The 113,621-nt window shown below is 43.6% G+C and overlaps 1 protein-coding gene, 1 long non-coding RNA gene and 1 pseudogene across 3 annotated transcripts; 1 reads left to right on the plus strand and 2 right to left on the minus strand.

Moving 5' to 3' along the window:
• Window positions 1-3,885: 3,885 nt before the first annotated feature.
• On the minus strand, window positions 3,886-34,221 carry LOC146894299 (uncharacterized). Of its 2 annotated transcripts, XR_015738133.1 has the most exons (8): window positions 33,456-34,221; window positions 32,193-32,311; window positions 14,477-14,570; window positions 13,926-13,998; window positions 11,751-11,920; window positions 11,419-11,505; window positions 7,351-7,490; window positions 3,886-4,070 (listed from the first exon to the last, which is right to left on the minus strand). It is a non-coding gene; the product is annotated as an uncharacterized LOC146894299 (long non-coding RNA). The 2 variants fall into 2 exon arrangements; XR_015738134.1 differs by lacking the exon at window positions 11,419-11,505.
• A 12,885-nt stretch (window positions 34,222-47,106) lies between these two features.
• Window positions 47,107-100,447, plus strand: Lhcgr (luteinizing hormone/choriogonadotropin receptor). The gene is given in 12 exon segments (XM_048416319.3): window positions 47,107-47,316; window positions 65,880-65,951; window positions 68,598-68,672; window positions 72,318-72,392; window positions 74,897-74,971; window positions 75,060-75,137; window positions 82,479-82,547; window positions 85,434-85,508; window positions 87,432-87,617; window positions 90,653-90,733; window positions 99,000-99,231; window positions 99,233-100,447. Coding segments are annotated over 12 exon segments (2,112 nt in total). The 5' UTR covers window positions 47,107-47,143; the 3' UTR covers window positions 100,154-100,447.
• A 1,482-nt stretch (window positions 100,448-101,929) lies between these two features.
• On the minus strand, window positions 101,930-102,466 carry LOC148121868 (large ribosomal subunit protein uL5 pseudogene; annotated as a pseudogene).
• Between the last annotated feature and the right edge of the window lie 11,155 nt (window positions 102,467-113,621).

A 113,621-nucleotide genomic window follows, 5' to 3' on the forward strand; every position in this document is an offset into this window, starting at 1 on the left:
CTATCTAGCACACAGGAAATGTAGCCATAGCCATTTTCCCTATTAGAATCAGAGCTAGAAGGTTTATGAGGTAGGTTATAAACTGTGAAGGGGCCATTTATCCCCCAAGTTGCCCATGACATTGACTTCACCTTCCACTTGGGGCCAGTGTTCTGAGCAGTCACCCCCTTCCTCCCCCCAATGTGTCTTGCATCATTTTGTATAGGGTGCGGTGTGGTTTGGACAGTAAGTCTCTACTGCTCACGGATCACATGAACATGGTTTCTTCCAACATTGCTCCTTATTTGCCTGCTGGTGTGAAATACATCACCATTTCAAAGTACTCCATAAATCCCACGGTATAAGCAAAGAGTACCAGTTCGTCCAGATGCCCTGCCACCCAGATTAGCTTGAGGAACTCTGCTGGCTGCCTGTCATGTAGGGAGTGCCTCTGCTGCTGTGGTGAACCTCATAACCTGAGCATTCTCTTGCAGCTCTTGCATCTGTTTGACCTCTTAATCTTGAACCCACAGTGCACTGCTCACAAAGCTGCTTAAGCCCTTATTATTCCTCCTTATAGTTCTTCTCTACAAGAGAACATGATGGGAATAGAGAGGAGACTTTGTGGCTTAGGATATTAGGGAGGAACTTAAGATATTCAGGTCTCTTTAACTAATATTTAAGACTGTAGATCCATTATGCAGAAACCAGTTCCATACATGTGTGTGTGTGTGTTTCTGTGTCTCTGTATATGTCTGTGTGTCTGTGTCTGTGTATATGTCTGCATGTGTGCATACATGTTTGTGTGTGTTTGTGCATCTGTATATGTCTGTATTTGCCTGTGTATGTATCTGTGTATGTGTTTGTGTGTCTGTTTCTGTGTCTCTATATATGTCTCTCCACGTATATGCTTATGTGTGTGTCTGTCTGTGTGTGTATGTCTATATGTGTTTGTGCTTCTGTCTGTGTTTGTGTATGTGTTTCTGTGCCTGTGTATATGTCTCCCTATATGTCTGTGTATGTGTGTGTGTCTGTGTGAATATGTCTGTGTTTATGTCCATATGGGTTTGTGTCTGTGTATATGTCTGTATGTGTGTGTGTCTGTATATGTGTTTGTGTATGTGTTTTGTCTGTGTGAGTCTCTGTATGTGTGTGTATGTCTGTATATGTGTATATGTGTCTGTGTATGTGTGTGTCTATGTAAATTTCTTTGTGTCTGTGCCTATGTGTATGCCTCTGTGTGTCTATGTATGTGTATATGTGTTTGTGCATATGTCTGTGTATGTGTGTGTGTGTGTGTGTGTGTGTGTGTGTATGCAACTGTGTGAGGGTACCAAGGGTGGTACAGATGTTAGTTGTACATTGTGAACTTAAGAATGAGTCATCCTTACACACTATCAGATACCTTGGTTATCTTTACTAGAAAATTTGGTCTTTCTTGTTATAAGGAGGAACAAGAATTAATTATAAATAATCACAAAAGAAAGAACAGAGGGGCTACCATTTAATCGGAAGTGAAACAAATTGTACAGATTCAGGTTGGTACAGAAATGGCAACATACAAATATAAGGAGACTTGGAAAGAACACAGGAAAGGGGGTATGCCCACAGTCTTCACAGTTTGCCGAGATCCTGTGCTGTTCATTGTTTTCAGGCCCCTCCAGAATGGGTTCTCCAGGCAGAAAGAAACATCCTTTGGATACCTACGTAAGCCAGATTCTACTCTTAAATTAATCAAAGCAGCATACACTAAGTCATAGACAACCCCTAGAGGTAAAGCGCAGGCCTGGCCTTCAAGGAATGGTTAGTTATTTGAAGGAATACAGAATACACACAGAAAGCATACGTAAGCGCTGGTCTTTGGTAAGGGTCAAGGGATGTGAACAACAACAGCCCATGGGACAAAGGGGGTGGTTAGACCTGCCAGGACCAGGTGGACTAGCTTAGAGAAATGCCATGAGACTTAAGGATTTGAAGCTTGACCTTGAGTGACAATTCTTTGCTGAAGGTTAGTGCTCCCTTAAGAAGTTTATGAGTGGAAATTTGCAGGTCGGTGAACTCTATGGTATCACCTTTATTGGGATGAGGCTTCAGGGATTTCAACAGATCCTCAAATGGATGACTGGGATGGTGAAGAGCCTCTCCCTTACAAGCAATTGAATAAGCAATAAGAGAAATAAAATAAGTGGCCAGTAAATAAGAAAATGTTGAGGAAATGAACAAAACCTATTTAAACAGAAGTAGTAGCCCCACATCCACATAAGTAATGTCAAGAGATTGAACTGGGATAACAGAAGGAAATGGGAAAAAAGATTTAACTGTCAGGATTATCCTGTGGGCTCTGTTCAAGGGACCACAGTAACCTGGGCTTTAAATGGTTAAGCTGATGATGACTCTATGCATGCAATAAAGGTTAGTGAGTCTGACATCATAGAGAACCTAAATCCAGGAATGAGGTCAAAAAATGAGCTGAGCCGGTGACTGTAGCCAGGAAATAAATATGTGGGATCCTGGACATTCTTTTAGGAAAACATCTAAAATATAGTCACTTTAATTGTTAAGCAGTTGGGGATACAGGCGGAGGAAGAAAGAACCAAGAATAACTGAGAGGCCTTAGTCTGCCTGACTGGCAGAATGAAGACTTATTTGTGGAAATGAAAAACCCTGGAGAGCCTTTTTTTTTCTCAACATCATCCAGCATTTATTGTATCCAAGAAGAGAATCAAAGAGGTCTCCAATCTTGCTCTACCTGCCCAGCATCTGTCTTCTAACCTAGACAACTGATCCCACCTAACTTCTTGGGGTGCTCGGCACTGTCAGCTAGCTCGAGGCTGTATCATTTCTGTTTGTTATTAGAAATCTTTCTCTGAATGACGTTACCACAATGCGATAAGGAGACAAGCAAGGACGTGAACATTCCACATAGATAAGGACAGCCTGGCTTTTCCAGTGCGCACAGCACTTCAGCTTCATTAGGCTCCGTGCTGTTTCATTAGAGCCAACGTCATTTACGTTTTTATGTTCACTTCAAGGCTATTTGTTTTGACAAAGGTTTTTAAGAAGCGGCAGCCAGAAATTTCTGGGTTTTATTTAACTTTATAACCATCTAATTTACTCCTCAATAAAATGATAAGTAAGCATTTCTGTTACATCACTAAAACGTTCTTTACATAATTTTGAAATACAATATAAGATTCTACAAGGAGGAAATTAGTGTCAAGGAAATGCTGAGCCAGTCATCTAGCTTTGATGCCAAGGTCTAGCGGCTGCACACCTCCTTCTTTATGGACACACTTCTGCTCTGAAACTCTGAAAGGTGCTCCTTCCATTGCTATGTTGGTACTTCCCTGAGAAAGTGTGACCCTGACCCTGCCACAGGAGCTGCTCAGAGCTGGTAGTCAGGAGTAACAGTGATTAACAAAGTGTGGGGTGACTCAGGGGTAAGGAAGAATGAGGAAGTGGACTTGGAAGACTTGTCCTAGGTTGAGCTTAGTGGCTCATGCCTTTAATCCCAGCACTTGGTAGACAAGAGGTAGGTAGATCTCTGTTAGTTTAAGGCCTGCCTGGTCTACCTAGTGAGTTCCAGGACAACCAGAGCTACATAGTAAGACTCTTTCTTGAGAGAGAGTAGAGGTGGAGGGAGAGAGGGAGAAGGAATTTGCTCTTTTCTCCAAAAGATGACTCTTGTAGATTCAGATAGACCTCTGTCTCATTTGCCATCTCATAATTCAAGCCAGTGTTCATCCTATTTGTTCAATGTTGTTCTCAGCTAGGTAGGGTTTTTCTCCCTCTCTCTCTTGGTACAGCTGATCTCAGAGCCACCTTATCTCCTGCTTGTTCCTGCGACTTCCTTCCATTTTTCTGAGGCTCTTGTACTGGCGTCTTCTCTCTCCCACCCAGCCAACACCGCTTCCACCCAGTCCCCTCAGCAGACAGAGAGTCCTTAGGCTTGCTCCCCAGGCCCCACCCACCACAGCCTGATCATCTGATGCAGGTGATGGCAACATGTCTTTTTCTCTTCCTCAGTGCAGCCCCAGTTCCTAGGCAGGGCATCCCTGAGTGCTCACACGTAAAAATGTGCCTGGTGGATTCTGAAGGAAAGAAACAAAAACATTTTTAGACAAATACAGAACCATCTCCCATCGCAAAGGAAAGAGAATATGCAGCTATATGATCGTTGGTTTTGGTTTAGTTCCTTTAGCAGAAGGAACAAAATGGACGTGGTATGATGATGTGTGTCCATAGCCCCGGCTCTCCAGAAGTTTGAAGCCCCACTAGGGAGCATGGCAAGACCTTGTCATAAGTTAAATAAATAAACAAGAAAAAAAGAGACCAGACAATGATCCCACTGGGAAAACACCTCGAATACAATAAGCTGAAAAATGTGTTTGGAGGGTTTTGTAGAGAAGAAAGTAGATGGAAGAAATTGCCACTTGTCTGTCCTGGCAAGGCTGTGTGCTGTGTGCAGACTGCACTTGGGCATGAAGGCTGGCTCTTTCGTATGGCCTGTGACAACAGCTGGTCTGTGCTTCCAGAAACAACCCTGCAGGTCATATACTCTGAAATTCAGATCCAGTAATTAAGCTTCTTGGATCATTCTCTGGGTGCACAGGCTTGAAGTCCTTTGCAGGACAGGGTGGGGGTTACCATCATAAGAAAAATATATGCATATGTATGTACACATATGTACACACATCATTACAAAGACAATTACCATCATAAGTATATATGTGTGTGTATAAATCATTATATTTGGAGAGTGGGGGTTACCATCATAAGTGTATACATGTGTATATTCATATATCTATATATATACATATATATCATTATGTTTATAGGGTGGAGTGGGGATTGTCATCTCAGGTAAATACATGCATACAAATATAATGTAATATTATATGTATATAATATATGTATCATTATATTTGTAGGGTGGGGTGGGGTTACTGTCATAAGTAAATATATATACATATGTGTGTGATTATATTTAGAAGAACATAGCTTGAGGCAGGAGAGTGACATGATGAAGCGTCTTCTTGTTTAGTGGAAGCTTTTGTGTCTGCTTCTTTTCCTGACTGTGAAGTCAGGACCCCTATACTTTCTTTCCCAATACAGACTAAACAGAGTTTCTTTTATTTATTTATTTTTTTACCATGGCCCCCAAGTAGCTCATAATGTCCTCTAGAAGGCAATAAATACTTACCCACCTGAACTGCTAGTTTTTCTCACAAACATCTGGCAAGTTTTGGGGGCCTCATAACTATTGGATTTCCATATAAAATGCATTTTCTGTTTAAATCTTTCATTTATGATACTTTTGAGAAAATTCAAACCAATGGAATAAATTCTGAAGCTGAGATTTTGGCAGAAGAATAAGTGGGTTATTTTATTTGCAGTTTTCACAGCATGGCTTTTTTAATGCAGAAGACACAGGCAAAACAATTAAAAAGATTGTCTATGGACTCAGAGGGAAGAAAAAGAAAAGCCTTTAGTTAAGTAGGTACAAAAGAAACATTTCCTCAAACATACGATTTATCCTTCTCCCAGAACAGGAGGATACATGACCACGCTCTGTAACGAGAAGACTGTGTGAGGTGGTTGCTGGGAAACTTATCTTTAGTTTCAGTTCTTAGAAGCCGCTGATATTTCAGTGATAAGGTACAAGCACTGAGGAAAATGTCCTCCACTCACATTCCTGTGGGATCTAAAACAATACACTTGGAGCTGAATATCCAATTTGCTATGCATCACATGAAAGGGACACTGCTCTAGCTCCATTTCTGCTGCGGTGATAAACTGACACACAGCAGTACAAGGAGGAAGAGTCTGCCTGGGTTACACTTTCAGATTAGAGCCCTTCCTTGTCAGGGAAACAAGGCAGAGGGACTTGAACAGCTGTTCACATCGTACCCACAATCTAAAGCAGAAAGAAGGAATCCGCACGTGCTATTCCTGCTCCGTCCCTTCTCTGCTCGTACACATTCCCTGCCTAGAGAATAGTGCTTCCTGTAGGAGACTGGATTGTCCCACATGAGTGAGCAATCAAGACCATCCTCCACAGACAGGCCATAGGCCAACCCGATCTAGACATCGAAATGTCTTCAGAGATTATTCTACGTTGTGACAAGGTAATAATTAAAACTAGACATCACAGATCCATTTATTGATAGCCTGATTATCTGTGTGACAATATGAAAGTTCTGTGGCTTCTCGGAGCTTTGGGTACGGTGGATGCATAAGTCAACAACCACTCAGCTCTGCACTCAGGGCGAGAGAATAGAGAGGAACTCATGACGTCCTGGAGTGCTGTCTGGCTGTCTGACAGACAGGAAAAGTTCAACAAATGGTGATTTTTTTTCTCTTTCTATCTTGAGAACCTTTTTTCCTGTCTTATAGAGCAAAACTACTAAGAAACTGAGGTAGACATTCACATCTATCTTAAAATAGATAGATATCTAAAAATATTTTAAAATTTATCAGGGGAAGCTTTGAAACTAGCTCTTTGTCTTGGTTACTTTTTTATTGTTGTCATAAAACACCATGACCAAGGCAACTTATAAAAGAAAGCAGAAGCTGGGCTCCAGTTTCCAGGGTTAGAGTCTACGATGGCCGCATGAATAAACAGCAGAGGGCTCACATTTTGACTGGCAAGCAAGAGACAGAATGCAAGACATGGCGTTTCATAAGTCTTTAGAAACCTCCCATGGCACACCTTTTCCAATGAGACCATACCTCCTCATCCTTCCCAACAGTTCCACCAACTGGGGACCATGAGGTCACTCCCTCTCACACCACCACACTCGTCATATCAGTTGCATATGTGCAAAATGGAAATCATACAACTTGCCTTACCTACTTTGTAACGTGCTTGTGACATATTTGGAAAATGTAGAGTACTGAGAAAAAGCGCGGCAAGATGGGAAATTCTGACTGACATTTAAGGGGCCGGGGTTCTAGTCATATGACCTACTTCAAGCTCCTAAGTGTCGCTGCTCGTCATTCCTCTTACATTCAATGCAGTCAGTGATAATTACATTACTTTCCAGCTGTACTTACATAGTATTGGTTAGAATAGGGATGTGGTACACCCTTCTTTACCATTATCTCTCCTAATCCTCATACTTGGGAACTATTAGTTTTGGTTCCTCCATCACCACATAGGGAAAATCCTCTGCCTCCATTGAAAGCTAGCAGGGAAGTCAAGTGGTTCACTGACTTGCTATAAGTAGAAGGCGATCTGTGTTTCCAGAATCCACGCAAGGAATAGGCAGCAACAGAGTGCTGTGAGGAAGGAAAGAGCGCAGTGAACCTTTGCAGTCGCAAATGGAGCTTCAAAAGCACCGTAGAGGAGGACAAGGTTGAGCCTCCCACCTTTCCCCATTTTCAGGTCTCTTCCCCATGTCTCTGCTGTCTCTGCTGTGACGAGATGAGCAAGGTGCTCAGGGTGAGTAAAAGAAGGCTCCAGCAAGGTAGAACATCACCCCATCCATTTCAATGTCTGTGGCTGGACCCTTTGAACAAAAGAAACATTTTTTAAAGTGTACCAGCATATGTAAATGTTTCACATGACATGAAGGATTCAGAACTGAAATTCCCCCTGCAACAGAGGAGCCTGTGACTTTCTGTACCGTTTGACAAGACTGTGGGAAGTTGTAGAGTCATGACTGGACAGGGGTGGTGGGGGCGTGGCATAATTCAGCAGGTGTACACAGAGAGCCCTGAGTAAGACCTGTTTGTTCAGAGTCTTCAGAGGAAAGGATTTCTTTAAGGAGTCTTTAAAGTATTCTCCTTTAAGACTCCCTTTTGGGGTTCAATTAAAGACACCACAGGCAGCTAAAGGGGAGGCTAGAAATCTGAGGGTAAAGATCTGAGAGGTAAGAAATCTACTCACAACAGAAATCTTCTGTCTATGTTTCTTTATTCTTCTTTCTTCAATCCATCATTTTTCATTCTTCCCCTGTTACTTGTTCTCCTTGTTCTACATTGTTCTTAGCTCTACATTGTTCCTCTTATCCCCAGTTCTACCCATTACCAATGTTCCCAGTCACGTATATCCTTAAAACTAGCAATTCCCCATGCCTAGCAGGTTCCAGGGTCAAAATTCTTTTGTCCCATAGAAAATCAGATAAGGGTTTTCATACACACACAGAGATACATGGGAGTGACTAGTACACGTCCGGTGAACTCTTTAATGGAGAAAGCTAAGAAAGGAATTGAATCATCAAGGTTTATTTTCAGTAAAATTATGAATAGGACATGGATTGTATTTTAAATCAGTGTGCCACTTCTTTTCTCCCATCAAGCATAGAATCAGGTAACCAAACAACAATTTACATTAGAACCTCACCTAAGCACAGAGACACTGGCGAGGCTGAGGCAGGAGAATAACTGAAAATTTGAAGCCAACCTGGAACACACAGGGCGTTCTAGATCAGCTTGACCTACAGTGTAAGACCTTGTCTCACACAATTAAAATACAATAAAATAGGCAGAAAAACAGAAGACCAAAGTATGCACACGAGCACATCCATCCCTCACTTCTGAGCATCCCTGGGCTCCCCAGCTCCTTACAGTTCAAGAGACACATGGGTAGCAGAAACTGATAGGATTATTGTAATTAAAATACAACTGATGAGACTTCTTCTTAACCATGACAGACTAAATAAGTACATTTCTCTTCACTTGTCCTCAAATTCTATTAAAATGATGGTCATGCATAAATTGTGAGAATTGGAAGTAGAAGGCCTGTGACAAATGATCAGAAAAAGCTAAAACCTAAACTAAGAGGAAAGGTGGCTGTGTCACCCACTCCAGAAAAATTTAAGAAATGTAGTCATAAGCCAGGCTTAATGGTGCATGCCTAAAGCCCCAGCACTCAGAACCGCTTGTGGGAGGCAAAGACCTTTCTGTGACCCTACGAAGAGGAAGAGCCTCCCTGAAGCCTGGACTCCACCTGTCTGTCCTCAGCTTGAGACTGAGGGAAATCACAAGTCCCTCCACAGTCCTGCTACTGAGTGCCATGGTGACCCAAGAACCACTGATAATTTCCTAACAGGCTTTCCATAGCTAGATTAAGAAGACAGCCCCAGAACACAGCATGAGGGAGGCAGACAGGAAGTCAGGCCCAGAACCTAGACAGGAAGTCAGCCCCAGAATCTTTCTCAGATAATCGACTAACTGGGACCAAGTATTCAAATATATGAGCCTATTGGACCATTTGCATTCAAACGACCACAGAATTGAAGCTAACCTACACTTCCCAAGTTCTAAGATTAGAGGTAGGTGCCACCACACTCAAGTATTTTGTGTTTCTTGCAACTAAAGGTCTATACATTTCAGACACCAGTTCAAGCATGGAAATCCTTAAGGAAGCCCTCATATCAAACACATACCTATAAAACAGCACTATCCACCATCATGTTTGGGTCCCATGGAATCTCTAACACGCCACAGAAGTCAACAAAGCTGAATTATGACTACTACTGTGCTAGCAACAGGACCCTGGGTAGAGCCTGCTGAAGAGAGCAAAGAGCATGTCTGCAAGGGTCTATGTGCAAATCTCTTATCATCTCCAGGGACCTCCACCCCAGCCTCCCAGCACTGACACATGACAGCTCAAGTGGATGTCTGTGAGAAGAATGATGACCCAGGTTTCAGTGTGCAGAGTTTTGGGGGATTCATCGCACTGGAACGACTGTATCGGGAGACTCTCACAGTCCCAGTCATCTTACTGTATGCAGAGCTTTTCTGTATTAGGTCCCCATCTTGAGTCATCTCGTTAGCATAAACTATCAGGTCACGTATAGAGTGAGTGGGCCACCCTCAATAGCAAACACACTCCTTTTAAGGCCAGAACAGAGACAATGACCAGATCTCTTTAAAAGTGAATTTCACTCCAATGAGTCTAGAGCATAATTAAAAGATAAGTGTCATTAGAAGCAGGTATGACACGCAATTACACAGGACAAGCTAGGATTTTGATGAATATAAATATGTATTCAGATGAAGTGGAGGGTCTCACTGCTTGAATAGAGACTGGGCAAGGAAAGGCAGCCTGCCTAAGCACATTATAAACTGAACTTTTTAAAACATATTAAAGCTAGCCCATCAGTATTGATCCAGCAGTTAGTGAGAAGGAAGAGTGTAGCAAAAGAAGTAAGTACTGTCACCTTGAAATCAATGATTGAAAGTGTTATAGCACTGGAAAAAAAACTCTTCTAAAATATCCAAGGGCCTCCTTTATTCCTCTTTTATTTTGAATATTTCATATTCAAAGAATAGGAAGTTTGAAACAATCTAATTGTGCACCCTGTGTTGGGGCTGGAAAAAAGTACCAAAATGTGCTCTGTGGATTTTGAAAAGTGTAGTTTCATAGGTGGCCCTCTGTCCAGGCAGGAGAGGACACCCTGGGGGTGGGGGCAGCCAACATAGCCTGTGTCACACAGCCCTTCCCTGTCTGATGACTCCTCAGAGGGGCAGTGGAAGTTCTTAGCAAGACAGATACTCAACTTACACATAGAACGTTTTCGCAAGGAAGTGAAGCAGCTCTGAGAAATGCTCCTCTAGAGATTTCAAAGAGCATATTTGTGTGTGTGTGTGTGTGTGTGTGTGTGTGTGTGTGTGTGTGTGTGTGTGTGGAGAGAGAGAGAGAGAGAGAGAGAGAGAGCATGTGTGCACATGTGTCTACATGCATGCATATGTGTATGGGTGTGTGTGTGTTTGTGTGTATTTGGGAAGAAAAAATATGGTGTCTCACCCTGCTTCCTTTCTTTGAGCTTTCTGAAATATCAACTCAACTAGATTAATGTGATCTGCCTAGAACTCTAAGAGAATGAGGAAGGAATTTCATAGAAAAAAAAAAAAACATGGACCCAAGCACTCAGGGAGCTTACAATCCATCTCACTGTTATTTCTTTGGATCACTTTAAGAACTAACCACGCCCACCCCAACCACTTCGGACCTCCCTCGCCGCCATCTTCTCTCTCTCTCTCTCTCTCTCTCTGTCTCTCGTGTGTGTGTGTGTGTGTGTGTGTGTGTGTGTGTGTGTGTGTGTGCGCGTGCGCGCGCGCACGCGCGTGTGTGTGCATATGTGTGTGTGTTTGTTTCGTGTCGTGTATACATGTGTCTTTGTTCTCTCTATGTTTGTCTATGTCTCCCTTTCTTTAAGTAATAAATGTCTAGCTTTATGTATAGCCTTATAGCCATTTACTCTGCCGTCCACCGCATCCAGCCGCCTGACTCTGCCGCTCGCCTGGGGACCCTGACTCCCCCGGCCGCATGGCGCTGCCACCCTGGAGATCTTGCAGGGACCCACAGTCACTAGCAGCTGCTCCGCGAGCTGCCCGGGACATCCCATCATGGTATTATTTTTAAAAAGAACAATATTGGTGCTGGGACTCGAGAGTTTCACCCGCCAAGGGCCAGGGTTCCAGCTTTACCTTTCATCCGGGACTCTGACCACCAACTTCCAGGATTGAATCGGACCGAGGGCCTTCCTCAACACCACCAACTGCCTGGACTCCTTCCTACAAACAACACCGGCTTCTAATTGTAAGTTTCCTCACTCCAGCCAGCTTATCTGAGCCTTTTTAACCCGGGATTGACCAGTCCTCCCAGTGTTTCTGGGTTTGGGGAGGGGTATTTCTCTGCCCCGTTGCTGGCGCCGCCATTACGGCTTGTATCCTGTTAAGCCCGTGCATTCCCTCATCTGGAGGCCTGGGGTTTCTAGTCTCCTTCTTCCTCTTTATTTCAGTCTTTTCTTCCTTCCTACCTTTCTCGCGTACGTAATTGGCTGATCCGGTTCGGCCTTTAGCATCCCACATGGGCACTCGGACGCCTGGGCACATGGTTTGGATGTTCGCTTGCATCTCACCTAAACGGGGAGCCGTTCCCCATAGGCTCGAGATGCCAGGGTTTTTGCGGGATTTTCACGGTCTTGACCTGGGAAAGCAAGTCGTACCAGCCTAAATATGCCTTAAATTGTCTGTTTATGCAGGTTTTTCACAATTCAACAACCAGGCGGTCCCCGGCTTTTAAAATTCCGGTGGTTTTTCCATTCAAGCCACAACCTGTGGCCGCCGCCATGTTCACTGGGATCAGGTGACTTTATCACTAGATTCACTGAGAGCCAGATCACTCAACCAAGCTTTCTCATTCTTATGTATGTCCTGCCTTTTCTCTCCCCCTCCTCGGTGTTTGTTCTCGTTAACTCTGATTACAAGTGTTTTGCATAGTGACGTGCTTTTTGATAGGGCCCATCAAGTGCATGCAGTTTGCCTAATTCCTGTTCAATCTTTCTATGTAAAATAATTGTTCATTTCATCTCGTTTCAGACTACAAAATCATAATTCTCATATTTTAAACTGGTATGTACTTTTAAGCTGTTTTCTACCATTGTCAGTTCTGCCACTAATCTTAATGTTACAAACAGTTTTTTTCTTTCTGTCTGTCTTTTTACAAATATGGATCTTACCTGTTAAGAGTCAATACAGTCAAACTCAAACCCAATCTTCCAGACAGATTCAATACTGCAGCTATACCTAATAATCAGCCCTCAACTGCTCAGAGATCTGGGGAATGCGATATTTAAATGTTTAATTATTTAAAAACCTTTTCATAACAAAAAGAGACAGGTTGGCTCCTAGCAAGCACTCTGTTTCCTCCAAGAAGACAGAAGACAGAAGGTCATGTCACTGACCAACGTCCATCTGCAGTTTGCTTCGACTGCCAAGCGCTGACCATTGGGCAAAAAACTGCCTTTCACCTAAACTGGAGACCTCCAAACGTGGACAAAATCACTGGAATCGACAGTCTAGCTGCCCAGGGTCAAGGTAGGTCTGTCTTCCTAAAGATTTCTTAGTCCACAGGGTCTTCAAAAGCCTGGTAGGCTCTACATTAAACAACAAAGGTCAAATGCAACCTTCAGCGACCAGGGAGGACCAAAAAGTAGCTCTAGATGCCAACCAAGTAAGTTCTCTGTCATTTTTTAATCAGAAACTCAAATAAAATCTTATCCTTCTCAAAGATCTCTGACAGTTTGATAGCTGAGAGATTTTGCCAGGTTGTCTCACCAAATAAAAATACTTTTCATTGTAATTTCTGTTTTTTACAAACCCAAGGAGTTTTTAATACAATGTATATGTCTAAAACTTCTGTTTTTCTTATGAGTTCCAGGGAGCCGAATTAAAGAACCCATCATAAACATTTTAGGACCCTCAATTCCCTGGTCCTAAAAAAATTTTTTTCTCAATTTAACTTTGTCCTCTGTTCTGCCAACACCCTAACCAGGTCCAAGGGACACCAGACATTTCCATGCCACAAACACCTGTCCTGTCGGGAGCAGAGACCAACTATGCCAGGATGTGACCAGCACCCAGCTTCTCTCGGATCTCCCTCACCCCCAACCCCCAAAGACAACACCCACAAATCAGCCCAAAGCAGCCTTGAGAATTTGCCGCCCCAATTCCTTCAACCTGTAATGTCTAACCTTCTACTTTTTATTATAAAAAGGATCCGGGAATCTTATTCCTTTGGATCACTTTAAGAACTAACCACGCCCACCCCAGCCACTTCAGACCTCCCTCGTCGCCCTCTCTCTCTCTCTCTCTCTCTCTCTCTCTCTCTCTCTCTCTCTCTCGTGCGTATGTGTGTGTGTTTGTTTCGTGTTGTGTGTACGTGTGTCTTTGTTCTCTCTATGTTTGTCTATGTCTCCCTTTCTTTAAGTAATAAATGTCTAGCTTTATGTATAGCCTTATATCCATTTACTCTGCCGTCCACCGCATCCAGCCGCCTGACTCTGCCGCTCGCCTGGGGACCCTGACTCCCCCGGCCGCATGGCGCTGCCACCCTGGAGATCTTGCGGGGACCCACAGCCACTAGCAGCTGCTCCACAAGCTGCCCGGGACATCCCATCATCTTATTATTTTTAAAAAAGAACAATACTCACAATATTCTTTTTAAAGTTGATAACGTAGTATTTGCAAAATTCAAGGTGAATAAAAAGTGAGATTCCCCTTAATCTGGAGAAAAGATGTAAGATTTATGCTGGGTTAATATGTACATGTTACATATATTAAGTGCCTACCTCTGCACACCGCAGCCAGATTAAGTGTCCACCTCCTTATATCTCACAAAGAGAATTGAAGCTCAGTGTTTGATGCCTTGGAGACAGTGCAAACTGAGTCCAAACCACAGCAATGGTGAAGCATGGCCCATGCATCTGAGAACATTGACAAAGCAAGTATGAAGCATGGCAGGTGTCCCTGCATAGATGGCCACAGCTTTTAAAACAGTTCAGATAAACAAAGAGAGTCTGTTACTAGCTGTCTGATTTCTAATGTAAACTGCAAGTGTTTTCATGATAGGGAAACACAGAGCAAATATTGGAGCAGGTGTCTGAATAGAATTGTGACCTCTATTCTAAGATGAAAAAAATATTATTTCTTAGAGAAATGATAATACTTAATTATGTGATGGCTTGAAAGGTGCTTTTCTTACCTTCTGTTTTCTTCTGTGATTCATAACACTGACAGGGTGAAATCAAACTCATAAGCAGGCATTCACAGAGAAGCAACATCAGAGGAAAAATAGCCTGCAGAGAGAATTCAGTTCTGACAAATAATCTTCAAATTCCAGCCACATCAGGTATAGGCTGATAATTCAAACTAATATTATTTTAATGTCGCAAATCTGAGAAGATGGGAGAATCCACTGGATGGGCAGGGTTGGCATTCACAGCAAAATATGCCATGATGATTACAAGCTAACCAGATGTATTTAAACAGAAATACTCCCCGTGTTCCAGTGCAGGGTGGAGAACATGTGCATTGGTAACTTAAGTAGAAAGAACTAGGAATCACAAATGTAATGCACTTTATCCACACAGAACACAATCAATTTCGACTGTGTTTAAAGAGGTCAGTGTCTACAGGCAGGGCAGGAAGAGTCTGGTTTATTCTGCCCAGGCAGCATCGTGTGGTGTCACCGCACACTCTAGATAAGGATGTGGAAATCCAAAGAGGATACAAGGACAGTTTATAGGGCTTAGCCTGAAAACCATCAACCCAGGGACATAGTGGTTCACTTGAGCTTCTGAAAGTCTCTCCCAGCAAAGGAATTAGATTGTACTTTATAACTCCCAAACTTTTCAAATTCTAAGACATGGGATGTGACAAAGAACCTTTGTGCCATTTTCAAGTACAACAGGCAACCTATGGCATGTGGTTTGAATACCGAGAAACTTCCAGGACTCTGAGCAGCTTGTAAGAGGATATTTGAAATCCAATATAATGTTCTAGAAAATTTGAGTCCTATATTAACAGAATGTGTATACAAATGAGTAGGAATCTGGAGGTATAAATTCCAGCTCAATATAAGAAAAATATTCCAAAAGGAGGTGTTAATCATAAAACAAATTCTCTACTTATCTATATTTAATAGCCATTTTTGCAATATTTGTTCTGGATCTGATGTGTAACAACTACTTTTCTACCATCAAGTCCCTCGGAGCATGAAGTAGAAGACAAGCAAGACAGCAGCATGGCACCCAGGGCTGGAGGGAAAATGTTCAACAAAAGTAATAGAAGTTTAAACTCAGAGTACAGAGAGGAGATGATGCCAAGAGTGATGCTTGCAGGAGGAACAGTGAGATTCCCCTGAATCAAACAAAGAGTAGTGAAGGCATTGATGTATGCAGGGAGGGTGTTGTAGGGACATAAGACAGATAAAAAGTAGTAATAATGGTAATGGATGGATTTAACAACCATCAGGAGGTTGGAATAAACAAGATTTGTGTTGGAGTAGTGTATGGGCATGGGGATCAGAGATGTTAGTAAAGAATGCAAAGATATGAATAAAATGATAAAAACAGAAATGTAGGATAGTACCAGAAGGGAGTTCCAGTGAATACTGAAATCGCCCAAGTTTAAATTTCCATACACTTTTAAAGTCCAATGCAAAAAGGGGAAGAAGGCAACAAAAGACTTCTTTAACATGATACAAAGGACAACTTGAACAGTTAATTGTTTCAACATTTTGAAACATCATTAGCATTCTGTTGTTTAGGCAGTGAACCCACCCTAGATCAAGTATCCTGAAGGCAGCCAATCCCCAGGTTAAACTTCCTAATATAAAAGAAGGAACAGAAGTATACTTGCATATCCTGACCATTTGTCAGGGTGGAGTGGATTTACCTGTCTGGGCCATCTTAATGTCAAAAGGACCAAGTAACCACATCCTGAGTCAGAATGTGTAGCCCTGGTTGTTGTCAACAGTTTTGAGCAACCTCAAACTCTCTGACCTTCAGACAAGGTGGCAATAGGCTCACATTTTTGAGCCTTCACAGATTTACATTTATAAACAGTTAAGAATGATGTTGGTGATAATTGGATTTACTTGACTGATGGTAAATCTATTCATTCAGAGAAAACACAGTTTTGTTAAAGTTGAATTTGGTTCTAGATAGGAATTTGAAGAACATAAAGAATAAATGTTAGGAATATTTCCTAACAAGAGCTCTCTGCCGATGCAAAATTTCCAGTCAAGCCAAATCAAAACAAGCCGAATTAAGAAATATCCAGGTTTAATTGGAGTTCTGTGCTCTCAGGTGGCCCTGAGGGGGAATCGGGAAGGAGCGGGAATGCGACTACTGGGAGGAAGAAAGGGAGACCACATAAATACCCTGGGGAGTGGTCCTGACCCCATCCCCAGGGAGGGGTCAGTATCTGGTCTGCTGGGATTTGTAGTCCAGACCAGGCCTGGGGGCTGGGATAGATGCGAGGGGCTAGGGCCTAGGCTCCCAACTTGACAATAACCACATGGAGAGGTCAAGAAGGCAGCTGGGTATGTGGGGTCACAGTTCAAATCAGGAAAGTAACAAGAAGATAAAGATGTGTTTTTTCATAGAAAGTAAATCAAGAGGGCACATTATGGAACACTACAAGGTCTAGGAAGTCAAAGATCCAAAACCAGGGCTTCTGAAAAGAAAGGAGAGAGGCAGGGGAGGGAGGGAGGGAGGGAAGGAAGAAGAAACTGTAAAAGGGGGGGGGGCTCAGAACAGTGAAGGAAATATGTTTACAAATTTAGAAATCCAAAGTTCCAATTTAATGACAAAAAAAATCAAAACTTCATTCACATCATGGCATGACTTTGAGTCTTAACAATGCTTAAAATAGGAAAAGATTCTTTAAAAAGACAAATATCAAAGAATTGGAAAACATAGCAAGAAACTTTTCAACAGCATCATTGAGCACTATAAGACAGGCAGATAAGACTAGTCTCCTCTGAGAAAACTGGGCCCAATTTGCAATTTCATACCCAGCCAAACTATGACTCCAGAGTAAAGATAGGCTTCCTGGTAAGATGGGGGACTAGATGCTGCCTCTGTGCAACAAAGTGATGTGTCAAAATAAGAAAAAAAATAGATTCTATTACAAAGCAAGAAGGCAAGAAAGCAATTCAGAGGTTCAAGAATTGGATGGTGGAAAAGCTGGAAATTGCAAAAAACAGAAGCACAAATCATCAAGAAGAGGAAAGGCAAGCCCAGTAAAACTCTACTAGGGGGCCTGAAGGCAAAAGCTTCACCTGAAAGGAAGCCCTGGTGAACAGAAGTTGGTGCCACCCACAGGACAAGCCCATAGCCTCACACATATCAGAACTGGCTGCAGGCTCACTGAGGTACAATGTGCCACTCCCTATAATGGGACTATTACATTCAAACTACCACAGAGGACATGGGATATACATGCTAGAAAAGCAGAGGGAACAGGGTAGTTAATACTTAGGAAGAGGACCAACAGGGGGAGGGGAGGGAGATGGGAGGGGCAAAGGAGAGAATAAGAACAACACAGAATGATATATGTATGAAACTGTCACAATGAGACCATTTCCTTTTATGATAACAGAAAAAGACGTAAAACATAAAGAAAAAGCCAGTTTTCCATATGCAAAAAAACTTTTTAAAAATACACTTCCTGTATTTGCTTTCTTGGAAAACTTGTGGCAGATAAAACTCCTGTAAAAACAAAGGAGTTACGGAAAAAGAAAATGGAAAACGTGGGAGGCATTTAACAAGAGACTGGAGCGAACAGGGTAAAAAGGAAATCTCCAGGCAATAACCGGCAGCCATTTTATAGAGCCTCCATTCCAGATTAAAACAGGAGCGCATAAGGGTATGAGATGGAGGGTTCCTGATGAAAATAAAAATGATCGATCTTATGACAGGCTCGTAGTAAGGAAGAATGGCTTGGGAGGCGTTTTATAGAGTTATAAGGGAAGTATGAAAACTTAGCAAGAGATTGGAAAACAGCTAAGTAAAATGGGTAACAAGGCGAAAGGAAGTTCTAAAAAGCCAAAAGGAACACAAGGGAGAAAAAACATCCATAATGTAGCTCAGCGCTCAGCACCGAGCAGGATCAGCGCAGTTCCAACTATGAAGAGAATGAAAATGCGTGTTACCAAATGCATGGCAGACACGAGGGAAGACATACGAGTGAGTGATGGAATGTCATATCAGAAATCTCTTTCGGTGGAGCACACTGCTCCCAGTGATTTAAAACAGCTGCGGTCTCACCTGCACAGGGCTTTGCAATTGGGCTGCACCCGGATGGGCACTCCTTCAGTCATGTCACCTGAGGGACTCGGGGAGGACAAACTACACAGGATGGCTTCACATTCATTGTGAGGACTGGTGCGGGCTGGTGGCTGGCAAGCCTAAAGGTCCCAGTGAGAACACAGTGCCTCTGTGTTTCACGTGAGCTGCCACACTTCTGTGAATAAGACTGACCTTGTCTCTGTGAGCACCTCAGGACAGAGCCCCACAACGGCAAGGGCAAAGGTGAAGGTTGTCTCCAGATAGTTTTAGAAGCAACGTAGCCAGATATCCTATCATTCAAAGCAAGTCATAGGACTCTCCCAAGGTCAAAGGGAAGAGAAATAATTCCTGTTTCTTGATCGGGGTCATACAAGCATGAACAGGAGTTCATACTTCATAGTGAGAAAACAGTATATAAGATAATGCAAAAACTCAGTAAATAATCATTTAGAATTGTAGAAAGTAGTACAAATAGCTAAGGCGTCTGAAGTGTGGACTCTGAAGACAGGGTGGAGTAGAGAGAGGTAGGGGAAAGGCTGCTGCTGGCATCAGTCACGCAGAGCCGACCAACATTTAAAACTTCATATGTGACTATTGTAAAAAAGCAAAAGCGAACAAAAGGTTAGCTGAATTGGCCATTCCAAGTCTGGCCTATATTCCAAACAACTGAAAGCAGGGTCTCGAACAGACAGATACACTAATGTTCATTTATTACAGTATTATTAGTCAAAGAGGCAAAGGCAGAAATCTAAATGCCTATCAATGAGCAAACAGAGTGAGACATGGACGGGCAGTGGGGTAGCACATGATCTTTGGAAGGAAGTGAATTCTGGCAGATGCTATGGTGCAGATAAGCCTTGAAGACATGCTGAGATAAGCCAGGCAAGAAAGACCACTAATGCATGAGTAAGTACATTTCCTCCCAGAGCATCTAGGGTAATCAAGTTCATGTGGATGAGGAGTAGAGTGGGGGTGGCCAGGTGCTGGGCTGGGGGCAAAGGTGAGTTATTATTTAATAAATCCAATAAATGTGAATTTGGGGTTTGAATTTTCTTAAATCTGATAATAGATGCTGGTCATAGTTACCAACAACACAAAGACATACACAATGCCCTTGAACTGTGTGCTCAAAATGGTGAAGTGGTGTTTGTGTATATTTATTACAACAGAAAAGAAATATAGATGCTGCCCGGCCTCCTTTTCTCCAAATAAGCTTGTCCATGAAAGGATGCTCTGGTATGACTCTGTCTTTGTTAGGGCATCTAATGCTGCCGTGAAGCACCATGACCAAAAAGCAAGTTGAGGAGGAAAGGGTTTATTTGACTTACATTTCCACATCGCTGTTTATTATTGAAAGAGGTCAAACAGGGCAGGACTGATGTGGAGGCCATGGGGGAGTGCTGCTTCCTGACTTTCTCTCCATGAATTGCTCAGCCTAGAACCCAGGACCACCAGTCCAGAGCTGACACTACCACCATGGGCTGTACCCTCCCACATCAACCACTAATTAACAGAATGCCCTTCAAGCTTGCCTACAGCCTGATTTATGGAGTTATTTTCTTAATTAAGGTTCCCTCCTCTCAGATGACTTTAGCTTATGTCAAGTTGACATGAAACTAACCAGCGCAGTCTTACAGTAAGGGATAATTCTAAGGACTGTTGGCTTGCTCTCCTTTTGTTTCTTCTCTCTTTTAATGAGGAGAAAACTTGAACACACTCATATGCTGAGTGCAAATAACTTGGAGTTTCTCAAGGCTGAGAGGAAGAGTATGGGGGTGAGTGTCTGGCGAAGATCTCTGAGGAAGTGAATAAGGCTTTTTCTCACTAGATGTGATAAAGACATCCGGGTGAGCCCCTTACATTATGGAATTGCCACAGATGACAGCCATGTCTCCCTCCATTCTTGAAAGATCCTTGTAAAGTCATACATGCCTTAAAAAGCTACCAGTGAAATCCATCAACTGACAGGAGCATTTCCCAAGCTCTTTCCATTTATCAATCTCTCTGACTGGTGAACTAGTCGGAGAGGAAGAGAATATTTTTATACAGAATATCAGACTCCAAATCCCTGCAGATTGTCTGGAGTCCTTCTCTAAGGAGCGAGCTATAAATATTCTTCTGGTTGAAAGGGCAAAGTCTCTTGGCATACAAAAGAACAAGTATTGGATGATGTGGCTCCTGGTATTCAGGGTCATCTGAGTCTACTGGGAATGAGGGACAGGAGACTCCATCTGGGCACTGAGAATGTAGAACAAGCAATGAAGAAAGAATACCCCAGAGCAACCACAAGAGAGAAGATACTCCCCAAACAAAACATAGCTCAGAGATCTTGTTCTGTCGTTTTTAGTCTTTAACTAAACTGTTCGCGCCTCCTGTCCAAGGAGGATAGTACATAGTCTCAGGTAGGGTAGCCTCCTTAATAGTACAGGAGGGCACAGTGACACTTCCATCCCATGAAGGATGTCATGCAGTCTCTAAGAACGGTGGAATCTCCAAGAGGGAGAAAAAGCCCCCATAACAAAGAGATGTAATCTGAGACAGACTTGACACCCTGCTGCCAAGATTGAAATACTGGGATAATCTGAAGTGAGCTCATTAAAATTTGATGTACTATACAAAACTGTTTTGTTACTAATCTGGAGGAGAGAACAAAAAAAAGAAGATATTGTTATCCACATAACCACCTGAGACAGGAAAACAGCTCGGAGGTAGCTCCCTTCCTTAACCTAAACTTTTGGTTCTTTTGAAATAGCATCTCACCACACTTGATATGGGAAGGTTGGCAAAATTCCTTCAAACCATGACCATTCTCCAAAGACATGAACTTCATCAATTTGTAAGTAAAGAACAGGAATAAAACACTTCAGCTATTCCAATTTTCCAGCACTTTACACTGACAGCTATGTTCATCCACTCCTACCAGCACACGCAATGATAGATGGTCTAAATTAGAAGCAACAGCCACTAAGTTCCTTGAGCTTTCTCTGTGGACACCAACCCAAACCTCAAAAGACATTCTGTCCCCAAGGTTTCCTAGCCTTGAAATTCTAGGGGCAGTCTTAGCCTCTGACCCATCCAAGGTCTGATCCTAGATCATCTTGGCAGGACTCGGTTTTGGAATCTGTGTGTTTCCATGACAACCATGCACCATTATAAAATCTACCTCTCCAGGCAGCATTTTATAGATTCTTTCTAGGGGAAATGGGGAGCAGGGGAAGCAAGGGGAGAGGCAATGGGGGAAGAACGGCAGGTGAGAAAATTAAAAGAATTAGGAAAGGAGGGAAGTTGGTGTTGGGGGGCGGCGGGGTAAGTCACTTGTCTGGGAACTAACCTAGCCTACAGCCTGCAGATATAAATGTTATTGCACTGCTCAGTGTTTCAAAGGCACTGGAATCTTTCTATTGTGATTTTTCTCTCTCTCCCTCCCACACTATCCTGGCTTTTCTCAATAGGTTTTATCTGCAGGAACGCTCCTCTTAGAATTTCTATTAGCCAACACTCTGAAGTTTTCTCCCTTTCCACTGGAACATTTAATATACAGATGTGAGCAGGGGATCAGCTTCCAGTGGTGAAGCCACTAATCATTACAACACTAAAATTGCAGACCCCTGGAGTACGGAAAATTGATTTTAACATGGCCAAGAGTATATGGGGTACATACAGGACCTCACTATGAAGGGAGTAGAGATAGTCACCCTACCTACATCCAACTTTTACAAAACTCATGAGGTTGCAATAATCTTCAAGATGCTGCAGAAACAGCTCTGTGTGTGTGTGTGTGTGTGTGTGTGTGTGTGTGTGCAAAAGCACACATTTGTCTGAATAATCTCCCCATCACTTCACAGCACTCACTTCTCTCACCTTTAATTTACCGGAAGTGACACCACTTTCCCTCAGAGTTCTTCACTGTTACTTGCAGGCAAGTGTTTCGAACCTGTTTAAAGATTACAGTCAAACACTGCTCAGTCTGCTCCACCTCCTCTGAGGGGAGGTCAGAAGGTAGGGAGGTGAAAGTAGTATCATCATTTTCTTCAGAAAACTCCGTGCTAATGAGGGTGAGGTGAAAGCAGCATGCCCTGCATTTCCTAATGATGAATATTCTCTCCAAAGAAACAGTGACATGTTTTCCCGGTGTTCTTACATTTGGTTTTCACATGTGACAAAAATTTAAGTCCAGATTTTTTTGGTTATTTGATGAGTTACCTCTCTGCTCTTCTCAGTCACAGAAAAGTGCTGAAAGAATTGATGAATGTGCCTCACAGAGCTGCACTCAGTGGAACGAGGATACCAGATCTTGCAGGGCAACTGTGAAAGGCAGTGGGAGACCATGTGGTAAGGAATAGAAGTATGCAGAGCCAGAGAGTGTTAGGAGAGGCTGGAAAATAAATACATGGGAAGTCAAGGAGGAGAGAGATGGTAAAGGCAGAAGAGAGTAGAGGAGGAAGAAGCAGGTTAGGGAAAATGGGATAATTTTAAAGGACAGAGGAGGAAAGTGAGGAGGAAAAGCAGAGGAGAAATGAGAAATGGGAGCTGTCAGGCCGGGGGGGGGGGTCTATAAACTGCAGAGGACAGTCGAAGGAGAATGTGTAGCATTGGCCCAATGGCAGTATAGTTCTGACACATTCATGCAGTGTTCAACCTGAAAACTACAAAAAGAAAGACCAAATCCAGAGTTGTCTAATTAAAGCAGGCTTCATTTTAGAGGTGCACCTCGGATACCACAAATATTAGAAAAACAAGGATTTTATAGTTCAGGGGTCAGACACTTCCAAATGGGAGGATCTGGCAGACAAAATAGGCAAGGTTATGGGAGCAAAATATAAGAATAACAAGTTAGTCATAACGACTTCCTGAAACAAAGACATGGTTGCAAGGTGGTCATAGCAAGGTAGTCATAACCACAGATAGTCATAACAACAGGTAGCCGTAACAACCTTTTGAAGCAAAGGTAGGATTGCAAGATGGTTACTAATTTTTTGAAACAAAGACGATTTTTATTTCCTGGAACAGGCAGGACAGAACCATTTTTAGTTAAGATTGCAGGTGAGCCATTGCCCAATCCTTGAGAAACAGAGGTTTAATCACAAACAAGAAGGAATCTAGCTTGTCTTTACTATAAGATGCATTTACACCTAAAACAGAGGCAGGCTGGTTCTTCACCAGCCTACTCTCACTTGAGATGACAGTCACCAGAGCCTCCTTTTCTGGATTCCTAGATTGTTTGAGTAAGTGTCCTGAGAATGAGCGGCTAATGTGTCAGGGGCAGGACCTTGTTGCAAGGTAATTCAGGATTTCCCATTCACTTCTGGCCTGCAGTTTTATCTGCTTTATCTGTGGAGCCAAATGAATTCCTGTAAAGTCTGGTTAGCAGTTATCTTCCCATTTAAATCTCCTCCCTGATTCTATTTACTAGAGTTTGCACTTCAGTGTGCTGGGTGCTAAATTATGTTTTTACAACCATCTCTAAATGCTGACTTTGGAAAGTGGTTATGCTGCCAAAACGACACTCTCCAGCAAGGAGCCAGTAGAGCCTGGTGGATGGGCAGCACTTCCTTCCCTCTTCCACAGCTGTGTCTGCCCTTCCGCATATTCAGCATGCACTGGGGTTCCTCCTGGGAGGTCTACTTGTCTAACTCTTCAAGGAGTCCAAGAAATGGATAGACAGTCAGAAACATAAATTAGGTTCCAGTCTTAATCTCAGTAGCCAGCGGAGTCCAGGAAGTTCTTCAAGTTCCTCAACTGTGGGTTTTCATAGCTGTGCATTGAGAACAGTATGTCTGCCTCTAGCACACTAGCCCTGGGAAGGGAACATGATTAGGTTGGGTGTGAAAAGGTGGATGAGTCCTGTACACGGAGCCCCTAAGTACAAAGCTAGAGACAGGCACAAAGCCGGAGCCAACTAAGAGATGTCTTAAATTTCCCAGATCCTTCTCCATCCCTACCTGAAAAATGGTAGAAAGTATGTGCAAGGAACTGCAGTTCTTCCTAAGGAGTTTAGTTCTTTGGATTTAAAAGTACTAAGGAAATCTGAGAGCCAGGAATGTAGTTTGGTGCATAAGAAAGCTTGCGACCAAGGTTGAGAACCCAAGTTCAATCCTCAAGACCCACATGTTTGAAAGCAACAACCGACTCCCACAAGCTGCCCTTCAACTACACACACACACACACGCACACACACGCACACACACGCACACACACGCACACACATGCACACACACACACACACACATGCACAATTTTAGGTTAAGCACTGAACATTCCTGAAGGTTGCCTCCTTGTTCCAATCTTCTAACTGGCCTTACAGCTCTAATCTGAGTGTCCTGAACCCCCCTAGCCCTACCCAAGGCCCTATCTCTGTTATGGCTAAAGTTGTCCCAGGGAGACTGCAGGTACTCAGAACTGTGGTGTCACCAGAATCATGTTCTCATGGGACTCAATTCTTAGATTCTTGTCAAATGACATTGCCATCCAATCATTTTGCTACAAAAACAGAGGCCTGTGAAGACAAAGCAGCCAACTTTGGGAAGAGCTCAACATGCTGTCTTTCCTGGGTCTCTCACCCTGTTGTCTCACGCCTTCAGAGATGACAGCATACTCCATCTCTGGTGCCATTTTTAGGAATTCCCCAGAAGTGAATTTTTCAGACAGACAATATACCATTATGCATATGACACAGCATACAACTTGGATGCTAGAGTATTTATGAAGTGTATGGTTCTAGGTTCAAACTGCTGGATAAGATTTCAGACCTCAAATATTGATACCAAATTTTTAGTCGTAAAGCCGGAACGTACTGAGAGCCACAAAAGTACCCATTGCTGTGACACTGAAACTACTTATAGCAATTACTTACAGCAAAATGCAAATATTCCAATGAACGATAACTCTTGAAATATCTTGACTAATCTTTAATGTTTGAATATTATTTGTGCATGTATATATGTCTCTATCTATGTACGTATATGGCACCAAAAGACGGCATCAGATCTTTCTGGAAATAGAGTTATAGGAGGTTGTGAGCTGCTGAACTTGGCTGTTAGGAACCAAATCCAAGTGCTCTGAAATAGAGGCAAGCATTCCCAGCACTGAGGCATCTCTCTACCCTCTTTGAGAAGTATGTGGAACAATGAGTGACCAGAAGACATGGTAGGAAGGGATAAGGTATGGAGAAAGGCACACTGACTTATCCAAAAGATACGAGACTTAGAAAGTTCGCAGGGCTGCCCGGCAGCTTATTTTCTCACTTTCATGACACTCACTCATTCATTTATACTGCAAACAATTAATAAATGCCTACTACATCCGATTAATGCATCTGTTGTTGCAGGGTGGCCATCAGTGTGAAAGGCAGGGTTATGTCCTCCATGGGCACAAACCCTAGCAGGGGTAAACAGACATGCACGGGATCCTGTTTCTTTAACACAAAGTGGGTGCACATGCCTGCTGAGGAGTATACAGAGCTCAGTGACCATCTGGAGGGGAGAAAAGACGAATTTAGATGGCAAGAATTTGGGAAGGCTTCCTGAAATAGATCGCACAGAAGCTGGTTGCATTTTAGACACAGAGAAAAGAGAAAGGAAGTCTGCGGGGTGGAATACGACAGGTGATGAAGGCGCAAAGCCAGGAAACAGAGCATGCGTGAAAGCCAGGAAACAGAGCATGCGCAAGGAAGAAAAGGGCTGGTGGGGGATTCGGTCAGGGTTTGTCTGTATCTTTGGAGCCTGTCCTGGAACTAGCTCTTGTAAACCAGGCTGGCCTCGAACTCACAGAGATCCACCTGCCTCTGCCTCCTGAGAGCTGGGATAAAGGCGTGTGCCACCACTGCCTGGCAGGGTTTCGTTTTTTCTAAAAGAATAAAAAGAGTATGGAGGCTGTGGAGTTCTGGCACACTTCCCTAAAGTCGGGCAGCATGGTATGTTAGATATGTTAAGATTAAAAACAAAATCGAAGCCAGCAGAAACGGCTTATCCTAGTGTTTCTGACCACTCCTTCCCTTTCCCCTTTTTTAGATTTATTTATTTTTAATTTGGGGTATGGATGTTTTTTGCCTGCAGATCTGTCTATGAATCACATGCATATACGCCTGTGGAGGCCAGAAGAGGGTGTCAGATGCCCTGGAACTGGAGTTACAAAAGCTTGTGAACTGGCTTGTTGGTGCCAGGAATTAAACCCTGGTCCTCTGGATATGCAGTCGGTGCTCTTAACTGCAGAGCCATCTCTCCAGCCTCTGTTTTCTGACAGGCTTGAAGTGGATCATAGACCATCACGTGGGATGCGCCCATCTGAAACCCAGGGGCTAGAAGTACATCCTCTGAATCGGAAGGCAATATACTTTCTTTAACCTCTGGTCTATTATACTGTTTCTTACTGTCTCTCCACTCTGTCTCTGCTCCCTGCCAACAAAGTGTAAAACCACCTGGGCTTACTGACCTTAAGATCTGCTTTCTTTTACTTTTGTTTGTTTGTTTTTTGTTTTTGTTTTTTTCAAGACAGATTTTTTTTATATATATATATAGCTTTGGAGTCTTCCTGGAACTCATTCTGTTGACCAGGCTGGCCTTGAACTGACAGAAATCCACCTGTCTCTGCCTCCTGAGTGCTGGAATTAAAGGCCTGTGTCATGGCTGCCCCGCTAGGGTCCTGTCTTCTTAATAAAGTCTCCATGACACACAAAACTTGCATTTTTTTCTGATAATCTATCTTTTGTTATAAGGAACCTTCAGTGAGTAGAGGAAAAGCAAAACCCTCCCCTACTTAAAAAAAAAATAGCAAAATATGAAGCTGAAACTGCAGCATGGGGCGAGTTCCTCCAGAGACCCAAACAGATCTGGCAACAGGGATGATGGCAAATTGAGCTCCTTTGGGGACCTGAGTACAAAATGAAGCTGATAAAAATCCCACCTTTCAGGCTGGTTTGCACGTTCAATGGGATACTGCTGTGCCCGCATTTTGGAACCCCAAAATAGCTCCACAGAGCCAGATTCCGATCCTCCAGCACACCGGCACAGGGGGTGACAAGGGAGTGCAGCCAGGAACTCAGGGAATGACAAGCTCTGAAAGTGGAAATGCCACAGTTAAGAGTGTGCATATCTCTACCACTTAGGGTTGAGTAGAGGGAATAGAGAGTAAGATTTCTGAAACCATTGGTCAGTTTGGGGGCACAAAACCCCTAACAAAGAAACATAAATCACTGACAAAGTATCTGCAAGGGCAGGATGTCTTTGGGGACATTTGGTCTTTGTTAAATTTTACTATCTCACACCTTAATTGGCTAACCGTTTCAGGTTTTGCTCTCAGTACATTCCTGGAGCTGAGGTTAGTCCCAAGTCATAAAGATCCTTAAGAGAAGCCCCATCTTTAAGATGGGGTTCATGAAGTCGTATTTCAGTTAGATATTTCAAAGTCTCATTATACACACACACACACACACACCACACACACACACACACACACACACACACACACGCACACACACAGAGCTGTAGTAGAAGGCCGCTTGTTTGTTCCCCATTTCTCAGCCCCAAAATAACCATACAGAAACTGTATTAATCAAGTCATCAAGTCACTGCTTGGCCTATTAGTTTTAGCTTTTTATTGGCTAGCTCTTACATCTTAATTTAACCCATTTCTATTCATCTGTGTACCGCCAGGTGGCTGTAGCTTACCAGCAAAGTTCCATCTGGTGTTTGTCTCTGACAGGGCTACATGGCTTCTCCCTGACTCTGCCTACTCTCTCTATATATCTTTTCCAGCCTGGCTATATTCTGTTAAGCCATTGGCTGAAAGCAGCTTCTCTATTCATTAACCAATAAAAGCAACACATATACAGAAGGACTTCCCACACCATTTCCTCTTTTCTGTTTAAATAAAAAGGAAGGCTTTAATTTTAACATACCAAAATTACATATAACAAAAGAGTTATCAAGCAAGAATTACAGTTACAATATAACTACTTTATCTTTTATCATCACTAAGGAAAACTGTAATTTAAATGCTCAGCGATTGCGGTGAACAGCATATGAGGAGTGCTAATGAGGGCAGTCACGTGACTGGGGCGGGACTTCGGAAGTGTATAACCAGGGCAGCTGGGAAAGAAGCAGTAAGACTGGAAGGTCTAGAAATGGCAGGTAAAGAGGCACTTGCTTACAAAGGGAATGAAAGAATTTGAATGAATGAGCTTGGCACTGGGTTAAAAATATCTCCTGGAGGGCTAGAGAAATGGGTCAGTGGTTAAGAGCACTGGATATTCTACCAGAGGCCCCAGAGTCAGTTCCCAGCACCCATATGGCATCTCACACCATCTGTAATTCCAGTCCTCTGATGGAACCCTTAGGTACTGCATGCATATGGTACACAGACATCCATGCTGACAAACACTCAGACACATAAAATAAAAAGACATAAAATCTCATAAAAATATATAAATTACTCATGGGCCGTAGGGGTGAGCATATTACTATTATTCTAAATGAACATAGTATCGAACTGCTGTCCAGAGATATGCCTTTACACTCCTAGATTAATACAACGCTCAGTCCTAATCAATCATAAACGGCACATCAGTGGCACAGCCCTTCTCCCGAAAGCCTTAGAAAATGTCACAGAAGAGGGGTGGGAAGATTCTGAGAGTTGTGGGGTGTTGAGGAAGACTATGTTACAGTGTCTTCTGGACGGCAGAGAGGGGTTGCTGTACTCACAAACCACAGTGACAAGATCAAGCCAGTCAGCCTTCCAGCCAGGATGAAGAAGGCTTTACAAGGCCCCACCCCTAAGCTGAGGAAGGGAGAGGCAGTGCCCTGGCCACTTCAGCTTCAGTTCAATCACATGGTTACCTGTAACCCACAGGAAAGGAACTCATCTAAGAACAGGACCAGGAACCAGAAACTCTTTTTGGCTCCCCAACCTCCAGCAAGGACATTCTCAGAACTGTTCCCTGGGGTCCTGCCCCAGCTGGCCATTGTCTATTTCTTTTTCTCATTACCTAATGTTTTTGCAAATGACTGAAGGTCCATGTGGTGAGATGGCACAAGTGACCTCTGTAGACAAGAGAGTGGAGGGGGACGTAAGTCCCGAATGAGGCAGAACACTCCTACTCTGCCAGCATATGTAGTAACTGGCTAGCATCTGTCCTATGCAAGTTGAGTGTTAACCATTTAATCATGTAAAAGAGTAGAAGAGTAGTCCTAATCAATCATAAATGGCACATCAGTGGCACAGCCCTTCTCCCGAAAGCCTTAGAAAATGTCACAGAAGAGGGGTGACAGGCAAGGGTGACAGGCAACCAGCTGACTGGAAGGAGTCTCTTCATCTGTGGCATTTCCATCAGGTCCTGTGATAATTGTGAGAATCCCATGATCATCGCGGAAAGGTTCTTGAATGAAACTATATATCTCTCAATGTGAGTTATCTGGCAGGCAAATCTGTTTCTTGTTCTTCCTTAAGGAGACAAAGACAAAACACACAGGCCCTCCTGTTCAAATATCACCAATAACCTAATTGCTTTAATCTTATTGTGGCTCCACAAACAATCATTTCAAATGTGCGGAACTCCAGCTTTCATTAATTCAAACCTGCTGTTTCCATTTGGACATTTACTTTTAATCAACCTTGATAAAGAGTCTGATTACCTTGAGTATTAATAATAATAATCAATTTGCTAATGACTTCTTTTCCCTCTAAGCTGCAGTATTAAACACCACCGTTTAATCATCCTCATTAGCATTTTCTTCACTGGAGAAACTAAATAAAGTGCAAATGCAAGAGCTTCTGCTCTGTGTACATTCACACCAACTTGTCAACACATTATCCTATTACTCGCTAGGTTTCTTACTTTAATCCCCAGGCTAGAAAGCCACTTACTGTATTCTCCAAGTGAACTGGACCCAAAGTCCGATAAACAGCAGGAAGCCACACATAGTGCAGGCCTGCAACACCAGCTTTTGAGAGGTAGGGAATGGGGAATTAGTAGTTTAAGGCCAGGTTCAGCTACACAGCAAGTTTGTGACCAGTATGAAATACATGAGAGTGTGTCTCATTAAGCAAAAGCCAGAGATGTGGGGATCTCAGTTGTTAAGGCAGTTGCCCTGCAAGCATGAGAGCCTTAGTTCAATTCTCAGAACCACATAAAAAACAATCAGATATGACAGCACACACTCACAAGTCCAGCTATAGGGGTGTGGATACAAGCAAGCTCTGAGTCTCACTGATCAGCTAAGTGTGTGAGATATCCTACCTCAATAAACAAGGAGGGGAAGCACCCAAGCAATAATACTCAAGGTTCTCCTTTGGCTTTTATATGTTCACAGAGACATGTGCGCACACACATATGAATACACACATACACTCACGCGTGCACATGCAAGCAATCAGAGATGGAGCACTTGTACCATTGCCACTGCTAACTATAACAACAGCTGGAGCTGGTGAGTCAGGCGAGGGAGTGTCGCCAGTTCCATGCACATCTCATTTAAAATCTTCTGGGATTGACACTTAAGGTATTTCCACTTTCCGGTAAGGAAACTAAGTCATAGAGTGGATAAGGGGGAGCAGCCGCTTGTGGGTACCCAGACTATTCAGACCAGACAACATTTAGAGCAAACAGAAATGAAAATGAGATGACTATCTGTAGATCTGTAGCTTACACAGACACGTTATCATTTACTGCCATGGGCAATCTGCTTTAAGGGTCTCTTGGCTCATCCATATCCCCTACTATCTGAATTGGAAGCCCTTTGTTAAACATGCTCACTTTATTCAATCTCTACCCACTAGAAATCACTTGGTCCATCCTTCTGCCATCTTATGCTGCCCTTATCACGTATCCACAAACATGGTTGAATTCCTGTGACATACTTAGGCACAGTGCCGGGCACAGTCTATGGTCCTGAGGAGCTCATGCTCTGGATCTCGGCACAGTGAGGAGATGAGGGGTAAGTAGATATGCTCACAGAGAATAAAAAGACAGTAGATATGCAGAAATGAACTATTTGCCCAATTCTATGGCGATGAAGTATTTTGTTTAAACTTCAGATAAAGTTTTTGATAAGCATTTTTTAACCCAGAATTTTGATAATAAATGTTGAAGATTGGTTTTTGTTTTTGTTTTTGTTTTAATAAAAAGATTACAGGAAAGAAAGGGGAGGGAGGAGAAGTACTCTCAGATAGGCCTTGATGGCCACATCTGCACACTTCAGGATTATCAGAACTACCATGACAATGACCCAAAGGTTCTTCCTCAGATAAAGCCTGCAAACACACAACTGATTCCAGCCAGATCCAACTGTGTGCCCTTGGGGTTTGTGGGCTGTTAAAAAAAAAAAAAGGACAGAGAGGGAAGAAAGGAGGAGGGTGCACACCAAATGAGGAAGCCAGGGACATCTGCACAGCTTTGGAATTACACAACTCAAAAAGGAGAAGAGCTCACTTGACAACTGATTTTATCTTCCTTTTAAAAAAGGTTGGGGTAGACCACGAGACTGCTCCAAGACAAATTACAGTTGCCTTAGGCTTGAACTTTCTACAGTTACTGACCATAAGAGAGGGAGTCAGTGCAGAAGGAAGGTGCCTGGGGTTTCATTTTCCCACCCCCAAGGTTTGGAGTTAGACAATCTAGATGAGGCTCACCTGCTAAACTGAGATGTCGCTGAGTTTAGTCTTCAGATACAATAGACATTATCCTCTGGACTCTGAGAGACTCCATTAAGGTTCCGAATTCACACTGCAAATCAGTACTCCTGTGTTCTCTGGATGGACACACAAAGGTCCAGAAAATGGAGAGACTAGAAACTAGTCAGTTAGGGATATTGTTGACAAAATACCAAACCAAATGAAGACACAGCCAGATGATACCAATCCCACTCAATACAAGGCGTTTTGACACTTAATCAAATCAACAGAGTATCAGACAACAACAACAAAATATCTGGATCGGAACTTGCATCTCCTTGACTCAGTCCAGAATCTACTTCAGGCTGAACCCTGTTTGTCTGTATTGGGGACCTTGTCAGCAATATGACTTTTCAGCTCAGAGAGAGTAGATGGAGGTGAGGGAGAGAAGGGCAGCGCAAGAATTCCCTTTTGGAGCAGACATTCTCTTTAAAAGGTGAAATTATGTCCTCTACAAACCAAATTCTTCCTGTAAATGAAAATCTCAATGCCTGCAAATAGAGGGCACACAAATTCTTACACAGGCAAGAGCCCCATTTGGCCAAGAAAATAATTACTTGTTGGGGTGGTAATGTATGATATTTGAGTCTTTGGGTTATTAACCATGAAAAATAAAACAAAACGAGCTCCAACAAGCAGTGTATCTTTTCCAAGAATCCTAAGGACTCACTCCAAATTCTGACAACTCAGATTCCTTCCATATCTGTTCATCTTCTATTCTCCAAGGAACTTCAGCTCCTCTCACTAAGAGGACTAAGAACTCCGAGTTGGGCCTAACTTCAGAGTCTTTTTAAAGTAAAACTTCACGTTGCTGTCTGTGACACACAAAGCCACTCTTCTATCCCCTAATCCTTAAGCAATCCGCTGCCTGCTGGGTCTTACTGCTGAAAAGCAACATAAGCTCTTTTGACATTGATCTGGACAGGTTGGGTACTGTACACAGTGCAGACAGGAAAAGCACAGGACACCTTGAGGCCTGTTCTTGATCTGCTTCTTCTATGCTGGGCACTCCAGCTGGCCTGATCCCCTCCTCTGCAAGGACCTTGAGATTCTCAGGCTGGCAAAGCACAGGCCCTGGATGACATGATGAAGCAACAAGCTTCCTTTTCCTTTTCCAAAACTGCCAGACCCACAGGTCACCTTCCGAGAACAGAGACCCACAGGCTCACCTTCGGAGAAATGAAGACAAATAGATTCTCTTTCCTCTTTGCTTCCACTTACCTGCTTATGGAGCAGGCCATTCATTTACCAGTTGGATACAAGCGGCAGGTGACTCTTAAACTGTTGACAGGCTGGTGATTAGGTCATATAAGACTCTATAGACTCCTAGATGTTTGGGTCTTCATACTCTAACAAGGCCAAGTTCTTAAGACTAAAGCAGAACCACCTGAGTCCTTGCTTTACCCACAGAGGGTCTTGCTAACATTTGGAGTAGTACTAACAACCAATTCATTACTTTTATGGACAAAAATTATCTTAAGTGCATTGTGAGGCATGCAAAAGAAAACAAAGTTTATTTTCATTAAATTAAATTCATTTCCATTTGAGTTCTAAGCTTACAAGAATCTTTAATCTTGGGCATTGCTTGGGTCTCTTTTTTACTCCAAGTCTCCTCAAGATACAAGAGACTTCCAAATATCCAAATCTTAGGAGTAGATGCCTCCCTGTAATGAATTAATAAAAATTGCTGTGGATCCCCGGTGGTGGCAGGCAGCAGAAACGCTGCAGGTCCCCACGTAGTGGCAGGCAGAGGGCCATGTGGTGGCAGGCAGTGGGTCCTGAGAACAACCAGTCCCAGGCAGAGACAGCACAGGAGACCACGCAGTAGGTCTCCGAAGGTGACTGGTCCCAGAGTGGCAGTGGCAGGCAAGAAACAGATGGATAGGCACACCATGCCGAGTGAGGTTGAATATTTATTTAGTGGTTATGGAAGGGAGGGGAGAAGGGGAGAAGATCAGAGAGAGAGAGAGAGAGAGAGAGAGAGAGAGAGAGAAGAGAAGGAAGAGACAGGAGCTGCCTCTCTCCAGAGGGAGCTGAAAAAGAGAGAGAACTCAGGCTGGAAGCTAAAGATCAGCTTGTCTCAGTGGATGGGGGAGGAAGTAGATGTGGCTTGTCTCTTAAAGAGACAGGATAATCATTACACTCCCTCTATCATGATCAGTGCTAACAACATCATTGTTCCAACCCATGGTGAACCCTTGATGTCCAATATCCCTCTGCTAGAGAAAAAGGGTTTTTGTCATTGGAACACAGGAACCTAAATTCCTGCTTTGCTCCTCTAAAATCTTACTGCCAAGCTAGGCAAGGAATTTTCATGTTGCTGTATCCAGATCACAGCAGAGTTTCCCTGCCTCTTCCCAGCCCTGGTGCCACATTAGACTCCTAAGGAAATGACTTTTCCTCTTCACCCATTGTTCTCAATACCCTCCCTGGGTCTGGCCAATGGATGCCCAATGCCATGTGAGCTATGGCAGCCTATTACTGGAGTCACAGGTGAGAAGTCAGTTTGTTTGATTAAAAGAGAAGTTGGCCTTTCTACTTTGAAGAAATGGAGCAAAGGATACTGCGATCATGTTCGGGGTCAGGAGGAGCAGGGATGTCACAGTCACTGGGGTCTTTTCGTTGCCCACAGATGTCTGAAAATGTCTGAAGAAATATAGAGAGAAAATCATTTGTTGGGAGGACAAAACTCTGGGTATTATCTTTCTATTAAAGCAAGATTTGAACAATCCCTCCTCAAGAAGGACAAGAGAAGTACAATTCTATGAATTCAATCAGGATCTCACAGAAGAAAGACAAATGCAGTCACCTCAGTGTGCAAGTCATTCCACCCAGACACACTGTCAGAAGAAAACTTGAGGGGTCTAATTCAAGAATTGAGCACCCCACATACTTGGTAAGGGAGATGAAGGCCAAGGAGCATTTTGAATCAATGATAAGATAACCAAACACACCAAAGAAGGGACAGAAGCCTTCCTACCAAAAGAAGAGAAGAAAAATAAAGCAGAGGCACTGACCAAATAAAGGAATCCTAAGGAGGCAAAATGGCCAGTGCCCATCACGGACCAGAGCCTTGCCAAGAAACATGCAAGGAAGAGAGCATCCTCAGCCCCATGAGTTATCACCTGACACCTAAGAGGAACAGGAAACACTTATCAGCGCAAATGCTGCAAGACAACTGGAGGGAAGAATATAAGCATTAAATAAGTAATAAGTAGCCCCAGAGCAGAGTACAGGGAAAGAAAAGAATGAACATTCCTACAGGATCAGGGCGATGGGAAAGTAAGATTATGGGATAAATGAGATACAGAACTGCTCTCCTAGGAATAAATATTTTACCAGTTACCTTGGAAGTAGCAATTTGAGATTTATTCAAGAATCTTAGCCCCAAACAATATTTCACTCTGTACAGAAATGGGCTCAAGCTAACTATGTGGTAAAGCATATATACGTCTCTTAATAATGTGTGATTTCAGCTCGTCACTAATTTTCTATGTCTTCACAAAGTTCCCAGTTAGAGGAGCCATCCTACTATCAAACACTTATCCTTAGATGGATAGCATTCCAGAAAAAACGATTCATGTGAACAGGGCTTCCCTTTATTTCTGTGGAACAGTGGATCACAGACAAAGACAGAAATAAAAATATCTTTAAAAGCAACAGCAGCAACAACAACAACAAAACTACTCTGTTAGGCACCATTTTCCAAATTGACACACCAATGAAGCAATGTACAAATGAACTTCTGGAGATGGGATGGGATGGGATGGGGTGGGGTGGAGTGGGATGGGGTGGGGTGGAGTGGGATGGGGTGGGGTGGAGTGGGGTGGGGTGGGGTGGGGGAGGGAACAGACTAGAACTGTATGAGTGAACAGAAGCATAACAAGGAGTCTCCTAGTGAGTAGCCACTGAGTGAACTAATCAGGACCATGATAAAGAAAGTGACTGCAAAAACAAAATAAAATTAAAACCAAAACATGGAAGAACTAAGTGACGTATCTCATCCAGGAAGTAACATTATCAAGAATGCATAGTGATGGCTCAGATAGTCATAACCCTTCATTCTTCACCGTGTCTTATCTCAAACATTTTTCAAGAATCAGTTTGTCAATGACATAGATAAACCTAGGATGACTATGCTGTGTGTAAGAAATCAAACAAAAAAGAGCATGTGTTCAAAATGATGCAAACCAATCTAATGTGACGGAAAACAACTCACTGGTTGACTGTGAGTGGGGCCAGAGGTAAAACAAGAAGGGAAACAAAAGGGCAAAGCATCGTTTTCATGACAAGATCTCTCGGTATAGCCCTGGCCGTCCTGGAACTCACACTGTAGACCAGGCTCGCCTTGAATTCACAAGAGATCTGCCTGCCTCTGAGCAGTGGGCATATATGTTGATTTTCTCGATTGTAGGAATGACTTCACCATATGCAAACATCAAATTTAATCAATTGTACTGCTTTGTATTGCGTAGTTACTATGCCTTTACACCTCATAAAGCTTTTTAAATGGCAAAAAGAGTATATTGTTCATTGAGCCTGAGCAGACAGTAGTAGTTCTCAGCCTCAATGCTATTGACATTTCGGCACTGGAGGCTGGGGACAGTGGGACAGTGCATCGTAAGGTGTCTGGCCGCTACCTGCAATTACCAACAACATCACCAGTGACAACCAAAGACGATGCCAGACACTATGAAAAATCCCAGCTGAGAACTTGAGTCTGTACGGAGAGGGTCGTAGTCTGTGCTCTAGAACAGGAGAGTTAAGCAAGACGCATGGAGAAAGGCGAGAAATGTTCATTTATCTACTGTTTTCCCAGAGGATATTCATTCATATTAGCTCAAGAGCAGGACTTTCCAAAGCCTATGTGAGGTGAGGTGGCTCCTTGCTGTTCAGATGTGGAAACCAAGACCTAAGAGAGTATTTTGTTACTGCAGACTTAGGCCTTTGCACACATGGCTTGAACTCTGAGTCTCACAGTAGGAAGCCTCAGTGATGTTCCCCTGCCCAGCTAGAACTTCCATGGAGAAGCTCTGGAGGCCCAGAAGGGAATGTTCTTCATTTCGAGTAGCAATCTAACAAGAAACAGGCTGTCACCTGGGAGGATCTGATGGCATTTGGCTTGAGGGGGCATTCTGGGAGGAGTCTCACCAGACCAAGAGTACATAAGGGAGGGGTGTTGAAGACTATTCTTTTCTGCCTCTTAAAAACAGGAGGACTTTTCCTCTCTGAAATGGCTTGATGTCTCTTATACTGGGCAGGGAGATAAACCAGAGGCCCAAGTCTAGCCCTGGGACTCCTTTCAGTATGAAAGAGAGAGGCTTCAGAGAGCTGGGCGACCATCTGAACCTCAGCCTATCAAAGAAGCAAGGTTCCCGTGGAACAGCCTCCCTTCTCCGCACCTCTCTCCCCCTACAGACTAAAGCCCTTCTTTAGAAAGGCATTGTTGTTGACATAGTATGAAGGTCACAAGCCTGGACTTGAACAATGGGGAGAGAGAAACTTGGCAAAGGGGCCTTTATGACCCACATATATGATGGCACATGGTCTAACCCCCTCCCAGCCCTAAATGAAGGCTGACTGCCCAAAAGCATTTTCATGAGAGACTTGAATCACAACATTCTGATTGGAACCTTAGTTATCAGAATTTTATGGCCATCTGTGTGTGTGTGTGTGTGTGTGTGTGTGTGTGTGTGTGAGAGAGAGAGAGAGAGAGAGAGAGAGAGAGAGAGAGAGAGAATGTGAGTGTGTCGGGTGTGTCGGCATGGCTTACAAGGCAATAATAATATTTTAATGACCAAGGCTTGAATTCTTGAAGTACCTTTCTCCTTTAGATCTCAAGAAATGTTCTTTCTGTGTTGGCCTTTAAACTTGTGATCCTCTATTTTCATAACTTTATAGTGAACAATAAACAGAATCAACAGAAAGGGAAAAAAAAGTCCCTTCCCATAAAACCTAAACCAGTGTCAGGACACCATGGCCTCTCCTTTCTTTTATATTATGCAGATAGAAATTTTTTATAACTGCTATTAATATCCCCACATTACCTTAAAGTTTTATTTTACTTAACATTACATAACCTACATGTGATTCATATCCTTTCTCATTTACATATTTTAAGGTGATAGGATATTCAAATTGTTAACACATCAGATTATTCAAAAAAAAACTGCCCAGGGGTTTGGACATTCTCATTGCCCTTCACAGGAAAATCAGTTACCTTCTAACATGCTGTTGGCTTGTTTGCTTGCTTGCTTGCTTGCTTTTGAGACAAGGTCTCACCATATCATTCTGGCTGGCCTGTAACTCACTATGCAAACCAGGAGGGACTTGAACTCACAGTGATCCACCTGGTCCTTGCTCTGGAGTGCAGGGATTAGAGGTGTGCGTCACCACACAGGGCTCTGCTTCATTTATTTATTTACTCACTCATTCAGGTGGATCAAAAGGATGGCAGCATCCTGAGTGCTTAGCAGAACACCATTGCTATCACACTGGACATGAATTGCCTGCCTCCTGGACGCTGTGTATGTAAACACAACAGTGAAAGTCCTGCCACCACACTCCTGAATCACCTTGTGTCTCTGAGGGAGTGGAGCCCTGCTTACTGCACCAGGTCTCTTAGGGGATTCAGTCCCTGTCTGTGAACCCGCATCTCCCTGATCTGCACCCTCAGTCTGTCCTTCTGTGCTCCTTTCCACCTGCTAATGGCATTTTTAGATTCTGCTGCTGCAGAAAAGCAGACAGGCCAGCTTTCAGGGGGCACAAAATTCCCCCAGCGCTAGGTTTGCCTCAAGGACCCCTGCCAGCCTGATGAACTCTCTTCAGACTGCCCAGTGGCCTAGGAGGTTCCACCCACCCACCCCCATATTCCTGCCGTCTGTCCTTCACTCTCAGTCTGAAGCCACCACTTCTGGCTCCCTTTCCATTTTTTCCTAACAAAGTCCTGTATCTATTTGATATCCTGTTGGCACATGTTCCCTGAAGGACCCGGAGTACTACACCCTGCAGGTGAAATAGTCCTAACAACATCACAGTTGCCGCCATGGGAGTACAACCTGAATAGCCCTAGAAAGGCAAAATAGATAAGATCTACTGGGTAAACTGGGATTGGGGGAGGGGATGGCAGAATGAGAACATGGCAGAACAGGATGGTTGAGTGAGGGGAGAAACGCAGAGGGAGGGCAATGGAAGAGACATCTTGATAGAGGAGCCATTAGGGGGTCAGGGAGAAACCTGGTGCTAGGGAAATTCCCAGGAAACCACAAGGATGACCCCAGCTAAAACTCCTAGCAATGGTGAAGAGGTTGCCTGAATCAGCCTTCTCCTGTAATCAGGTTGGTGACTACCCTAATTGTCATCATAGAACCTTTATCCAGTAACTGATGGAAGTAGATGCAGAGATCCAGAGCCATGCATCCAGTTGGATGCATGAGGGGCTGAGCTTCATGCATCCAGTTGAAGAGAAGGAGGATGGATTATATGAGCAAGGGGGTCAGGATCATGACAGGGAAACCCATGTGGGAGCTCATAGACTCTGGACTGACTGACTGACTCTGGGGACCTGCATGGAACCAAAGTGGGCTCTCGAAACATGGGTAACAGTTGGATGGCTTGGTCTATTTGTGGGCTGGCAGTGGGACCAGGATTTATCCCTGGTGCAAGAACTGACTTTTTGGAGCCTATTCCCCCGCGGTGGGACACCTTGCTCAGTCTTGATGCAGTGGGGGAGGGAGTTGGTTCTGCCTCAACTCAATATGCCAGGCTTAGTTGACTCCCCATGGGGGAGACCTTTACCCTCTCTGAGGAGTGGATGGGGGCTGGAAACGGAAGTGGGGAGATCAGAAGGAGGGGAGGGAGGGAGAACTGTGGTTGATATGTAAAATGAATTTTAAAAAAAAAAGGAATACAACCTAAAAGGCCAACAAAAAAGAATGCTAATAAGCATTGAGCTAATCTGACTAGTAGGCTGAAAAAGTCTTAGGGCTTTACCAAAAGTGGAGAAAGTGCGAGGCTGAATACATCTCTATTAGTTGAAGTCTGTATAGATCAAATATTTTCTCTAGAAAACCCTCAACTTTGGAATCCCTTGGCTGAAGGATGTATGCATTGCTCCTAACTGTCAGTGGAAATTATCGCGCTGCTGCTTTCCAAAAGACTTTGGGTCATTTTACACGCAGTGGCAAATGGCTTGGCAATTATTTCTCAACCCTTGGGTTTCCTTCCCATGATTCTTCTCCTGGCTAGCTTAGGAGTAAAGTCATATGTAAAGTGTTCTTTAACTTTCATGTCTTTCATTCAGAATAGAATGAACTTGCCCTTGGGTTTTGTCTACTGTTTTTGTTGTTCCTGAAGTGGATACTCTCTTTCTAGCTCTCTGGCTGATGTCTTCAGTCTGTTCTCTGTAGCCTTCTCTTGCCACTCTAATGAAGTATTTAGTAGATGACATCTTCCCACCCCCTCCAAAAGTCACCTGAGACATTTAGGGTGTACGTTTCCTAAATGGATGCCAAATGTACAGGTGCAGATTCTCCACAGTGGGTATACCCAACTCAAGAATACAAGGAACATCACCCCAGTAATTGTTAAAAGGCTTGTGAGGACCACAGAGGAAGTCTTGGGTTCCTTGCTGATGAGGACCAAGGATGAAGTCTCAGGTTCCTTGCTGATGAGAACTATGAATGGATTCCCCCTCATTTCAGTGTTTCTTCTGCTTTAATCAGTGCAGTTCATATACTGCCTCCTGTTCTCTTCCCAGGCACAAGACACCTTAGCTCTGCATACTCACACAGCATCGCTGTTCAATTCTGTTCTTCATGATCCTCTCAGTCCTGCTGCCACTGGATTCCCTTTGACTGAATCAGTCATCCATAGCACAGTACCATGTACTATTCTCAACTCACTGAAGGGTCTCCCTTTTGATAAAAAGTCTTGCCATTCCCGGGAAACAGGCGGCCTCTTTGTCTACACCACACAAGATGCCCAGAAAATATAACTCAAAGTGATCAGTTTTAGCAACAGCAGGCAGAGAGATGGTACATCTCTGATAGTGCTAGCATGGAGCAAAATCCCCTAAGAGGATGAGAAGAAGAGGGTGGGAGAAAGGGAGTGCCACATCCTGCTAGGCAGCTGGAAGAAGCAAAGTTTTTATCTATTCCCCTAAGATTTGTTCTGAATACTGCTGAGCATACGCTAAGTAGAGCCTTCTGATGTCTCAGTAATGACACAATGCCCGTAGTTAGGACAACTCATTTGCCCCCAGGACAGCTCCAGTGGCCTCCCACAGCTGGCAGGGCCTCCAAAGGTAGATCATTCACGTGAAAATATTGCTTCTGCTCTGAGGTGTATTTTCCTTTTTCAAAAAGGAGCTTGGAAGGGCAAGCTGAAATGTTACATAATGAAAGGGTGTTTCCGCCTTGAGGAATGGGGGGACGCAAGTGTGACCCTCGGGTGCTTAGTCAGCCAGGTGCCAAGCCAGTAGAAGGTTGTTTGCCCTATAAAATCAATGAGTTTGAAAAAAAATCATCTTCTCAGTGTGTGCTCAAGCTTTCTTCCAGGCCCTCATAGTACCATCATCCCCTCTGATATGCACAAGTGTTTTTAGATCTCCAAAACCAAGAAATCTCACAGCAGAGAACCTTATTTAACTTTTTAAACGAAAATTTCTCAAGTTTCTTGAGTCTGGGTACCTTTTCCCTAAATACTATCAATTAGTGAGCAGAAAACTATATCCTGGGGTCCACACTTTGATTCTACATCAATTTTTTTAAAAATCAAATTCTATTTCTCTGTTGCCTTTAATTAGCGTTTCGAGTTTTCTTCTTTCTTTGTTGAGTTTATCTAATATTTTGGCTCAAAACTTGACTTCTAAATCAAGGTCACTGTTTTGCTAGGAAGCCTTATCTGAAATTAAAAGAATGTTTGGTGAATTGTTTAAAAAAAAAAAATGCAGCCTTCCTAAAATGGGGTGACACAGGCCTCGCAATACCTGTTCATTCACTTACCCGTTTACCCATTCATTCATTCACCCGCTCAGCTTCCCAGAGGCTTCATGAGAAATACTGCCAATACAATGAGGGACAGTTCCCTGGGGGTGAGTCCTACAGCAGAGCAAAGAACTGAGAAGCTCTACTTCCCTCCCATTTGTAAAAGGTGGGCAAAGTAGATTGTTAAGCCCACAGCAAGGCTCATAGGGAAGGTGGGGATTTGAGGTAGCAGGTGACAGGGAGTCAACCCCAACTAGCATACACAAAACAGTGAATGTATTAGCTTATTACCTGGGAAAGCCAAGAATGAAGACAGAGTGTGATCTGACCAGATTAATAAAGTATGTCTGCCTCCTCTGTTGTTCTCTACAGATTTTAATCACTTCTAGTACAAAAAGGTTTTTTTCCTTGAAGCAAGGCAAATAATGGTGCCCAATCCATTCACATGCCTGTCTCGCAACCAAAAGGAAGTCTCCCTTCCCAGCCTCCTCTCCATTAATTTCAGAGAAGGCATCTCATGTTCCAGACCAGACTTCACATTCCAATATTGAACCCACCCAAGGATCAGGGCCCAGGCACCTATGGATTGCAGCTACTGGCTTCTCTCCTGTCCACAACAACTTCAGATGGGCCCTGTAGGTGCAACAACTGATCACATCTCTGGTTGCATAGAGTGACAGCAAGATGAAAGTTCCAACTTTTAGGGGTCTTACTATTCTGCCTAGTTTGATCAGATTTTGCTCCAGCTCAGGGGTGTAACTGTCATTCTCTCTTCTTGCTTCCCCTCTTTTGTTTCTGACCTACACTTTCCTTTTCTTCCAAGGGAAAAGTAAAGCCATTGCTCTTAATACGGCAGAAATATCAGTCTCAGTGCTGAGTATGCTCTCAAGAATCAGAACATTTTGCCTGTGCTGGTTTCTGTTTCTTTAAGTTAATATAGCTTTGTAAATGTCTCTAATTCTAAAGTCTGTCACTAAATGTTTCTATTTTGATTGAGTGAGACATAAAGAAAACAGATTCTGTGATCCTATGACATTCCAAAAAAACTAAAGAAACAACCTTACCAACCTCAACCTACATGAATTTAAGCACATACACTGTCTGTATGAGTCCATTATACATGCCGGGTTCACCAACATATCCAAGTCCTTAGGTTTCATTCAACGTCCTTAATGAGAATTATTTACTGTTCATTTTGCTTTGTTGTACTGTATCCCAGACTGACTTTGAATTCTTGGTGACCCTCCTGCCTCAGTTTTCCAGGTACTATGTCAAAGACAGACATCAGCCATGATATCCAGCTGTTAATAGGATTCTTGAGTTTCCCAAATTTTGAGAATTCTCCATGTATGTATCAAGTTGTGTGGGCAGCTTGTCAAAGTGTAGATTTCCGACCTTTGTTTTACTTCTGTTGAGTTGGAATCTCTTGGGGAAAGTCTTGAAAATCTTTGGTTTTTAAGCTTTGTAAATGACATTTCCACAACCTAAAATGTGAGACGTTCTGTTCAGAAACTTTGGGGAGTTTTACTGGAATTTTTTAACCACATTATTTTGTCAGTAAAATGTAACTAGCCACCCTATGCACCATGCTGTCTTAGCGTTTTGTGATGAAAGTCTCTCCACAGCTAGCTATACAAGGTAGAAGCTCCTCACATCTAAAACGACCCACTCCAAAGAGGTCACATATTAGTGAAGAGGAAAGGCAAATTCCACTGTAGCAAATTTTTGTAACTGTAACCAACAACTCAATGTGATTTGATTATCATGGATACAACTATAGCAAGAATATACAAATATAGCAAGAATCAACTGTGATAAGATCCAACTGAAATCAATCACGGGTAGCAATTTATTTTTGTGAAACTTTCCTGCATGTAAACAGCATCATAAAAACAGTATTTGCCAATAAAAAAATGGGATACAGATCTAAACAGAGAACTCTCAACAGAGGAATCTAAAATGACTGAAAGATACTTAGGAAATGCTCAACATCCTCAGCCATCAAAGAAATGCAAATCAAAACAACTCTGAGATTCCATCTTGTACCAGGAAGAATGGCCAAGATCAAAAACACTGATGACAACTTATGCTGGAGAGGATGTGGGGTAAAGGGACACTCCTGCATTGCTGGTGGGCGTGCAAGCTGGCACAGCTGCTTTTAATTTCAGTATGGTGATTTCTCAGAAAATTAGGAAACAATCTACCTCGAGACCCAAAAATACCACTCTGAAGTATATACCCAAAGGATGCTCAATCGTATCACAAGGACATGTGCTCAACTATGATTATAGCAGCTTTGTTTGTTATAGCCAGAACCTGGAAACAACCAAAATGCCCCGTGCCTGAAGAATGGATAAGGAAAATGTGGTACATTTACACAATGGAGTATACACAGCAATAGTAATAATAATAATAATAATAATAATAATAATAATAATAGTGACATCTTGAAATTTACAGGCAAATGGATGGATCTAGAAAGCATCATTTTGAGTGAGGTAACCCAGAGCCAGAAAGAAAAATATCATATGTACTCACCCAGAAGTGACTTTCAGACATAAAGCAAACAAACAAACAAACAAAAACAGCCTACAATTCACAATTCCAGAGAACCCAGACAACAATGAGGTCCCTAAAAGAGACATACATGGATCTAATGTACATGGGAAGTAGAAAAAGACAAGCTCTCCTGAGTAAATTGCATGGGGACCATGGGAGAGGATGGAAGGGGAGAGGAGAGTAAGGGATGAGAATGGAGAAAAATATATAGCTCAATAAAAACAATAAAAAAAAACAGGATTTGATTTCCTCAACAAGCTATCAGGTTATATATACAGCAACTCTATGGGAACCCCTCTCGAAGTCCATACATTCTAGAAAAGGAAGGCCCTTTGGACAAAAACAGCTCCTTCTCCTACAGAGGAAGAAACTAATGAGCAAGTGAGAGAGCAGAAGGACCTCCCGGTGTCTCCATCTCCCAGTACTTCTGCTGCTGGAGTACACAGTGACCTCGCTCTTCCTGGAACAGCCACTGCTCTCCAACAGCGGTGGTTGCCAACAATAAACATGGGGGACTGGGAAGCAGATATGTGCTCTAGGAACACACACACACACACACACACACACACACACACACACACTCACATGTCCCAAGATATATATTTTTATTTTATATACTATAAAATAAAAATAAAGGCCATACATAAAACACGAGTCTTGCAATTAATGCCACCCAGTCATATTTAGCTCCTCAACTGTGCTCTCTTACCATCAAGGCTACGTTGTAGAAATGCTGGGAAGCCTAGTGCTACTTCACCAGCGCTACTGAAATCTGACAAAGCTGGAGATGGAGTCCAGCACAATCCCAAGGTACATATGGCGACGCTGAGAATAGATGCAGTACCGCTGTGAGGCTCTTGTCGTGGGACCCACCGAGTATCAGCTACAGGCCTGAGCTTGGGTTTCACTGTCCCTTTTCTTGTTCAGCAGTATGTACGGAGCACCAGCTTCAAATGAGAAGGCAGGACTAAGATCTATTGACAGGGGAAAGCAAAATCACATCCTTAACTGCAGTTTTAAGCTACAGGTCCTAATAAGCTACGGTGAGCCACGTTAAGACTTGTGTGGACCAGGCAGGAGTCTGTCTTGAAATACATCCAGGAGTTTACTTAATGGAAAAACAGAAAAGGAAGAGGGGATCGTGCAAGCTTTGGGAAGCGTGCACAAAAACATGAAAACGAAAGTCAGAGATCACAGGTGGGCAAAGTCAGGAGATTAAGAATCCTAGTGATAAAGACTATAATCTGGCGACTGGGGAAACGGCCCTAGAGAAGTGTGCTCAGGAGAGATCTGTCCTTCTGGCTCCCACCCTGAGCGCTTTAGAGGTCTGCCCAGCTCTCACAGTCTACCTCTTCCAGAAAAACTGCTAACATTTCTAGAGTTCAGAATTAATCCTTGGAAGGAACATAGCAGAGGGAAAGTGGTTCATTCCCAGGGTTGCTGTAAGATCTGTTCTCATTTCCATTGGGGTTTGGAATCACAGAGCTCACAGCAGCGATTTTACAATTTTGAGAGACTGGTGGACACGGGTCCAAACAGGATTCCTCCATCTGTAAGTACGCTGACCAAAGAAATTGTATATCTCGTGTGGCGTCGAGTTCTTTCAGTAAGTCCCCTGCGAGTCTGTCCGTGACGCTTAGATGTGACATGAGGTAAGACATCTATACAAAGGTTAAAGTACATTGGGCACCTATGGAGTTAGGTGCTTGCACCACGGAGTCATTTTCCCCCATTCACGAAACAAATCTTTATGAACTGCAGAAAGAATACACAGTGAATCCGAATTGGATTTTGCTATGAAAGACTTCACAATACAGTGGGGAGACAGAGGACAGACCCAAATTGCGATGCTGGGAGCAGTGACAATCATGAGAAGTAGAGCGAGTCACCTGGGAAGGGGGAGGGAAAAGATACTTAGGCTGAGTGAGGCACAGCCCAGCAGGCGCGTCTGCTCTTCTGATGTTGATAGAAGCAAGACACAGTTCAGAAGTGCCACAGGTCACCCCCCACTTCACGCCCGTAGCAGGTCGGGGTTCAGAACCCCTACTTCTCACTCGAAGCACTTATCACATGCCACTCTACTTTCTAACCTTTGGCTCATTTGCAGGTTTAGTGTAGAGGACTGGTCGTGGGGAAGCAGCGATGGGGTAGCTGGCCACCGTCCCAGGTCAAGGAGAGCAAGGACTTGCGGAGGCACTGTGAGAGGGGAGGGTTGGAGCAGGCGGGGGAGGGGGCGGCAGCTGGGAAGGCAGGCTCAGGGGCGGGCAGAGGTGGTAGTCGTCCACCCCCCCCACCTCATCCCCCCCCCCCCCCGGCGGTCCAGGACACTGGCCCAGTCAGGAGCTCACATTTGGCTGGCGGGCCATGGGGCAACGCGCCCCAGTGCTGAGACTGCTGCAGGCACTGGCGATTCTGGTACTAAAGCCATCACCGCTGCAGCCCCGAGAGCTTCCAGGGTCGCGCTGCCCGGAGCCCTGCGACTGCGCCCCTGGCGGTGCCCTGCGCTGCCCCGGTCCTCGTGACGGCCTCACCGGACTGTGAGTACATGGTGCCCCAGGTCCCTGCCTTTTGCTACTCAATGTTGAGCTCCTTTGCTGAGAAGCAGGATATAGCGTTTCTCACCCTTGCCAGTGATGAGGACCAGTGACAGAGTTTGTCTGTCTTTGTCTGTGCAGCCCAGACCTCTACTTTCCTCATGGGGGAAACTGAGGCAGGTAATTTTAAACTGTCCCAAAGCCACAGGAGGTCTCTCTTTGTCGCTGCCTGAAGCCTGATGAATCCAGTAGCCCTCCTTCGCCAGAGTTCTCTGCCTGAGCAGGCTGAGTGGTTCTGAGCCTTGGGCAGCCGGGTCTAGGTAGGCTGCTATGGGCTCTGAACCTGCGGTAGGTTGTCTAGAAGCAAAGGGCTCAGGCGCTGGGGCCAAGGGTAACCTGGTCTGTCAGCAGCGAGGATGACTGTCTGGTGGCCTCCAGTCACCAGGTCGCCCATAGGTGCCTGTGGCAGTGTGCTTGCCACTCAGCCTGGTTAGCTGTGCGGGGAAGAAAAACCTGTTTTCTGACTTCTGGTGCGCCACCCACAGGCGCTAGTGAGGGACTGCAAGCATCAGCCTGTAGAGGAAGGCCACCCTTCCTGAAACCGTGGGATAAAGACAGGAGGGAGCCATTAGCACTAAGATGCCAAATGTCCTTCCATTTAGGAAAGGGCTCCTGACATTGCGTGATCCTGTTAATGTGGAAATGAACAGACAGACTGGTAGGTTAGGAATTCCCAGGGGCTGGGGTGGGTGTCTGCTAATGGTTGTAAGGTTAGGGGTGACGAAATTTTTCTAAGCTTAGATTGTGGTAATGGCTTCCCATAAAAATACTAAAGCCATCATTTGAAATGGGTGGATTTTACATTACATGACTTTCATCCCAATAAAAGCGCCAAATAAAGTAGAAGGTAGCACAAACGCACAGTGTGGGGGAGGTCTTCCCAGTGCTCCTTTGAAACCACGTGCTATGATGGGGGAGGGATGAAACCCTAGCATCCCCACTTGGGAGGCATCCTTGCCAGCTTCTTGGAGGAACTGAAGCATCCTGAGCATTTGGTCTGCTCCCTGTGGACAAGTTAATGGCCTTCTAGGGATAGTCCTGGCTGTGAGAACAGTTACAGATTGAGGGGTTCTCTTAATTAGTTTCCATCAACTATCTTGTCAGCTCTATTCCCTGAAGGTGATGGCCATGCTAATAGAATTTGTTTCAATCAATCGACAAATCCATGGAACCTACCTCCCAAGTTCCGGCCTTCTCCTTCTGTATTGCTCTTACAAGTAACACTGTCGCTAACAGCCCTTCCTGCTCACCTGGCTTGTACACTTCAGACGACTCTGAGATCAAACTAGCAGGAATCCCTTGTTCCAGGTCCCTAAGTGGCAAAGCAAGACCTTATTAATTACCTTTCTGCAGTTGTTCGTCTTTCTAAGAAAATTGCTTTTCCTTTAATTAAAAAAACTGCTCCCAGCTTCTCCAGCTTTGTGCTGGGTGGAAACTGCCTGGAGCTAAGGATGGAGAAGAGGCAGATAAGTCAAGTCCTAAGCTCTTTGATGCTAAGCTGGTCACGTGTTACCTCGAGAGGGAACCACTGATAAACCCCTTCCCTGAAGGAAGCCAAAGTGATGCTCCTTCACTGCCCTGCTGCACGGTTTAAACAAGCCTTCAGAGTAGTTGCCCTGCTCACTATGGCTAAGTGGGAGGCAGGAACAATAAAATTACAGTGAGCAACTCTGGTTCTCTAGAAGGAGCTGGTTCTGGAAGCTTAGGAGGGATCCTAGAGAATTCTCAGCATCCTCCACAGGCCCTCCCTTAACATGCGCCATCCAGAACATCCTCTTGTAGACATTTAGAAAGCCCTGCACCAATCATGGCAACTCCTACAAGGTCAGGCTTCTACCAGGTGACTGAGAAATAACCTTGTCCTTTGGGGGCGAGAGCTCTGTGAAGGCAGAGTCATTGTAGGAATAACAGTGAGAACCCAACATCCATATAAAAACAGATGTTTACTTAAAAAAAATAGAAAGGTTGCCATTTCAAATCAATGTGTGAACTCCAAGTGCGAATTTGAGGCTGCAAAGGAACATCTCCAGGCTAGTCTTGGATCTCAGGCCTATCGTACTGAATCAGAAACTCTTGGAACTCCCCAGAGAACACTCCAAAGCCTTGCTCTTCATAGGGGCATAAACTTCCTCCAGCTATAAGTGTCCTTGCCCCATCACCCCCTCTGTACATATGCCTATTAAATGGAAGAAGGAAGCATAAATTTAAAAACTCAAAGTCAGAGACAGGTGGAAACCAACCAGAACAATGGAAGGTTTGGTTTGGTTTGGTTTTCCTCAAAGAAAAATACCAGAAAAATTCCATAAGGAAGGACAGGCAGAGGACACTAGACATGAGGAAAAGATGCGTTTGTTAGAGTGAACTACTCAGTTGGAGTAGGAGGGAAGGAACAGTCTAAGAACTTAAGGAAAGGGTTACTCTTTGGATAAGGGTCATCTGTGTGCTGAAGAAAGGTGTGTGGACAAAGGTATAACTCAATGTTGAAGTAAAGCAGAGGGCCACAGACTGTTGACCCCATCATAAATGTATCATTTATGTTGAGAAATGAATGAAGCAACAAAAAAATCATCACAAGACAGAAACATACTCTGGATAATGAATTATCTGAAGTGAACACACAAGAGAGAGCTGAGGTTTTGAATCAAGGCTTTCAGAAGAGAGCTGTGCCATGACTAGCCTTTGCGGAGGGGAAGGGGCACCCAAGCTGTGGCAGGGAAAGGAGGGGAAATATCTCACAGTGTCTCAGAATTCAACGGTGTCCCTCAGTCGATACATCTGTGCTTTAATCTGTCCAGATACTGAAGACTCTGCCTCCTAAGATCTTTGTCTGAGGTTCACTGTTTGGTTTGAAAAGAAGAACAAAGGGTGCATGAGTAATAACTGCTAATCACTGACAACACGCTGCTGGCAATTTTTCAAAATGGCATTGTTCAGACTATTCATATTTTCTGCCCCTTGCATTTCTCATTAAAGACATAAGTGCTTAAAACCTGAGCTATGACACAAGAAGCAACCTCCCATGTTTTGGGTTTTTTTAATAGGGGGAGGGAGTAAATGGAAAAAATAATTTAAAAATTTCCCTTTCCTTTCTTCTTATTAGCTCTAGGCAACTGGTAGGAGGGAGGGGGAACTCTCACCTTGCACATAGTTATATAAAGATTTTTGTCTCTATGACAACAGAAAGGTTGATCTTCTTGATATTGAAACAGCTTCTGAAAACTTGTAAGTAAATGCTAATAATAATTGTGGCAATTTATTGCTTGCACGCTGTGCCTTCTAAACATAGATCAAGTTTCTGGCTGTTCGCATGTGACACAACTCAGAGACTCTGTAAGAAGAAACAGGAGGACCTACCGGTCCAGTGTGCCTGGACGATGAGCATCATGACATTTCCCTAAGTCCCTTTCTACCCTCCAGGGGGATCAGAGTCTAATCAGCTCTCAGTGCAGTGACACAGGCACACTGGGAAATGTGACTCTGTTCTGAAGAGGGGAACTCACCCAGGAGACCAGGGTAAGAGGAGAGAGGGGACATAAGGCTCTGAGAAATGCAGGGAGCCACTGAATCACAAGGAGCCGAGTACTCCAGAGGAAGACCTGGGGACCCAGGAGAAGAAAGGGGACCTTGGAACAGAGAAGCACAGGTTCCACCAGAGGGCCTGGCTAGAAAGAAAAGAACACAGTTGAGTGACTTCTTCCTCTTCTTCCTCTCCCAGAGCTTTTGGAAAAAAAGTGCAAATTTTACCAGAAGATGAAAAGTCATCAGAAATCTTTGATTCATACAAAAAGAGAGAAAATAGTCTGCTGACTAATGCAAGTCATTGCTTGATGCTTGCATGCAAAGAGATCGAGCACAAACTCTGAGTAGGAATCTCTTCCCCTACAAGTCTTCACCATGCTTGCTACACACAGGGCGCGCACAGGCACACACACACACACACACACACACACACACATGCATGCACGCATGCACACCTCCACTCACAGACATCTTTCTTCCATATTTTATCGAGGCAGGTGTCTGAACCTCAGTACCTAAACATTTGAGGGCAGAGGTGGTTTATTGTGGAGGACTGGTGGGCCAGCATCCCTGATCCCTGACCACTAGATACCAGTAGTACTGTTCTCCCAAGTTACAACAAGCCAAAATAGAGACACCTCGTGGGGGCAAATCTTCCCTCAGTTGTTAATTTTCAATCAATGTGCCAGACTGAGAGCCCTTTGAAGAAGTCTGATTTAACTCGGGAGTCCCAGAATTCCAGAGGCATTATAATTAAACTGTTTATCAGGCCTTATGAGATTGGATTGAGGGGACAGGTTGGGTATGGCAATGTGTGTCTGTAATCCAGCACTCGGGAGGCTAAAATAGGAGGATTGTTCTATTTCCAGGAATTCAAGGTCAGCCTTGTTTACATTGGGAGTTCAAAGTCAGCCTCAAAAACCTGAGTACATACATAGCTGAACAGAACAAACCAATGCTAACACACGCCACATCTAAACATCACAAACCTCTCTATTCTAGACTGGTAGTGGGGAGGGTTCTATGGGTAGTCAAGGGAGTTGTTTGTATCTTCATGCTATGTCAGCATCCAGACCCTGCAATCTACTGGCACTTTCTCTGTACTTTGAAAGGCAAATAGCAGCTGCAGCTCCAGAGAACCAAGACCTGGCTAGCAATGTAAGTCAGTGATAGCACTTGCCTGGTAGACATGGGAACCTAGGTTCTTCCCCAATACTGCAATCTACAACCTGTCAATCAACTAGCCAGTAAGACAAGAGTGGGGACTACAACTTAGTCATATGACTGTACCCATCTAGATTGGTTTCATAGTGGGTCCACACCCAGGGAGCCATTTAAACAACAACAGTAATAACAACCAAGGCAAGTGCATTAGGACATACAGGTTCCCAGAGGGGGGAACACCAACTAACACAACACATGAAAGTGTCTTCAAAACAGAAGAGAAAGTCTTACAAACTTCTGCAAGAACTTGGAACTTCCTGGGGAAGTCTGAACTTCCATTCAGAGCCTGCTTTTTCAGTCATGCTTGGAAGGCAGTTCTTACATCTGGTTGAGCTGATAAAGAATCTCCTTGCATCAAGCTATAGGAAGACCAGATTTTGGTTTTGAAAATCATCCTTTAGGAGAAAGTAAATAATGCCCATAGCAGAACACTAAACACAAACGGCCCCTGAAATCACAATGAAAAGGCATGGAAACCAATTGGCTAACATAAGGATCTCCTTGGCTTTGGAAGTAGATTCTCGTTTTGAAAACAAGTTTCTTGGGCTCTCTGGGGTTGTGATTGTTTAACTCAAAAATCTGTGAATTTAAGGCTCATTTCTGCTTGTTCACCAACCACTCTCTGCCTCTCAAGCCCATTCATTTCTTTTTGATTTGTTATATTTATTTAGTTGGGGCTGAAGAGATGACTCAGTAGTTACAAATACATATGCTCTTGCAGAGGACCCAAGTTTGTTTCCCAGTATCCATATCAGGCAGCTCACAACTGCCTGTAACTCCAGTTTCAGGGATTCTGACCCCCCTGCCTCTGTGGGCATTTGCAAGCACATGGTGTGCAAAAACTGAGGCAGATGCAACGCCTACACACATGCATGTGCACGCATGCACGCACACAGTCACGCGTGCGCGCACACACACACACAGAAAGAGAGAGAGAGTCAATGTTTTGAAAAGAAAATTTAATTTTTATGTTGTATGTATGTGTATTTGCCTGCATGTATATGTATGCACCACTTGGGACTCTGGTCCCTAGTGAAGTCAGAAGAAAGTATCAGATCCCTGGAACAACAGATGTTTGGTTGTCAACATCATGAGAGTGCTAGAAATACAACTGGGTCCTCTGCAAGAGCAGCAAGTGATCTTAACCAATGGTCTTTCCAGCTTCAGCCTCCATTTCTCAAAGTAAGGTAACAAAAAACTCACGCCGAAATACTATCTCTCAGAGCGGCACCCTTCAAGGTGCCCTAGCCATGTGCAACCCCAGTTGTTCCGAAGGCTTGGCAGTTGAGTCAGGACCGTAGAGAGAAGTCTTGCTGTTCACTTCAACCCGAAGAGAGCTGGCTCTTAGAACAGATGTTCCCTGTGCCTGCACTTCTTCTTGGTTAGAGAAAAAATATAGGTTTTAATGAAAATTAGCAAATTTCCTACCAGATCTTTTGGTTTGGTTTGGTTATTGAGAAGAGGATTAAAAGAATACCACTCACTGGGTTCTGGCTTGTGGGCTGTCTCTGGGAGCTTCTCTGCTGAGTCTTCGTTTATTTTTGGCTTTCCCACTATTGGAGGATGACACCCTCCCAGGAAGCAAAGTCCTCGCAGCTGCTCGGCACTTGGCCTTGAACCACAACCCTCTAATAACACTTGAACCAAATTCAGAAAAGCCCAGTTTGAAAACCAAACTCAACTTGCAGAAGGAAGGCTTTGCCCTTCGCTGCTGTGACAGCTGCCCTTGACTCTGATGCCTGGAAGTTACTCCTGGATCCCTGCCTCCTCGGGGCCCTGGAATAGGGATGCTCTGGTGTGACACGCACAGCCCCTAAGTGGTTTGAATTATCAGGAGGACAATCCTAGGCAGTCTGGATTCTAACATGGGTGTCTTCTCTAATTTTCACTGTAGGCTTGTCTAACACTAAATCCTGTGCCTTTTACAGCAAGGGTGTAATGGCTCTAGTGTGGTAACTCTAGTGTGGTGGCTCTAGTGTGACAGCTCTGGTGTGACAGCTCTAGTGTGATGATCGCTCTAGTGTGATGATCGCTCTAGTGTGATGGCTCTAGTGTGACGGCTCTAGTGTGACAGCTCTAGTGTGACGGCTCTAGTGTGATGATCGCTCTAGTGTGACGGCTCTAGTGTGACGGCTCTGGTGTGACGGCTCTAGTGTGACGGCTCTGGTGTGACGGCTCTAGAGTGACGGCTCAGATGGCTCTAGTGTGACGGCTCTGGTGTGACAGCTCTGGTGTGACAGCTCTGGTGTGACAGCTGTAGTGTGATGGCTCTAGTGTGATGATCGCTCTAGTGTGACGGCTCTAGTGTGACGGCTCTGGTGTGACAGCTGTAGTGTGATGGCTCTAGTGTGATGGCTCTTGCCTCTGACTGGAGCTCTGTTTGAAGAGGATAAGCACAGCAACAAAGCCAAAGTACTAGAAAATTGAGTATTCACGAATGACAAAGTATTATCGTAACAAACTGGCGATGCAGGAAGACTGGAAACTCCACACACATCTACCACCACACATCAGCTGTCATCCACAGCCCAGATCTACCACCCCACACATACGCCTTCCACAGCCCAATACACCACCACACAGCAGCATCTGCCATCCAAGAGCATTAGAGAAAATTATCCACTGGTTCTACTCAACCTGGGATGCAAATAAGTTAAAATCTAAAAATAAGAGAGCTCATTATTGCCTGCAGTCTAATATTCTGACAATCCTGTGTGAACTGCCTCTGAAATACCCCTCTCCAGGAACAATATGATTTCAGACTCAGACACCCCATCATAAGACTGCCAGGCTCCTTTCAAGTCCTTCTCTTTCCTCATTTCCCATCCGCAGGCTTCAGGTTAGACCCTGAAAATGTTCAGGTCTAATTTCTGACCATTTAAGATCTATACTCTGAAATACAGCTCCAAAACCCCAAGCCTTGACCTCCAGGAACCGTAAGAGAGAAAGGGCCAATGTTCAGGTGACTGAAGGAAATGCAGGTGATTGCAAGCCGGATGATCACAAACATAGTGGAGATCAGCAGTAGGAACCATCTATTTTAGCCAAAATAGCAAAGAAGCCTTGGTAAAGTTCTAGTTGACCAAGGTGAGTTTTGTGATTCCAGGTACCCTCAGCTTCATCCTCAGATTAATTAGCAGAATTTGGAATATCAGCTGCAGCCAGTATTTACATGTTCAGTTCCAAAGAAAAAAAGGAGAAAGTCGTTTTAAAGTGTTGGGCATGAGAAACTTATAATGAATAAAGGAGCTTCCTGAAGCATATCTGTTGGGTTGCTGTCCTGACAATGTAATATTCTCTACCTCTGAGAAATATTTTTGAGAAATCATTACGGATGACACAGCCATTCCCCGGGGAGAATTCAACACGGAGTTTCATTTACCAGAGTTATTCTTGTCGTGTTATATTATTGCTGGAAGAATTCTAGTTCAGAGGGCACATTGAGTTATTTTGCTGTGTGTCTTTAGAAAACTTTAAATGGATTTTGAGTAAGAGCTTAGCTGTGTTTACCATTTTCCTCAGAGGCTTTGTATTTTTAATTTAGTTGTTGCACAAATGACTTGGAAAAGCCATTATCCACAGAATCTTCTTTACATCTTCATTCACAGGGCATTTCATGGACTCCTTGCAGGAGCTTCCTTGGGTGCTCTGGAAATGGCCATCTTCGGGGAGAGTCACTCAAACTGTACTTCCCACTGGGGAAGTTCCAACTGGCTGGAATGGTTTAAATCAAGGAGCAAATGTGAACTCTCAAAGTGGCTCCCTAGAGTCAAAACATTTCACAGAAAGTTGTTCTCTGTCATTTCCCTAAAAGGTATCACGTGGGGCTTCTAGAAACCTGAGTCTAAGAGAAAAGTACCAAGTGGGGATGGCCACCCTTGCTCACGGTCATTCTATCCCTGGCCAGTGGAGAGGCAAAGAAAAGGACAAGTAACGCGTACTTTATAGACGTAAGAGTGACCCAGGACAAATAGAATTTGGAGTCCAACTCCAAATGACTGAGCCTGTCCTTGCTGGCCCCTGCCAAGGAACTGGAGTTGTGAGGCACAGTCCAGACAGCCTCAACCGTTCATAGAGGCACAGCCTGAGTGCCTGTCCTATCCTAAGGGCTGGGTTAATACTGTGTAAGATTTTTAAGTGTAATATTTTATTAGTTATTTGAGCACTGGATACAATGTATTGATAATATTCACTCTTACTCCTCCCCAGCCTAACTCCTCTCAGATCCATCTCTCTGTACCCCTGGCCAGATTCACAATCTCACCTAAAAAAAACAACAACCTACCAAGTTCAATTTGAACTGCCCACACACTCGCACACTGGAGAGTGATAAGCCTACTAGGGACTACACCCTTAAAGAAAACTGACTCTCTGTCTTCCAGAAACCATCAACTGGCAACAGCTCTTCAGGAGTTGGGGATGGTGAGCCTCCCTTGCAGCCCATCACAGTTGGCTCCAGTTGATGAGTACAGCAATCTCGTCATGTTCAGAAGACACTGTTTCACTCTGTTGCCCCGATCTCTGGTGCTCACAGTCTTTCTGCCCACTCTTCTGCAATGGACTCTTAGCCTTGATGGGGGAAGGGATATGCAGATGTCCCATTTCCGGCTGAGCACTCCGTGACACACACTTCCTCTCTTTCCTGTGGTCAGGGATGAGTTTCTGCATTAGCTACTGTCTATTAGTCAAGGAAACCTCACTGTGAAGGGCTGAGAGCTATGCTAAGCCATGAGCACAGAGATGGGAATTTGGAGGGCAGTTTGATACAGTGGGTTCTCAGCCAAATTCTTTTCACTAGTAAAGCATTTTCTCCTGTGGAGTAAGCCTTAAATACAACCGGAAAGTAGTAGCCAACCTAACTAACATTCATGCCACTATTACAGTCAGGTCCTATCTTATCACACTGTCAATATTGCAATTAATCAAGTTCAGAGCCAAGTAAAACTGTTGATGACATTTTTACTGCCAGCTGCCTACACAGTCCCTTCCAGTCCTGTGAAACTAGCCAGTAGGGAGGAAATCAACTTCACTAGTTCCAACCTGATTTCTCCATGTTCTGGAACCAAAGTGTGTGGCGCCTTCAGATATAGGGTCTTATCCTTCAGTTCTTGTGGACAACTAAGAGCAGTGAGAATAGCCTGTATTATTTGGGGGGGGGTCTTCCTGACACCCCTGACCAACAACTTGAGGGAAGCGTTCCACACCTGGCACCGGACTTTGCATTTGACAACCTATAGCTTCTGGGAAAAATGTCTTAGTCACTGTTCTATTGCTATAAAGAGACCCCATGACAAAGGTAACTCATAAAAGAACACATTTAATTGGGGGTTTACTTACAGTTTCAGAAGGTGAGTCCTTTATCATCATTGTAGAGAGCAGGGTGGCAGGTAGGCAGGTGCTGGAGCAGTAGCTGAGAGCTTTACATTCTGATCTGCACACAGAGAAACAGAGGAAAAGACTGACCTCAAAGCCCACCCCACAGTGACATACTTCCTCCAAGAAGGCCACACCTACTCCAACAAGGCTACACCTCCTAATCCTTCTAATCCTCCCAAACAGTTCCACTCCCTGGTGCCTAAACCATGGGAACCATTCTTATTCACACCACCACAGACGTGATCTCTGTAGTTATATCTGTAGGATAACTCCAGCTAAACTCTTTTATATGGATACATATATATTTAGGAAGCTTATAAAATAGTAGGTCTGCAGAAGGCATTTCCAAACATCCCTCGTGGTAGTTACTTCTTTCCCTACCCTCTCTCTATCTTGGTGTTTTCAAGTTTAGCATCAAAACATAGCTTTTACAGATGACCTGCAGTCTATTGATCTGAAATGAAGCTGTGATGTGAAACTGAGTGCTTTGGTTTCAGAGCGCATGTTCTCTGCTCCTCACACTGCTCAAGAGAGAAAGCATACACAGTTACATATGGACGATCCACTCCTTCCAGGGCATAGTCTGAGAGGGACCTATCAGTAAGGGTAGAATTTGGTCAGTGGAGCAGGGTGAAGATGTGTCAGATGGCAGAAACCATGGGAATGATATCACAGACATGTGAGGCTAGTTCAAGAAGCCCAAGTAATTAGATTTGTCTAGGGAGATGCTATCCAGAGGGAAGAGGTGAGCCATGAGCATAATTTAAATTTTTCTAATAGCCACATTTAAGAAGTTCTCTAAAGTTGAAATGAATTTTAATAAACTATTTAGTCTAGTATATATAAAACAACCCCTCAATAAGCAAGTAATACAAAACGTATTGTGCCCTATGACATTTTTCTCTTACCAAGGTTTCAAAGCGTAGTATGTTTTTGAGACTTGCAAACCATCACAATTCAGACACATTTTCTGTTGATTGGGAACCAACTACATGTGGGCTAGTGGCTGTCTAGTGTCGGAAACAGGGGCAGTAAGCAAAATGATTAAGACGTGAGTACACTCTAAGTCTAAGACTTTTGTTGCCAGTTAACTAGGCTAACCAGTTAACTAGGCTAAGGGACATCACAGAAGGTGATCACTAGGGTGACATAGGGGAATTGTCAATAACAGTAATAGACAGGGTTGTCCAGGTGGAGTGGAGAAAAATCTTTTAGGACACCTCAAAATGTTCAAGGTAGAGTAGAGAATTACCAAGAATGATGGCTAGTGACAAACAAAGGGACCAGAAGAAGAGACTTGGTAGAAACAGAAGCCCCAGAAACCAGATGCTCAGTGGCAGAAGAGGGGACGCAGGCGCATAAACATCTGGAAATCCCCAAACCACATGCAGTGCTAAAAGTAGCGAAGTCATTAGGCCCAGAATTGGACAGAGGAAGGAGAGAAAATCCACTTTGGGGGGCATTAAAGCCTCAACAAAAATAGGACTGTAGCTGCATCTTCAAGTTAAAGACTGAGAGTGCGCCCTCCAAACACCAAGGGCTCCATTCAGAAGGTGAGACTTCACAGGAAAGCACAGGATTGTAGGGTTGGGCCATTTGACAGTTGGCAAAAACAACAGTGGACCGCAATGTGGTGACCAAGACAGGGACCTGTCCCTAAATTATCACATGCTTCAGGAAGTCAATGCACTTCTCCTAGCCTGAGTCTGCCTCTGTGCTGTGAGGAGTGGAGACAAAGAACCTGCAGTAGCCTCCTGCTCCAGTTCTGGCTCATGGGTCTAACACAGGAAGTGTGTTCGGCAAATGATGGGGGTATTTCAGGGGCACCCCAAGATTTCCTGGCATAAAGCTTAACTAGTAGATACCTGCTCCACCTACCTCATGTTGAGTTACCATGGAAGCCTCAGCTCTCTCAAGGTAAATCTGAAGCATAGAGACCTGGATAAAGCTATCCCCTACGAGAAGCAAAACCATTTCCATTTCGTTCTAAATGAAAGGAAACTTTATTGTAATTGCTGAGAAGGTCCAAAAAGAGCAGGAAAATCTTGTGTCTGTTAAGTGTAGAACAGAACTGCATGTAATAAACACAAAAGCATTAGCATTCTTTGACATTAAAAACACAGTCCACTTTTCAACAGTTTTATGTACAAAAAGGTTTGTTTTGCTTTGCTTTTTAAAATCAAAATCCTTGACCTCTGAGTTCTCCTTTATTTTCCCTCTATTTTAAAATTCAAAGTGTAGCTCTAGCAATGAGCTAACAGTTTGTGGAAAATGTACGTGTGTTTGTACCTTTCTTGAATGGATAATGGGAGGACTCTCTTAAAGAGTTGGAAGGTAGTTAAAAAAAATTACTTCACTCCTGTCCCACAGTAGGCAGAAAGAAAGGTAAGAGCTTCCACAAAATGACCAAAGACTTTATCCAGGTTTGGGGAACTCAGATGAATGCTGGATTTCTCCTCTGGCCCTCCACTCTCTTGGGAAGAGCTCTGCCTAGGTGTCTCAGAAGGTGCGGCTGCCCGGGAAGCAATTGCACTCTGAGAAATCTCAGAGGTGAAAGCCCCACAGCTGTCATTTGCTTTGTGCAGCCAGAACCTGTCTTTTTAAGAAAGTGTCAATTGAAGTCTATTTTTTTCCTTCACCTAGAGAGTTTGCTATTTCAAGGAACCCTGCAGTGAATCCTTCTGTAGAACAAAGACCTTTTGATAATTCAAATGTATCTCAATTGATGGGTTTTCTTAACCAAGGATTTCTGAATCTAACTGCTTTCTTGGGGGTGGGGCCCCTGGAGCCCTCCTGCGGAACAATGACATCTCCAAACTAACCTTACCTTGAGAGCTGGTTGACAAGCCAGTGAACTAGACAAACTGGCTCCTTCCAGAGTTCTCTGTGCTACTAAACTCAAGCCCCATCCCCGAGGACCTAGGAGACATTAGAAATGACTAAGGAACGTATAATAAACTGATCTTTTTTTCTTCATGGAAATTGGATTTATCTAAATTACATGAATTTTCAGCCACTTAATTCTGGCACAAGGAGCTTGGTCATTGCACCTGGGCAGAAATGGGATACAGTTAACAGCTCAGGCTTTAAAATGTTTTTAAAAGATAGGGTGGTCCTTTCTGGGATGACCACCATGAGAAGGGGTGGTGCCCTCCTCCACAGCTCATGGGAAAAGAATGAGGCAGAGTCTTAAGATGAGGGTACCGCATCTGCAAGCATCAGTCCATGGAGGTGGTGTAGAGGACGCCCCTATGAACTGAAGCTCACCGGAGCGTTTACTGGAATACAGACCAGTACAGGGTCCCCATCTGTGCCTGAAGGCCTAGTTTGATGGGCAACCAGAATTCAGCAGCATGAGCTACTGAGTTAATCCTACACAGATAGCTAGGAACTGTGCTCAGGCAGAGTTTCCCCCTCAGGGATGGGGCTCTGGTGCTGGGGGTGATAGGGAGGAAGGACTAGACAGCATCTGAGGTTAACTACTAGATGAGGAAATTGGGTAAAACAAGCACCAAAATGGCTTGGAAGTGGGCACTAGGGAGCACCAAAATGACTTGGGAGTGGGCATCCTGGTCTCCAAAGATGGTTCCGTCCCATTTAAAATATGCCCATGACTTTAGAGGAACCACAATGTTCTAGTTTTATTCTGGCAAAAAGCAACTAGAAAGGGTAAGCTTTCTTTCAGCTTATACTTGCAGGTAACAGTCCCTCAGTGAAGGAAGTAAGGGCAGGAACATGCAGCAGAAAGCTTGGAGGAAAGCTAACTGTCATCTCCCCCTCTGGCCTTCTTAGACCTTCCAAGGCATGGTGCAGCCCACAGTGGACTGGCCTCTCCTGCACCAATCATTCATCAAGACATGGCCATAGGACATGACACAGGAAGTTCTTCAGCTGAGGCTTCCTCTTCCTGGTTGACAGTAAAACTAACCAGGGCATGTAACCATTTGCAGGATCCTTGGATTTTAAGTGGCTTTGTTCCAACTCTAAGGAATAGACACCAATTCTGAAGTTTTAGCCACATGTGGCTTGGAACCCACAAACTCAGTGAGTAGAGACTATCCCAAAACTGGTAAAGCCGAGGCAGCCCTGGTCATCCCAGCTGACCACTTGTTATAACCTCAACGGCACAGACAAGCTGGATTTGCCATAATCCAGGTGTCACCTGTGCTGCATCATTGATATGTCCAAGTCTCAAATGGTGAGACTGAAAAGTGAAATCGGCACAGCATCCATGGTGCCGTGGCTGTCCACCCAGAGAGCAGCCCACACTGCAAGTCGGACTCTGCTGGGCCCTGGTTCTTCCCACTCATCCTAGACTCCTTGTTTCTCTATCCTGACAGCTGTCTGGTAGCTCCAGAGGCCGACTAAGAATGAGGCCCCTTCTGTTGCCACTTTTTCTTGTTCTCAATCACCAGGTTGTTGTAGAACATCACTTTTAGGTGTGTGACACTCATTTATGCTGCAGAATATTTGTTTAGTGATACAAAGATGTGTTGAGTTCTTTCATGCTGCATTTGTTTAGCTCATCTGTCTAAAACACCTGATTTGTCTAATAAAGAGCTGAATGGTCAATAGCAAGGCAGCAGAGAGAAAGACGTGGGGCTGGCGGGCAGAGGAAATAAATAGGAGGAAAAATCTATGGAAGAGGGAGGAGTGAAAAAAGGAGGAGAGGAGGACGCTAAGGGCCAGCCACCCAGCCACACAGTCACACAGCCAGTCACAGAGTAAGAAGGAAAGATAGATAGAATAAAGAAAGACAAAAGGCACAGAGGCCAGTGTGGTTAGAGAAATGACATAATTTAAGTTAGAAAAGTTGGCTAGAAGCAAGTCAAGCTAAGGGCGAGCATTCATAAGTAAGACTACGTTTCCAAGTATTTATTTGGAAATTTGGAAGCTGGGGCAGTAGGCCCCCACAGAGAAAACAACTACACCAGGTCCCCTAGCGAGAGATGTATAGTTAGGAGTGTCACCCACCTGCTTTAGCTGGAACAGGGAGAGGCCTTCCTCTGCCTTCTCTGCTCTGCATACAGCACCCATTCTTCTCTGGGGGCTGGCCTCAAGAGCTGCTGTCCGGGCCTCCCTCTCTCTCTCTGGCCTCTCTCACCCTTCTCCCAGGCTTCTGCTCTATAACAGCTTTTCCACAGGGGTTCCTGACAATCACAGATTTTTTTTAATGAAAATATGTCTAACTTCAGAAATAAATGAATAAATGAAAAAGAAAAGATGATCAATCAAAATACAAAATTTTCTTCTCCTTTTGCTTCTCAGGTACAGGGACTTAACTGAGCATATGTCTTCATTTGGGGTAACATGATCATTGGCCACTCAAGTCTCTGATTTTAGTTAATTTTTGAATCCCCTTCCTGACTTCTGCTCTTCTATCCTCAGCCTTGGTAACAATCTGAAACTATGAAAACAGTCATGTGTTTTATTTTTTGGTGTTTAGTGTTCATGGGAATAGGACTGTGGGCTGGCTTGCCTAGGTAATTGTTCCTGCCCCCATGGAAAGAATAATTGGGGCATCTGTCAGGAAGGGAGCACTCTCAAAAGGAGGATTTCCAAACAGGTGTTAAGAAATCGCAGCTGGGGAGGAGGCAGAACTCCACCAGAGGCATCCATCAGGAAGGGAGCACCCTGGACAGCAGGGCATCCAAAGAGGTCTTTACAAACCACAGCTGGGAAGGAGGCTGAACTCCGTCATCCTACAGCACAGTAGGCTAACTATGGCAACAATTAAATGGCTGTATCAAAGTAGCAAGCAGAGAGGACTTTAAAGGTTTCCCAGTTTCCAGCACACACACACACACACACAAAATGCAGCAGGTTTGAGCTGGTGGACGTGTCGATTACTCATCTGCCCAACATGTATTAAATACCTGTGTGAAAATGTAACGATGCCCCGCATAACTATGTGTCAATATTTAATAAAAAAAAATGTGGGCCACATCATGAATGAATGCTTTCAAAGATGAAAAACAGGCGCTTGACTGCACAGAAACTGGTGTCAAGTGAAGACAAATCAGCGATGAAAACATGACATCTTGGAATAAAAATATGAGCCAGTGATAAACCAGTTGGGATCTGTCTTGGAACCATGGTCCCATGATCTCCAGCTTTGTGGGAACAGGTCAGTGGCAGCAGCTGGCACCTCCTCACTCTGCTTCTCTCCTCTCCCTCTGGCCCCAGGCCTCTCTCTAGACCTAGCCACACCCACAGAGCTGCCCTCCGTTCTCAGTGGTCCTGTTGATGGTGGGGACTCTTTATCCTCACCTCAGCTGCCTCTCTGCTCTGCGGGGTCGACATCAACTGCAGAATTTCATCTTATACTGGGGACAGCCAGTGCATGATCTATAGCTCCTCTGGCTTCTGTCCAACCTTTGCTCCTCATCCCTCGGTCCCACATCAGTCAACAGCTCAAGCAGCCTCCCTGGTCAAATCTAAAGCAAACTGCTCCTGTGGGAACCGCAGCCTGCTCCCATTTGGAAGCGGAGGCTGTCTGCCCAGAAGCTTCAGCTGTGAGCGCCATTTGCATGAATAAACAGCTCTGAAGGGTTCAGCTGAAGCTTTTATGTAAACACTCTCCAAAATATGTTCTGTGCTGCATTATCCCCAGCAATAAAGATTCTGGCACCGGAATTTGGCTGTCGGTTTTATTGATGTTGCATGGGGTACAGTAGAATACAGCTTTCTCTTTCGGAAATTTATTGGCATGGCAGTGTGGAGAGCAATAAAACTGTGTTTTTAATCAGTAAGCCAAGCAGACATGATTCCAGGAGAAATATAGGAAACAAAGATGCCACGGCAAGGAGGTTTCTCCCTCCACTGCCCCTGCTGCTCTGAAAGCTCTGGTTAAAGAATATTGGGGGGGGGGGGTCCTCAAACACAGAACCAGATAACCGTGTTTGCGTTATTCCTCTGTCTCTAAGAAACTGCTGAGTGAAAACATTTTCCAGAAATGAAGTTTCTGAAATTCCTCTGCATTATATCCAAGGAAGGAATTGCTGGTGAATGGATTTATGAGAAAAACAGAGAAGGTAGAACACTCTAGAACAGTCTTCCACGAGAAACAAGGTATATTGCTTTGCTTCCCAGCAGAGAAAGGTTAGGACTCAAACGTGCAATATTCAGTGCAATATTACCCAGAGGAAAGACATTCTGAGGCAGTCTGCTTGGTTGTTCTTCGGTCCGTTGACTCAATCTCTTCATGACTGAATTTCTCCTGTTAAAGGAAGTACCCGTTTTACCCCACTGTCCTACTGTTCTGTGGATTAAATGAAGTTATAGCTGGGTGGACAACACTCACATGGAAGCTTCTGAAGGCAGAAAGTCCTCTCTGTCACCCATTGACTGAAGTTTGCTATCAGAGAGGAAGTGAGCTTTCCTGGTGGCTAAGTGAGCTCCTGGGCGACCATGAGCGACCAGGCCTTTCTCACATATTCACTGTGACCGGGTATGTCCTGATCTACTTCCTTCATAGCCTTGGACCCAAATGTCTTGAGCCACTGCAAACACTCAACCAATGGTTGAATAATTGTTCTTGCCTTGAAACTGCATCTCCTAAGTTCTCTTTATGTCAGGGTCCTTTGACATTCCCAGGTCACTCAGCACTGGCTTTGCTGTAGTTGACTGTCACGCCTTTCTCAGTACTTACATCCTGTGCAGCTTTGGGGACAACTGTAAGAATTCTTAGGTGGTCCCTGTGGCTTTGAGTGTCCGAAGGAAACCCTCCCTCAGATGCCATGGGATGCCCAGGAGATCTAACTAGAGGCAGAAAGTGATCCGATTCAGAGGTAGGAAAAAGCCCCCTGCAAAAGGTCATGAGGTTGAGACAGAAACATAATCCCGGTGGGTCTTTCCTGTTCCCACTCACAGGGCTTCTGATTGTCATTCCCCCACTTGTTTCCTCCCACCCCAAACAGCTTCTTGTCCACCCTTCAAAACCAAGCAGAACGCTTCAGAACTGTTGGCAACTATTTACTTGGTGTCGCACCCTCTTTGGGGCTATCCTGATGAAACCTCTCAAAATTTCTCCAAGACAGGAATTGTTACTAAAGCAGAGTTCTTACATGGCCTGCTCAAGGCTATATGACAGGCAGAGGAAGTGAGAGAATTCATGGCATGCTCAGGGGCTCTATGACCAGGAAGAGGGAGTATGGAGACTCAATTCCACAGTTCGTCATCTTCACCAGCCAGTGACACATTCTGATAAGGATCAGGAATGACTCCTTAGATGATTAAACTGGAATCCAGTTGTGAATCTTACAGTGGCAAGTTCACACACATGTACATGTGTATGCGTGCGCACACACACACACACACACAACACACTATTCATGAACTTGAAGTCCCAACCCTTAAGCTTTTACCTTTTCTTTTCTCTTTTCCAGATCACTCACCTATCTTCCTGTCAAAGTGATCCCATCTCAGGCTTTCAAGGGACTTAATGAGGTTGTAAAAATGTAAGTAAGATAGTGCACATCAAAAGACATTTATAATTGAAATAATAAATTTTTTTTCTAAGAGAAAAACACAGTTGAAAGGGGATAATTTTTCTAGGAGGGAAACTGTGTTTAGGAAACCCAACTATTTTTATCTTTATAATACAAATAATATCTAGCAGCCTTTGAAGAAATGGTATGATTTTTGAGAGTCATTAAAATCCAGATAATTAACCTTGCTTCAAAGAATTGAATGCATTTTGATAAGTGATAATATTCTTTTTAAGTAGAAAAGAGATAGATTCCAATCATAAAAGTTCCCCTTCTGCCTCAACAGCTATTCCCTAATGTCACCTTTTTTTTTATAACTCCCACATTGATGAAAATATGTTAGAAGTTTATTGTGCATCATAAGATAATCATTGTATCTAAAATATAACAAGTGCCTGACAAAAGCCCAGGATTTATAACTGTGCAGATGAAAAAGCACGTACAGAGAAAGCACGAAGCAGCCCCGGATGCCGTATGATCTCGTGTTCCCCCTGGGAAACTTCGGGCTCATGGTCCTGAATTTCAGCTTCCAGAGCCGAAGACCTCATCCACAGGACAAAAACTCTCTAGGAAAGAGAGCTTTGCATGTCCTCATTAACACCAGCCTGAGCCAAGCTAGCTCAGTGGTCATTTCCTCCCTCACAGACCGCCTCTAAAAATCCAGGTGACTGCCAAAGTAGATTTGCATACCCACACAAGACAGCACTGACCAACTTCGCTCCACAGGGAACCTCTGCTCTTCTTTGTTATTAGCAAGCAATGATAACATTAAAAATACGATCATCATGGAGAGGACTTCCCACTCTTGCTAAGGACTGAAGTTCGGTTCCAAGCATCCATGTTGTGTGATTCGTAACTGCCTGTAACTCCAGTTCCAGGAGGATCCAATGCTGTCTTCTGGCCTCTGAGGGTACCTTCACATGCATTTACATACACACAGAGAGACATATATGATGCGGGAGAATTGTCTGTATTCTGTCAATCATATTTTAATAAAACACTAATTGGCCAGGCAGGCAGTATAGGCGGGAAAACCAGACAGGAAGTAGAGGTGATGCAATGAGAACAGAAGAATTCTGGGAAGCAGGGAGGTTCCTCTGCCACTCCTGCGCAGACCACCGAAGAGGCAACATGTAAGCTGTCACACTGAGAAAGGTACTGAGCCCATGTGGCTAATATAGATAAAGATAACGGGGTAACATAAGTTATAAGAGCTAATAAGTAGCCTGACCTAATGGACCAATCAGTTTATAACTTATAGAGATCTCTGTGTGATTGATTTTCTCTGGGACTTGCCGGCTGTAGGGTACTGAGCGGGAACAGATACCCCAACAAGCCGGCCCGTCATGTCACATATATACACAAGTAAAATAAATGGTAAAAACTCTAAGTCCTCAATAACAGAGTGCGTCTGTGGGTTTGTGAGCCTGCCCCACTCTTCTGCTCCGACATTTAGATGCTGAGTTTCTGCAACTTTCAGTGCATTGAGGCTTCCAACTGAGAAAAGTGGGCACAGTTAAGTAAGTAAACCATCAGACAGGGATGAGATGAAAGAGCCCAGGGGCCATCCATTACAGTGTTGTTGCCTTAGGCGCTGTCTCTCTGTGCGCCAAGCTCTCCTGGAGTCTGAAGCCTTCAGTAAGCATTAACCTTAGAAATGCTCAAACCCATTTGTAAGCAACTTTCCTAATATGACACAGATCCAGGATTTGACTAAATTGTATATATAACTGAGTCTAAGCTGGTATTTGCACTTAAGGGCCTTCAAAGTATAATTGTTACATAGATGAACAAATACACAAACTCCACTTGTGATTTGGAGACTTTTTTCTCAGCTGGCAGCAAATGAAAGCTTTTGTGGGGGTTGTGACATTACCACCATGCTGGGAATTGACGGATGACAAACCTGATTCATTTACTTTGTGTCTTTCTTAAGAAATACATTAAGTCAGTGGTCTATTTACTCCCATACTCCTTCAATCTCTAGCCGTGTACCAGGCAAAATGAAAGCCACCAGGGACTCAGAAAGAAAGAGAAAGTATTCCTTGTCACAGAGTGAGACACTGAAGGAAGAGGATAATTAGAATCCATGAGTGATCTAATAACGTCATGTGTAGGAGGTAAACCTTGAAGGAGTCTCAGAAAAGGCTTTTGAAAAATCCAGAGTTAAAAGTCATGAAGCAACTGATTCAATCCAAATTCAAGCCTTGCTGAAGTGATGGAACCAGTACCTCAGAGATCTCAGAAGCCCTGAATCGTCAGGTAAATTCTGTTAGAATGTCACCTTCCAGAGCTGTCCAGGCAGGAAACCAGAACAGAGTTGTTTTCAGGGCCTGTGCACTTTCAACATGTGTGATTCAGAGTCAGACAAACAAGAGAAAGACCTCTGTATAAATGGGATGACTGACACTCACAGTTCAGTTGGGCTCGAGTTGTAGACACCCATTGGTGCTCCTAAGGGAAATGTTAGCCCTTAGTGATACAGGGACAACTTGTACACTCATGTTCCTTCTCAGAGGACACAGTGGAGCATCTAGGATGCACAGAGAGGTCATTATCACAAGGGCATCGTTATTTCTCTCATGTTTCTTCTTTTTGTTTTTTTCTCTCCCCTAGTGAAATCTCTCAGAGTGACTCCCTGCAAAGGATAGAAGCTAATGCCTTTGAAAACCTCCTCAATTTGTCTGAAATGTAAGCATCAGCTAACAGATAGTTTATTGCTGTACATTATTACCTGGCTGGTGGGAGCCCACTTGGTATTTGTGCTCAAGCATCCAATGCAAGGAATCCTAGAGGAAAAGACTGCAACAATTACTAGGTCTGGGCAGGCACTAATCTCTCTCACTGCAGTGGCCTGAAGGTTGCCATGGCAACAACTGCTTCTCCCTAGGAACTGTGTAAACTCTGAAACATCACAACACAATGTTGGAAATTAAAATTGACATTGTGAAGTCCTGCCAAGTAGCTCTTGCCTCATGGGGGTTGAGGTTGGTGTATGGGACACTTGGAGTAGGTGGGAAGTCAGAGAGGAGCTTAGGGATCATGAGTTGGTTCATCAGGAGCTGTTGATATGCATTCATTCTTTCAAGTATAAGTGCTTCCTTAATACCAACATGGCAAGCCTTGTGTTAAGCCTGTGAATGTTGAAGTTATTGGGCTGTATTGGTTTGTTATTGCTAGATTTATCCTTAAAATTAAGTGTTTCTGTAAAGGATAATCATGCTATAATCCACAGCCCCAGAGAGGCTAGGTAGCAAGGAGAACCCAAGAGGGGACACATGGATCACCCTGGGAAGGGGAAATAGAAGAGATCTCCTGGGTGGACTGCAAATAGGAGGGACTTGAAGGACCAGGTTGGGGAGTGGGTGGAAGGGGAAAGAACTGAAAGAGTTGGCTAGAAAGAGGGGCACATTTGGGGATCAAGTAGAAATCTGATGCAAGGGAAACTCCTCAGAATCTGTAAGGATGACCCCAGCTAAGACTCCGAGCAACAGTGGAGATAGCGGATATGTAGCCTGAACTGGCCATCTCCTGTGATCAGATTGGTGACTACCCCAGTTACTGATGGAAACAGATGCAGAGACCCATAGTCAAACATTAGGCCAAGCTTGGTGAATCCTGCTAAAGAGAGGGAGGAAGGATGATAGGAGCCAGAGGGGTCAAGGACATCACAAGAAAACCCACAGAAACAACTATCCTGGCTCATAGGAACTCAAAGAGACTACACCAACAAGCAGGGAGCCTACACAGGACTGACCTAGGCCCTCCACATATATGCGACAGTTGTGTAGCTTGGTCTACTTGACAGACTCCTAGTGATGGGAGCAGACACTGTCCCTAGAGTTTGGCTGGCTCTTGGGAACCTACTCCTCATACTAGGTTGCCTTGCCCAGCCTTAATACACGGGGAGGTGATTAGTCTTCCCGCAATGTGATATACCGTGTTTTGTTGATATCCATGGGAGGCCTGCCCTTTTCTGAACAGAAACAGAGAAGTGGACTGAAGGGAAAGGCAAGGGGTAGATAGGGGGAGGGAACAGGAGAAGAGGAGGAAGGGGAAACTACAGCCAGAATTGAAAATAAATTAAATGTTTTTTTAAAAAGTAATTGTTTCCCAATGACCATAAGGCCCAAGTCAAAGGGATGGGTTACAAGTGACTCAGTTTCTGAATGATGAGCCTATGGCCGCAAAGCATTAACTCGCTGGCCTGACATCAGACAGCAGGCTAGTACCAGACTGAACTAGGCACCAGGACACGTGACATCAGACAGCAGGCTAGTACCAGACTGAACTAGGCACCAGGACACGTGACTTACAAACCAGGCTCTTTTTTTCTTTCTTTCATTTCCAGAAAATCTTGTTTTTAATTTATTCTTTTGTACTTTCATACACACGTGGATACCCATCTCCATTATCCCCTCTTAACCTGGGAGACCTTCCTCTTCCCAGCAGGTCAAACCAGACTTTTTGTGGACTGGGGGCTCCCTCCTGGGCTTCTTGCAGCATCCTCCAATTCCCCTGCAAGCAAGTCGAAAGGAAAGGGTGTGCTTTAAGTACTTGTGAGTTCCGATGCTTGACATTGCCTCTAGGTTGTATCATTGTTCTTAGAGCAACCAGCATAGTTAGACGATTGCCGTTCTGTTCAGAGAATGAAACGGAAGCTGGGAGAGTTGGTGGACTTTGGACCCTAGCTGATCTGGGCCTGAACTCCAACCCATCTTTCTCCAAAATTCGTGTATTTTTCATTATAGCAGAAGGTCTTCATCAATGGTCCAGTGAGTAACTATCTAAGTAGATTAATTAATTGATAAGTATATGAGTACCTGCTGCTGTGTGCTGGTCTTGGTCCAGGAGATTCTGGGACACAGAGGAGCTGAAATACAGTTATCTACTAGGACATGATAGTTACAGCCAGAGAAGTGAGAGTAATTTGCCAAACAATTACGGGAAAAGCCAAACAATAGGTATTTAAATTCCAAAGAAATAATCTGGACTTACTGTGAATGGTACACAGGGTTCATTACTTTGTAGATGACTGTGCAGTCCCAGACCTGAAACTCTGAAGCATTCACAGGCTGCAGGGAATGCTGAAGCACCTTCAGGACAGCAAGTGATACACAAAGCAAGACATCAACTGAAAGAAAAAAAGCTCTCTGCAGGGGACGTCTGTGGATTCCTAAAGAAGGCCCCCAGACCCACATGCTCTATGCTCTGTGCTCTGCCCACAGTGGTACCTTGCACAACTAGGGTAGACACTCAAAGATGTCAATAGAATGAGTGACTGTGTGAGTAGATACTGTATGGTTAGCCCTCAAAGGGGGTCTTTATGAGGAAACAGTCCTGACCTCTCCCATGTCTGACTGATGGTTGCTTGATTCAGTATTAGAACAGCTACCACAGAATACCGCTCACAACTACAGAATCCAAACCTCATACCCATGTCCCAAGTAGCAATAGCCACAGTATGATAGAACGGGCATCAGAGTGGGAATCAGAAAACTAGATCCCATTCAAGTCCTGTTACTCTTCAACTATAAGTCATTCAGCTTTCACCGTCAACACTGGCAGAGACTTTAGCGTAAACCAGACGGTCACGTTTACTTCCCAGAACCCATGCAAATGATAGGTTCCATGGAAAAGAAACGCAGAAAGGGGGCACTAACTGGGGTAAAGAACCAGATGGGGGAAGGGATAAGAACAATGGGGGACGGTATTATCATTATTATTTAAAGCACTCCAGTTCAGGAAACTAGGAGGATGGGAATCCTACATAGCAAATTTCTATAGAATGGGCAGAAGAGTCTAGAAAACCGAATCTCAAGGCTTCTGTCCTGTGCTATTCTGGATGAATGCCCATCTGGATGAATTTTCAGCTTGCTTACCAACTCAATAAGAACAGAAACTAGTTTGTCTCCAAGGGGCCATGTTTATTTGTTCCTTCTCCTGAGAGCAGCACCGCCCATCGCTCCCAGTGTGCAGGCTCCAAGCTCAACTTGGCCAGGACCTCGAACACCCTGAACCTTGGTGTTATCTGGTAGGAAGGGACAGAAGTAGAGATACGCACAGATAAACTCCCATCTAAGTTGCTACACTTGCCTCTTCAGTAGGGTGGGCAAAGTTCCTTGGGAATAGCTGGCGGGACCCTCAGGACACTCCAGAGTTTCGGGAGCTAGTCTTAGACATGTGACAGTAGCTGGTTTTAGTTCCAGAGCTTGTCTTAGGCGTATGATGGTAGTTGACTTCATCGGTGGGATTTTACTCAAGAATGCCTGGGGACCAGTGCCATGCATTCCAACATCTATTAAACCACTGCCCATTCCCCTTCTCTCTCTACAGACTGATCCAGAACACCAAAAACCTGGTGTACATTGAACCCGGTGCTTTTACAAATCTCCCTCGGTTAAAGTACCTGTGAGAAATTTTCCTTCCTAAGCCTTTGTAGAGGGGAAGATGGGTATCTGGTGAAACTGAAAGTAATCAAAATGCTGAAGGTTTTTGATTTTGTTTCATTTTTTCGAGTGTGTGTGTGTGTGTGTGTGTGTGTGTCTGAGTGTGGGTTTGCACACCAGTGAAATGTCCACAGAGGCTAGAAGAGGACATTGAATTCCCTGGAGCCTGAGTTACAGGAGGTTGTGCACTGCCTGACTTGGGTGCTGGGAACTGAACTCTGGTCCTCTGGGAGAGCAGCAAGCATTCTTAACCACTGAGCCGTCTCTGCAGTCCCTTGACGAAGCATTGTCGTTTGTATGTCCCTCCTTGTTAGCCTTCTGTTTTAAGTTTAATCAGTATGTCTTGTTTGTTATTGTGCTGGGAGTTTTCACACATGTAAGTGGCTCCCCATGTTCCCTGTGCCCAGCACACAGAGGAGAACATCACACCTTTGCAGGGGTGCTCAAAACTGGAAAGGGGAGTAGGGACTCACAACACTTCGTAAAGCACAGATCAGAGTTCCTAAGGTGAGTGACCACAAATGAAACTGCGAGGAGTGGCTCCAGTTTGGTTTCTCCCGGTTCACGGTGAGAATTTCCTCTCTCGTTTCCTCGTTTGTTCATTCAGTCAAGGGGAAACTGGCTAAGTATTTCCTGAGGCAGGCACTGTATCACATCAGTTCGACCATTTCTACTTCCCACTAAATCCAAGCAAGTCTGTGGGTTAGCATGACAAAAGTCTGTGGGTTAGCATGACAAACTGAGTCCCACAATAGCCCAAACAGCAACTGGCCCTACCAGCAATGTGAAATTCCTAAAACTTTCCAAAGTCGATAACTACATGGCAATGAATCTTCTCACACAGCACATCATCCCACCACCGCTCAAATGAAAAGGAAAAAGGAAAGCAGAGGATACAGGAAGGGACCTCTCTGCCCTACACCATTAGCCTTGTTCCCAAGTGCCGTGCAGAAGCTGTCACTGGCTGAGTGTAGTTCCTTTGTCACCATGGATTATTGGAAACCCAGGCGCTGTGTGTTTCCCAACCTTCAGAGTAGCTTCTAAAGTGCCAAGCACTTTAGAAGGCCTTAAGGATATCAAGACCCAACTAGGACCAGCATAACCTCTGATTAACCCATTGTCTTCATTAGTTTTTCATACCAAAATGTGGAGTTCCCCAACTCCACAATGGAGTCCACATTGCAGTCTGAGCCTCCTGGGAACCTCAGTGCAGACAAGGAATGGGCTCACTGTGAACACTTTTATCCCATTTGCACACCCATTCGGTTGACTTAACCGCTACATGGAGAGGAAGAGCGTAAAGAGGAACAGCTGTGCTGCACTGCCATCCGAGCGCCAGACAGCGCCAGTGTCCAGAGCCCATGTCTGCTGAGTTTACAACTCCACCGGGTGGGGGGGGGGGAGGAGTCTAGTTCCTGTGTGCCTCTGAAGGAGCCTAATTTTTTTTTACATGGGAACCTTTTAATAAATATGGAGCAAAGAAAAAAGATAAACTTAATCCACACGCAGTGTGGTATGCTATGCAGTTCCAGGATTCCGCTTAGGGTCTCAGAATATACCCCAGTGAGTAACGGCAATTGCTCCGCGGGTGTTCTTTAGCTGGCACTCGCTCTCAGGCACAGACATGTTTCCTGTCACTATTCCTCCAGGTTGCGTCTCATCACCAGCCTTTGGCTCTACTCACTTTGTCTAGGTTCATCCAAGAGGAGCTTAATTTTTATAATGAAATATTCATCCATTTCATGTAAGCCCCTCTCTTCTCGAGAGTTTAAATAGAAGGCAGGAGCCGTAACAGTCTCAAACACAAAAACAATGTTCAGTAATTCCAGTGAGACCCAAGGAAGAACCTCCTGAAACACAAAGTAGCTAAATACAATTCTAATAATGAACGGTGTATGTGTCTCATGAGATTAATCTTCCTGCACCAGGCAGTAGAGGTGCATGCCTTTATCCCAGCACTCTGGAGGCAGAGGCGAGGCAGACAGACCTCTGAGTTCAAGGCCAGCCTAGTCTCAGAGTGAGTTCCAGGACAGCCAAGGCTACACAGAGAAATTCTGTCTCAAAAAACAAAACAAAAAATTTAACTTCCTGCAAGGTTTGAGTTTAAAACAAGGTTTATAACTCCACTCCAAAGGAGAAGGCTCCTTTCTGGAACTACCAACAGCACAGACTAAATCAGGAGGTAACAGGATGGAATCCACCAGGAAAATGTCATGACTTTAAAGGGAACACAAAAGCAAAACACCTGCAAGTTTAGTATCAGCCCCTAAACCTCAAAACAGGAACCATTATGGCAACTTCACCTGGCCATGAAACCTTTGAAATTCTGACCATCTTCATCAGCTAAAGTGTGACCCAGTAGTCTAAGATTTAACGTGGAAATAGTGCTTGCAAAGTGCTTTCTATTTAAGACCTAATGCTATCACTTGTACTCTCTGCCCATGTCACCACCATGCCCGATCACAGGAGCATCTGTAACACAGGCATCCGAACACTCCCGGATGTTACGAAGATCTCCTCCTCTGAATTTAATTTCATTCTGTAAGTATCAGGCTGATTGCTTTGCACAACCGTTTCCTATTCACAGCCAAGATTTGTAGAGTAAATATTTCTCATTTCTTTCCTTAAGGGAGATCTGCGATAACTTACACATAACCACCATACCAGGGAACGCTTTCCAAGGGATGAGTAACGAGTCCATCACACTGTGAGTAACGTTCGGGACTCCTACTCTGCCACTCAGCCTGCTCTGTGACTCTCGTGTCTAGTTTGAGGTTAGCGATCTGCTCTGTTTCTCCACTTTCTTCACACCCTGATGACAAGGTTCTTCCTGGCCTAGACTGGCAACAGTGGCGTGGGTTGTATAGGGTAGCTGTAGGGTCATGTGCTCATTCAACAATGAAACCAGGAGTTCAGTTTCTCTTTGAGCAGATGGGTCCTGAGGATTGGCGGCATTGACTTCCAGTTGGTGAAGTCCTTCCCTGCACAAAGGGCAATTCTTTGAGGCTGGGCCTTTATTCCAAGATCAGAATATAAAACTGCCAGTGATTTTGACCTAAACTGATGCAGGAACCAAGAGTTACTCCTCACAGGTATATGTTTATGATGGGAATAGCGCAAGCAGGAGCGAAAAGTAGAGCCCTTCAGCAAGTGCTGGGACAATCCCTGGGGAGCTGAGTTCCCACCGAGCTTTTCCCATGCAGCATGATTCTGCATGAATGCAAAAGAGCTGCATGGTGTTGATGTCACGGAGCTATTAACTCAGGTTGCTTGTGATTTGAAGAGGAACAGTGTACACCAGTAGGGTGTGATTGCTGCACCTCTGAAGTTAATGGGGACCTCGGGACTTACTCCTCCCCCAGCGCCTGTGGTGGGCCATTGTGCTCCACCCCCTTCCTTTTCTTGACCCTTCATCCCCAAGGGCTGTGATTAGTCATTTGCTTGGCTCTTGTTCTCCATTGAATGGGCCCTTGTGTGAGTGAAGGGTCCTGTGGAGAGCCCTGCCGGATAAAGGCTATCATGCTTGCTGAGGAAAGCCTCGCTTTCCCAGCTGTAAAGTCCAACTCCTTAATTAGAAAATAAAGAAAGCAAAGTCTTCTCTTTTCATTATAAGCAGGATTTGTGATTTTGTTCTTGGTGGAACTGGTTTGGCCCTTTCCCTACCCCAAATCTTTACCAACTGTGAGCTCATTTGATGAAAACAAAACACCCCATGTAGTACAGGAAATGCTCTGGGAGGCAAAGTCTAAAACTATGCATTGTACTCGTAGGTCCCTTTACAGCCACTGTGGCTTTTCATGACTCTCCTCTAGAGGCCACCTTGACATATTCCACCCACCTCACTCGCACTTAGCTGGATGATGATGGGCCCAGCCAATCTCACAAAACAAACAACGGTGATTTCCACTTGAACTCCACAAGTTAGGGGAAAGTCATGGCAGTTCCTTTCCCGAAGACCCTTCAGAGCAGAAGGATCTTACAAAGGGAGCCAGGATGTTTTGGCTGCACCTATGACAAGCCACAGTGCAAAGGCAAGTGGCTACGGAGCCTCAGTGTTCACCCCAGCTCCAAGTGTAGGCAGCTAAGCAGCCTCAGTCAGTTTGGGCCTGGGAATCCAGACTGATCTCTATTCAGTGGGATGATTAATGCCTCCTTGTGCAGATCCAATCGCACTGTGTCCACTATACAGTCATCACAAGTGCCACAATTAGCCAGAGTTAGCAGCTAAAAACTAACAAGAGCAAGTCGGTCATTAGCAGCCGTCTCCAATAGCCCACCGTGTTTTAAAGGTTTGGGTTTTGTTGATGTTGTTCTAGTTTCGTCCTCTGATGCTGTGATAAAATGCTCTGACCAAAAGCTATTTGGAGGGGTAAGGGTTTATTTTATCTTACACTTTCAGAACTCAATCCATTATTAAGGGAGTCAGAGCGGGAACCTGGAACGGGAACCGTGGAGGAGTACAGCTTGCCAGCTTCTTCTCCAGCTCATCCCCAGGCCTATGCTCCACTGACTTTCATAGAGAGCCCAGGCCCACCTGTCTAGGGATGGTCCTGCCCACGGGGGCTTAGTCTATTATCAGTTAGGACCATGCCGCATAAACAGGCCCACAGACCAATCTCATCTAGGCAGTTCCTCAGTTGAGCTTTTCCCTTCCCAGGTTCTCTAAACACCATGACCTTAAGTAACTCGGGAAGGAAAGAGCTCATTTGGCTGGCACATCCCAATTACAGTCGATCTACGGGGGAAGTTAGGGCAGGAACTCAAGCAGGAGCAGAGGCAGGAAGCAGGGAGGCACAGATTTTGTAAAGCTTCGAATCTAGTTTATGGCCTCACCTGCTATGCCTCCTCTGCTCCCCGAGCTGTCCCTGGGCTGTCTTCTCTTCTGTAAGGTTCTGGATATTTAAAGGAAATCGGGTCAATTGTCTGGACCCACCTGACTGCATTGCTGCGACTAGATCCAGCCCAAACATTGCCATAGGAGCACTGCAGAGGCCGTGCTGTGTCTCCTTGCCGCATCCAACCAGGAAGCACTTCATGTCACACTGTCTCACCACTTGGCCACTAGGTTAAGGTGTGATCTACCAAATATCCTTGCCCTTTGTTCCTTCCAAGTCACCTGTGCTGGGACTCTGAGTTGTGACACGCCATTGGCCAAACCTTTCAGTAGCTGCCGCTTCTTTAGAATTACAAAGAGAATTCCCGAGGATTATTGGTACATTCCAGCACTCTTCTGTGTTTTACCCCACATTTCTATCCTTCAATGTTTTTTCTCCTGCATGCTCTCTCGTGCTCTCTGTCTGCCCGTTTTTAAGTATTACTTGGAATGTGGATTTCTCAAACTCTGCCACATTAGAATCCATTACTGTCATCTTTCTGAAACCGTCCGTCCTCTTTAATGCAGCATATGGTAAAGTCATGGAAGGTGACATGTGCTTGACTGAGCTAGTGGGGGAGCATGAAAACAGTTCAGCGCAGTTGAAAGGCAGGAGGCTCAGGCAGCTCAGAGACCAGGAGATCCGCAGAAATGGAGGACCCTGAACATGCAGCCCAGGTGCATAGCTGCACATGTGCGTCAGAGAGCGGCAGCCATCCACACAGCCCTGGCAGGACACGCACTGGGAAACCGGCTTTGTCCACATGACTTACTCCGATGATAAAAAAGAAACAAAACAAACAAAAGCCCCTCTAGGCACATAGGAGACAAAGCGTGAATGTGGGGTCCCTCTGCTTTAAGATGCTCTTCCTGTGGTCATTTGGTTTAATAGGAAGAAAAATCGCAGGGAGGGAAGGAGGGAAGAAAAGAAAAAAGTTGCTTGCATGCGTCCCACCAGCAGGCAGCGTCCTCAGCTGCCATCATTGCCTTTCCGTAGTGGAGCCATTCTTTGAGGTCCTGAGGATCTGCAAACATAATCTCTCTCCTTTGAAATCAACCAAAAGCTAGGTGGCCACATGATCAAGAGAATGTCTAGCATTATTAATATAAACCCACAAGCACTGCGTGGCACCCTGGGATTATTCAAAGGGGAAGGCAGCATTCAGAAGTACAGTATCGTCTGTGATTAATTTCTAACTCCCGACTCTTTCTTAGATTAAAAGGTGCCATTCTTCCTGTTTGATTCACAATTACTGATATCTGAATAGAGAACCCAGACAATGCCTGCAAGGGTGGGGCTGCTACTGCCACAGAGAAACAAGGGGGACCTTCGTCTCATCTCTGTGCCAAGAAAGCCCCCCCCATTCTGACACCATGAGATTTGGGGAAAGCAAGTGACTCTCCAGATGTTTTCAAAGGCATTGAAGGCGGCATGCGAGTGAGAGGCCCTCCCACTCACATTCTCAAATTCTCCAAACCAAGGCAGCTGCTCTTTAATTAAGTCAAGCCTGCATCCTCCGTTGTGCGCTGCTGGTGGGAACAGAGAGGAGTTGCCGCTGAAAGGGAAGCAGGCAGCCACAGTCCAGGAAATTGCAACAAGCATACCCAGACGATTCAAAACTAAGAACAAGACATGAAAAAGTTCATGGCAGCAACCCAGACAGAGGGAGTATGGGGGACAGCCCAGGCCAGTTACCCAGCCTGCTCTGCAGAAGCAGAAAAGAGAGAAGTAGCAATTTATGCAAACATGGACCTACAGCTCAGAGAGATCCTGTCCAAATCTTGTACAGGGAGACCCCTTTGCTCCAATCAGCAATCAGAGGCTTAGAAGCCACAGCTTTGGTTGTGTTCCAGGACCTACTTCTAAGTGATTGACACGTGTTTATATACAACATTTTTAAAGGGTTGATACTGCTTTTATTATCCCAATTAGGGGATGAAGAAATTGAGGCGTGAGGTGTTAAGTAAGTTACCCAAAGTAATTCAGCTTGTAAGAAGCAGATACAAATGAAGCCCAGGCAGTTGGGTCCAATACCTACAGACTTAACCACAAAGCCACATATGCAGCACTGGCCTTGTGAGCACAGCAAAAGTGACAAGATCCTAACACATATCAAAATTGAAATTGCAGGATGCAGAGATGGCTCGGCAGTTAAGGCTGCTCTTCCAGAAGACCAGGATTCATTTCCTAGCACTCACATGGTGACTCACAACTCTGTAACTCCGATCCAGGGGATCTGATCTCCTCTTCTGGACTCTTTGGGCACCAGGCATACAACACGGTGTTCAGACATACATGCAGACAAAATAACCATATGCACAAAATAATAGTATAAAAATTTTAAGCTAAGATAAAGGTAGCAAACCACAGCAAAAGGGAAGGGGCTTCTAGGCAACAACAAGTAGCTTTGCTTTACTAAAATCCCAGAAAGGAATGCTTTGTCTTGACGCATCAGAGACCCAACTCTATCACTTTGAGTAGAGGAAATGGTAGCCTGTGGACTCAGTGCTGAGCAAAAGCCTGCAGAATTGGCACCGTGGAAGACCCGTCATACTGTGATCCACCCTAGGGCAGGGTTTCGCAGTCTGGAGCAGTGGGACTGGGCTGCACATGCAGGGAGACCGAGTCTCCATTTCTAAGAATCAAGATCACGTGATTCTAGTTAAGTAAACAGTGACATATGCTTCGACAAATACTGATCTTGATTCGGAAAACTTAGATTTCAGAGTTACTCAGAGGAAACAGAGGTGTGCCCCTTTTGTTGAACAGAATAAAAGAACCCCCTCCATAACAGGAGATGGACAAAGAACAACATTCTAAGTCTTAACATTCTTTTAAAAATTCCATGAGATTCAGCTGCCAAGAAGGCGAGAAAGCTGTATGTAATTACCCAAACTGATGGGTCTGAAAGAACCTGTCCCCTAATACTTTACACTAGAAAATGGTAGAAAAAACTATTGGAAAATGGCATCCAGAAATCTAATATAGGTCACAGGAGCTCCTGTGTGCATCTGTATGCAGAAGAGAAACCCAGAATTTAGGGAGGGCTCTTTTTACCATGGATGCCAAAGTTGGTGGCATCTGTTAGGACCTTGGAGCATTCAAAACTCCAAGTTTGGTGGGTGGGAGCTAACTACTGTATACTTATTGTATAGGTTTTGGAACCTGATGCAATGTTTTAATAATATATACAACATATACCAATCAGACCAGAATGATTGGTATTTTCATTTCTTCATTGTTTCTCTGTGTTTGGAGCCTCTGTCTTCCTTCTTCCTGGTTCTTCATGAAATGTGTAACAGGGATTTTGATAGAACGATCCTCTGTTCTCTCTGAACTCAATCTAGTGAGGGGGCCACCGGGTTATTTTGTAATCTCTAGATTTCCTGAATTTCATAGTTGAAATATCGTACTTCAGCATGAACGGCACCTGTGTTTATCTGATGCTTTGTCAAAGGTTTGCTGTGGTTGGTGGAAAGCAATGACACATCCACACACTACATACATGAACGTACAGCAGGAGGTGGCTGTCCATGTTGGCCTGAATTTGCACAGCCTAGAAGAACCTTAAGGATATCAGCTCTCTGTGGCAGAAGCAGGTGCCTGGAAGCAGGTGTTTGTACTTTTCCAAGTCATCCGCTCATACATCCGCCAACACTAGAAGGGAAGCCATAGTCTTGCAGACAGGACAAGCTCAATCATATCACACCATGGTCCCTTCTCACTCAGGTGTTATTTCATGGCTTAGAAAGAGCTTACACCGATATTGACATGTAGGATGGAGGCTCTCAAATGTGTCGTTTGTGCCTCAGAGCAAGACATCCTCCATAGACCCATCCAAATGTTCATCACATTCTTGTAACACATCCTGCAGTGCTCGGAACCCCACCAATTGCTCACGATACAGGAGAGTCTACAGTGAATGCAATGGTTTGAAATCCTTATTGTCATGGCATTACGCTCTGCAAATGAGTAAAGCATTTTGTGTTACATGGTGATAAAACTAGAAAAGAAATACATATGAGGGGGGAATAGAAAGGGCTGGGAATGAGGAGTTGGAATTGTAAACAGGAAGACCACATTGAGGCTTATGTGGCACTGAAGCCAGGTGTTAGAGGAAAAGCAAGTAAGTCTTAAGGATATGGGAACTGCGGTGGCGGGGGAGGGGGGGAATCAACAAAACTGATGTGCTGAAAGTTGCCTCAAGCAGAGTGTGCTCTGGTGCAGTCCTTGTCGCCTGCCTTCTGAGCCCATTTCCTTTCTTGTAAGATAAAGGGCTCTAAGGGAGCCTTTTTAGACTCCTTTCTGTCTCTGGCACTTCCTAGCTAGAACCTCTTATTTCTCAATCTGGGCGTGTGTGGTGTGTGTGTGTGTGTGTGTGTGTGTGTGTGTGTGTGTGTGTGTGCATCCGTGCATGTGTGTTGCACATATGGGGTGGTTGTTTAATAGATACCATATATACTGGTGGAACAGAATTTGGTAAGCATTTGTACCCCAACTGTTGGCAATGTACTCCAACATTTTCCCTTGTTCTATTCCGTTTCCCTCTTTTTAATGCTGGTTGCACTCAACTACATTGCTTTCACTACCCATCAATGGGGCTTAAAGAACTGCTTGCAGACATTTAGATCTTTGAGGGTTATGGAACCAGTTTTGGCATTTAAAAAAAGAAAACAAACCCACGAGCACACACACAAAGAAATAAAGAGCAGGTACTGGAGCTTTGCTTGGCAGCCCACAAAGTCCACAACACCCAGGGAACCAGAGAGGCTTTCTGAGCCAGCCTGGTATCTGAGCCTTGAATTCCAGCTCTGCCCCTGCTCCCGGTAACCACAAGCCCAATTGCACCAATGTCTTCCTTATCACTATAATGGAAGCAACAGTCACGAGAAGTAAATCAGAAGATGGGCATGCCAGGGCTCGTCAAGTGCCAGGCATCTAGCAATCGTTTTATAAATTGGTGGTGGTGATGGAGGAAGTAGAAGAAACCCTGAGCAGAAAGAGCAGCTTTGCCCCATGTGCCTCCAGAGCCCAGAATGTTGGAGCGACAGCTCGCTCTTGAATGCCAGTGGTTATCTTCGCAGTAAATGTCACAGGAGGGAGAGCGTCTGCTTCCAAACTGTGCTTCTGTCAGCTACTTCCCATCCCTAAGCCCTCTCTCCTCCCTCCTCCAGCAAACTGTATGGAAATGGATTTGAAGAAGTACAAAGCCATGCATTCAATGGGACGACGCTAATCTCGCTGTAAGTATATGCTTATTTCCCTAGCTCATGAATAAAAATGAAGTATTACTCTGGCTACCAGATCACATTCAATCTTCAGCAACTAACTCAGGGCAAAAATAAACTTTCAAGTGGCTAGTCCTCTGAGTTGCAGGAGTGTTACTAGGCAACCGGCTGGCTGGAAACCCCAGAGCACCCTGATTTCAAAGGCAGAAGCAGCCGCCATGCATTGAAGTTGACAGCTGGCTGAAACGTTCCACGCCCTACTTTGTGCCTCCTCCATCTCACAGCTCCCCTCTCTAGCCCCCTTGTATAGGCTGATGGTGTGTTAGAGGAAAACTGTCTCAGAAGGAGACTCTTCCAGGGACCCCACTGCGGGGAAATAAGGTGACATCATCTATCAGCCTAGTCCCCCACAGCAGCTTCACTTGCCTGCCTCCCTCCTGCTCTCCACGGGAGAGGAAGCTCTGGTTCTTCCCCACTTCAGTCCAGCCCCCGCCCACCCCTCTGACTGGGTACTCATCCTAAGGATGGCTCCCTTCATTGCTCTCCACCTCACCTCTGAATGGCCATTCTTAGGAAAAGTGATCAACTGACTTGTTTATGGGGATGTGCGGTCCCTCACAATAAACGGTGAGGCTCTGCCCACTCAGCAATCATAAATAGCAAACCATAAGATCACCTGAAATGCTACACTTAAGACAAATGAAAACAGAGAGCCAGGCTTTTAAAATAAATGAGTTAGTTGCCAGTGAGGTGAAGAGTGTAAAGAGGCTGACCCTCAAGCCTGACTGCCTGGTGGAGGGAGAGAACTGACTCCCAAAAGCTGATCTCTGATCTCCACACACACCATGGCATGGCCATATTTTCTCTCACACATAGATAGATGATAGATAGGTAGATATATAGGTAGATAGATAGATAGATAGATAGATAGATAGATAGATAGATAGATACATACATACATACATACATACATACATACACACATATATACATACATACATGCATGCATACACATACATATATACATACATGATAGAAATATGCATACACAGATACACAGATATAGATACATACATACATACACAGATACATTGAAATATAGATAAAAGAATCAATAAATGTAGCAAAAAAATGTAATAAAATTGTGATGAACCGCACCAATGATTGACAAACATTAAGGCATGTAAGAATCACCTTGGGGTTGTTAGGGCAGACCCCTATAGCCCCACCTGAATGGGCTTTATGGAGGAACCTCAAAAGCACTGAGAATCTGCACTTTTAACAGCTCCCCAAAACCCTGATGTGTTAAGGTCTGGGGCTAAGTAGCTCAGGTCTATATAATATGCTAATCGTTTCTAAATACGGATCTGAAACCAAGAAGCCTGCTGCGCTGACATCACGCTGGATAGTGTCACAGATTAGACGAGGTCTGAGTCACTCTAGCTTCATCTCCAACCCACTATTTATCAACTTGCATCACCTTGACCAAGCCAATCTGCCCTAGTCACAGTGTCCTCGTTTGTAAAGCAAAGCTGCCAGCAGACTGAGTTTAAGGATTGGCCCAACAAAACGAAGAGGTCTACTTTGTCTCTTTAGTACTTGGTACAATGCCTCATTCTCAGTAAGTGTTTATTGATTGCGTTTATTCCACGATTCATGATTTAATGAGCAAATAAAGATTTGGATGCACTCAGCCTAGCATCCAGATCCTACCGAGGGCTAAAAAAAAAAAATGGGAGTTGTACAAGCATTGTCCTCCAGAAGGGGACTTGCACATTGTCTTGTTGACTTGACAGTTGCATAAAGAGTTCATTAAAAAGAACCCCAAGATTCGGGAAGAAGCATCGCAGCGTCTCTGGTCTACCCTCAGATGCCTCATTCCCTTATTCCTGCAACAAAGCACAGTTCTACTGAAAGGGATGCACTACCTTCCAGAAGAGATGCAGACTAGTAAGTTAGGAGCTGAAGGGTTTACCCGCAGTCATTCTCAGCACAGGAAAAGGCAGCTCCGAAAGGCATGTCCCCCAAACAGAAGGCAGTGTGGTGTGCCTGCCCTCAGTGCAAGCAAGTTCTCCATGACCTCAGAGGTGGGGGAACGTGTTACAGAGCATGGGCAGTGTGGGGTGCAGGCTCAGAGCCATGCTCGCGTGAACAGGCAAAAGCAGGATAATGTGTCCCAGGCAGAAGCCAACAAGATGAATGCTGCACAGCCGAGCTGAGTTCAGACCAGCAAACGTCAGAACTCTTGGAATGTAAGGTCAAAGCAAGAAGGTTCCTCCGTTAGCAGAAAGGACCAAGGCTGGAGGAGCAGTACAGGCTCAGATAGAGATACTGGGATTTTCCCAAGGGAAATGGGGCTGGAAGTCCTTTGTGGCTTCGGTCACCTAGACATGGGCTGTGATGACTCCTGGCACACACCCACTGAGAACGCACATCTCAAAGGAACCAGGGGACATTAGGAAAAGAACCCTTGGAAGCAGCTTTACTCTTGTCTGGTGTGTGGTTTTGACAAATTCTGAGGCCTCCAAGGCCACAGCAATTGAGAGAATGATAAGGCACAGGCTGCACTTTAACCCAGTAGCCTTGGACTTGCTGAGAAGGAGCGTTTTTTAAGCCTTCCCCAGCTGCCTGGCAGCAAGTTCTTACAAATCAAACAAGAGAGGCTGAATCCATTAAGTCACAGGACAAAGGATTCCACCAAGTGGCAGCAAAGGACAAGCAGGAGGTGAAGCCAAGCACGTACAGTAGCAATGTCACAATTTCACCTAGGCGGTTCATCTTCTGTCAGTTTGTCTACCCCTCTCTTTCCCCTCTGCCCCAGCACAGTGCACACAGCCTAGTGTGAGCATGTGTACACATACACGGCTATGGAGGTGGGTGTGAAACTGTCTTTCCACGCAGGGAACTGAAAGAAAATATACATCTGGAGAAGATGCACAGCGGAGCCTTCCAGGGAGCCACAGGGCCCAGCATCCTGTGAGTACAGGGGTGCAGCCTCCTCTCCCACACAGTGCAGGCCAGTCACATTGCCGCAGGCTGCCAGCGTCTATAGCTGAAAAGGACCAAATATGTCAATGTTGTACTGACACGACAAATGTCCTGTGCCTATGACAAAGCCCCACACTGATGGGGTACCAGCAGGCTTGCTGCCCCTGAGGGAAGATTGCACTCAACCCTTTTCTCATCTGCTAAGGGTTCCTCTGGATGGGCAGCATAAGCCCAGTCTGCGTGTGTTTGAGTGTCTATCTTCTCTATTAATTTCATTTCCCCCATTTTATTAGGACATAGACATGCTGGATTATGGCTTACCATCATGACCTTCTTTGATCTTGGTTAAAAAAAAAAAAGGCCTGTGTCCACATAAGATATTCTGAGCAGAAAAAGGCTTCCACGTGTAAATTCACGTGAGGGGCCATAACTCAATCAGTAATGCCAAACAGGGTGGCCTCCTGTGCTAGTGGAGGGTGGCTCCCCACCTGGAACCCACCAAGAGAATCCATTCTGACCCGGTCCACCCCCAGCCCTTGGCTAGCCATGGTTGAGATACTACAGACTGGTCTTCCTACAATCGTTCAAGGAGTGAGCCTGCAACTGTCCATGAACGGGGACTCGCTGCAAGGGCTTGTTCAAAGAAAAGCTTCTCCAAGCAAAGCTGAGAGACCCTTAGGATTAAACGCAGTTTAATAATGTGGCCATTTAGAAAAATCACAATTGTAGGTTCCATTCTAGGGCTGATGGCTTCCCCAGCCATGCAGCCACCATGTCTGAGAAGAGCCTGGACCTGATCACTAACTCTCCGTTAGACTCTGCAGCAGGACAGAGCCTGATTTCCTAAACCAGCAAGGAGGCAGAAGCAGGAGGGAGGCTTAGCACCCTGGGGCAGAGTCTCCTGCCTCCCCCGTTCCTCCAGGAACCTGGACCCTTGTACCTGTCCCACTCCCACCCACCTTTCCCACTAGTGATCCCTCCTTGTGCTGGGCCCTTAGCCTCACATGGGGCAGACTGTGGAAGAAGATGTGTTGCTGGGAAAGGTTCGGGCATAAGCCACTTAGAATATGAGCAGGATTTTAAAGCAAAAACTGCCACCAACTCCCTATTCCTGAAAAACTGTACATTTGGGGGTTTTCTTAGATTTCTTTGCCTCGAGTCTAGTAAAGTCGAGCAGCTTTGTTTAAAGGACTTCTGCACAGCTGTGCTAGCTTGACATGGAGTTTGCTTGCTGCCAATGGACGCATCCAACTGGTCAGGAGAGCGCATGTGCTCTGCTTCCTGGGTAGATGATGGCTAATGCCACACGCAGCTCTTGAGGGGGTGGTCCACCTGCAGTTGATGAAAACCTCCCCTGCAGGGCTTCATCAATTCAGGATTGAGACATCAAAGCTCTGAATATCTCCCCCCAGGGCGGAACACAAAAGTTGACGTCACCTGTGTGTCTGCTATTGTAGAAAGCAAGCAGTTGGTTTTTATAAAAGGCAGAGAGGACAGGAGGGAGGTGGGGGTGGAGGGTAGGCCGAGGGAGGGAGGGATAGAAGGTAGGCAGAAGGAGGGAGAAGTAGAGGGTGGGCAGAAGAAGGGAGGGGTAGAGGGTAGGCAGAAGGAAGGAGAGGGTAGGGGAGGGAATCCGAGATAGAGAGGGATCAGGAGAGAGCAGAGATAAACACTAGAGGCCATTCAGAAGGTACAAGGAGTCACCCCAACCTTGAATACAATAGTGGGGTGCCCACAAGAGGGAAATTCCAGAGCTGCTCTTTGGAAGGCAGATCATGGGGAGAGCAGCTGAAATGAAGAATTAAAGGAAAAACTAAATGGAGGACAGATTTCTCAGCCCCTAGAGGAGGACTGCTGAAGAAAATGTGTAAAATCAGTCAATAAAAGGCCTTTCTCCCCTTCGTGGTTCAGGGATATTTCTTCCACCAAATTACAGGCCCTGCCGAGCGACGGGCTGGAGTCCATTCAGACCCTCATCGCCACATCATCCTACTCACTGAGGACTCTGCCCCCCAGAGAGAAGTTTACCAGCCTGCTGGTGGCCACTCTGACTTACCCCAGCCACTGCTGTGCTTTCAGGAACTGGCCAAAGAAAGAGTAAGTGAGAAGCAGACGCACACAAGGCGCTGTGGAGAAACTGGGATCTGGATCTAGCCGTGGTCCACAGTTCCTCAGGAACTGCCAAATAGCTGAAGGACCTCTCTAGCCATTGCAAAACCAGTGTCAAAAAAAAAAAATCCTCAAGACCAACCTGCTCTAATTCTTAGCAGAAACCATCATTTACCCAATTCATCCTGGATTTGAAATTGTCAGAGTAACATGTTTTTTTTTCCCCCTTGGGGGGTGGTGGTTTTGTTTCTTAACTATTTGTCTCCCAAGGAAAACAGCATCCATTTCTAAATGGAAACCTAGCTCCTACAGATTGGCTAGGGAGCAGTCGGAAAGGGCAGGAACTGCGGGCTGCTCTGTGTCCAGCAGAGGAGGTCTGACTGCGTTTCTGCACTCTGGGCAGTTGGTGGGGATGGGGTGGGGGTGAGAGGTGTCGAGAGTCAGAATTCCATTTCTTACAACATCGTTTTTCCCAGAGTTCTCTAGCCGAGAGGCATCATTCTGCATCACGACTCAGTAAGTGTCACATGTATAAATGGAAGAGAAAACAAGGACTAACTTTTTAAATATGTAGTGTGGGCATGTGGCACCTCCTGCTCCCTCACTCCTCTGTCGCAGGCTTGTCTGTTTTCACTGTAAGCCTTGCTGTGGTCTATTGCTTACATAACCCTCTCCTGGGTCATAACTTCTGTGGGAAAAAGCAGGGCTTCAAAGAGTCATTACTGCAGCCTGCAGAGATGTGCTAAATCAGTTAATTAGACATGGCACTACAGCAGCGACACCAGGCTGCTACAGGCTTTGTTTGGGATCAAACTATTATAGCTGATCAATTAGCCTGTATTTTTTTGTGCCTGGAGTAATCTACCCTTTTTAGGTAGATTCAGTTCTACCTAAAGATTTGAAGCAGCTGAGAAGATGGAAATCCTTGTGTTTAAAGATCTACACCATTTGGGGAGGGGCGTGTGGTGGTGAAGATCTCACTATTTAGTTCTAGCTGTCTTGGAACTCACTATATAGGCCAGACGGGCCTTGAACTCACAAAGATCCACTTGCCTACTCCTCCTGTGTGCTGGGATTAAAGACATGAGTCACCATGCAGGGCTCAAGCTCTATCCCGTTAACTGAGCTTCAGAGGACTTAAATTGAGCACAAGCCGTGTTCCAGTGTACTAGGTTTGGAGATAAAAAGATAAGACATCATCTCCACCCTCACAGACGACAGGCAGCATCAAAGAGCAAGAACACCTTTGTCAGAGAATGTCAGGACAGAACAGAGAATGGGGCAAAATGTTCCAGGACTGAGGAATAGTGTCTAGGGCTCGTGGCAGACTTCCTAAGGGAGATAGATAGATGGCTTGTTCTGGGCCTTGCAGAGAAGCCTTGGGGAAAGCATGCCAAGATGGGTGATGCGCGTGAGGTGTGGGGCAAGAGACACTGGAAGATGAATGCTATTCAAGATCAAGCACAGGAAGATGAGGGCACATGGAGGAAGATAGGTCAGGAGAAGCAGCCCAGGGAGTGGTGTGGGCTTTCAGTATCAGCCCGAGGTAGCAGGAGGATGAGGCATGTCAACACGAGAATATGCAAATCTGCTTTCAAGAAATCTCAGTAGGGCAGCAGGATGAAGCAGGCTGAGGTGGCAAAGCTGATAGAGTCACTAAACAGGAATGCTGTTTGGGGTAAGGCTGGTTCTGGTCACCTACTTACACTTCCGTGGCAAAGAAGTCACACTCCTCTAATTACTGACATCTGAATACTCAGTTCAAGACCTTTTGCTCCCGAAGATGTAAAAGCTACCTCTAGGTAGAAAGGGGTAATGGAATTAGGACTCTCTGAGCTTGGTGTGAATGTCATCACTCACAGGCTGTTCTTGGGGAGCTTGGGAACTTCCACTAACTCACAGGTACTTCTGTGACTACAAAGCCTTAAACCTCAGAGGCCAGTGAAGTTGGAGAGCTGAACCTGGCTCTGTGGGAGTTTGGTGCAAACTGAGGCTCCCCACAGACAATGCACACAGCTGCCTGGGCAGGGCTCTCTAAGCAATCTTGGCTAACTGTGAAGACAGAACGGCTAGCGTGCGATATTATCATTTGAAGACCAAGTTCCTGTTAACTGTGGACTTGTCTGCATACCTAATACAGTATCTCCGTAAAATACCAAGCCAGAACAACTCCCACTACACACTTACACGGGGTTAGAGGGACCCAGTCCAAGTTTATAAACGCATATTAATACCTAGAATAACAAAATGATCCATTTTTGAGAGGCCATTGGGTCAAATCATCCAGACACGATGCTCCATCTTTCTACATTTGTACAAAATCATTCCTTGTTTCCTCGATGCTGAATAATAACAGTCCAGAGAAATGTCCACGTTGGGCCCCCTCACCTCTCCACCCTCCTCAATGAAGACTGGAGCGGCTCACAGTAGCTCCCATTCCTGCTTTGTGAACCTCCCTTGGGCTCTGTCCCTATGCACCAGCTTTCTTCTATGCCCTCTTCCTAAGCCAGACTTCCCAAAGGGAAGACAGAAGAGAAGGGAACATGAAGACAAGTCTTGCACAAAAGCTGAAGACCTAAGATACACACCCAGCCCCACAGAATCCTCACAGAAAGACTTCAGTCACACTTCAAAGTCATGAATACCAACTCGTTAATCAAGGTTAACGAGAAGGAGAAGAGTTGATGAGGAGCAAACTTGAATATACCACAAAAAGGAGCTTTTTAAATAAGCATTGAAAGCCCCATGATCAATACCACAAATTTACCTGGGTTTTTCTCCCGCCTCTCCCGAACCCACACAAAGCACTCAGCATTCAAAAGCTGGAGACAGGCTAAGGACAATGCAGGGGGCTTTGCTCTCTCCTCGGGAAGCATTTCAGTCAGGACAATGGTGCAGAACACACTGAGGGAGTGATAGGCGAAGACTGTGGATGCGTAAGGCATAAATAGACATGATCAGGTTAAAGGATCAAAAGCTCAATGGTTTGTTTTTCTTTTTTTTTCCTACCTCGTCTCTTTCAGACAGAATTTTTCATTTTCCATTTTTGAAAACTTTTCCAAACAATGTGAAAGCGCAGCGAGGAAACCAAATAATGAAACGCTGTAAGTATTCGCATGCAGACGCTCGGGAAGCCACATCTTCTTCCGCGGGCACCTTATTGTGATTTGCTGTGACGATTTTCTTTTGATAAAAGTCTTGGTGAGTGGATGTTTGCAAGGTGTTTTTCTATAGTTTAAAATGGGAACCTTTTTTCTTTGCAGGTGGTAGCGAGTTGTACATGTTATCTTAGCTGTTTTTTAAAAAAAAAATCAAAAGGAAATGAAAAGGTCTTTTTTAAGAATATAATGAAGTTGTTACTATATGCATTGATGTGTATAAAATTGCCGTTTTATTTTCAGACATTTGGGTATCACTAAGGGCAACACTAAATGAGGGCTTCGTCTGAAGAAACCGTCTCTAGGCACGTTCCGTAAAGACAAACTGTGCAGACACAGCCTCTGAAGGCAGGTTCTTCTCTCCAAAGACTTTGGGGCTAGCTCCTGATTATGGGATCTTTCTTCCGTGTATGTGTTCCTGTATGTGCGGATGCATACACATGTGCTTGCGTGGGAGGCCAGACAGCACCTTGGATGTCATTTCTCAGGAGCTGTCCACTTTGTGTTTTTGAGACAGGTGAATCTAGAGCTCACCAGTTAGGCTAAGCTGACAGGCCCATGAGCTGGAGGGACCCTCTCATCTCCAGTTTCCCAATACTGGGGTTTTCAGGAGAGTTCTAGGGACCTGGCTCAGGTCCTTATGCTCACACAGCGAACATTTCCCAATGGCGCCATCTCCCCAGCCCCTTCACATTAATCTTAATGTCATCATTACCATACACTAGATGGCAGCCACGTGTCTATTCTACTGACTGATTCTAACATTTTTCCTGCTTTAAATGCTCTCTGCCCTGGCATTTCCCTTACCTTCAACTTTAAAAGAGCACGCCTCGGAAGACAAGCCCCCATGTTCCTAAGCCACATTTATTACCATTCCAATCCCATGTGCCCTGGAGGACTACAAAACCAGACATTCTTCTCAGAGAACTATGCACATCTCTTCTATTTCCTCTCATCCTCTTTCCCCCAATCTCAGAGTGCGGTGGAGGCAATGTGTGCTGTGAGGCAGAGACCTTGGACCTCAGGTTATCTCACAGTTGGATGTGACCCTTGGCGGCAATGTGCTTGAAGCTCAGAGTTTAACATGTACCTTTTGGGGGACAATAGTTCTGGACTACAATTATGCTTTCTGAGACATCTTTTCCTCTCAATAGGGAGCAATAGAAATGAGACTTGACTTTCAGAACCAGAGTGAAGGGCATCACCCAGGAAGGATGCCAGCCTGTCTCCCCTCCCTTTCTTCCCTTAGAGTCACCACTGTCTAGCCTATAATATTCCTTTCCTCCCACCTCCCTCTTTGTGTCTCAGTCTCTCTTCATAGGACTCATTTGCAGCCATGGGCTTTATACTTAGAAACAGAAAACTGTAGTCACAGGCCGCTTGTTTGTTTCCCGGCTGCTCAGACTCCAAATAACCACACAGAAACTGTATTAATTAAATCATTACTTGACCTATTAGCTCTAGTTTTTTATTTGTTGACAGAGGTTTTTGTCCCGCCTGGTCCCACAGCAGTTCAGTTCCAAAGAAAGACACAGAGGACTACATTAATTATAAACTGGCTGACCTATTAGCTCAGACTTCTTATTAGTTAACTTTTACATCTTAACCCATAATTCTTGTCTGTGTTAGCCACATGGCTTAGTAACTTTCATCAGTGAGGCATTCTCATCTTGTTTCCTCGCATCTGGGTAACAACTTCAGACTGAGCCTTTCCTCTTCCCAGAATTCTCCTGTTCTGGTCACCCCACCTATACTTTCTGCCTGGCTACTGATCAATCAGCATTTTACTAAACCAATACAAGTGACAAACCATAGCAGTGTACAAGAGCATTGTCCAGCAGCACTTCTCCCCATTTTTTTCTTTTCTAAGCAAGAATTCTGAACCTAATCTCCTCTGTTTAGCTTTTTCCCTGACCATTATCCATTACAACTTGTAACCAACACTCTAAACAAAGACAAATATTCATAATCCATTTTTTTGGGGAATGTGGGTATAGTTTTCTAGGCTACTTCCTGCTCATTGGGGGCGCAGATAATCTTATGGGGACCTAAAGAAAATTTAGAATTATCGTCAAGTCCTGACTGGATTATTCCGTGATGCTTGACCAACTTAGCCAACAGTCTTGAGGCTGTTTTGAATGTAGAACTCAGAGGAAACTCTAACAGAGGTCCTCTGAAATGTTGGATCATCTGGGCTATCCACTCCTATTGGAGTTTTTTTCAGGGGGTCTTCCTTGATCAAACGTGATTTTTTTTAACCCCAAAAGAATCCACAGACTCTCATTTCCTGTGGAAACAAAAGCAAAACCTCTTCTCCAAAGTAACATATATTTTGATTTAAATTTTGAAGTCAAGGCCTTTTCAAAATATATATGTTGTATTAATCCAGTAGCATTTATAACCAAATGTCTTTTAGCAGCTGTTGCTCCTTCCTCAACTGTCAAACAATTCAAAGTCAACACAATAGCATTCAGTATCCAGACTCTCTGTGTATTTTCCACCTTCATGTGACTTTATTTTAAACTCTATTTCTTTTATTTTTAATTTTTATTTATTTTGAGACAGGGTTTCTCTGGGTATCTTTAGCTGTCCTGGAATTAACTCTTTAGACCAGATTGTCCTTGAACTCAGAGAGAACCACCTGCCTCTACCTCTCAAGTGCTAGGGTTGAAGGTATGTGCCACCACACCCAACTTCTCTATTTCTTTTGTTTTTTTAAGGACTTTATCCCTTTTCTTTTCTTTCCCACATTTTCAAACACACTGTAAACTTTTTAGAGTTTTTTTTTCCTCTGAATGTATCTTTACTGTATATTTCTCTTTTTATTACCACATGGGTCTTTAATTTGCTAAACAATATGACTAGGATTAAAGCCATGACTTTGACGACTGTATCTACCCCATTTCTTAGCTTTCTGTGAGTCTAACTTCATAGTGGAGGTACTGGTGGGAACGATATTTATTGCCACAACTCTATGGAGTTCTAAGGTCCCTCCCACCACCATGAATTATGTTGTTGGCTATTCATAAACATCATTTAAGTGTATTGTGGCAGGGTCTCTTAAGAGAGCTGCAAGGTTTTTCAGATAAAGCTGAGCCAGGAAGCCTTTCTTAAATAAGACATGCTTGCCTTTAGCAAACAGAGCCCACCTGAGAAAATGATGCTACCAAGAAGCCATGCTTAACTCTGTCCTTTTGTGTCTAGAATTAGTTCCCAAGCTCTTTCAAGTTTTACGTTGATATTGTTGTCCACTTTATATCTTACATTCACCCATAATTCTTGTCTGTGTTACCTATGTGGCTTGGTACTTTTATCGGTGAGGCATTCTCATCTTGCTTCCTCTGTGTTTGGGTGACAACTGCAGATTGAGCCTTTCCTCTTCTCAGAATTCTCCTGTTCTGGTCACCCCAACTATACTTTCTGCCTGGTTATTGGCCAATTAGTGTTTTATTAAACCAATACAAGTAACAAATCTTTACAGGATTCAAGACCATTGTCTCACAGCACTTACTGGCTAGCTTTTACAACTTAAATTAACCCATTTCCATTATTTTATATTTTACCACAGGATCATGGTTTACCGGCAAGGTTCCAGTGCCGGTATCCTGTCCACCATGTGGTGGCTAAATGGTGTCTCACTGACTCCACCTACTTTCTCCTAGCATTCAGTTTAGTTTTCCTGTCTAGTTCTATTCTGCCCTATCACGTATCGAAGCGGCTTCTTTATTCATTAACCAATAAAAGTGACACATGTACAAAAAAATCTTCCCATACCAAAAAAAAAATTTCTAAGTACATTCAGTTGTGGTGCCAAGAGTAGTTATGCAGAGAGACTTAATCCACCTTAAGCAACTGCCATTGGACCTGCCCAGTCTTTCCAAATGAGCATCACCTATGAGAGGGTTTCCTGCGGTAATGCTGCTTTGAAACAATGCTCCAAAGTGTAGCTCACACCCTCCATATTACCTTAAATTAATACACAATCTAAGTTGCATTGCTCCCTATGGAAACATTTATTTTTTAAACATAGCCTATGTTGGCCTCAAACTATGTAGTCAAAATTACCTTGAACCCTCTGATTCCCTAGGTCCTCTGGGATTCTAGGCATGCACTCTTATATCCAGTCTATTTGGTGCTAAGTAGTAAATCCAGGGTCCTGTGCATACTAGGTGAGCACTTACCAGTTGAGCTATGTTACTTGACCCTGAAAACACTTTTTTAAAATAAAGGAAAAGCTCCACCAGATATTCATTCTAAAGCCATCCCCTGAGCCTTAACTGTTCTTCCCAAGAAAATCTAATATTCTTACCACTGTGACTGGCACCATCACCCCTCCAAAAAAAAAAAAAAACCATATTTCCTCTTCCCTTCTCAGTTGTAACTGGAGCAGTCACCGCCTCTGCCTCCTAAGCCAGTATTTGCAAATCCCTGAGTCTATTCACACTCCCTAACATAGCCAGCAGAACCTGCCTTTGTCAGTATGTAATGACACTGTCCTTGCAGGCTAGCCCAGGAGAAAAATCTGCCAGACATATGCCTGGTAGGACTAAAACATCAAGGAGGGGGTGGAGAGGAGAAACATGTGGACCCCTTACTTATATGTGTTCAGAAATCATGGCAGAATTCCTAGAAGTTTAAATCAGTACCTCAAACAGCTGTGATGATTTGATGAAGGGAAGAAATAAAGACAACAATGGTTGGAATATTTTTATCCAGTTTTGTGCTACTGTTTTGTATTGCATCTACAAAACCTGCTTGAAGTGTAGATTCCTGGGCTCCATGCCTATAGATTTTGATCTGCATTTTAAGCAAGCACCCTGATGGTTCAGACGGACATTGATCCACCCAACCACACTTTGGAAACCACTGACTGAAAGATGATAAAGGTCTCTGAGCTCAGGATGTAGAGGTCAAATCCTGACACTGTCCCCACAAAGGATATAGGCCCTATCCCCATCTCCTTTAATCATGGTTTCTTTTCTAACAATATGAGGAATTCAATAAAACGATCTCTAAGCACCAGTATTAAGAAAGATTCGTTTCCTTAATAATTCTTTATAACCATCTTCTCCTGGAAAACTCATAGTATGTAATTATATTGATGTCTATGATATAAAAAGTAAGTGCATTGTTTAAGTTGTTTAATAATAACACAGACAAGGTTTCTATACTGTGCCTTGTATGGCCACAGTCCTGTCCCTTATTGGGAATTTTCACATCTTTTTAAAAAACAAAAATGAACCAAAACAAAAAAACCTACGTATTCCCTTCAGTACTGAATGTCTTAGATATATCTCATCAGTTTAGTGAATTAGGTACAACTTCCAAGTACATAGCATGAAAGGTTTTAAGAATAGGAAAAATACTTTTTAAAATATTTTTAATTACTTCTTTGGAAATTTCATATAATGTGTTTTGATAATATTCACATCCACTCCTTCCCTCAAATCTCCCTATGTCTATCTCCCATCTCCTCTAACTTCATGTCTTTCTCTTTTTTTTAATAACTTACTGAGTCTAGTGTGTGTTAGCTACACATTCATAGATGTGGGGCTATTCACTGGAGACATGATTGATGTAATCATGTAATCAGGAGCCAGATTCTTATAGAAAAGTGGTGTTCCCTTCCCCAGAAGTCATTAACTCTCCAAAGATCCCCAGGAGTCTGGGCTTATGAGCCACTCACCACTCCATACAGGACTGTTAACTGCTGGACCTTGTGCAGATCTTATGCAGTTCTCCATACAGGACTATTAGCTGCCTGGATCTTGTGTAGATCTTATGCAGGAAGCCACAGCTACTGTGAGTTCATGAGGTCAGCTGTCCTGAAATATCCAGAAGATACTGCCCATTCTCTTCCTCTCCAAACTCTGGCTACTAAAATCTTTCCATCCCCTCTTCCATGATGGTTCCTGAGTCTTGGGTGTGGGCATGGTGTCTCTTTTGTGGCTAAACACTCTACTGACACTTACTCTCTGACTTTTGACCAATTGTAAGTTTCTGCATTATTTGCCATTTATGGCACAAAGCAACTTGTTTGACGAAGACTGAGATCTGAACTAATCTATGGGCATAAAGATTGATTTAAAGAGCAATTTGATGCTGTGTCCTCTTAAAATAACAATAATAAATAAAAATAATAGTAGTAGGTTCATCCCTATGGCCTCTAAGGTCCACATTCATAAGTTCCTAGCCAAATTTACAGTACCCAGCATTATTCATTTCCTCTTGTAGAATATACCTTAAATTCAAGCAGAGGTTGGTTACCCCTCTAACTGTTGAACCACGATTGCACTCATTGGGATTATTAGTCTTCACAGGGGTCACAGATGAGTCAGGCTAGCGATGACTTCTTTTTCGCTATCAGCCTACATAGCACCTTCTAGAACTATGAAAGCTGGTCAGTTTTGAGGAAACTAGCCCCATCCTCTCAGTGAGCAAAAAAATATTTTTAATGACAAAGACTCTAAGGTAAAATACATATTTGCAATGGACTTTACAGAAAATTACACTCATTTATCCAATTCCCAAAACTAGCAGATTATGAACAAAGTTAAAACTTGCTGAGGTCATCAAATATATGCTGAGGTTCTCATGCCTTATTAATCCCTTCCAGAACCATCGTTTCTTAAGTAGAGTTGTTCAATCCAAAAAATTTATTGGACAGAACCAAAACTCTGCTAGACACTGTGACTTCAGAAATAAGATCTTGATCCTGGTAAAGTTTTTGTCTCGCAAGCATGAATACCTGAGCTTGATTCCCAGAACGCACATTTTAAAATAGAAAGAATGTGGTCCCATAAGCTTGCAGTCCCATTGCTGGAGAGTTATACAGGCCAGCCAACCTGTCTTAGTTGGTAAGTTCTAGACCAATGAAAGTCCCCATCTCAAAAAACAAAAGTGGATGGTTGCATCCATGGTTCTCCTCTATTACACACACACACACACACACACACACACACACACACACACACACACCAAAATTAAGAGATAGCCAAGAATGATGGTGCATACGTATAATCCAATACTTGATTGGATCCAAAACTTGATCAAGAGTTTAAGGCCAGCCTTGGCTATGTAGCAAGTTTAAGACTAGCCTGGGCTAAATGAAATCCTGTCTAAAATACTAAGAGAATATTAAATGAGATTAATACACATCATTACTTATTGGCAGTATGTTTTGATAACTAAATGCAACTCTAGCAGAAAAAAAGAATAATGAACTCTTTGGAGAATAGGAACAAGAATGGTTTTCCTGAGGGATTTGTCTTTCAGGGCGAGGGAGAATTTTCTCCTTAGGAGGAGAAAGAAAAGAAAGAACATTTCCAGAAGTAGGCAGAACCCAGGCCAAGCAAAGCCTCGAGGCTCATCAAAAAGAAAAAGTGTGACTTTTATCCCATAAATGATAGGACTTGGAAAAGGGCTGAACTGGCAAAGTAGAATTGAGATTTCTGTTTTGAAAAGGCTATTCCAGGAGGCTGGATTGGAAAGAACTAAAACCAGATAAGGGCTGTCAGGGAAAATAAAATCAGTAACAGTGTCCCAAGAGAGAGTGTGGATGTAAGCCCAGGAATCTCAGTGGGGTGGGATGCTTCACCAGTCACAGACTCATACCCTAAGGAGTGCTGGATTTCATCCTTCTTACTGTTGTCCATGCTCTTCTTCCTCTACTCCTAAATTTGTAGTAATCTGCCATTGTTTTCTGGTTCCCATTTGGAATACTGGATTAAGCAGGGACTTCACTGGAAACGAGACCCCAATAGCTGATGGATGATTCTTAATGCTGCCAGCATTGCAGCCCCACTGTGTGTTGCTACAACAGCTTGGTAGCAATTTGCATAGCAACTAAATGAGATAAATAGATAAGAAAATAGCAAGAAAGGATTCTTTTAAATTTAGCATGTATATATTATATCTCTAAACTTGTTTTCCAAAAAAAATCATCCCTCGTAAACAGCTTCATTAAGTCTTTGCATCAGCATGCTAAATAGGTATATATTATACCATCTAGAGGCTTTTCATTTTCTTTTGAAAGAATTCCATCAAATGAGGTAATTTAACAAGTAAATGTAAGTCTAGGGCCATGATGACTTTGTTTTCTTTTGTTTCTTAGGCTCTAAAAGCCCACTAAGGATGATTCTTGAATTTATTTTAATACTCAGATATATAGGAAACCTCTTATATTTCCCTCAAGCCAATCTTTGTCTTGCAGCTATTCTGCCATTTTTGAGGAGAGTGAATTGAGTGGCTGGGATTACGATTATGGCTTCTGCTCACCCAAGACACTCCAGTGTGCTCCAGAACCAGACGCTTTTAATCCCTGTGAAGATATTATGGGCTACGCCTTCCTTCGGGTCCTGATTTGGCTGATTAATATCCTAGCCATTGTCGGCAACTTGACAGTCCTCTTTGTCCTCCTGACAAGTCGCTACAAACTGACGGTACCCCCGTTTTCTCATGTGTAACCTCTCCTTTGCAGACTTCTGCATGGGGCTCTATCTGCTGCTCATTGCTTCAGTGGACTCCCAGACCAAAGGCCAGTACTATAACCACGCCATAGACTGGCAGACCGGCAGCGGCTGCAGTGCAGCTGGCTTCTTCACTGTGTTTGCCAGCGAGCTCTCTGTCTACACACTCACAGTCATCACTCTAGAGCGGTGGCACACCATCACCTACGCTGTGCAGCTGGACCAAAAGCTGCGGCTGAGACATGCCATCCCAATCATGCTTGGAGGGTGGCTCTTTTCTACTCTGATTGCCATGTTGCCCCTTGTGGGTGTCAGCAATTACATGAAGGTCAGCATCTGCCTCCCCATGGATGTGGAATCCACTCTCTCACAAGTCTACATATTATCCATCTTGATCCTCAATGTGATGGCCTTTCTCATTATCTGTGCTTGCTACATTCGGATTTACTTTGCAGTTCAAAATCCAGAGCTGGTGGCTACTAACAAGGATACCAAGATTGCTAAGAAGATGGCCATTCTTATCTTCACAGACTTCACGTGTGTGGCACCAATCTCTTTCTTTGCCATCTCTGCGGCCTTCAAAGTGCCCCTTATCACTGTCACCAACTCGAAAGTCTTACTGGTCCTTTTTTATCCTGTCAATTCTTGCGCCAATCCATTTCTGTATGCAATTTTCACAAAGGCATTTCAAAGAGATTTCTTTCTGCTGCTGAGCAAATTTGGCTGCTGTAGACACCGGGCTGAACTTTACAGACGGAAGGAATTCTCTGCCTATACCTCCAACTGCAAAAACGGCTTCCCAGGATCAAGTAAGCCTTTCCAGGCTGCTCTGAAGTTGTCCAGAGTGCACTGTCAATATCCTGCTGTCCTAGACAAGACTTGCCACCAAGAATGCTAATGCGGTAACTTCATTACTGAATTGTACTTAGATATGTGGAAGAGAAAAATCTACCTGAGTTAGTCACTTTCATATAATGCATTTTAGAAAAATATTTATTCTTAAGCACTTTAGGAGAATTGTACTTGGTTTAGAGGGTGGACCGTGATGGGTGGTCAATGGAACTGGGCAGTCAGAACTGCCCTCTGGAACTTGATGACATTAATTTCAGGAGTGTTTAGAAACTTTTGTAACAATTTAGAGAAGAGTAATTTTGTTTGTTTAATCTAATATTAAGAAAAACTAAGGTGTCATTTTTGCATATCTCTGTTCTTTTTCACTTCAGTCTTGTTATTTTTGCTGTAGTCTCCAAAAGTATTATTAGTTCATAACAGATTGGAAATTTTAAGTGGTCTTTGTCATCAAACAGGTTGATAAACACATTCAGAAATGCAGTGTGGTAGCCATTAGCCTTACACGACAAATAGAAGTTTCTTAGCTGTATTCCAAGTGCTTCACATATCTGACTAGTAATGGGCGGTACAGATGCCAACCGTTTCGTCTATAGTGTGGGGAGTTCTATTTGGCAGCTCTGTTCTAGAGACTTCTGTCTCCTGTCTACTCTGTACTGACTCCACTTTCCATCTGAAGGCATGTTTCTGCACACTTGTCTAGCTTGCAGATCATGGAAACCTAGTAGGTAGGAGCGCTTCCTCATCTCCTACCTTTGGAAATGATACACAATAAACATGCCCAGTTGAATTGATTAAATAGACAAGGAAAAGTATTTCTAGAACTTTGCAATTTTAAGCAAAACAAAATACTTAACTATTGAAAATGATTAACTTACATTATTTCCATCCCTTGCAGTTTATTGAAAAGTATATCTAATATTCATTAGAAACATTTTTACTTACTATATTGAGTTTTAAAGCACAACCAAACTCTGTGTCTAATTGCAGCACTTTCATTTGCTGCTTTGACTTTTTTTCAAAAGTTCATTATACACCCAACATCTTGGTTTTTCTTTTTTTTATTATTATTATATAATTTCACCAACTGAATCTTCATAAAAAAACCCTATGGGGAAGATGCCATTAATCTTTTATGAGAGAAAAACTGATCGTCATTTTTGAAAGTGCTGAAAACTAGTAAAAGATTCATAAAAGGATTCAGTCTCAAAACTCTCCCAAATCCTAGTCTCTTAATGATTAGTAATCAATCATCAAATATTATCCATATCAGTAATCATGGTTTTCCAAGAGCTACTTTGCTTGAAATACACCAAAAATTAAGATACATTCATGGATAGTCAAATAAAAACTGGATAGATAGGTTTTGTTACCTATGAGTTTATATACATTCAAAGTTCTTTAAATTTTTTCCACTATTATAATATGAACATTTTCAAATGTATGGAAATGTTGAAGGAGCTATGTAGTGAATACCCATACGTCACCACCATTTAGAGTCAACACTATTTACTATAATGACTTTCATACATTCCTATGCAATTATCTGTTATTTAACTGTACATTGATGTGTCTTCTATTTTGATATTTTAAAGTAATTTGCATACATCAGCCTTACACAAAAGTATACACTATACAATCCCATGCATATGAATTTTAGTGCTCATATACACCAAAGTGTAATTCAATGTTTATTTACATCTCAGGTATAGTTTATGTGCAGAGAAATGGGCATACCTTAAGTGTGCCACTTGAGTTTTGGGAGTTTCTTTTTTTTTTTTTTTTGCATTTCTGAAAAAAATTTTATTGGCCTTTTGGATAAAATTTATTTGCCAGAAAGGATGATCCCATCATACTTCTGCTGAAACCAGCACATGGCTTCCTCTTTGCTGATTCTGTGTTTGGCCCCAATGCAGCCTGTCCTGCGCTTCTTGTCTGCAATGCTGAAACCTGGCCTGCCCAGCACCACATAGAAGTCCAGGCCGTAGATCCCAACGCTTGGGTCATATTTGATGCCCAGGTCAATGTGTTCTTGAATCCCAAAGACAAAGTTCCCAGTATCTGAGAAGTTATTTTTCCGTAAGTCATACTCCCGCATCTTCAGGCCTTTCTCCAGAATTTCTTCTGCCTTGGCTCCACGGCCAATAAAGTGAACAGCAATCTTTTCATTTCTCCTGATGCCAAAGGACCTGACAGTGTACCTGGCTTTGGAAAAGACAGGTATCTGGCCTGTGAGTTACTCCAACACCTTGGCTGTCCAGGTCAGTCTGTCCCGGCTCTCCCCAACACAGATATTGAGGCAGAGCTTGCGGATACGAAGTTCCCGCATGGGGTTCTCCTTTTCACCTTGATCTTGCGACATGATGGAGGACAGGAAGAGAGAGCAGGACCGAGTTTTGGAAATTTCATGCACTTGTGCAACTCAAGCTTATATCAAGATTCAGTACACTGTTACCATTAGAGAGTTGCTCAGCCCTGTCACAGAGGTGCTGATGGCCATATAAAACAACAACAGATTAGTGTTTCCTGTCCTATATGGCATATAAGTGCAGGTATATAACACATACACTTTGTCACAACACTTCTGGGACAGTATAATGGTTTTACTATTTATCCGTTTAATTGCTTGAATCTGTTCATTCCTTTTCATTGCTGGCTAATATTCTACCATAGCAATCTTAAACATCGCTTCTCCTGCTGGTGGGTATCTTAGCTACTGTCAGCTTTCAACTCCCTGTGAGCACTTATTAAATACATGTCTAGCCACAACTAGGTCCCACACATTCAGTTTGCTATCAGTTCTTAAGTCATTATGTTAAGTGATTCAGAGAAGATTGTAAGCTTTTTAAAAAATATCTTCTGTATTTTTTACATGTTTGACTTTTCTGCTCCATAACAAATGACTTGGTTCAGATGGAGCTCTCTCCTGCTCATTCTGGAGCCTGTCTCGGCAGTACAGCAGATACAAACTCATCATGCTACTGTGGAACTACTTGATGTTCTTTCTGATTCCTAAATCCCAGGAACAAAACAACTTAGCAAGAAAAAAAGTAAAATAAGAAGATTCACACTTATCCTTGTAAATAAGCTCTTAAGCCAGCACATATTCAAACAGTTTGAGCTTAAAGAACTCATAGTATGTCTGAAAGCAATTCATGACCTCTTGCGGAGATAAGGATCTTTATTTTCCACACTGTGATTTTAGGTTTAGTAAATGAAGTCACAGTTTGCTGTCTTCCTCCTCCTCATACCCCTCCCACCCAGAAGATCAGTGTTTGACTTATCCTCCGACCCAGGTCTTTAATTTCTATCCCCAGTGTCTTGCAAACATCTCAGGACCGTCCCCCACTTCCTCCTGGACTGTGCCACAGTTACCCATTAGTATTCATACCCAGTCTCTCCCAAGTCCTCATGCCATACACACCAGCGATGAGCCTTACCAAAGTCCTGTTTCATCCCATCACATACCTGAACAGAATTCCCAAGCAATTCATCAACACCTGGAAAATGGAAGCACGTACTCCTAGGCCAGCATTCGGAGAATATAAACTACGTCCTCAGACCTGCTCATCCTCTATTCTGCTACTTTTTTTCATAAAACGACCTGACCCAGTTACTCTTGCCTAAGCCTTTGCCTTCCATCTTCATGCTAAAGCCTATGCCATTCTTACATCAGAGTAATATATTCCTTGTCCTTGTTTCTATTTCCTTTGGAGTCCAAACTGCAGGGTTTTGCCCTTTGATCTGTTGCTTCCCTAGTGCATTATAGTTAAGACACTGCCTCTGTGTAAAATAAAGGACATACTAAGTATGTAACTGTTGTAGGAGAAGGTCACTTTATTTCATCCCGGCACCTGGCTAGTTTCCACCTGAAATAATCACACAAAAATTGTATTAATTAAATTACTGCCTGGCCCATTAGCTCTAATTTCCCATTGGCCAACTCTTACATCTTAATTCAACCCATTTCTACCAATCTGTATAACACCACGAGGTTGTGGCTTACCGGGAAAGATTCTAACTAGAGTCAGTCTCAGGCAGGAGCTTCATGGCATCTCGACTCTGCCCTTCTTCCTCCCAGCATTCCGTTCTGTCTATTCCACCTACCTAAGTGCTGCCCTATCAAAAGGCCAGGGCAGTTTCTTTATTCAACCAATAAAAGCAACACATAGACAAAAGAACCTCTGTAGTCTCTCTCTATAGACTTCTTTGGCCTGCATTCATGTCTGCATGCCACATGTGCACTACATGCATGTCTGGTACCCACAGAAGCCTGAAGAGGGTGTCATGTCCTCTGAAATTGTACCATGTAGGTGCTGGAAATCAAACCTAATCCTCTGGAAGAGCAGTCAATCCTCTCAACCACTGAATCATCACTCCATCACCAATAGACATCTTGAGCATTGTTCTATATCACTTTTTCTTTTCCCCACACTGGAGTGTTAATCCTACATAAATTGATCTTTATTTCACCTGTTCTAGGAAGACAAACTACTCTCTCTTAACGTCCCCAGTTTTCAAACTGGTTCATTTTCATAACTAAATATAAAACTGCCTCTGTTAATTATTTCATATATGACATATATAAAATGTGTGCTTCAATCTGTATAATATCTTATGGCAAAATCATAAACAGTCATTCACTCTATGATTTTATATCTCTCATACTTTTTTACTGTTAGATATTGTTATAAGCGGACTGCAAAATGACTTAAAAATTAATCAATCTGGAATAAATCATCTAAACTTATAAAAATAACTTTAGAAGACATTGGTATTTTGTTCTCAAATTACTACACTTGTTATTAAGAACATCATTGTATTTTTCTTAACATATTAATTCTAAATATAAATTCAGAACCTTCCTCACAAAGTGGGCAGGACTGCAGCTTTTTGGTACCCCAAAGACATTCCTTAACTTGGTCTAGCCTCTAAAAGGCCATTGGCTGAAGGAGGTTTATCATCACCTCCCCCTTTTGTCTAAATAAGAGAGTTCCAAATCAAAAACAAAACTATATACAACAAGAACAGATATCAAGTATAAAAATTAGAATTACAACCAGCATAAACAATATTAAGTAAGGAACGTGTGTTAAATTTTTCAATAATCATTCTATCCTAAGGAGTCTAAGCCTTGTATTAGAAAGGGCTTGATTAAAGCATAAGAGAGAAGTAACTGTGTCTATCTAATCTTCAACCCCATCGAAAGCCTGAGAAGGGAGATAATATTACTTGAGTAGGCTGGAAGTGCAATCAGGCAGCTTCCAAAATATGCAGAAGATGACAAGAGAAAACTGACTATCTGGGCAATCACCCGAAGTCTCATTTTTGCAGTGTTGAAGCAACCAACTTTGGCTAAGGCTTAGAGTAGCTTACAGACCATTTTCAGTGGCAGGAAAATTTTTCAAAACTGTTTTACCCTGTCTTGGAAAGGTTTTGAAGTCTTTTTTTCTTGTATCCTGCTTGTCCAGTCTGGACACCATGCATTTTATCAGTGGTAGAGGCATGGGCAGTTCCTTGCCCAAAGGCCAGTTTTGCCAAGAAGAAAACAAGCTCCAAGTGGAGTGTCTTCAATGCTCAGTATTCTCTTGGGAATAGATTGGTGCTTCCAGGAACAATTGTGTCTCATGTCAACAGAACCCTAAGTTGTTTAAATGCCATGTTTTACCGTTCCACTAGTATCCCCTAGTAGGCTCAGAGTTATTATAAGTAGGCACTGTGAAGGCAAATTTTTCCCTGTCCTTTTCTTGTAAAGGTATAGTAAAGAAACAAACGTTTAAATTAATAACTCTAAGAGGCCATCCTTTTGGTAATAAAGAAGGCAGAGGAATTCCAGATTGTAGAGGGCCCATGGGTTGAAAAACCTTGCTGACAGCTCTTAGACCTGACACTATTCTCCATTTTCCAGATTTCTTCTTAACAACAAATACAGGAGAATTTCAAGGGCTGGCTGATTCTTCAATACAGTGAGCACCTAGTTGCTCCTGTACCAGCTGTTCTAAAGCCTGTAGTTTGTCTTCTGTTAACGGTCGTTGTTTAACCAATATTGGTTTCTCAGTTAACTATTTTAAAGGCAGGGCTATTAGTACCTCTGAAGGTTTTCCAGTTGCTTTGTGTTCTTGTACAGTCTGAATAGCCAATGACCTTTGTTTATAATACCTTATAATGTCCTTCCCAGAAACATGAGTTTTGGGGACTATAGTAATGTTAATCTGGGTATTCCATTGCTACAACAGATCACCACCCATAAACTCACTGCAATATTAGCTACATATGGTCTCAGACTTCCTCTCTTCTTCTGGCCCTATGCATTCAACTCATCTCGTGCTTTGTTTCACTTGAGATAGGGTTCTAATTCCGAGGAAATGAACATCTGTCTCTTGAAGAGACCAATTTGGATGTCAGGATTCTGGAGTAATGACACTCATGTCCTCAACTGTGTCTAGTAATCCTCAATTACAATGCTATTTATACACACTCTTAGCTTTGGTCTTTGATCATTTATAGAAGTCTTCCAAGATATACACTTCCTATTTCCTATTGGAGTTTTTTATTCACCCTTCATGCCTATTCCATCATCCAGAACAGTATGGTCTTTTATAGTAGGCACCAGATTTTTTTAATTTTCCTGGTAAGACATGTACTCCATAGTGACTAGGAATGACTAGACCACATTTGACATGGGGCCTATGAAAGGTTCCCCCAAGGAGTTTCCCAATGATATTGGATTGCCTTGTCTGCCCTTTTTCAATCTACATTCATTGGTCCAATGCTGGCCTTAGCCACATCTCCTACATATTCCAGAAGACTGAGATCACCTATATTTGCCATTCTCAGAGGAGACATTATTCATGGGAATTTCTTGTCTATAATCCCTTTTCAGATGTCTTATTCTACTGCAATTAAAACATTTGGCATTTTGGTGTCTCCTCACACCATTGGAAATCGCTTCTCCTACCCAAGCCTCTGTACTATAGTCAAGAGTCTCAACATTCATTTTATGCAAGATCCATTCATCTATTGGTGCTGATCTGACCTATAAGGGCCCAAGAATCTTTTAGCACTCTAAATTGGCATTTTCAAAAGCCAGAGATTCAATAAGTTCACATCTAGGTTCTGGGTCTGTAACTACTACTTGTACAGCCTTAGTCAATCTTTGTAAAAAGTGACTAAAGGGTTCTCTCTGGCCCTGTTTAACCATAATGTATGATTCGATTCTCGTTCCTAGTTCCTGAATCCTGACCCAAGTATTTAAAACTGATGTGCTACATAGGGACAAGGTGTGTTCATCATAGAGAGCCTGATCCTGGGGAGCAGAGTAATGACCCTCACCAAGAATTTGTTCTTGGAATGCCTCAAATCCTTTTGCTGTTCTCTCTTGTTCTAAAATTTTTGTCGCTTCTTGCTAATAGCATTTCCAAGCAGTTGGGGTTCATTTTCTAGGCTGCTGGGATTAATTGAAGACAATTTGTGTGGGGTACCTTATTGCCTGAAGTCCACATTTTCACCATTTTCCTAACAAATGGTGAATGCAGACCATAGGATACTATTGCTTGCTTAATTTCTTTTAGATTGCTCATACCTATAGGTTGCCATGTATATTCTTTGTCTACTTTAGGGTATTTTGTGCCAGATGACTTCTCAGAGGATATTACCAGATAGGCAGCTAAAAATCTGAGTATGTCATCCCAAACTCTGGCACGTACTGGCCATGTACAAGCTAAATCCTGTTCTTGTCTCTTATCTCCCTGCTCACCAATTTTGATAATTTCCTCAATTTTTTCAAATCTTTTTACCACTGCCTTTTGTAAAGTTCGAATCTCCTTTCCAGTGTTGCATTTTAATGCCCTCATTGATAATTCCAAGGTATGAAATTTGTCCAGAAAAGATAACGTCTTATCCTTAAACATAATTTTGATGGCATGCATATTGACTTCCTGGAGAGATACCTTATCCATTAACCTATCATAAATTTTCAGCAGATTCTGATTGTTAAATTCAACAGCATAAATTCTTTCAGATAATGTCTCAGCACCCTTAGACATTGATTAGATTTTGTCAGTCAAATTAATTTTTTCAACTAGCTGTTCATTTTTAGTCTGTAAAGACTGTATCATTTCTAAAAGTGCCTCATTCTTTGGTCTGTCATCAAACCATTTTCTTAATGATATAATATGAAATAAAACTAATTACCAAAATCAAATAAATAGATGTATATGGAAAATTACATAAGCCTTGCAGGATACTATCCATAGCATTAGAAAAATGGTTATTAAATCCTGTATGGTAATATTGTCAATAATCATGTAATTTTTAAATCTTACCTGTCGTAGGCAATTACAGTGAATTGGAGTAGGTGTAATCACCTTTACTGGCCAGCAGGTGTTGTGGTTGCAGCCGTGTAGCAGAGGGATGTGGAGGAGAAGCTCCCCCTGGCTTTTCTGGGGTCATTCTCACTCTGGTTCCACGCACCATCATCAACTTAGATGCTGATAAATAATATGCTTTGTTTAACAAATTAAAAGCAGTTATTAAGGACAATCAAAGGAATTCCTAGAGTTGGTGGTCAGAATAAGAAGGAAACTCGAAGCTTTCCTTCAGTCATGAGTCGCAAGCTGTGCCTGCCGTGGAAGAAACAAGGCAGGGATCACCAGCTGAGAGCAGCCGGCAGGTTCCTAAGCAATGTAAGGTGGTCCACAAGCAGGAGAGAAAACATGCCCAGGCTGGCAAACCAGGAGGTTCCCGGTAATCATGGACTTGGCCCGATGGTGGGTGCCAGATGATATAGAACACATCAAATGGGGGAGAACGTGAGTCAAAGAATCCCAAGATAACTCCGAACAGAGTATACTAAGGTTTTTCTTTATTAAAAAAAGGAAACTCATGGAACAGGAATGGGGGTCCAACATCCAGGTGTGAAGCATGGGACGAGAGGGGTGAATGGTCGGGACTGCAACTTTTTGGTACCCCAAAGACATGTCTCAACCTGGCCCAGCCTCTCAAAGGTCATTGGCTGAAGGAGGTTCCCCATAAAATACTTGCCATATAAGCATGAGGACTTGAGTTCAGAACCCCAGCACCCACATTAAAACAGGGAGCAGTTGTGTATATCTGTAATCCAGCATTGTTTGGGAGATGTGGGTGGACACAGATTTATGGAGCTCATTTGTTAGCCAGACTAGCAGAATCGGTGAGCTCAAGGTTCAGTGAGAGACCTTGTCTCAAAATTTAAGATGAGAATGATCAGTGAAGATACCCAGTGCTGACCTCTGACCTCCACATTCAGGCACATGCATGCACATCTGTACATGCATACACACACATATTCTTATACACAAAATACTTTTCCCTTCAAAGATGGGTGATCAATTAGCCACAATCAACCAGCCTGAAAATATCAGATGGAAAACTTCAGGAATAAGCATTTGACGCATTTCTGATTGATCACTTTACTACATGGTACTATAAATCTCATACCATCATACTCAATCACATGAGGACTGGATCATGATTTTGTCTAGCATATTCACACTGTGCTGTCAGTCATTTAGCAGCCACCTTGGTTATCAATTTCTTTGTCACAATATCACATTTATATAACCTTTGTTTTACTTAATGGCAGGACAATCTGCAACAATGGTGATGCAAAGAAGACTCTAATACAGAACACCAAATTAACTCTTGTGCTATGCAGCATGAAGTACATACAGACCAAGGCATGGTGCACATAGGGTTTGGTACTGAGATTTTAAGCTTGCCCTGGAGTCTTGAGATAAATAAAGTCCCCTGCTTTTTACCATAACTATCTGTTGCTATTTGCTCCAAACTTACTAGTTCCCCCATAGAATGTAAATAACACCAAGATGTCAGTTAATTTTGTAAAAATTGCTCTGTGAAGTCTGTGTTGTGCTAGGGATTGTTTGCACATCTTCAGCACCTGTTGGGTTGCCCTGCATATTGAATAAAGTAAGGAAAAGAAGAGGACCAGGAAAGGTCAGACACTTGGTCCCTAAGTGTCTGTGCAATTTCAATAAGATCTTGGCTTGCAGGAAATAGGAAGAACATTTAAGAGCACTATCAGACATGAGTAGGAGGAAGGTTTGTGAAGTCCTCAAAGTATGCTGACACAGAATTGGAACACATGCTACTCTCACAGATACCTAACACAGTGTTCGCTAGCCCCGCAAGAGACATTTTCTCCATCAATAAAATGGCACATGACATTTATTAAGAGATTGTCTACAGACTTAAAAACTTATACCATGGTGCCTTGCTACAACATACAGTAAGAAATACTTACTTTGGATATGAGATATAAAGAGTTAAAGGGAAATAATGGAATGGAGAGGATTAAAGTTGAGGATGGGAGGGCAGGAAAAATGGGGGAATACCTGAAGGAATAAACAATACTAACTACCTTTTGAAAAAGTTGTATGGAAGGTTACTACAATAAAAGCTTTCTAAAAATATACACATACACATACATACAGTCTAAATGCAGTTATTCTATAATAGGGTAACATTTGCCTCTACTGGAAATCACACACAAATAAATAAAAAGCCCAGTGTCAGGAATGAATTACCTCCCTTGGAGTCATTGGCCACTAAGGGTTCACAGACCCCCGAACTTTATAGATTATTGTCAAAATTCTTGGTTACCCTCTACAACATGAAACTAATACCCTATTACTAAAGACACTTGAGAAATAGAACATTCTTATCAAGCTGAAACTCACCTGGAAGTTTCAACTACTGCCTAGCTTTTGGTGATGAAAGGTGTTATTCTGACTATTAGAGGAGAAGGTAATCATCACTCTTACCCAGATGTGAAACCTGAGAACTACAACAACACTCAACCTGGCTAAACATGCTCACTGACACTACAGCAGCACAAACATCATGGGAAGAACAAACTATTTTCTGTTTAGATTGAAACCCATAGCTGGAACCATTACTAGGGCCAAGAACTGATGGAGGAGGGTTATCTGTCTATTGTGGTTATTTTCATTGGTCAATAAAGAGACTGCCTTGGCCCCTTGATAGGACAGAAAATTAGGTAGGCGGAGTAAACAGAACAAAATGCTGGGAAGAGGGCTATGAGCCAGAAGCCATGGAGCCAAGAGCCGGAACCAAGAGGGCCTGATCCGGAACTGCTTCTCTTTTTAAAAGAGAAATATACCACGCCCCAGTGGGCTGGTATTTCAGCAGCTATTGGCTGACGGAGCGGAAGTCGCTCCCCGCTGCACTGTGGGCTCGTATTTCAGCGACTATTGGTTGAGGCAGCGGAAGTTACTCCCACAACAAAGAACCAGTAGGTAGACAGGTGAGAGTTTGAGGAGAGAATTTACTATTATTATTTTTGCTAAATGAACATAGTACTAAATGAACTAACTTATCATTGTGCTCCCAGATTAACGCATTTCTCAACCCTCATAAGAGAAGCTTCTACTTGCAATAGGCAACAACTCACACAGAGACTCTCAGTGGGCCAAGGTGCAGAGAATAATAGACTATAGAGTGCTTAGCCGTAAAAGGGACACCTAGATGATACCCCATCCTCCCAAGGGAGGAGGGGGTAGAAAACCTGAAAGAGGCAGGAGTGATGGATGGCTGAAAGTAAAGTTTTTCCCCGGCACAGCACAGCAGAGCACATGAGGACACACATGACAGATGTGACAGCATGCACAAGACCTTTGCATGCCTGAGCCAGACAAATTTCAGCATGGAGAGGGATGGTGAGCATCAAGCCCTACACAGTCAAGGAACCATAGGCAATTGACAGCTTTTGAGGCAGGGAGAGTCAGTTTTCTCAAAGTATGACCCCTAGTTAGGTCAGCCATGCCCCAGTGGGAGGCTATAGATATATACAAGAATATACAAGTAGTGCAAAGTAGACTCAGTAGGCCCAAAAATAAAAAGAGGACACAAAGTCGGGTGGTCAGAGAAGAGGGGCAGGTTTAGGAGGATTGGAGGAGGGGTGAATATGATCAAACACACTCAAAGAATAAAAAATAAGAAGTAAATAGCAAGTGTGGTAGTTTGAATGTATTTGGCCCCCATAATCTCATAGGGAGTGGCACAAAATCAGGTATAGGTTCCATCTTATGGGGTGTACCTTAAATCCATTCTTAGACGTGGTTGGTTACTATCCTAACATTTGTACCACTATTGCACCAGTGGCCATACCCTGTAGGCAAGTTGTTATTATAGCTAACAGGTTTTGTAGTTGGGTGAGACTTGTCCACTCTTGGGAACATACCCAAAGGACTCCATATCTGTAGGCCCATATTTCTACATGGTGTGACAGCCAAGTTCTCAGGCCGTAGTTGGTATCCAGAGCAGTTACATACCCTGCCAGACAGGCTGTCACTACCCTAACAAAAAAAAGCTCAGGATATGTTGCTCCTTTTCTTTTGTAATTATGTAGATCACCTGAAAAGAGGTGTGAATTCCAAGCTAGTGACTGAGCTGCAGGTGTGACTGCAGTCCTGCTACCCCAGAAACACAATGTTAATGAACTTCCGCCTTAGCTTAAGTTGGAGGATAAAAGGTGTTGGATAATAAACATGGGTGATCTTCAGGATTTTAATGAAGCCTGAGACTTCCTTCCCATATTGCTGTGTGAACTGTGTCTCAATTATTCCCGCACCTCCATGCAGATCCAGAGAGGGACAAGTAGTTTATGTTGGGGCATCGGATCCTGACACACATCTTATAACAAAAGATACTTGCTATCTGTGTTCATTCATACTAGTCAGAAACTTGAAATAAATGAGATGTCCATCAACTAGATGAATGGATAATGAAAACTGTGGTAAATTTACCCAATGGGATATTATTCAACTGTTAAGAATATCATATGTGTGTGCACATATTATACACATATATATGTACATAGTAAAAAACTTTTTAATAACCACATATAAGAGAAAACATATGTTTGTTTTTCTGGGTCTGGGTTACCTCACTCAGGACAACTGTTTCAGTTCCACCCATTTACCTGCAAATTTCATAATTTACTTTTTACAATAAAGTTTTAATAATTTATTAAAAAGAAAGTTGACTTGAATCTAGAATAGTGGTAACTAAAGATTGGGTAGGGCATCGGGGAAGGATGGAAAAAGAAAGGCTGTGTTTTACTGATGCGTGCTATAAATGTGCATAAAAATATCCTGCCAAACCCTGCTAGCATTATTAATGAATGGAATATTAGTCAAAAATAATATGGCAAGGAAATATCATGAATAATCTTGCTGAGAACTGGATCCTATAAATAGGATACCATATCCGTATTAAATTAAACAATAAAGTTATTGATATCAGTGTGCTAACTAGCTTTCATGTCAACTGGATACATTCCAGAACCATCTGAGAGGAGGCAACCTCAACTGAGAAAATGCCTCCATAAGATTGGGCTATAGGCATGTAAGTCTATAGGGTTTTTTCTTAGTAATTGATGGGGGTAGGAAACCCCTTGGGCTGATGGTTCTGGGTTCTGTAAGAAGGTAGGCTGAGCC

Source organism: Myodes glareolus, chromosome 6 (genome assembly GCF_982192425.1).
Source record: "Myodes glareolus chromosome 6, mMyoGla1.1, whole genome shotgun sequence".
NCBI classification, from domain to species: domain Eukaryota; kingdom Metazoa; phylum Chordata; class Mammalia; order Rodentia; family Cricetidae; genus Myodes; species Myodes glareolus.